The sequence below is a fragment of the Electrophorus electricus genome, chromosome 17, assembly GCF_013358815.1.
Source record: "Electrophorus electricus isolate fEleEle1 chromosome 17, fEleEle1.pri, whole genome shotgun sequence".
NCBI lineage: Eukaryota > Metazoa > Chordata > Actinopteri > Gymnotiformes > Gymnotidae > Electrophorus > Electrophorus electricus.
In genome coordinates, this window is record NC_049551.1 from 11821316 (window position 1) to 11965494 (window position 144179).

A 144179-nucleotide genomic window follows, 5' to 3' on the forward strand; every position below is an offset into this window, starting at 1 on the left:
ATTTAATGGTGTATCATCTGGACTGAATCAATATACCACTGCAGTAGTCATGAAATATATTAGCAAATATTCTAATGAATATCAATTATAGGAGGATTCACTATTTTATTAGAATTGTACATTATAACTAGAGCAGTATTTTAGAGAATGGAGACTCCTGTCAGTGGGGGTCTTGGAGGGACACCATCTGACTTTTCTAAGCACCATAAACTCTGAGATGTAAGGAGATGAAAGAATTCCCTTTAGCGCATATAGTAGCTAATTAGTTCAAACCTCTTTTACACACTCAGATCTGTATTGAATTGGATTTAATATAAAAGGTGATTTCATATACAGCTTTTGTTTGGGTTGGTCAATACTGTGTAAAAGATTATTCAAAACCATAATGTGGGAGTTCCATACATAAACAGAAATGCCTGCTAAAGTTTTTGAATATAATTGTTAGAAATGCTCTGATATTTCATTAATTATAGTGAATGTAAGATGCTTGCTGGATGTCCTCAGTTCTTTTTCTCTGCTGGAAAGTTGCATAACCCAACACTGATTCCAGAACCTCCGCTGCCCATGAAGGTTCCATGTATGGGGCTCACTCATAACAAATACTCCGGATGTGGCTTTGCTCTCTATTCGAGAAAATAATGTGTGTTATGTAACTGACCCAGAGTTAGCTCACACACTGAAATCCGCAAATAATGCGCACACTTGTGCAGCCTGGATTTATGTGTCTACAGCTGCATCTTTCCATCCACAATGACACAATTAGGAGTTGGGGAGAAATTACACAAATTCATTTAAAAAGGAATGTGTCAAATGGGTGAACACAGATTATCTTGAAACAAGATGTGTTGTGAAGAAAAGGCAGATTCATAAATAAATTTCCCCCTTGCATGACCATCCAACATTTACCCCACATAACACAGCAGCTGTCTTACTCAAAGTTCAAAGTTTATTTGTCACGTACATAGCCATACAAGGTATAACTGTATATTTATAACTGTATATTTATCTTGTATATTTCCTACAATATATGAACTTTGCAGATCAATGGTATGAAGCAGTGATATCACACCTCTTAATGGATGCCTGTGGTGCACCATTCCCTGGGTACTAAAGCCTTTCACAGATTGTTTTTACTAAATGACGTACTGATCTACTCTGATGCATGTAAATGCAAAATGGATCAAGCCATCACATCTTGGTACTTGCTGCTTCATGCAAAGATATATATAATATTTCTCTGCATGTTGCATTTATATATGCACTAAAATGAACTTGTATCTATAACTTGTAAAAATGAATGCAATTACCAATCAGTCAATAGTCCTACAAACATCCTGCCTGCTAGTTTTGCTTTTCTTCTTCCACATCTCCTTAGGTATTGTTTGGTGTGCAGCTGTCATTCTCTGATCAGGGTGTTTTCGCAGCTATTTATACTGCCTACATCATGCTCATGTATACCGGTTTTCTCTCTCTTTTCTTTTTGCACAGCACAGGTGCTGGAGTCTTCATTGCAATTTTCATTCATTGTTTGGAAACAAAGCAACGTCAGCAAAGCAGCAGGCTAAAATATAGCCATTTCCTAGAATTACTTACTTTAGCAAGCTTGAATGTCAGCATTTGCATATGCTAGTTTGGAAGAACATTGAATATCTCCTTGAACATGTGGTCAAGCAAACTGCAGAAACGCAATGCATTAAATGTATTTTGCATAACATGTTTGGGTTGAACATTTTTATCATCAGAGTCAACTGACTGCTTGTCCTTTGGATGTATTGGTACTCCCAACAAACAGTGTGATATCACCCTCAAATGGATCTTTGGGGAATTGCAATGGTGGGGTTTTGTTAACTGCAGGTATAAGATCACAATGGAACACAATGTGATGTGTACAGAACGAACTGTAATTTTGAAAAATATTAAACATGTGTGGTGCTTTCTTTATTGAATATAAATTAAACAAGCAAGCAAGTTAAAAATGTCATAATATACATTTCAGACGACTTTCCCTTTTATTTTTCCCCTTTAATGTAACTTTCAAATGACAAGTGTCATGTGCCACTGTCACCCTTGGCTTGCTTACTGGGGGCTTGGACTTTTGTAAAGCTGTGTTGTGACAACAGCTGTTGTAAAAAGCACTATAAATAAATTTGACTTTGATAAAATCATAAAATATTAGATATAAATATACATCAACCTTATGAATGGAAAAAAATGTATTGTTTAGTACAGACCTGCCTGTAACAAAATGTGGACCTAATAAAGTAACCTGTGTCCAGGATAGGGTGGGCAAGGGCCTGTGCCCAGGGGGATTTTATTTTATGCTGGGATGTTCCTATGACACATATGAGTAGACATTCAGGTACACTCATGTCATGCTCACACACTTGAGAATGTGATGAATATTTGGTAATAATGGCTATCTCTCTCAAGGAAAAGAAATGATCCCTTAAACAACTGCATTGTGAATAAAACTTACATACTACAAAACATGCAGAATTCTGTACAAGTTAAGAGAAGTCTATTCAGGAACTTATTTTGCTGCTTTCTTTGATCAATGGACTTGTACAGGGGGGTGAGTCATGGTTCTCTTACAAATAAAGAATTTCCTCTTTGCTGGTATTGTAACCTATAAATCCCATCAATGATTTTAATAATAATAATAATAATAATAATAATTGGAATATGTTTAACACAGATTGAATGAATTAAGTGCAGACAGACAGGCGATTAGGCTTGTTTAATGTTTTGCAGGAAGTTTAAATGATAATCATGAATGACTTTAAATGCCAATATCCTCAACACAAATTCTGTCAAATTTGAAACATGATGAATCGAGGGGAGGCAGTGAAAGCATTGATTTCAGCTTTCATGCTTGCGTATACACAGAAGATATTTTCAACCTGCTGTCACTTACACTCATGTCCGGCTTCAGATTAATTAAAAGCCACTCTATCTGGGTTTATGTTTCTTTTTTGCATGCTGAAAAACAACTGAAGACTACCTCTCAATCTGAGAATCAAGAGAGGCTCTGCAGACCCTTGGGCTTTCACTTCACTGTACTTGAATAGTGTTGTGTAAAATAGGTAACACAAAAACATCTGTTCAGGTATTAATTCATAGCTTTTGAAGGGGTTTGTAGCCAAGTTCTGGAGGATGCAGAAAAAAAGGATTTTTCCATAATATATGAGGATGCAACAAGTTTATCCTTTTCACAGGTAACATTTAATTCCTTCTCGTAGCATTGACACACTGCTCCAGAAATAAAGTGAACCACATTGTGCTTTTAAAAGGAACTCATTGCATTAACATATATTAATTTAATTTTGATATAGAAGATAAGGCATCAAGTAGTACCACTTAGTCTAAATTACTGCAGGCCATCACTGTAGGCAAAGCAGGACACATACCAGAGTGAGAGAGATACCAGAGAGTTGATTAAGATGACGTTACCGAATGTATTTTGGGAAGATGCTTGGTGAAATTAATGACTTTTTTAAAAGGTTAAAAGATGAATTTGCATTCATATGATATAATACATATGAACACATTCAGTTGATATGTGTGATTTATATCATACCCAATAAAAGCATGGTAAACTTGTTTAAGGGTGTTCTTGTAAATACCACAAACATAGGCTATACATTTAACCCACATTGAATGTCTTGTGAAAATTCACATTTAGTAGCTCTGAGGTACAGGTTATTTTAAGGCAGAGATTTTCCTGATGTCACACCTGAATATTTATACCATCTTTGTCTTGTTAAACTGCTGTGTCTTTGTGTAATTTTATATATATATATATATATATATATTCCTAGGAGTTCATTAAATCTTTGCAAAGTCTCGTTTGCCTGCCTTATGTTACTGAGCATTATTGGGTATTCTCTGGTCTCTCATGTCACTGCTCGTATTTTTGGCTTACTCTTTTACATGCCCCTTTTGGATTTCATTGCTATATCGGATATTCATTGGACCTTGACCCTGCCTGTTTCTCTGACTACGTTTTGGATGGCCTTTCATTATTAAAATTCTTGGTCTTGCTGTATTCGACTCCGTGTCTCTTCTCCAAACATTACAGAAGACATTGCCACTACTATGGAGTTGACATGTACTGGATCGTTTCCGGACACTTTATAACTCAAGGACAGCTATTAAGCAAGCATTATCAAAGACTGGAATCCCTAAGTCATAACTTACTGCTTTGGTTCCCTTGGTCACGGAGTTAACACACTGCTTGGCTGCACTACCTACCAGTTAGCTGAAAAATCCTAGTGTCGTCGCGCCTCCTCCACCCACAGCTAGCAGTTTCCCCTTTCCTCTTGCTCTACCAGATAAGTATAATTGGGCTCCTGCAGGCTGTAAAGGATTTCTGTTACAATGGCCATTATATTTTGCACATTAACCTCCGTGCCAGACGCTATCCGCATTTCCTCATAATTTCCGTATTAACTGGGCAGTGATTTACCTCCTGTTCACAAATCATTTCCGGGCTGCTTCTGCTGACCCCATAATAGGCAAGGCGAGTGAGGAATTATACAATTTACAACAAGGTTCTCGCACGGCAGCAGAGTACGCCTTGGTGTTCCGCACCTTAGCAGCAAGCAGCGGATGGAATGACGCAACGTTGACAACCGCTTACAGACAGGAACTTGATATAAAGATTGTTAGAGTTGGCTAGTTGCAATGAATCTCAGTCACCTGAGGGTTTCACTTCAATGTCTATACACTTGGACAACCTCCTGTGAGAGACAGGAAGGAATAAACGACATTGACAAGTTAAGTACAGCCCGTCCCCACTACCCGAGGTGAAAGGTATACACTGAGGTGAAAATTATCGATCTGCATATGAGAGGAGACACAGATTTTGCCTTGGACTATGTTTATATAGTGTAGAATCTGACCATATTCTCCATACCTGCAGTGTGCTTACTCACAGAGGAAAGAATAAAACCTCCAATAAAGCGTCTGAGGAGACAAAGGTGAGTAGTTCCCTATTCTTGACTAGTCGGAAGCCATTGCTGATGAGGACGGAGTTGCTATATAATGATTGTATGACTATTGTTCCAGCCTTAATAGACTCTGGAGCTGCTCTCACTGAGAAAGTAGTGGAGCTACCCACATAGGTAATCAGCATTTAGCTGTGCAGTTGAATGTCTCCAAGGAAGCCCTTGATATCCGTTATGATGTACTGGACCACCCATCTATGGTGAACTGCGACTGATGCATTCCAGTGGAGAGTGGAAACAAACTAGCAGCTTCACACAAACATTTGGAAAAGGAACAACTCTGGTACCTAAGCATAGCTAACATTTATACAAGGTGGGGAATACCAATTGGTGACTTAGTTCCTGGTAAATGACGCATCCCATAAGCTTTACCAGTTCCAGCAAAAGGATCTAGATGAGGAGTGCTGTTTGTCCACAAGGGGTGAGCTCTGGTGACTTTGTGCTCTTCATAGCTGATCCTCGAGGTAATAAAATTATATTGTACGCAGAAAAATGAGGACGGACAAGAATAAACTGGTTTCATGCAGGAAAGACCTCTGTAGGCTTCAGTGTAAATGCTCAGGAGGCCTCTTTGACAGGCCTCTAGGGGCCTCAGTCCAGTGGGGAGCCTGGGATCAAAGACAGGACATCCCAGCCTAGCTCTGGAAGAACCAATATGGGCAGCCAGTGATTTAGAATATGATCGCCTTTTAAAAAAAATAGAAGTAGTCCATGATGAACCTAATGGTACCAAGAATTGGTTGATGTAAGTATTGAATATCAATTTGCATACATTGAATAATGTATGGTTTGGAGAACAATGGTGGAACCTGGCCAAGATTTTATGAAAAAATAAAAATGGTTATTAAGAAAATGTATAAAAGGTGTACCCACCTGAGACTGTTCAACATTCTCCGGACAATGCCTCATTTGTAACATTTGAGCTCAGAATAAAGACGAGACTAGCTCTTCTCTTCAATTAATTCCAGAGTCTGCATTTTATTTCTATGTCTTGAATTTTTATGTCTTGAATTTAGGAAGATCTAGGAATGACATGCTAAGCTAGACACCTCAAACCTGCTGGAAGTGAGTGCCTAGGATCCATTCCAAAAGGTGGCTAACACTGGCCTACTAACATCACTGTTACCACCAACATAGATGTGAGAAGTGATAAAGATGTACTTTTTGAGAGATTTAATGATCCAAGTTATGACACACTTTGTTTTGTAAAGGTGTGGAGGTTGATGCTTTCACACAATATGACTTAAAGGCAGGCAAAGTAGTTCATCACCATGGCGACAGCAGAAACATGATGGACTCCTTCAGCTTCACTGAAGCTGTGTTTGAATGTGACTGTGGCAGTTAAGGTTTATCTTGAGGGCCATCATCAGCCTCTGCATGTCATGCATAACTACTCCATAATGGTAGAAGAAGGAAAACCAGTTAAGATTCACACCAAACATCTCGAGGTATGTATTGTATTGCTCATTATTTGTATATATTTGTATTTTGTATTTGGCCATTTTTTTTAATCCATCGGTTTAAGGATGCTTACACACTAGATCTGGCACTATATTAAAACATAGTTCTTTGGTGTAGTTCAGTCTGAACACTACGTTCATTCTGTCAGACTAGAAATGTGGCTGTTTGCAGAGAAAATGCACGCATTGTGTACTGAAAAAGTTCAACCCAAATTCAGCTGTTGCTGTAATTGATGTATTGATGCATTAACCAGTAAAAAATGGGCAGGGGCTCACAAGCAGAAGTCCAGTGATTTGGTGTTGTGAATTAATGGCAAGAACTTCTTTGCCTTGTTTTTTGACAATTTTCCATGTTTATACTCAATTTTTAACTTCCTGCTCAATTTCCTGTAAAAACTCTTCCTCTGCTCCAACTGTGTACCGGTGCAACTCTACTAGATGGACAAGTTCTGCATCTACCCCTCTGTCTATGCACTGCCTAGTGTATAGGCAGCCTAATAACTGATAACCTAGCCAATTTTCACACTTGATGCACATGCCACACTTGACACATTAATGAAAACGTATGACTTTTTTAATGATTCATTATAGTTTTTTGTTCTAGCTGACTAATGACGATAACACACCTGATGAGATTGTTTACAAAATACACACTCGCCCCATGTATGGCTTTCTAAGCCATTTTTTGGTAGGAGGAGCTTTTCATAAATGGACATCAATGCCAAAAGTCAAATCCAGTATGTGCAAGTGAATCCTGGACAGTCCAATGACTCCTTTTCCCTGAATGTCACCAACAGAATTCTAACAGTCAGTGACATCAGTCGTTTTGGACATTATCCTTTTGTATGTACCATTAGCAGTTTTAGATCCAACTGTTAGAGGGCTCTTCAAAGGCTCTGACTCGTGGGTTCCTAAGGGTCATCAGCCGACACTTGAGAGGGATCCATTTCCAGTATTGTGACAAAGGGTCCATGTCATAGCCATATGGAGTACTCCAGAATCCCTGGACTTCCTGTCTTGTCTTTCACAAGATTTCCGGTTAGTTTCTCTTTTTGCTTTCTCATATCTCCAAGTCTAAAAATAATGGTACATGCTAAAAAAACTGCCAACTTTTAAGTAAAAGAAAAGAAAGGAAAAAAAATTAACAGCTTTTAATTATGAGGTCACTGAGTATGATTTTTTACATTTTATGATAGCTTTGAGTTGTACATGGATTTATTTGAAGAAAATGTAAAGTTTAATGAAGTCATTTTCAAAGTTTATAGAAATAGTTCTTGTATGTAATAGTAAGTTACTTGATTATGATAAGAACCATAGCAATAGGGTATTTCACTTAAATTGTTCATTCAAGACGTTTATTGAATGTTGAATGCTCAGACTTCCACAGAATATCTACCACTTTAAATCTTTACTTAAATGGTCTATCAAGGTAACAGCCAAAGAGGTACAGTTAGGTTGAGTGGCTTGAACAACTTGATGGTCAAGAACTGAAACACTTAATGTCCACGAGAGGGCTTAAAGCATACAACACAATTACATTTATGAGCAGATTCCCCACCAAAACAGCGCAGGCTTTATGCTGCCATTAATCATGTTTTACTGTAATTTTTTTTCTTGCACAGGCCAAGCATGAGTTTATAGACTATGTCCTTGATGGCAGTGAGCTGACAGCAGAATTCTCACTGGTCACAAATGTTACAGCCCTCCAGAAGCACAGTCTACCCTGTGTCTCACATGTGAATGTGAACCCCATAAACTATGAGGCTCCGCTTTCACTGCTAACAGGATCCTAAGGGTGAGTGTACAAAAAAACTAATGTACTCTGTGGCCATTATCCCTTCAGTAATCTGTGTGTTTTGTGCTGAATTTTTGCATACTGCTGCCTCTATAGGGCTCATGTATGTGACACAAAGTTGCCTTTTCTCACAAGCTAATTGATTCAGTGCAAATCATTGATTGATTGTATTTTAAAACTAAAGTACCTCTGTGTAATTTATTCTTAGATAACTTGCCCATGAATCACAATCAAAGAAACAACTGCATAGTCATATTGTAAACAAATGTTCATGATAAGAACCTGTTCAATAGACATTTTGATGTGCATCTCCCATAACACTAACCCTAGATTTAGAATTTGTCTCTCAAAATCCATTTTATAAAGGACATATAAGGTAAGACAATTTGGTAAACAAGTATTGTAAGGAATGGGGGGGGGGGGAGAGTAAATTTATTTTATGTAATGTGTACTCACTATTACATGTTGCACAGAACAAAACAAATGATTAGTTATTTCTTGGAAGAAAACTCTGAATGATGGAGACCTTGAAAAGGAGAGAGGGTGAGAGAGTTAAGTACCCAGTCTGTAAGATGACAATGTTATGAAGTGCTAAGTGTCCATGGTGTTCAATGGAAATATCAAAGTAGTTGTTTCACCCATGCATGTTTGTGGCAGAGCCAGAGGTTGTGCTGGCAGGCTTATCTGTCTAATTCTTACCATTCCTATACATGTACTGAAGTGTGCCAAGAAAATATCCCCCACACCACCACCAGCCTGAACCATTGATATAAGGCAGGATTGATCCATTCTCATGTTATTCCAATTTTGACACTATCATGTGATTAACCGCAGAAATTGAGACTCATCAGACCAATGTTTTTCGATCTTGCCCAATTTTGGTGATTCTGTGCAAATTGTTGCCTGTTCTTTTGTGATAGGGGTGCCACCCAGTGTGGTCTTTTGCCATGTGTGCATGCGCTAAGTTTTCTTGTAACTGGTATTGTTTTACTGTGACTTTGTCTCTCAGAAAACAGATCAGAGTCTTCCCTCTGCGTGGCTAGTTTTTCTGGGGAGTTCCCTGTAATCAGTTGTTTTCTCATGCACCTCCACTGAAGTTTGGTGGTTAAGGTAGAGGGCCTTGACTAGTGCGGAATATTTGGCAGAAAGAGACACTATTTGGTTTCTAATGAACCAGTATCATTATTTGGGGCCCATATGTTATCTATGCTTAACATACAGACTGTTACCAGTTGTTTTGTTTCTGTCCTATGCACCAACACTGTAGTGTGGTTAAGTTAGAGGGCCTTGACTAGTGTGGTTTGATCTCCAGACTGGGCTTCAGTTAACACCAAGTGCTCTGAATTCTGAATTGCCCCGAAATTTGGAGAGTGCTTTCCAGAGCACTGCGCTATAATGTCTGGAATCTTTTATCCCCTTCCCTCATGGTTGTCTTATGCTAATTTTAATTTATTTTTTTTTACTGCTCCCCTTCCTTGCACAACCTTGCCTGGAGGCAGGCCAAAAAAGGAGGTTGTATCCACCAGGGGCACAGTCTGTCAAGGTGCTTCACCCCTGATCACACTGAAAAGCTCTGTATGCATTTGGCTGTAGCTGCAAAAAGCAGCTGTTGCAAAAAGTAACAGGGCAGCAAAGTGAGACAAGCCCTGTACTTCCCATTCATTTAGATTACATTTATGGCATTTAGCTGATGCTTTTATCCAAAGTGACTTACAATTATGAGTGAGCACAACTTGAGGGTTAAGGGCCTTGCTCAGGGGCCCAACAGTGACAACTTGGTAGTGGTGAGGCTTGAACCAGCAACCTTTCTGACTACAAATCAAGTACCTTAACCACTGAGCTACCACTGCCCATTCAGCTATCAACACCTGTGGCCAAAGTAGGAGATGGAAGCCACTGACATTAAGACAAAAAAAATCCTCACAGTGGGGTGGGGGCGCAAGGATTAGTGAGCATCTCAGCCCCTATCCCTATCCCTGTCCAGGAGGAAATATCCAAGAGCAGGGAGTACGCCAGGGAGATGGTCCCAAGTGATGAAGTGCTTAGTGAGTACCTCAGACAGCAGAAGCCTGAGATGGATGGGAATGAGGAAGAACAGGAACCATCATGGGAAATGGCTGACATGGAGAAATCCTCTGAATGGCTGGATTGAAAGACAGCATAGAGCTACTAATCATGGCAGCATAGTAACAAGCTTTGAATCCAATATCAATAGAGGCTGGGATCACCAGACAGGGCCCCAGATGCAGGCAGTGCAAAGATGCCCCTGAGACAATCTGGCACATAACAGTGGAATGCAAGATGCTAGCAGGCAGAGCGTACATGGGATGCCATAAGCAATTGGCTGGCACAGTATATAGAAACATCTGTGCAAAATATGTGCTGGAAGTTCCAAGGTCAAAGTGGGATACACCTCTGAAGGTAGTGGATAATGACTATGCTAAGGTCCTATGGGAATTCCCAATACAGATGGACAAAATGGTAATGGCTAACCAATTGGACATAGTAGTGATGGACAAACAGCAGAAGAGTGATAGATGTAGCAGTTCCAAGTGATGGTACCATCAGGACCAAGGAACACGAAAAGTCCAAGAAATACGAAGAGCTGAGAGATGAGCTGGAAAAGATGTGGAAAGTGAAGGCAACAGTGGTTTCCATGGTAATTGGAGCACTAAGGGCTGTTACCCCACAAACTTGCAGAAGCAGATCCAGGAACAGAAGATCCTAGGAATCACATCTGAAATCTCCATGCAGTAGAGTGAAATCTTGGGAACAGGAAAGATTCTATGCAGGAAAGAGACCATCTGGAGGAGAGTGGGGGGATTTTTTCTTTGTATATAAATCTGAAGAGTCTAGATGTGTAACTGCAGTGCAGTGTAGTAAGGGGTGTAGAGACTTTTAAAATTACAGTTAAGTACCCAGGATTCATATATGTCATATATGACACATATATAACACATATATGTCATTAATGTAATGTCAGTTAGCATTCAAATGCTTTGCCACTGGAAACAACAAATCCTTAATTCTGAATATGTTCAACACATTTCTTCAGTTCAACGAATACAGTAGACAATACCTGGTGATAACAAATTAATCCTGTCATGCTAGTTATTTGAGTGACTGTTAATAATTTGCATGTAGCACATTTAGCGTGGTTGCAGGCCACAAGACCACAATTAATATCTGGTAATGGTAATTTCTCACTTGACGTACATGTCTCTGTGATTTTTAAAAAGATTAAAACTGCACCATTCACTCATGACCTTTAAGGGCAGACTCTTCAGTATATTCAAAACATTTTAACATGATCACTAGGAAAATGCACTCATTTGTATATAGGAAGAACAAGATGGGAGGTAATGCAGCCTTGTGGAAAGTTTGTAGTTTTGCCATAGAGAACCTGATGTTCATTTTAACCACCTCTTTACAGTTCTGTAAAAAAACTCAGTATCCAGATAACTTGTATCCAGTAATGGAGATTAAATAACCCTTAGTATCTTTTTTTTTTGTCAAACAATTTTGAACATATTGTATTTTTTTTTCTCCCTCAGGCACTTAACTACATTGTTTTGACAAATGACCACATTCGCTAACCAGCCAACACAGCCCGCAGAACACCAACCAACACATCCAGTCTCTCTGCAAAATTCTGTACTTAAATTTGAAAAAAAAAAAAAAACCTTGTAAAGATCACATATAATAAATAATGTGTACATTATGTATCAGCCTTTTTCCTTTTTGTTTTTTACTCGTGTTTTTGGTTGAGTGCATAAGGAGGACGCATGGTACGAGTTCAGGGCTCACCCCTTGCGGAGCAGATGACTAGTTGGGACTGATCGCCCAATGGGCAGAACGATCACAAATGGACTAACAACGAAATGGGGAATCCCACCAACCAGAAGAGAGGTTTTTTTTGAAACACAGCATCAGGTTGTGAAACAACATTTGGGGAAGTTTGCATCTTCTCCTGAAGGTGTAGGATTTTTTTTTTTTCTTACCCCGGGGTATTCTTGACTGTGGACGAAGTTTTGCTGAGGTAGTTACGAACTTCACTTTCCTGTCAACCAAAGGAGACATTTGGGGGTAAGCTGTGGAGTGGTAAAGAGACCGCCGAGTCTCTATCTTGTTTTACCATGCTCATTGCTTCCCTGTTATTAATGCTTGTACGGATGTGGTTGTGTTGGATGACCTGACGTGTGATATTATATTGGAAATATTTGTATAATACTACTTGTAGAGTTGTTGTATACACATGTTTGGTTAAGGGGAGTTATTAAATGTCCTATTCAGGGTTAGTGTATTTGAAAATATTATAGTGCTAACCTAGAGTGTTAGTCGCACAGCCCTGTCCTTGTTTGTGTTCGTGAAAGACTGCAGAATGCTGGCCATTGACCCTGTGTGCATGTCCTTTCTGACATCGGCCCTGTCTGTCTTCTTCCACTGTGTATTTAAAATAAAAACAGCATACACTTAGCTATATTGTGTTAGCATTTGTCGACTGATTTGCAGTGGTTAAGCACTTGCAAGTCAGCCCAATTTGATGTATTTTGGGACTGAAGTAGCAGGTGCAGCATAGAACATGCAGGAAAAAAAGCAGACATGAGTCTCCAACTGAAGACAGAAAGCCAGTGTAACAGTATTAATAACCGACAATTGCTCAAAAAAACACAAAGGCTTATAAAGGGACAAATGTAATGTATCTTGACAACACATCAAGATAATAGCATAACCAAGGAAGACCCCTATCATCGACTGGATACAGAGCTAGTGCCCCCTTGAGTCAGTGGGGCTCCTTGGTGAACTGGGTGATTGACATGTTTGTGCCTGCAAAACCACAGAGCACAAAATTAGATGAGCCCCTGGGAGGACCAACTAGTCCCTGTCGCCCCCCCGAGAAATTCAAGGGAGGACCACCCTCCCAGGAGGTTCCAGACATTGAGCCCATGGTCCTCACTGGTGGGCTCAGGAAAGCTTTAGTGGTGGCTCTTCCTCAGGTGGTGCTCAGGTCAGTTTCTTTGCTAACTTGGAGAAGGAAGCCAAAATAAGTCTCCTAGCATGAGATGATTGCCATACTGACATCCCTGACTTGCTTCAAGAGAAACATACTTCCTGGGAGTACTCAGATGTTCCTGCCCACACAGCTCTGGGGTGGAATGAGCTGGTAATCAGCTCTGGGGAGCACTGCACTAGCATGCTGGGCTGAATCTGCTGAAAAATTAATGAAGAGCCAACAACATGCAGACAAACAAAAAGGAAAAATGAAAATAATAAAGGAGACTACTGTTTCTAAAAATGTTTGGTCACTTTGTCATGGGCACAGAATGTGCAGGACAAAAGGAGGAAGCAAATGAGAGTCTCCCACCGGAACAGTTTAATCAAACAAATAAAACTGAACATAACTGTCATGGTGTTAACTTCCTTGATCAGACACTTGCATGTGATTTGTTACCAAATGATCACAGTACTTTTCCCCCCCCACAACAGTAAATACTTTTTGCAAATGTATGCTGTTTTGTTCATATGTATTTGGAATTGACATGCACTGATGGCTTGGCCAATGCCGTTTAGCAGCTGAGAAAAGATGTAAAAGCAGATCATACTTAGCATTCACTGCAATATGGCATGAAGGCAAAGGGACACAGCACCATCAACTGTCCAGTTTCACCTGTACTTGTACAAATTGTATTTAAATCCATGCTAACAAGTGATACATTCAGAGTTTCATTACTACCGAGGTTACATTGAAAATCATTTAATCTGCAATTATAATTCCAGTGCCAAAAGGACCCAGCATTTACTGATATAATATTCTTATTTACATTTACATTTATGGCATTTAGCAGACGCTCTTATCCAGAGCGACATACAAAAGTGCTTTGTCATTTACTCATAGAATATATCCAAGTACAGTACAGTAGGTTAGAATTAAACATACCAATGAACTAAAATACTGTAGAATACAGGGATGAATGTTGATACCTAGAAGTGCAAAATACATAAGGTCTATCTTAAACAATGATAAGTACTATAAACAATAAGCTCTAGAGTTTGTTAAACAACATAAACAATGCCCTACAATAAGTACTAAATTAGTCAGTCAATATGGGAGCCGTGTCAGTTGTCCTTTTAAATATTCTGCAAAGAGATGGGTCTTTAGTCTGCGTTTGAAGACTGCAAGGGACTCTGCTGTCCGGACAACAAGTGGGAGTTCATTCCACCATCTTGCCAGGACAGAAAATAGTCTCGATGCTTGTCGTCCATGAGACCTGAAGCAAGGTATTTCAAGCCGAGCCGTACTTGAGGTTCAAAGTACTCGAGGTACAGATCGGGCTTTGACCATTGACCTCATGTATGAAGGGGCTGGTCCATTTTTGGCTTTGTAGGCAAGCATCAAGGTTTTAAATCTGATGCCTGCAGCTACAAGGAGCCAATGAAGGGAGCGCAGCAGTGGAGTAACGTGTGAACTTCGGAAGATTGAAGACCAGTCGTTCTGCTGCATTCTGGACAAGTTGTAGAGGTTTGATGGCTCTTAGAGGAAGACCAGCAAGTAGTGAGTTGCAGTAGTGTAGCTTTGAGATCACAAGAGACTGCACATCAGCTGGGTAGCTTCCTGCGAAAGAAAGGGTCGAATCCTTCATATGTTACAAAGGAGGAATTTGCAAGACTGGGTTAAATTAGAAACATGAGTTGAGAACGACAACTGGTTGTCCAAAGTTACGCCCAGGCTACGGGCAGCTTCAGATGGTGATAGCAGGGAATTCTCAAAGGAAACAGTGAGGTCATGGTAAGGGTTGGGAGTTCCTGGGATGAACAGAATACGTCTGGAGACCTGTGTGTCAGGAAAAGAAAGAAGCAATTGATTGTCATCGGTATAGCAGTGGTAGGAGAAACCATGAAGATATTACATCACCAAGAGATCGAGTATACAAAGAGAAGAGAGGGGGGCCGAATACTGAGCCTTGTGGAACACCAGTGGAGAGTCTACACGGTTTGGATGTGGATCCTCTCCATGTCACCTGATAGGACTGAAACCATCTCCAAGCAGAGCCAGTCACACCAAGCCTGGAAAGAACAGAGAGAAGAATGTTGTGGTTCACTGTATCAAAGGCTGCTGAAAGGTCTAGAAGAATCAAAACAGATGACTGTTTGGCAGCTTTAGCGGCATGAAATTTCTCAGTCACTGCTATGAGGGCCGTTTCTGTAGAATGTGCTGTTTTTGCAGCCAGACTGATTGGGATCATGCAGCTGGTTCTGGGTGAGAAAAAGAGACAATTGATTTATAAACTGCTCGTTCAAGGGCTTTTGAGAGGAAAGAGAGAAGTGATACCGGTCTGTAGTTGGTAACGCTGGAGCTGTCAAGTGTGGCCTTCTTCAGGATTGGTACAGCTTTGGATTGGCACAGTTTTGGATTGGCAGATTTGAATGCAGTAGGCACGTATCTAGAAGATAAGGAGTTGTTGATGATGATGACAGAGATGAAAGGAAGCAGATCTCTTGCAATTGACTGGAACAGAGCAGAAGGAATTGGATCCAGCGGACATGTAATCAGATTGCTGGAAGTTAGGAGTTGAAGAATTTCATCTGTGGAGAGTCAGAGAGTTGGATGTTGGGGAAAGCACATTGGTTGGAGGTTGGTGAACAGAGGAAAAGGACTGGCGGACTGCTGCAACCTTCTCCTCAAAGAAGGTGATAAAATCCTCTGGAGTAAGAGATGGGGTGGGAGGGGGAGGATTAAAGAGAGAAGAAAAAATAGTGAAGAGCTTGTGTGGATCAGATGATGATGATGAAGAGGGAAGAGGGAGTTATGGAGTGCAGATTGCGACAGAGGGAGGAGGAACATGTTGGAGAGGACTGGATGAAAAGAGAAGGAAGGGAGAGAGAGAAGGATGGAAAGTGATGGTCCGAAAGGTGGAGGGGGGTGACTGCGATGTCCGATGTTGTGGTGGTACGGGTGAAGATCAGGTCCAGAACATTGCCTGCTTTGTGAGTCTGAGGAGAGTGGTTGAGAGTGAGGTCAAATGCTGCCAACAGCAGAAGGATGCAGGAGGAATGCAGCTTGTCTGATGGAAGGTTGAAGTCACTAAGGAGAATGAGTGGATTTCCTTCAATGGGGAATTGACTCAGAAGGATGTCGAGCTCATCAATGAAGTGATCCAGGGAACCTGGAGGGCGGTAGATGAGAATGATAAGTTTGGTGGGAAAAGACACTGTAATGGCATAAAATTCAAAAGAGGAGATGGAAAGTGTAGAGAAGGAAAGCGGAGTGACACGCCATTCTCGAGACATTAGTAAACCTGTGCCACCTCCCCTGCCAAGACGCCTCAGAGAATGGGTAAATAAAAAGGCAGAGGACAGGGCAGTCCGAGTCGCCGAGTTCTCAGGGGTGATCCATGTTTCTGTTAGAGCCAGGAAGTGTTGGAAGTGGAGGGATGCTAATGCTGAGATGAAGTCAGCCTTCTGGACAACAGATTGGCAGTTCCAGAGCCCTCCTGCCACCACGATATGTGATGGTGTGAAGCGTTGTGAGTCAGTGAGGTTGCTGAGATTGTAACGTCTATGATTGTGTCGAGGAGATCTGCGGGATATGTGGACAGGAATTGTGAAGCACATTACAGATGCTTGATTCGTGGATGTATGTGCATATAATTAGTTTTATGCAGTAGGCCTTTCCATACTCCATCTTTGGACTTAAGTTTGTTTATATATTAAGCCTTATTCTTTTTTAACAGGCCCTACAAATGTATACTTTGCAGCCTTAGTTCATAGGTCTGTATTTGTGGGATTTTATTTAATGCACTCTGTGTGTGTGTGTGTGTGTGTGTGTGTGTGTGTATATATAAAGATATAAAGAACACTTTCAGTGGCATTTTACAAAACTTAATTTTGCCATGACAGGTATGGGTGGAATCATCACAGAAATCATCTCTGAAGATCTCTGTGCTGAAGACCCTGACTTGCCACCTGAGAGCCTTGGAGTTCATTATCACTCCTCCCAACAATGGGCATCTGCTCCTGAAATGTGTCCCCTCCAGTCCTGTTCTGACCTTCATTCAGGTGCACATTCTTAATGGCCAGCTGGTATTTGTTTACCGTAGTGAGAACTGGCATTGTTTCATTCTCCTTAACACAGGTGTAAGGGCATGAATATTGTGTGAAACACTAATATACAAGTGCACCACTTGTCTAGGTAAATGATTACTTGGTTTAATGTTATCTTGATCTTTAGATATATTATTTTTCTGTCACAGGTGTTTTATCTGGTGGATTCCACTTTCAGATCAATGATGGGAGTAAACTTTGCTGCAAGCCAAATCTTCAGCATCACCACCCAGTCTCTGGTTCTTGGCCTGGACAGGAACTGTGAACTCAATGTTTCCAGGTTATTTTTTCTAGAGGACTGTACTGATGATGGTGTTAAAGTATGTTCTGTTTGAGAAAGCTTTGCATTCTGTTTGTGTTTGTTATACATTGTGTATATTCCTAGAGCAACAGTGCCCTGTAGAGCAACTTAGAAAACAGACATGGATTTTGACCTTGATGACTTTAAAGTACAATATAGAATGATCTAGATCAAAGGTAAACCTCCACAATGTGTTATTGGTATAAAGGGATCTGCTGTGATGCTGGAGGAACAGGGGAACTCGAGAGGCAAGGGTGAGGCATAGGAGTCTTTATTCTCCATTATTCAAAGTGTGTAAATATCTTCTGCTTTTTAAATCACTGTGTTGCAGCTCACTTAAAGTGTAGGCTTTGCACTGAGAAAGAGTGGCATGTCGCTCTGAAGTCCATTAATGTGCAGCAGTGGCTTCAGGAACCTGTGGGCTTAAATAAAGACAGGGGGAACAAGGAACATACTCAGTATGGGTATGATCAATAAACAGGTGCCCCCAGTGAGATCCCGCCAGCCTCCTAGAACGTGACCAGCAGACTTCTGCGGATATTCCCGTTGAAAGGAGGTGATGAGGTCGGGATCCAGTAACACTCCTCTGGGCTGTACCCCTCCACCACAGCCTTTAGGGATGACACATGGAAGGCAGATGATGCATGGCAGCTCCCCAGCAAACCTATCCTGTACGTGACTTTATTAATCTGATCAAGAATGATGTATGGACTGGCATATTTTGCACTCAGTTTGCCTGCAAGTCTCACCTGGCCATCTTTTGTAGCTACCCAGTCTTTTTTTATGGGGTTGTAACGTGGGGTCCCTCCGTGCCATTTATTCCTTTTGAAGGCCACTATGGCAGAGCACAACCGCTGGTGCATCTCCTCCCAAACCTGTTCGGCACGCTGACACCATGTCTGGATGGCAGGCTGGTCGGATGTAGGGGAGTTCCAGGTATGCAATTGTGGCTGGTATCCTAGGTGTAAGCCTTGTCCCTGCGTAGTGGAAAGCGTTTTGGGCATATTCTGCCCAGGAGAAGCAAATACACTGTGTCGTGGTGCTGCTGAGAGTATAAGTGGAGGAACTTGCCCAACTCCTGGTTGGTTCTCTCCACCTGTCTATTGGCCTGGGCTTGATGACCGGATGTTAGGCTCACTGTGATGTTCAGTTGTCCCAGTAATTTTCGCCATACCCATGATGTGAACTGAACCCCCCCTGTCAGACACAATGTCCTCGAGAATCCTGAACTATCTGAAGACGTGGCGAATGAGCAGATCGGCAGTTTCCAAAGCGGTGGGTAGTGTTTTCAGACCATTTTTGAAAAATCGACCCATGGCCACAATGAAGACCATGTTTTCCTCTGAGACAGGAAGGTCGGTCACCAAGTCAATGGCCATGTGAGACCAGGGACGTTGGGGAGTGGGTAAGGGGAGTAGTCTACCTGCAGGCAGAGTATGTGGTGTTTTGCTGTGTGTACAGTCTGCATAGTAGGCTATATATTTGACTACGCCCTTGTGCATTACCGGCTACCAGTATCATGCACTCAGTATGTGTGTATTGACCCGGGACGTCCTGTGCCCAACATGTGTGTGATGAGAGCTATGTGGTGTCTAAGTGGGACATAGAGCTGATGCGTTGGGCAGTTAGGATGGGGATTAGCCGCTTTGATGCTGAGGTCCAGATCTCCTCGCACAGCTGCCAAGAAGCAGGAGGGGGAGAGCATTGGCTCTTGATTGGTGGATTGCGCTTTGGTGACGTATTGCCTAGAGAGCGTGTCTGCACTCACATTCTTCTCTCCTGGTCTGAAGGTGATACAGAAAACAAACTGGGAGAAAGAGAGACCACCATGTCTGCCTGGAGTTCAAACGTTTTGCTGTCTGGAGGCACTCCAGGTTCTTGTGGTCAGTGATCATCGTGAAGGGGTGACTCGCATCCTCCAGCCAGTGCCTCCACTCCTCAAATGCGAGGTTCATGGCAAGGAGTTCCTAATCGTCGACTCTGTAATTGCGCTCCAAAGGGCTTGTTTTTTCCACATATTAGGCTACAGGTCTTAGCTCCTTGTGTTGAGAGAGCACTACACCGACTTCCATGTGGTTTAATGAACCACTGGTAAAAGTTGACAAAACCCAGGAACTGCTGTAGCTCCCAACATGTCTGGTGCCCCGGCCATCCAGTCACCGCCTCCACCTTACATGGTTGCATGCATACAGAGCCCTCTCAAATGATGTATCCCATGAAATTCACCTCTCTGTGGTTGGCATTTTTCCAACTTGCACTAGAGCTGGTAATGCAGTAGGGTGCAGATGATTGCACGTATGTCATGCACATGTTGGTCAAAGGAAGATGAGCAAATCGGGATGTTATTGATGTAAATGATGACGGATCTACTCAAAAACTCCTTTAAGCCCTCATTAATGTATGCCTGGAATACATTATAGATAGACCATAAGGGAGAACTAAGTGCTCATAATGTCCAGAGGACGTACTGAAGGCCATCTTCCATTCATCACCCTCCTGTATCCATATTAGATTATAGGCACTGTGTAGGTCTAAGTTCAAGAAACCGTGTTCCCCTCAGCTGTTCAAGAGAGGCTGGGACCAAAGGGAGTGGATACAGCTATTTCACCAATAGCTCGTTTACACCTGTAATCCACACATGGCCTCAGCCCACCCACTCCAGAATGCAATTTTTCCTCCAAGAAATGTGAGGGTTGTGTGACCGTAACCAGGGGAGACCTAATGTGATGGACTGACAGGGAGAGGAAAACAAAAAGATATGGACTCGACGTGCGCAACATCTACTTCAAGAAGGACACAAGGAATGACGTGTATAAGAAAACTGGACCCCACAGGTCCTCCGTCAAGCACACACACACATGTAAGGGGGAGGGTAATGGATCAGCTTTATCCCCAGCTTCTTGTTGAGACTCCGATCCATGAGGTTCCCTGCTGCACCGGAGTCCACTAGTGCTGCAACGAGAGAAGAGGTTCCTTTGTGTGAGACTTACAGAAATATGAAACAGATGGTATTTGAGAGTAACTCACCAGATTGCCCTTTCTCTTCAGCTCCTCTCGCTTGCATTGAACCCTGATGCTGCCAGCTGTATGGGTTTTTTAGTAGCCACAGCTGGTCCCACTGGTGAAGTGGGCTCTCGGGGACCATCTGTGGAGATAGCGGTGTCTCTCCTGCAGAAGAGACATACGAGAGGGCAAGATGCACCACCTCGTTCAGGGTCGTCGTCTCCTGCTTGTAGGTGAGTTTCTTGCAACTCACCCCACAAGCCTACGAGGAAAGCATCCACTAGCGCTGGTTCATTCTAGTGGGTCTCAGCTGCTAGTGTCCAGAACTCCATGGCATGAACCCTGCCTGAGGCGTAGCAGGGCCTGGCCGCAGATTCTACCCTGCCTTGAATGGTGGAAGACCGCCTTGATGGACTGAATGTGAACGTGGCGTGATAGACTGAACACAGGGAACAAGGAACAGGTGAGTATGAACCATAAATGGGTGATGGGGACCGGGGCAGGTGCTTTGTATGGTTTTGTGCGGCAGTGTGCGTGTCCGTCCTGCTGGATGACCAGCCTTCCATGACAGGTGTACTATGCTGTGTGGTAGTGTTGTCTTATCTTTGGGAAATGTGTGGGTTCTTAGTTGTGGTACTCTTTACTGTATGTCCTTCAGACTTGACCTTATTCCATACTGACACATTAACTTACAGGCTTGATAATTCACAGAATTAGATGTGTTAAAGGAATGGAAATGGTAAAGTATGATATTCTGGATTAGCCTCCATGTATACAGTATCCTGAAGTACAAATATACATGATTTATTTCTTCAACCAACATGAGAGGTAATATATAAGATTCATATTAGGGAAATCACAACACTTTCAGTTTTAACTCATTTGGACCAAATACAACATTTAAAAAAATAAATACCTTTTTTTTTTGGTTCCTTGAAATTGATTTCAATAGAGGACTTCATCACCACTAACTCATGACATTGGAAATTATTATATATTGTCATCTCTATTACAAGTTTGGGTAAACTGCTCAGAATATAAGAAGATAATCCCACAGAGAAGAAGCAAATCTGTGTTCACTCAAAATATGGTGGGTCTTTTTAGTTATGAAATATGTTGTTAAAATGTAGAGCTATTTTATTTGATGCCTTTTTTTTTCCTACTGAAAACTGTCAAAGTTCAAAGTTCAAAGAGGTTTTATTGTCATTTCAGCTATATACAAGTACACAACAAAAATGAGACAATGTTCCTCCAGGACCATGGTGCAACACAAAAACAACAGTGCAACAGACAACTCACATTCAGCATCCACATCTCCTATGACAGCAAGGGCCCAGAGCACAGGAGTGTTCTACTCACAAACCCTGGTAATCGGAGAGCTTTAAAGGAATGGCTTAGCTATAAATGCTACCATAGCAGAAAATTAATTTGCTAGCGTTCCCACCACTAGCTTTCACACCCTGCTAGATATGCACCCTTACCTGCATCTAGATTTTGGGCAGAACTGGCTTTAAATCACTTCATATACATCAGTGCTTATCATTTCCAATACTATGAAACCCATTCAACTAAGGCTGAGAACACATTGTTAGGCTTGGGGTTATGATGAACTGAATCATGTGCTAGAGCACAACAAACATTAAACCTTACAATACAGTTCAGTTCATGCCTGCTGGACAACGAAGTTGTCCACTGTATTCAGTCAAGTTTTGATAGATAATTCTTGATGCCTTTAACCTTTTGGGAAAGGTGCCTGAAGGACAGGACTCCTACAAGATCTAGTATGGAGTCACCACACAGACATACTATGGTACCATTGTCATGGGGGAGTGCAACCTGACCCATGAGAGCCAACTTCTCTCAGTCAATCCTCAGCAAACGTGTGATCACACGTGTGCGACAACTCGGAAACTACCTCTGACATCCTCAGCTTTGATGTGTGGTTGACCCCCAAAGGGAAACCTGATCAGCAACCCAGGGAGTGGGACTTTATTGTCTGTCATTTAACATTAGTGACACCTGTAAATGATCAGCCTCCATTTCTCGAAAACAAAGTCCCCCCCATCTCGGAGTGATCAAAGGGGACACTGTGTAGCTCTTGAGCCTGAAAACCTGTAAGTAGAAGACCATGACACTCCTCCTGGGGAAATCCACTGTACTGTGATAGGTAATCCAAAAATAGATTTCTAGCCCTGGAGGATATGAATGAATTTAGCCCATTTCACCCAGGCTGATGTGAATAGATAATAGATTTATAGCCCTTATCTGGGACAACCTGACAGAAGCATAACTGTTGCTTGCATTGTGATGACCCCAAGGTTCTCTGGGACCCCTGTTTTGGAGCCACTGCACAATGGTGCAAGCAAAAATGTCCCCTGACTCTCCACTGCTGCTCTGTAACTGAAATCGAGTAAAAGGCACTGCCACCCCAACCCTCAGACAAAATCAGTACTGGGTTTGACACATCCCTGACCCCTGAGTCAACCATGATTGCACACAGTATGGCTCATTGGGACTGAATTAAAATAGGTAGAAGTTTTAGAAAGCATAACTGACTAAAGTGTCTAGAGGCCTGCTATGCTTTCAACATTCCTCTGTTGATCAAACTCTTACCCAACAGTTAGCATTTAGTTTGAGCTTTAATCACTGGAAGGTCGCTGCCTTTTTTCATTTAAGATATTTATTGCCAAATAGATTCACCATTACACCCAAAATATTTGAGCTAGTTCTGAGTTTGTTTTAAGCTTTGAGTGCCTGCATTATATTGTTAAACATATATATATTTTTTAGAATCATTCATCGTGTTCTGGCAACATTATAACAATGTTGCATCTTGAATGTTTTTACTTGGTATACTAGATTTTGTAGATTTTTCTCTGTTTCAAAATATTTTATTACCTTACATTTTAAAACTATAGTCATACTGTAAAATATTAAATTGATATTTGGTTGAAAAGATTCATTTTAATCATTTGTTTCAATCAAATCCAAGTTACTAAATTAACTCAGTTTACATGAACTGGCAATGCTGCACTATCTTTAGATTAATTAAACTCTAATGCATGTATTGAAGTGTACACACAATGAAATTTGTCAGAAATATGGTATTTTTAAATGACTTATGACTTATTTACTGATAAGTAAACTGAACAGAATTCTCTCCACCCTCCCCATACTGGAAATATACCAATTGTTTGGTCATAGATCAGCAGGTGTAGGGCCAGAATTTAAGGAACTGAAACTGGTTAGTATGTATTTGTCAGTAGGTGTGCCTGACAAGTTATCATCATATGAATAAATTGCACTAATGTAGTGCCTTTCTCAGTAAAAAAGGATGTTTTACAATCGAAACACTAGTGAGAAGCAGCAGCCAGTTGCATATAGCATACTCTAAACATAGGCTATAACAAAGGCTGAAGGCAGTCACCTCACCCAGGGCTTAAACCCAGGTCTGAGGGAAAGTAAATATGAGCTGGAACTGCTGAACCGAGCAGCCAGAGCACCCGTTTAACCATCCTAAGTGACGGTCTCCATCACATAGGCCTATGCAGGAATCATACATGTTGTATGAGGCATGTGTTAGCAAATGTGTATTTGTTCAAGTAAAATCCCTCAAAAGTGAAGTGATTTTCAGATTTGAAATAACTGGTTTATAAAGTATAAGCTAATGTAATTGTTGCTAATAGTATTACATACTGACACATGCATTAAATGGTGAAAACATTTTTCATTAAAACTGATTCAAAAATCAGTTAAGCAATAAAAAAGTTAAACGGCTATCGAGTGACAACAGTTGTGAATGAGGCTTCCAAGGTTTGCATTGATGATCCTTATTCTTGTCACCCAAATAAAGTTATTAGGTCCAATTATCTTCCGTAATGTGCCTCTAATTTTGTGTGTATGCAGGTAAATTGCCACTCCCAGTGCGAATGCATGATGCAGTTTTTAAATGTGTGTTTAAAGTAAAACCTAATATTTTAATCTTAGTAACCTGTTTAGTTCTCCATACTGCATGTGCTGAAATAGCGTGGTTACATTATGAAACATGCATTGGCTCCACACTGTACTTAGGATACTTTTAAAGGAGCAACTCCTCAATCCAGTCTTTGTGTATTCTCCTTTCATGGACGATAATCAGGTTTTGGAGACATTTTTGAAAAAAACGTACTGAAGAAACTAGGCTGAGATATTATCATTATGGATCTTACATAATAAATGCAACTGATTGAGATGACCTTAATGGTTTTAAAACTGAAGGAAATCCAGTCCATATTCTAGTCTATTTTGGTATTATATTATAGCAAACCAACACTCTGACAGTCTTCTATAAACAATAGTGCAAGTTCAAGACTAAGTTGCATATGCTCAGCAAACATTATTTTTAATTTGATAAATATATAGAGTGCCTCCTAGTATTCTTCAACCCCCTGCAGATTTTGCAAATTCAACAAGTTGCAAATAATTTAGAGCTTTCAAACTTTGAACAAGAGTAGCATTTATTAACAGATGCCTAAATATTACAAACAAAAAGTACAAGTTGCTCAATTAAATTGTAATACATTTTAAACATAAAAATTAGGGTCAATTATTATTCAACCCCTAGGTTTAATATTTTGTGGAATAACCCTTGTTTGCAATTACAGCTATTAATAATTTTTTATAAGACCTGATCAGGCTGGCACTGGTCTCTGGAGTAATCTTGGCCCACTCCTCCATGCAGATCTTCTCCAAGTTGTCTAGGTTCTTTGGGCATCTCTTGTGGACTTTGATCTTGAACTCCTTCCACAAGTTTTCAATTGGGTTAAGGTCAGGAGACTGACTAAGCCACTGTAACACCTTGATCTTTTCCCTCTTAAATCGGGCCTTGGTTTTCTTGGCCATGTGCTTGGGGTCGTTGTCCTGTTATAAGATGAAATGACGACCCATCTTAAGATCCATGATGACAGAGCGGAGGTTTTTGGCCAAAATCTCCACGTAGGCTGTGCTATCCATCTTCCCGTGGATGCAGACCAGATGGCCGGGCCCCTTGGCTGAGAAGTAGCCCCACAGCATGATGTTGCCACCACCATGCTTGACTGTAGGGATGGTATTCTTGGGGTCGTATGCAGTGCCATCCTCTTGCCAAACGCCCCGGGTGTGGTCAGCACCAAAGACCTTGATCTTGGTCTCATCAGAACAGAGAACCTTGAATCAGACTGCCTCAGAGTGCTCCAAGCGATCATGAGCAAACTTTAGATGCTCCTTGACATGATGCTTTGAAAGTAAAGGTACCTTACGGGCTCGCCTGGAACGGAGACCATTACGGTATAGTACGTTACTTATGGTATTTATTGAAAACAGTGTCCCCACTGCCATGAGATCTTCCCGGAGCTCCCTCCTTGTTGCCCTTGGGTCAGCCTTGTCCGTTTGGACAAGCCTGGCCTCAGCACGGGAGGAAACTTTGAAAGGCTGTCCAGGCCATGGAAGGTTAACAGTAGTTCCGTAAGCCTTTCACTTCCGGATGATGCACCCAACGGTGGACACGGGTAGGCCAAACTCTTTGGAAAGGGTTTTGTACCCCTTGCCAGCCTTGTGACCCTCCACGTTTGGAATGAAGAGAGAACATAAGCTCTTATGAATAATTCAACTGCAGTGTGGAGAGCTGCACTTAGAGTAAAAGTAGCATAGCTGTCTCATTGCAGTAGGCATAGAAACTGGTAATGGCTTATTTTCGTGCAAGGTCTGTTGACCAGTGACTACCCTGCTGACAACCGCATGCATTGTATTGTTTCATTCTGAATAATATGCATTGCTTTGATTCTTTTGAGGTTTGTCTTTTTTTTTTCATTAATTAATTTTTTTAAAAGAATATTTGTATTCACAATGTAGTGCTAGAACGACTGCTAGAATGGCCTAGAGGCAATTGTTGCATCATAATTGGAACACTTTGTAAAGATGTTGAAAGATAAAGGCCCATATCCTACATTTTTCTTTTAACTCAACTTACAATGTTAACAATGTGGCTTTATGTTCCCAAAAGACTCATAATTCATAATTGAGCAATAACATATAATTTAAATATTGTATATTGCATACTGGTCCCCATGCAGCATAGTATTCAGTATGCGACAAATGCAGACCATACTACGGGGTCTTGTGAAAGTATGAAGTTCTACCCACTTGTGCTTTTCCACCACTGTTGCATGACAGGATGCAGTGTACCACAAAGATGGCTCTGGAATTTGGCTGGAGTAGTATGTATCTTTCATAAACTGGAAATATTGGTCGCATACTGCATACGACATACTGATTTGGGGCCCAATCAGTACATGAACAGTATGTAGTACAGTATTTCAAACACATTTTTAAGACATTTCAATTAGCTCTGTTCTGATTGGATGCACTATATTGTGCATCATTCAAAAAGCAATCATGCTGGATAACTGCAATGTAAGTGGGAGGTGATAAGCTGCTGTAGACTGCATAGGTGGAGGTATTTTGAGTTCTCATAACATCAGAAAATGTTGGTGGCTCTCTAAGTATATTTAATGTTCATTTCCCAAGCACAAACATTGATTTTGAGGAGCCATTGTACATCTCCAAACAGTGCATGTTGGCCCGTGTTAGGAGGTGATGTTCTGGGTGATCTTTTTGTAAAGCTGTCACAGATCTTTTGGATAACTAGTCAAATTTGATTTTATTGACAGATTTTTTTTTCTATGAGGTGTAATCAGCTAAAACTCCCATCATATATTTTCATTCTGATTCAGATCGCATTCATATTCCAATAGAGTAATTTTAATAAATTGGATGATTTGAGCATTTCCTTCATATTTAATCTTTTCCAGATTCTTTTTCTGTAGTTGGACTTTAAATTCTAAAATACAGAGGGTCACAGTAAACCAGCTTTTTTCAATGCTGAAATCGGTTGCGCCATGTGAGTAGATGACTTGATGTGAGAATTTCCCACTGTCCTAAGACAGCCTCTGGTGCCCTAAGGATAATCTTTTCTGAAAAATAGACATGGGTAAACTGAGCCCATGAGTTTTAAGTGATCTTTTGTGCAGTATCTGGTAAGTCATCTAGATAGCGAGGGTCAGGCGCATGCTTTCTAGGTCATGCTTCTCTTGCTTTATGCCTCAGTGGCTGAAAATGTGCATAACCCTTTTCAGCCTTTCTGATGCTGTCTTAATTTGAAACAGACATGTTTTGTTTTTCCCAATTGTATAGACAAGGGTCTACAACAAGGAAATGTGATATTAGCATCTGAAATAAATGAGAACTCCTTAGATATGTTAGAGATTCATTAATATAGATCTGTAACAAAATGACTGAAAATTAAATGGTAATTAAAATAAAGGAACGAACATCTGTAAGTTAAAGTCCAAGCCAAAACGCATGTCAAGTAAAAAAGGCAGGTTCTACCTGGAATCGGGTCACAAGTTTTACTCTGAGTCGTTTATGACCTGACTAATGTACTTTACTGAATAAAATAGAGAATTGCATATAGGGATTATATTTTTGTGATCTTTAGCATAAACTATATATGATCCAAATATAAAGCCCTATTCATATTTCATAAAAAAAACATGCAAAAAAAGTCTTTCACTTTTAGAAACTCAATTATCCTCTGCCACACAGAGACCACACACCATTCTTACTTTAGACTCCCAGAACTAATCAGTATTCCATTATTCTTCTATAACTGCATACACCTTTGTTTAATTTTGTTGAATATACTAGGCTCTATATTTATTGACATTTATTCAGATGCCTGTATGTCAGAGCTCATCCAGAACATTGCTACTCATGGTAATTTGTCTTCTTTATGCTTCATCATACATGTGCAAGGCTTCCTCCAGTTTAGTCATGATTCTCTGGAAGAAGGCAATCTGCTCCTGCAGATAGTGCTGCATATGCACCCTGAAGTCGCGCACACGTGTCCGGTGAAAGTGCTGGATCTCAGCAAGTGTTGCACAGGAAATTATCTTGCAACGGTCACTGATTCCTATCATGCCAGAACTGTCCTTCTCATCACTGTGACGCTGGCTTTCCTTTGCTTTAGTCAGGGCTCCTAGGGAGTGGGGTGTTAAGGAATAGAGGTCAGAGGTTACAGAGCATGGATTCTTGTAGAATAATGCATCATTTTTGTTAAGGTTCTTGGGGTGGGGAACTATTGTTGAGGTTTGAAGTGATGCAAAAGAGTTAATGATAGGAATGAATATTTACCTGGTTTCTCTAAGCAATTTTAAGTGCAAATTCAGAATAAATTTTTCCTGTGCTTCAGGTCACAATAATAATTAAAAAAAAGGTTGTTTTACTTTGGCATGGGCATGCGGAGAAATGAGGGGTGGTTGAAAAGGGACAAAGGAAAAATCACAGGAAAATTGATAAAGCCTCTCTGAGTGGCAGTACTAAGCAGTAATACTTTGAGTGGTTTATATAGATGACTGAAAAACTCAAGAGATTCTGCAACATTGTCAATGAATCAGAAGACAGCTGGGACACAATCTCAGTTAAGTTTCCATGTGGAATAGTTCAAGGGTCAGACCTCCAACCAGCTAACCTTAACTTCAACAAAGCTTGTTGATTATGTTAAAATGGTATGTATTATACCATGTTTATATTCAAAGTCTTCTCAGGTTAACATCTACAGAAATGAACTTGGACACTACAAATAAAATGAACAGCTGCTTTCATCAGATTATAAACAAATCTTATTTAAACAGTTAAAAGTTTATTGATTACTGAAAGTATTCAGATGCTTCACTACTGCTACAGCAATATGTTGCTGAGTCTCTTGAGTCTCATTATTTAACCTTAAAAGACCCAACAAAATAAAGCATCACCAAAAACATCTTAACAGGAAACAATACATATGGTTCCTAGGTGTCAGTTTCTAAGAATAAGAAAAGTGAACTATGAATAGCTTTGTGTTTCATGTTCCAATGTGCATTGCTATTTGAGTATGTCGAACTATTGGCAACAGACAGAAACAGGGCTCAAATTATATAAATAACCGTACTAGTAAGATCACCTTAACTAGTAGATGTCAAAGGCGTGTGCATGCGTCCTTTCTGTGGTGATGTGTTTAGGAGGCCCTTCCAAGTGTAATTTAGAGGGAAGCTCAGGACAGTCTTTAACAGAAGCCTGGCTAATTTAAAAGCCCTGCTTCACAGTTACGGTTCCCTTTGGAATTCAAGATAAACACACAAACTTCAGCCTCCGAGGCACCCATAAGGTTAGTACACACTCATTGTGAAAGTATCTTTTGCAGGTGCCTTTGTGTTGGCTGTTGGCCTGGAAAACTATTTTCTGAGGATATTTATGGTGTACAGAATGGCTAATGAGAGAAATTAAAGGGTGAAACCACATATGTACAGATCATTCAAAGTATATATAAACATTCAATTTATTAATGCAATTCATTTTTGTAAAACTGTTTAATATTAATGCTTTGAAGAGGAATGTGGCTGTTGAACATAATATGCAAGCTGACATTGACCCAAACTCAATCATTCTTTTGAAGAATGTTCAATAGAGCATGCATCATAATGAGCAGCAGACCAACAAAATTAAACAAACCTTTCTGAACGTGGATGATGTCTGGAAAGTTTGTCAGATGTCCTTGGTAAATGGCTAAAAGATCTGACACCGGATCCAGGTCCTGACGGGGCTGTTCGGAGAAGTAGTCCCCGATGGTCTCGTAGGCCGTTCCAGTAAATGCGATTGCCTGATTCAGTTTAATAGAATATATTTGCTGATCGAACTCAAATGCTTGACTTAAAAGATGGAATGCCTGCCCAACTTTCTGATATTCCTTTTTGAATCCGGTCATTTGCTTTCGTGCAAATTCGCTTATTGTAACGTTTAATTGCACAATGTTGTCGTCCATTTTTTTGGTGAACGTTTTGAAGCCATCCACCGTGCCTTCTACTTCTTGCATGTTAAGAGGAGCGGCCGGTGGGATTATCGTAAGGAAAAAGTTGGCACCGACTAAATAGTCTTTCTCTGCCTTGCGTTTCCCTCGTTTCCAGGCTTTTTCGTCATTGCTGCTGCAGGTAAGAAAGTGCTGGAAGACATCACACCTGGATAAAACAGGGTGACTCGTCATGTGATCCATCCACCATATTAAACCTCTTCTCCGCTTACAAATAAAGTCTTCTTCGAAACGACCCGTGGCCTGTTTCTCTGGCAGATGAGGCACTGAGATAACGGGGAACCTTTCCACGAGTCGTGCGTAAAGCCAGTCAAAGTGTTTGTAACGTCTGTTTACCCGGCTCTGTGTATGACTAGGTGTAAGTCCGTAGGACATGTAGCACTTAATACCTTTAAATTTGGTCTGTTTTGTGGGGTCATCGATGGTACACGTGAAAGGATGCGGGTTCTCCTGCCATTCTGGACCAAACGGGCCCATAACTACATATATTTTATCGGTATCTTTGACAAATCCCGAAGCCTCACCTAAAACGAAAGCCTCGCCTCCCGATTTCACAAACGTGGAAAACCTATTAAGGTTTTTACCAACAGTTGCAGAACTCCTTGATTGTTGGGCGCTACCACGTCTAGTAGACTCCGTGGCCTGGCACTTTTGCGCATTGCCACCTCTGCCTTGTACCACACCTGGTGCATCTGCAACGTTTTGATTGTCGGCCCAGTCCTCGTCACTGCCTTGACTTGTGTGATAACTGTGTTGTTGCGCGTAACCCAAATGAGTCGGTGCTGACTCGGCTGATGTGTCCCCTTTCTGAGCATTTATGTGGTAGGAATACTCTGTACCAGTTATAGTAGAGCCAGTGCTATGTGCATCTCCAGCTGTTCCATTCCCTTGTATTGGTATTCCATCGTCGGTCCTTAGAATTTCCACGTATGATGCTGGGAACAGTCCCGACTGACCTCTACTGTTGACTCCTTCCAGCCAGCCATCGACAATATCTTCACTATACAAAGTTAAAACTTCGTTTTCGACGACTGATATCTCACCTGGGTTTTCGGAAACAAAATCGTATAAAACTATCGCCCTCAGCGCCATAGTTAGTTGGAGACGTGGAAGTCTGATGAGATAGTTGCCAAAGTTATCTCACCGTACCCTGCTTAGAAACTTTTGTAATGTGGAGTCCGTGTAGTCCAACAACATGCGTAGAAATACTGCGAACATAGCCGGCACACTATTTCAGCATAATAACTTTTTAAAATCTATATTCAGAACAGTGTTTGGTTCTACATTTTCTGTTGCCATACCTCCTCTCGCTGGATGCGGTCTATGGCAATAGCCCGAATAATCGTGGGTGGAGCCAACAACGCAATAATCAGGCAGTAGGGTACAAATAAACTCGAACGCACTTTCATTGAGGTTTCGGAGTAGTACATAGGCTTCATAAAATTAAAAATGGTGGGCATTTTTCTTTAAAGTGTGTGTGTGTGTGTGTGTGTGTGTGTGTGTGTATGTATATGTATATATATATATATATATATATATATATATATATATATATATATATATATAATATATATGGTGTTAAAGGTGTTATAGCTAATTACGTGTGTTTAGACGTGATCTAAAGAGCCTCACGCTATTTTTTTTTTATACCTCTGCTAGTTGTAATGCTAGGCGTTGTTTCATTCAATTTAACATATTGCCTACACAAATCTATGGCTATATGGTTCCTTCTATTTAAGGCAACCTGTCATATTACTGTTTTGTACATGACATTTGTTGACTGTTTGTTGACTGTTGACTGTTGATTTATAATAAATAGTGACAGACAATGCAAAACTATAGTATTTTCACGATAGGATCACACTCTTCTGGACTAAGATTGATGTAATTCCTGGGATGTGTTGAAGCCTTTCTCCAGCCCCAAGTGTTAACCTTGGTGTTAATCTTCCACATTATTTCTATTTTTGCTTTAAGACCTTGGTATCTTTCTAACTTTTTATACGCTATTCCTTTGCATCACTTGGGACTGCCACATATTACCACTACTGGTTTATGCATCTTTTCTGCTATCACAATATCTGGTTTGTTCACTCCATTTTGTATATCACTCTGGATCTGGAGGTCCTAAAGCATCTTGTTCTCCACTACTTTTAGTTGTTCCTTCCATTTGGACTTTGGGATGTTCAGCTCATATGTTCCTGTATATGAGTCCTGACAATTGGTTGTGTGGAAACCAGAATACTAGGACTTAAAAGAATCAGGTCTTGTTTAGACATTTAACAAACCCTTTTTACCTATACTCCCTTGTTTTACGATGGTTAATTTTAAACAATTTTTTTATGTCAATGACTTAATTTTACCAGTAGATGTCGCCACAAATAAATGTAAAACTTTCTGTTCGTTCCATGTATTATAGGCGAAGAAATAGCGCAGCCTCTCAGATATTCGTGATCATGGTCACGTGGATTGGACAAAGATACTTGAGAAACAAGGACCTGCACTAAGAAATTTGTTATAAGACACTAATAATGTTTAAAATCTCTCTGATTAAGTTCTAATCCATAAATAGATAATATATATTTCAACGACCGTGCGTTCTTGTTAATTGTAAAACTTAAGTATAATCATTTGTTGTAGCCATAAACATGACGTCATGCTGAATTCTTGTTATTAGATTATCTGTGGTCGGGCCCTAGCCTACCTGCCTTCATGAAACGGTACTAGTTACATTTCTGCAACGTTTTGCAGTTTTCTAGTTACAGGCGAACACTGTAAGTTACGAGTGTGTTAGCCATCTAGAATTAAAACAAAACCAATGTAGCAATGTATGTGTATGTACAAGAAGATTAAATCTTTCCGCTGGAATTACTACATTAGTATACCCTCGAGGGTATCACAATCCATTGTTGGCCCTGTTAGCTGGTTATTATTGAAGCGTAGGTATTGATAGCTAGTTAATGTTTTCCTATCGAAGAGGCGGGAATCTGAAGCGCATAGTTTTGGATGCATTCGCTTTACACCAGCAATTCATTTGACATTCTGCTTCGAATAGGATTTCACTTTTCTGAAGACCAGCAACCAAGGCATTACATGGATTATCTGGTAAAGTATATATCTCTAATTAGTCAAGATAGCTATCTTTTCCCAGTTCTGGTTAAGGTGAACAGCTTGCTAGTTAGGTTAGCTAGGTTAACCTACCTAATGCTAGTTAACCTACCTTATAAACCCTGGTTTAGTCTCCTCTTTGTTAAACGTTACTAGTGAGATGTAACTCATGAATCGCTAAGTATGATATAGCTGGTTGGATATCTAGCTGGCTGTTTGGTAATTAACGTTACCTACTGTAATAATAGTATTTTTTAGTGTTCCATATCCTTATTGCATAGGGAATATAAGCAAGGAAACGCTTTGTTTTTTTCTTGCAAACAGACGTTTTTTGCCTCGTGTAAGAGGTTAGCTACGCCGGTGTTTGTCCCTAACGTTAGTTTGATAAAATAACACACTCGCTAGACAGTTAGCTAATTAGCTAGCTAACCTAGTTAACCTATCTAGGTAGATGCCATGCTTAGCATGTTTTGTTGATGTGAAGATTGGATAAAGTCCAGCAATGACCTACTTCACATTATGTCAGACTAATCCACATTAAATGGGGTCGATAAAAAACTTTGTGGACATTTCAGACGTTTGATTTTAATAAGTTAAGGTGCCTTCGTAATGAAGATTAATACTAAGCTAGCTACCTAAGTAATAAAATAGTTTGGGTGCAAAGTTTTGTTGTCCTGAACTAAAAGAAACCCAATACAATACCTGAAGCCTGGTTTGAGCCTATGATGTGGGGTGGTTACGTTTTTTAAAAGTCATTGTGTATAGATCAAGGCCAGATGGTGGTGTTTGAGCGCTTTAGCATTTTCATTAAGGACAGTCTTAACAGTGGATTTCGAAAATGGGCCTTGAGCTGGAAAAGTTAATTTGATGAGGTACAGCAGCACTGGGTTAGCTGGGCATTTAGCAGACACTCAAGTGTTGAATTCTAGACACTCATACTGTTGTCATACTGGTCCCATTTCCCTTAAAAATGTGTAGTGTTCTAAATGTCTTCACTTAAAAAAAAGTTAAAGTCCTGTTAATTTGCTACTTGAATAACATCTTTGTGCTTTAGGGCTTTTGTTTTTGAATGATGGATGTGCTTCAAGAAAGTTATACATCCATCATGGGAGAGATTTTATGTATTTAAATAGGTTTATTTGATATTTTGGGAAAAGTATGCCCACGTTCTGAGAAACACAGCACAGTGTGGACTAAAAACAATGTTTTCCTTGGAGTTAACCCCAAATTTCAGTATAAAAGTTAGATTTTGCTATGCAGTTACAGTGAGCCTGTGACTCACTGAAAAAAGACACTCAAGCAGAGCTTTTTTTCACCCACCACTAGATCATCTTTGATATTTTGATGGTATCATTTTGATGGTTGACAATGGTATCAAATTAGCCTGTCACTATAATAAACTGTGGCTCTTTTGTATGAAGCTATAATGGTTTTGCTTAATGTAACCTTTAATCATTTATGTATCATCATGAACATGGCTGAAGTAGACGTTTAAAGGACAACACTGGCACTTAAGTGGAAAAAGACAATTCGGTAGTTATGACACCATCATATAAATATGTTCAAATACTTTTAACATGAACATTTCCATGAGTAACAAATGAGTTTGTTAATGTTTCTTTAAAAACTATTTACAATAAAAAATTTTTTTGCAATTACCTACTTTGGCATGTTCCATACAATTTAAATGGAAAATTAAATATGAGTGTCCGTGTAGACCTGATGCCTGACTGCCCTGTAGGTGGTTGGAAAAAGAGATCTCATGCCATGCAGTGTTGTCCCAGTGTGAATTTCCTTCCCAGTTAAGTCAAATGGTGTAACCAGAGCCTTTGTGTTCTGTTTTCTCAGAGGAATGTGTTTCCTTCACATTCAGTCTGTCGCATATTCTTTTATGCTTTTGTTCTGTATTGTGTGTATACCCTTATGTGCCTGCTTTTTTTGTTATTAAAGTCACTGTCTGGGGCCTCCACTAAAATGTACACTGTGTACATTTCCTTATAGCTCTGTTGCGTAACTGACTTTTCATGGAGGAGCAGTGGTGTGTTTTAGCAATTTCTATACTCCTTTAGTTTCCATTCTGTTATCATGTTTTGATCTAGTATTGATTTAATGAAGAATAAGAATTTAAAAAGGAGAATGGTTGTATGAAAAAATAGATATACAAATGTGTGTTAAACGTAATTTTTGGCAACTCCTTTAAAGCTCAGTTAGGGATTGCTGGAACAACATTGACCATCCTAGAACCAACTCAGTTATGTTGATGAACTTGGCTTTTCTCTCTACATTAACGCTATGCAGAGTGTACACTGCTTAACATGCTGGCTACTTTAAAACTTCTGCAGCTCAAGCACTATATTGCAAAATGCAAGGAGCTGTCCAAGTATGTTGAAGTATCATTTCAATGTACAGTGTGTGTTTCCCATATTATTTGTACACAAGTCCTAGTCTATGATATTAATAGTGAAGGCAATCACATTGCTGTTTTGACAAATGTTGCTTTGGCCGAGTCTATTCAGTAGTTTTCTGGAACTAATTTCTCTGACTTTGCTTTGTCCTTTTTGATGCCTTACTATATTTTTTTTCTTTTAGTCATCTCATACTTACTCATGTTTGTAGAAAAGGGTGAGTTAAGCTCTGTGTGTGTGTGTGTGTATGTGTGTATATATATATATATATAATGTGTGTATAAAATATGATGTGTGTGTATATAAAGTGTGTGTGTATGGCCACTCTCCAAAGAAATTCTTTGCTCTCAGTAGGACTTCCTGGTAAAATACAAGGGGGGGGGGGGGGGTTCATATGGTGTTGAAATAATATAAATTGTGAGTTGTCTGCACAGGATGCCAAAGACCACTACACCATATCTTCAGTAAAGACTAGCAAAAGATGTAATAAGATTTTGCAGGTGTGTGTGTGTTGGCGGTGGAGGTGGTGTTTCCATCATGATAAGCTTGAAAGTGTTTGAATTTTATATAGGGTAATAGCTTGACCCATTTTCAGGTGAGAGTGAGCACCAGAGTAGATGAAGGAAGTCAAGTACAAATGATCTCTTTGTGCTATAGCAAGAAAAACTTTTATTCTCATATGTATCACTTTACTGATGTGTAACACCTGATCTTTTTCTTGAGAGAAATTTGGCCTCAGACTTGGAAGTTGGATTTCTGTGGCTTGAACTGCTTGTTTTCTGGAAGTACCTAGTTGAGGTTCTGCTGTGTGGCTTAGCCTAAACTGAACTGTAAGCAAATATGTGTGCTCTCTCTCTGCTGACAGAAGGCTGGGCAGGATGTCACAGAGCATGTTTTCCTACATTTTTCATCTTCCAGTTCAGTTAATCTGTTGTATTTTGTATGGTGATATTTTGTCAACACATGCTCAGCGAACAACCATCCCTTTCATATCTCCCACTGGTAAAATCAACACATCCTCTTCTTTTTTTTTTCTTTTTTTTTTGTTTGTCATAGTCTTTTTTGTTTCTCCGTTAGGCTGTTTGTGTGACTGATGGGGTGGTCGGCCATAGAGTGTTTAGGGCAGCACCTAGGTTGAAGTGTTTGGAGGTTCTGGTTGAGTGCTCTGTACTAGCCATTGCAGGCCTTGTTTAATGGGTCATTATTGCCCTGCCCAAACTGCTTGCAGTGCTAATGGTCTGTTAAAAAGCCATTGTTATCAGTCTGATCTCCAAAATGGACTCTTGCTCCAAGGCATCTGGACTGTGTCTTTCGATCTTTATTTAGCAGAGACAAACTTTCACTATTGGCTCATTAATCAGAAGAATCAAATATGTGTGGTGTCATCTTTTTTTTTTTTCTTCTTTTTTTTAAATTATATTAAAAAAAAACTACTTGGAGTTCTTGGTTGGGAGATAGATGGCACGAATGTTTTAAGAATTGTTATTCAAAGATATTTCTAAACTATAAAATTATGTAAATTTTGATGTTTAAAATTTTATTTATTTATTTATTTTGAGAATCCAAGGTACTGTTAAAATGAAGCTCTGGATACTGACATTTTTCTGACAGACTCGCAACACTCAAATACAGTAGTAACTTGGATTTTGAACCAAGAGACTGAATTTCGACCAATGTGGTTGAGTCAGATTTTCCAATAAGAAATAATGTAATATGATTAATGCTTTCTTGATTCCCCCAAATTATTTTTTTTACACCTGTATACATATGTAGTTAAACGAAATAAACTAATAGAGAAATATGAAATAAGCACTTTGTGTCTTGATGCTTTCTTGTGGTCAAAGTTTGTTTTTTTGATAGAAATCCAGAGCAAGACTACAAGAAATCCCCATTTAAAATCCGATTGCATCTTGATCATACTCGTTTTAGCCTGTGGTTGAACTCTGAATTTCTGTTTGATATACGGGGCAAATCCAATTTGGTCAAGCTCATGGATGTTTGAGGGTCTACTGTAAATGTATTATTTAAAAAAATTGTAACAAAAAATTAAAAATACAAGGTCATGCAATTATAATAACAGCCACACACATTTCAATAAACACTCTCTTTCAAATAAACAAATCACAATCAGGTTGCAAGCATACTTTTGTCTTCTTCGAGACAAATGTAAAGTGTTCCCAAACAGCTCAGCATTTTGCCTACAGTTATTATGGCCAACGTGAACTGTAGCGTGATGTTCGCTTCTGTGATTGAGCAGGATGTCAGGCGCCTGAGATGAGTCTACATATTTCCACATTGTAACAGAGTAATTAAAAAGGATAACAATAATACAAGAATGTGCTGTCAAAATATTTTGCAGTTTACCTTTATCTGAAGCCTACATTTAAACCAAAAAACTACTGGAATATCCGAATACCAAAGTTAAAAACCAAATACCCAAGGATCCAATATCTGAATAGTACAATATTCAGGTTCAGACCCAATACATACTTACTTATGATCACTGCCCCCTTTTTTAATCATTTCCAGTTCTGTTTCTTTGGATTCTCCACAAGTTTGGTAATAGTACAGTAGGTATTTGAAACCATGTGTCTCTTTTCTCGGTTGTGTAAAGCCTGGACAACGCTAACCTGCAGCTCAGCTTTATTAGCTAATTATTTGACTTGGTTTACATTACAGACTTGGTGGGTGCTGTGGCCTGCTTTGCTTTGATTCCAGTTCCTGCTTTCTTACCAGATTGATGGATGAGATGTTCTGTTGTTGCCGTTATCTGCAGTCAAAGCTAAATTTGATTAATGTCACAGGATCACAGTGGGCGTTGATGATGTGCCAGCATGCTAATGCTGGTGTTGTCTGACTCTTAATGTGGATCATGTTGGTAAATACTGATTGTATTTGCCATGTTTATGTTTATTACTTGCATGAATGCGCAATCAGAGCTTAGTTATATTTAGTAATGTTAGCTAACATTTAATAAGCAAGCAATTGTCCATGACTGCAGAGACAAGTTTTCATTCTAGGTAGGTATATTTACACACAAAGTTAGAAGGCAAAAATAAACATGTTGCTGCCTGTGACATGAACGACTCAGAATATGAGCCGCTATTAGTAAGTCAAGCATAACAGTGGGCAACAGAATTTTATTTTTCTTCCCAAACTAAAATAGGTAAGCTTTAATACTACCTTTTATGCTTAATCTTTGTTGTTTTTAAGTATGTAAATTTTACATTAATTATATATTATGTATTCATAAATATGGTTGTTTATATTTGGCCTCATGAACATCCCTCCAGCAGTTGTTTGCTAACATGGAGAGGAACCACTTTCTTTGGTGATGCTTTTCCATACTGTTCATAATGACATGAATAAACTGGAACAAAATAAATGTGTGGTGGAGAAATTTTGAAAACATTTGGATTCGGCAGGCAAAAAAACATAAACAGGTATTTTTTTACACTGTTAATCACTGTAATTATTAGCTTTTATTTTAAAAAAATGGTTAAAAATTGTAAATTTTTGTACACTACTCAAGTGTTGCATGGCAAAAACTACAGTATAATCCATATTTTATAAAGGTTAACTTTAGGGTCTTTTTATATGATTACCCTCTCCAGTGAGATCCAAGGGACTTCATGTTTAACACTTATTGTTAGCTGTGGCTGTAAATAAAGTGGACTAATATTTTGGCACCCTATGCACAGATTAACTAACACAGTAGCAGGCCTCTGGAGAGCAAGGGCTTTCTTTTAAGACACTGAAATCAAACACTCAAATTCTGTTTGAGATTTCCAGGCATTTCAAATATCATGCTGCTAACACGTGCATGAAAGATGCCATGCAGTAAATGGAAGTCCAGTAAAACTAGACTTGTTTAGTTGTCTTGTTGAGAAACCATGTAATGAACTTGAAAAATGTCTGCAAACTATTTTCCAATGCTGCAACATAATGATGGTTAAACATGAACCAGGTGTGACACTGACACAGAAATTGGTTTTGCAGCTAATGTACTATTGTGTAGCATAGTGTAGGCCTATATCTCCCCTGGTTGATTTGTTAACCTGTCAGTGATGGCAGTCAGACAGTTGATCTACAGTAAGACGGTCAGGTGGTTTTTATGTTGGCATGTAAAGGCAGTCCATTCCTATGGGCAGTCAGGCAGTTTCCATATATGTTAGTATGGTGGCTACTACTGATCACAATTCCACCTTCCTGCTTTTTGCTACACAATATTGTGGAGTTGGGATCATGTGGGAATGGTGACTCAGGCCATGTATTCTATGTGCTCCCCTTCCGTGCTTTGATAAGGCAGGATGTAGCAAACAGGTCTCAGAGTTCCACTTCAAAGTGGGGCATATCTCAAAATGGCCTAGGCTCCTTCCCTGGACAGCTGCCTCAGGGCACGATGCTGGGAAATGGGGATCTTCTGTGAGCCCAAACAGGATGCCATTCAAAAACAGCCCACTCCATAAAGACAGACTTCCTCTATAAGGTCTTGGTGCAGTGGGTGTATAGGGTTTCCCAGCCGTCTAGGAGATCAAGGCTATAATTTGGCCCTGTATGTAAGACATTTGTATGTAAGACATTACAAATGGTAATGTGAATGCATTTGATTTCACTCATAATAAGCCAGGATATGTCTTTAAGGCAGTGATGCCATTATTTCAAAAGTTTAAATTGAAGGTTTCAGAGAGAGTGCAGTTCATTAGGAAATGATTCTTTAGCCCATTAAAGAACTATGCATCACAGAAGCATGAACTCACTTTATGCAGTCAAATCATTAAAAAATGTGTGTCTGGGGTCCTGTGTGTTTTACATACACAGTCACTTGGGAACTTACAACACCCAAATTCCAAAAAAGTTGGAACAGTAAGGAAAATGCTATTGAAAACCATAAAGAGTGACTTGTATGTTCTAATCATCTGTGTTAGTTCGAAAACACAGCAAAGCATTATTTGATGGTTTTTGAAAATGTACACCAATTTCAAATGTGAAGACTGCTACACACACCAAAAAAGGGACAGTCAAGATTGTGTAACATACACCAGTTCGTCAGGTTTAGCGAGTAGAATTTTCTGTCATTTTTCTAAACCAATCTGTGAATTGGGTGCCTTCTGGGTCAGGGACAAATGTGTTTTTCCCGGAATGGAGTGGAGCAAGAGAGTAGCAGCCTTTGGAGCTTCAGGATAAATGGGTTATTTCAGTGGCCCTTGGGATGCTCAGAGAGGCTAGCTCAAAGCAGAATATGCAAATATGACAGTACACTAAAAAACTACGCATTGCTTGGAAATGACTTCCAAACATCTTCACTTGATATGAACAGTTATAAAAGCAACTCCTGAGTTGGCAACACAGATTACTTCGAAAGCTTTAGTAGGAAAACTCTTAACCCTGAGTGCAAGTGTTTTTATTTGCTGCATCATGTTACATCAGTTCTCTCCCTTTAATCATGCACATGTGCCCATCTCAGCCTTGAACCCCTAACTCTTTGCACCACCCCATGTGTGAGGCCCAAGGATGGGGAACTTCTCTGTCCACGTCATTCGATCTATTTCACGTTTTGAACCAAATACTGTGCCGAGTTGTGGAAGCCTCTCCTCTTTCCTATATGGGTAGAAGGATATCAGTTTTCCCTTACATATCCCCCACAGTTGCTAGGAAATGGGCCACGTTTGTTAAAGTGAAGGAGCACCACTGCTGTTTAGACTTCTATACCTGGCAACTTTGCCTGGTAGACACACTCACAGGTCTGAAGATCAGGCATTGGCATCGGACTCCTATAAAAATTCCTCGACGTCCTCAGGGTGATCCTTTTTCCTTCAAGCTCGGGTCCTCTACCAGAGGCCTGGGAGCTTGAGGGTCCTGCGTAGCATTTTACCTGTTCCCAGAATGCATTCTTCTGCATGGAAATCTTGGCTATAGGTCTTGGGTTCTGCTGCAGCCATTATCCCAGTTTGGGGGTCACAGCCTCTATTGCTCTGATTTATTGATGGAACCATTGTTGCCTTCACCTTCCACATCTTTTCCAGCTCTTGTCTCAGCTCTTGGTATTTCTCAAGCTTTTTGTGTTCCTGATGTTGCTATCATTTGGGATTGCTACGTCTATCACTACAGCCCTCTACTGCTGTTTATCCTTCACTAATATGTAAGGTTGTTTAGACATTATTTTTGTTTGTCTCTATCTGGAAGTACCACAGGATCTTAGCATGATCATTCTCCACCACCTTTGGGGGTGTATCCCACTTTGACCTTGGAACTTCCAGCCCATAGTTGGCACATGTCGTTTCTGTACACTATGCCAAGCCACTTGCTTATGGCATTCCATGTACGCTCTTCCTGCCAACATTTTGCATCCTGTGCTGCTCGGGTAGATCCCAGCCCTCATTGATCTTGTATTCAGAGCTTGTTCCTGTGTTCACATGTTGTCTTTCAAACCAGTATTTTCCAGCAATTTGTAGGATTTCTCCATATCAGCCACTTCCACGATTTGCCAGTGTTACATACAGTTTAGGAGTTTATCTGCCTGTGATGTTTCCTGTTCCTCCTCTTTCCCATCCACCTCACGTTTCTGCTGTCAGAGGTACTCAATTTAAAGCACTTCATCACTTGGGGCCATCTTCCTGGCGTACTTCAGGCTCTTGGATGTTTCCTCCTGGACAGGGATAGGGGCTGAGATGGTCACTAATCCTTGGCACCCTCTCCCTTCACTTAGTGTACAGTCAGAGAGTGCTGGATTTGGGATTAAGCCCTCTGTGCACTGTGAGGAGTTTTTTGCTTAATGTCAATAGCTTCCATCTCCTACTTTGGCTAGGTGATTACGCCATGTCTGATGGTAGTGCACAGGTGTTGATTGCCCGAATCTTGTACTTCCCATTCAGCTGACTTCTCAGGACTTCCCACTTTGCTACCCTGTTTCAAAAAGCAGCTACAGCCAAATGCATACAGAGCTTTTAGGGTGATTAGGGTTGAAGCATGGATCTTGTTTCATCCTGGATAGTTGCCGTGATGCTCACTAATCCTCAGATCCCTTCCTTCTGCTTGGTGTACAGTACAGTCTCAGAGTGCTGCATTTGGGATGAAACCCTATGTGCCCTCTGATGAAAGCCACTTCTCAGGACTTGCCTCACTCTTTGTAGCTATTTGGCTGTAACTGCTCTCTATAAAGGGGCAGCAGGGTTGTGCTCCTGGTGGATAATCTAGGAGGGTAGGACCTCCTTGATGGACCCAAGTGCAGACCTGGTTGTGCAAAGAAGGGCAGCAAAAATGGTGCAAGACAACCAAAAGGTGTCATTTATACAGAGAAGGGGATAAAACTGAATTAGTGTTCAATGCTCTGCCTACTACACTCCTGGGAAGGAGAAAGAAATTCAGAACACAGAGAAAATAATAAGGAGAACACTTGGTGCCTTCTGGAGCAAGACACAATTGACTATTCCAGTCTGGGAATTAAACCAGGGTTGGCACTAGTCAAGGCCCTCTAACTTAACCACCATACTACAGTGGAGGTGCATGGGACAGGTATTGTAAAGTTAATAAGAATGCAACCATCTTGGCATGTAAATTAGCTACAGGCTAAAAGGCTACTGTAATTATATTACAAGTTAAACTTTAAGTTAAAAGCCATTCTCTAAGCAGCTGCTTAATGCTCTGAAAAATAAAATGGGCCTAACTGATGCCATTTAAGCAGGAGAAGGCTATAAGAAAATAGCATAGTGTTTTCAGTAGCTGTTTCCTCAGTTCATGTTGTATTTAAGAGGTAACTGTCAACGGGAGTGGTGGAGCTCAAGTTGAGGCCTGGGAGGCTGAGATCCTTCTGAGGGAACTGCTTGTAGTATTGCTAAAATGGCAAATGAAAGTCCCCTGTTAACTGACAAAGACCTTCAGGAAGGTTTCACGGACTCTGGAGTGGTGGTGCACTGTTTTACTAAGTAACAACACCTGCACAAGTATGATCTGAAGATAACCTTTCCTGAGTCCTTACTGCAAAATTCAGAATTTTGCAAAGGGGGATCTAAACAAACCTGATGCATTTTGGAAATAGAATATTTTACCTCAATATAATAATGATTTGCCCACAATTAATAAAGGTATGTTTGGAGAAAAAAGGGGTCAAAATTTCATGAAAAAGTACACCTCTCCAACTGTTAAGCATAGCAGAGCATTGACCCAGCTTTGGGGTTTTGTTGCAGCCAGTGGCACACTGTTTCACTGTTAGAGGGAAGAGTTGGTTAAATATGAGCAAATTCTGGAAGCAAACACCAAACTGCTAGAGGCACTACCTCAAGAGGTGCAAGCTGAAAGTTTTGCTATGGTCCTTACACTCCCCTGACTAAAAAATCATTGAAAATCTCTGGACACATCTACGACTCACAGAACTAGATGCCTTTTGCAAGGAAGAATGGATGAAAGTCTCTTGGCTGGCTACAAAAAACTAAGTGGGTTTTACTAAGTACTGACCATGCAGGGTGGCCATTTGCTGTGGACCTTTTAATTTTTTTATTTTGAAATTGTAAAAGATGGTGATCATGCTTAAAATATTAAAGAAATGTCATCTTTAACTTCTACATTTCACTGTATATTGGTCATGGAAAATGTCCAGAAAAAGCCCAGAACAATTCCTATAAATTTCTGGAATTTTTTTAACTTTGGGAGTTCTGACAGCATTACTACCTTTCCTGTTTTTTTTTTCTTTTAGGATTAGCTGGCTACTGACTCTGTGCCTGCTTGAATAGTAAGAATATGATGAGGAATCAGAAAATCAACAACTTCCATCCTTATTGCGAGTGCAAAACTTGCCCTTGGCCCCATGTCTGCTTATTTCCTAAGATTGTTGTCAAGTGTCTTCCATTTACATCTGCTTTCAGTGTGAATGGCAGGAGATTATTAACCAGGCACAATAGAACTACTTGTGTATCTGTATCTCAAGATTCCTAGAAGAAATGGGCATCTATACAATGGAAAATGTCACTCTATCTCACGGGGATCTGCTAGAACATGCTGAACTTCACTTGGTGAGTTGTTGAATCCCTGTCTTTATGACTTAATCTAGGTAATTTATACTGCTTGTTCACTACAATAAAGGCAACCCAGAACTGGCTATATTGCGCAATGGGAACTGACCAGAAACTGACTAAGGCTGAGAATACAGAGTATGCTATAGTGTATGGGTATGGTAGATATGTTAGGATCTGTGACCAGAGATGATTATTGCTAAGGATTTAGATAAATATTCCATAATCTGCAGTTAGAACATGATTTGCTGACATGTCTATACCCCTAATTGTAATTGCCCCCTCTGTTTTTAATACACTCTACAAATCGATAACTACTTCTAAAACAAGCTTGGTTTTGTAAATAGCCTGTGATACACGCTGTACATAAAACATGACAAATGGATTGTCATTGTAGTGGCCGATACCGTGTGTACAAAGCTTATGCAGTTTACCGTTTTACAGTGTCTTTAGCAGTGCACATGTTACTATAATCTCAGATAGGTTTGTTCGGATCCTTCTGTAGTAACTTCTTGGTGACTTGGTTAAGTATGTAGGATACAACAAAATGGCAGGGCTTTTGGTGTAAACCTTTCCCAGCAGTTTCCATATAGAAATGCAAACTGCCATACAACACCTTCACGAGAGACATGTCAGTTGCGGAAACTGGCACCCAAAGACATACACTATATGGACAAATATACTAGGATCAACTTTAGTCATTGATTTTCAGGTATTTCATTGCCACAAGTTTATAAAGCACCTAGCCATGCAGTCTGCCTTTACAAACATTTATGAAAGAATGGGTCACTGAATTTGAGCATGGTACTGTAATCGCATGCCACCATTGCAACAACTTGGTTTGTGAAATTTCATCCCTTCAGTATATTCCATGGTCAACTGTAAGTGGTGATGATGATATTGAAAAGTGGAAGCATTTAAGAATTTCAGCAACTCGGTCACAAAGTGGCAGACCCTGTAAATTTACAGAGTGGGGTTGCTGAATGCTGAGGTGCCTAGTGTGTAAAAGTTGCCAATACTCTGCTGACTTAATGCCAGAGGAGGTTTGGAACCCTGCAGTTATTAACATCAGCATGAAAAACGCACTGGGAGCTTCATTGCCTGGGTTTCTATGGCCTAGCAGCTTCATGCCAGTCTAACATCAAGCACAGTGTCGTATATCAGATGGGATTCGCTTCAGGGGTTGGCCTAGGTCCCTTTGTTCCAGTGACGGGAAATCTGAATGTTTCTGCATACCAGGACATTTTGGACAATTGTATGCTTCCAACTCAGTTTTGGAAAGACCCTTTTCTGTTCTGACATGACTGTGCCTCATTGCACAAAGCAAGGTCCATAAAGGTCATGGTTGTGTGACTGTGGTGTGGAAGAAATTGACTGTCCTGCACAGAGCCCTGATGTCAACCTTTGGCATAAACTAGAAAAGAAATTGTGAGCCAGGCCCTCTCATTTAGCATCAGTTGTTTTGATCTTACAAATGCTCTTCTGGATGAAATATATAAAAGTTCACACAGATATTACAAAATCTTGTAGAAAGCCTTCCTACAAGAGCGGAAGGTATTATAGCTGCAAAGGGAGACCAAATCCATATTAATGTCTATGGATTTAGAATGGGATGTCATAAAAGCTCCTGTAGGTGTAAAGTGTAGGTGTCCCAATTCTTTTGTTTGTGTGTGTCAAACCTTTGAGACTGACACATTTTGGTTTTCACAAAGTTTACTGCCTCAGTTTTTTTTTTTTTTTTTTTTTTTATATATATATCCTTATGTCAGATATTTTGTAGTGAAGTACAATTAAGCATCTCATTATTTATTCATTTATTTATTTATTTTTAAAAGCTTTTTATTGTCCAATATGTCCAGTTTAAGCAAATAATTAATATTTAAAGTGTTGACCCTTCTTTTTAAGACTTCTGCAATTCGTCTTGGCATGCTGGATATCAGCTTCTGTGCAAAATCTTGACTGATGGTAACCCATTCATGCATAATTGTTTGATCAGTTTCCTCTTTATGAGGAATGAACACAGGTTCTAAATGTGAGTTTCCTGGCCATGTACCAAAATTTTTAATGTTTTGTTCACTGAGCCACTTATCACTTTTGCCTTGTGACAATGGTATGCCGTCATGCTGGAAAAAGCATCATTCATCACCAAACTGCTCCTGGTTCGTTGGGAGAAGTTGCACTTGGATGTTTTGATACAATTCCTTATTCATGGCAGTGTTCTTGGGCAAAGTTCTGAGCAAATCCACTCCCTTGGATGAGAAAGCAACCCCACATATGAATGGTCTCAGGATGCCTCACTGTTGGCATGAGACAGGACTCATGGTAGCTCTCACCTTTTCTTCTCCACTCATTTGTCCAGATGTCCTAAATAGTCTGAAAGGGGCTTCATCAGAGAAAATAACTTTACCTTAGTCCTCTGCAGTCCAATCCCTATACTTCCTGCATGTAGAATGTCAGTCTGTCCTTGATGTTTTTCTTGGAGAGAAGTGGCTTCTTTGCTGCCCTTCTTGACACCAAGCCATCCTCCAAAAGCCTCCACCTCACTGTGCATGCAGGTGCACTCACACCTGCCTCCTGCCATTCCTGGGCAAGCTCTGCACTGGTGACGACCCGATCCTCTAGCTGTATCCTCTTTAGGAGATGGTCCTGGCACTTTCTTGACTTTCGTGGGTGCCCTGAGGCCTTCTTCACTGCAATTGAACCTCTCTCCTGGAAGTTCTTGATGATTCAATAAAAGGTTGATTTTAGGTGCTATCTTACCATCAGCAGTGCCCTTTTGATGCAATGCAGTGATGATGATTGCACACGTTTCCTTGGAGGTAACCATGGTTAACAGAAGAAAACTGCAGTCACCACCACCCTTTTAAAGCAACCAGTCTGCTCTTCTAATCAGCATGACCGAGTGATATCAGCTGCCATGTCTTCGTTAACACTTTACTTTCTCCTGAGCTAATGAGAAAATCACTGAAATTGTTAGTAGGCCATTTTGTGGCAGGGTTGAAATGCAGTGGCTGGAATACAGTAATAGAAATTAATTTTCATGGCAATGAATAACTTTCCAATTAATTGCAATTCATCTGATCACTCTTCACAATCTAGCATTAATGCAAATTGCCACCATAAAAACTGAAGCAGCAAACGTCATGACTGTATATGATCCATTTGTCAACAATACTGTATATTTTGTATATCCACACTTTAGCATAAATGAAGTGGTACACTATAGAAAATTGTTCACATTGCCATAAGGAGAAATTTATTTTTTCAGTTCATTTCAGGGGTGTTACTATGCTAAGTACTTAGAACCTCTTGCAAGAATAATTAAATTTTGCTTTTCTGTAAACAACTTTTCTCAAGTTTAACCACCTCAAACCTAAGCCTTTGTTTGAGTGTCAATGTTTAACCCTGACTTGTGGAACGGGGAGCGATTCTTAGGTTAGCTCATGCATCTTCATGCTTCTTTGTCTCATCTCCAGCTTTGGTGGGGTTAATCAAAAAGTTAACCAAATAAAGCGAGAAAGAGGTGAATAAAACAACTAGCTCATGATATTTGGTTATGAGACATGTGTTTTAAACTAGGTGGGGTCAGTTATCTTAATTCACCTGAGCCTTATGGTCTACACATTAGAGATAAAGTGCAGATGTTATTGTAAGCAATATAAAGAACACAGTTATGTATATGAAAGCAGTTACATTTTCATCAAGAAACACACTACTTGGAGACAGATCTGGTTACCTTGAGAGATAGAGGAACATGGAAGAGAGATCTAGAGAAAGGTAGAGAGCATGATTATTGCACATGCATGATACTGTACTACTATTAATAATTCAAATAATCTTCCTCCATCTGTTATACTTGAGATGAGGAGGTAGTCACCAAGTAATACATGTATAAAGGCTAATATGCAAACACTAGAATAATAGGCTTAAGGCATGGATATGATAATTTCAGGACTAACTGAAATAACAAGACATACGAAAAGTTAAAGTAAATTGAGAGAGCAGATTTCATAACAGTTCAATGATGATAGCTAGTTAGACTTCACTGAGAACTGAGCATGCTGAGCCTGTAATGTATATAACAATGCATTGTTGGCCATACATGATTAACAAATTCAGATGGGGGAGTCTGTAATGGTCACTGAGGGGTGCTATGGGTCCATTGTCTGTCTGTCTGCAATCAGTATGGAATACAAATGCTTGTTGTTAACTTTAGCAATTTTATTATCTTCTGTACATGAATTTGATCTGTGATGCTCGCAAGAAGACCTTTCTTAAGGGAAACATCAAATTCCAGTAGTCCTTCAGGAATACGTTTTCTTGATCTAAGTATTCCAGGTTGTGAAGTCATCCCTAAATTCCAAGTGGGATACTTTATGGCCTTGTTGTTCCTCAGTCCAGGTTTGGGGTTGTAAAGTTTGGGCCATGTGTCCTGGCAGGGTAATAAACCTTCCTTACAGAGTGGTTTGGAGATCCGATAAGGGAAGGGTGTGCCCTTTTAGCTAAGACAAGAGTTCTGTTTTTTTGCAAATTAAGCCTCTCAGAGTGGGTGTTATGCGTTGTACCAGGGTTGAAGGTCTGGCCAGTCAGTAGGGCAGAGACTGGTATTCCAGAGCATCTTGATAAGAAGACCTTATGCAAGGGATGTTGGGGTTACTTTCAGCCGCAGGAGCGGGCACTGCAGCTTCCACTACATTTAGTTAATGAATGGGATTTGTAGTTGTCTTTATTGTAGCAGTCTGTCCCTTGTGTAATAGAGGGTGGTATTTCCTCCAAAATGTCCTTGTGTTTCCTGTTTTTTTTGTTTTTTTTTTCTGGGGCAAGCTGGCTGACTTACCATCTTTCACCTCAACGGTCTGGTGGCAATCACTGGGTGATGGAGGTGAGCATTACTCATCGGGATTTACATTCAACGCATTGTGCCCGTGTGGCTGTTTGTGTTTACACTCAAAGCACTATGCCTATGTGGGTGTTTGTGTCAATGCACTGGCATCTCTGCTTTGAGCACTTAGCCTATCACATTTGCTCTTTGTACTGCTGCCACCACGGTGATTGTGCATTGTATTCAAGACCTATCAGCATGGCCATCTGTAGCACCTGAAGTAAAGATTAGGCCTCGTGTGATATTTGGTAATGGTGGCACTGCTTGTCTCAGAAGGGACTGGGGGAATGGGGTGATGTTTTAAAGCCTGCTTACTAACTGAATGAGAATTTGCAACAGTGTTGAAGCTGTAACAGGTTTCTGACTTCAGTCTTCTGACTTCATAACAATTGCATGAATCCTTGACCTAAGATATGAATGCCTATTTATGTGAACAATGAAATACTCTAATGTATTATTAATACCTTTCTGAGGATTTCCTTTTTTCAATACCAAGATGTTAACAACAATAATTGGAGACCGTCATGGTGTTAAATAAGAAAGCATGATTCAGTTATGTAGTAATGCACCAGCATTCCTTAATATCTTTGAGAACAAAAAACATTTTTGCTTAGTAAAAAAAAAGCTTTGTTTTCAATCTTATAGCAGGGAGGTAATCTGATATCTGAAGAAAATGCATTTCCTTTTTTGAAAGGTAAGGATAATAGACAGGAATAGTCCACTCATTCTCCCCAAGCTGATGCCTTCCTTTCATGCTGACTTTTCTCCTGTTTTGCTTGCATTTACTTTCTAGGTTTATGATCTAGGACATTATTAAGAAATAATAAAAAACATAAACATAAAGCTAATCTTAATGAGGCTGAAATATTTGCCTTATTGAGATTGTGTGTGTTTGTCTGTCTGTGTCTCTGTCTGTCTGTGTGTGTGTCTGTCTGTCTGTCTGTCTGTCTGTCTGTCTGTCTGTCTGTCTGTCTGTCTGTCTAATGTTAAGCCTATATGTTCTGTATTTATTGTAGTGACTAAGAGACCATATTGATTTTAAAAACTACAGTTAAATCATATTCACGAGATATTTTTTAAATATTTTATTTCTAATAGAATTTGAAATGTTTAACCTTTAGAACATTTAAAAACAAGAAATCCATATTTATCCTTCCATCTTGTTGTGATGGTCTCTTTGTCTGCCTGTACCAGTAGACTTAATCATCTTATGTCACATTTTAAAAATCTGTTGAATCCAAATAAAACATTGACTACTGAGTTAAGGAGGTGCAAACCAGTTGTTGTGTATACTTTTATCAGTATACCCAAAACAAACATTTCACATAAAGCTCAGCAGAACAGTTTGGCTGATATTTTGTACTGAAATTGTGAGTGTTCTAAGCTGTGCAACATGCTCGCTTCTTTTCACAGTATGACAGTCAAAACACAGCAGCATCAAAACTGTTAAATCAGATATATGTCTGTGCTTAGAATACTTTCCTGCTTAAAACCTAAGAGATTGAAATGCTATTGGTGTTATCAGTGGCATAGATATATTGGTAGCAGTATTCAAACTGATAGACCACAGCACTATCCAAAAGATTTACGTTCAAATGTGTTTGTTTAAATGCACTCAGATTCCTTCAAACCCTATAGCATTGCAGAAATGTAGCTTTCATGTTGGTTTAAATAAAAGCAGAGGCTTCCTTAAGGAAATGAAAGCTGTTATGTCCACTAGAGGGCAACCTCTGTTTTAACTATTCCTGCTCCTTTTGTAGTCAAAATTTCTTGCTCTCTACACACAGTCCTCATCAGTCACTTGTTGAAGGTCTTCAGTGCAGCAGTGTTAACATAGCCTGTGTTCATTATAGGCTGCCATCCCCACTGCTAGATGGCTGTGAGTAACCTCCTGATTTGTACATGTGGCATGTTCTTTTTCTGCCTGCCCTGAGTGGCTGCATGCCCCTACTCGCTAAACCAACCTGTGTAATGTGCTGTTGGGCTCCATGGTGTGCCTGTTCTCTCACCCTACACTCTATTATGGCTGTAGAGAAGGAAGAGTTGACCATTCTCATATGAAATCAGTGTCTTTCTCTCCTTTTGAATCTTATTTATTTTTCAAAACACATCTTGTTTTGAATATTTACTGTTTGGTATTTTAGAAAGCAATATTTACTTCAGATGTGTTCCTTCAAAGATTTGCAGTTGGTCAATTTACAATTAAGGTGTTTAGAAAGCAGCAATGTAAGTTTACTATCTCAAAGGCTCCTAGTTCCATCCTCCTCCCAGTTCTGCCCCCTTTTCCAGACGCAATTAGGGAATGGCTAACTTTGAGGTGAATTGATACTCAATTACAAAAAAATGTCCTGCTATCTATGACTTTATGCTAGGTGACTTGATCTCTAATGCTATATTGGTGTCATGTTGAGAACAGATCTAGGCAGTGTAATATTTTACTGTCAATATTTTATCATGATGTCAACCAAAAATCGAAGACAGCCTGAGAGAATACATGGAACAGATATATTGGGATCACTTATTCTCAAATGTTCTGGGAACATTTTACCTCTGAGTTCATTGGAAGCATGGTGGTGCTATGGAGGGGTTTCTTTTCCTTCTTTTGCAGTAACGTCTACTAAAGCAGATGGCGTTAACAGATGTAAGACATCAAGGACTAGAGATGTCCTTTAGTTTCTAGAGTGACATGGGTGCACACGCACACACTATTCTGGGATAGACATGGACACTGTTCTACCTGTATAGATTTTTTTAATTTATTTATTTTTAATTGTCCCATACTTCTTTTTTCTTGCATTTATATTTATACCTCTTCTTTTCATTGTTTCTTTTTGTTCCCTTTCTTTCAGTTCTCTCCCACTCACTCAATCTCTCTCCCTTGCGCTCTCTCGTCTCTCTCTCTCTCTCCTCCTGTCTCCCTCTCTCTGCCTGCTTAGAGTGGAATTTGGTTGAAGTTGATGAATAATTGAGATCATTTAGAATGTATGGTATGTTAAAGATTCTTCTTATATGATGATCTTATGTTTTTGCTAGGTACTAGGCGCACGCGCGTTTGCGCTCTGTGCTTATGTGGGGTTCTTGGGGATGTTGGGGGGGGGGGGATTTAACAAAAACATGATTCTGCATGTTGATTCATTAAAGACAACTTAATAGCTTTTTATCTGTGGAATATTTAAATGACTAATGATCCTGCACCTGTGAAACTTCATACTATTAAGTAACAATACTCTAGCACTTATTGTTTGGTAGTGTTTGATATTGTACTTATCATTGTCTGATAAAATGCTTACGCTAATTTGGCAATTCTTCTAGGTATCGATTCCTGTATTTCAGCAATAGTCCAATGGTATCTTGAATTCTAACCTACTGTACTGGCTAGATTGCATTCTATGAGTTGATGACAAAGCACCTTGTAAGTCATTCTGGATAAGAGTGTCTGATAAAAAATGTAAATATAATGCAAATGTAAAATCTTGATCTCTTTCCCCTAGTGTTTTAGAACCCTGTGCTGTAAAGGACCTCCCCCACCCAGACCAGAGTATGATGTAGTGTGTATTGGGCTCACAGGCTCTGGAAAGACCAGTCTGCTTTCCAGACTTTGCAGCGAAGCCACAGACAGCATTGTCCCTACTACAGGTCAGTGCAGAACCTGAGAGCTCTGCTATAGTACAGCAGACCCACTATCCCACAGGACTGCCCCCCCCCCCCCCACACACACACACAAAGAGACAGCACCAGTGTACCAGCCACCATACCAGAACACACACAGTCAGAAGTGTTTTAAGAATATATTGAAATGCATTATATAATTATAATGCACTATAATGTAGCCATTTTGCTTCACTCTTAGTTTGCGTTTTGTCCTTCCTGTCCTGAAGCAGCAGAGAGTAAAAGAAAAGGTGTATTTTGTCAAATACAAGTCTGATAACTTTTAAAGTGTAAGTGAAGGGTTTATTTTTCAGACTGCTGATCTTGGATACTTTTGCTCTTGTTGTAAACCCAGGTTTTAGCATCAAAGCTGTGCCATTCCAGAATGCCATACTGAACGTCAAGGAACTAGGAGGTAAGCATTATCCTATGTGTGCTGAAGCACCTGCGGTTTGCTCTGTAGGCCTTGGTAATGACAGGTATTGTAATAAGATAGTAATACTTGGGTGTATAGAACTGTGCAAACTGAAGACCCACCAAAACATTTTAAGCTCGTTTAAATATTTATTGCATGTAAATACATTTCATGACAGAGAAATAAACAGTAATAAATCATTGGTCACATTAATGTGATAAGTGTGTGTGTTTTCTAACAAGTTACTGAAATCTTGCGAGATGACTTGAGCAACACAGGTTTTAATTCCTCTTTTAAATATTTGAGGGGAAAAAACAAATTTGTTTTACACGCATTGAAACACTAAAGACCTACAGGTGTGCAGAACAAAACCCCACCTTTTAATGTATCTGAAGCTGTGTGGGACTACTTGGACAAATAAAAGAACAAAGCACAGACATAGGTAAAGATGCAGGGAAGAATTGACCATGGGAACACTTTTGTTTGTGGAGCAATTTTTGTAGTTCTTTAAGTCTACGTCTATTTTATAGTGCATATTTCACATTAAATGTTTTATTGTATTTAATATGTATATTGTTGATAATGTATTTTCAACATGTTGGTATATTAGTAGATTGAACCTGGCTATGTCAATGGATAATTTTTAAGGATGTCCCGATCAAATTTTTTTGGCTCCGATACTGATCTGAGTCATTTAATATTGAGTGTCTTCCGATATTGAGTCTCAATCCTATACTTATATTTTCCTAGATAATACTATTGCAGTGCATACTTAAAGTACATTACAGTTATTACAATCAATCCAATGTATATGCTGACAATCATCCATTGCTTTTTCTTTTTTCTCTCCATATTTCTTGCATTGCCTTGCAAAATTATATGGACCCGTTACTTGTCTTTTTCCCGAGTGCTCAAATTCTCCTCGACTGCTTATTTTGTGTGCTCTGCTGTATGGGACCTGTGGAACTACCTTGTGTGCAATACCGCAAGCTTTAAATTAAAGTGGAGTCAATTCAGTGTGCCTTGAGACTAAGTAATGACATTGGGGAAGCATCAGAAATCCAAATATCTGTGGTAAAGCCAATAGCAGTCACATCTAATAAAAGACCTTGTATGCGGTTGTAAACCTTGTTGTAAAGCTTCAGTAGAGCCATGTCTGAAATGTAGTGTTGAGGGGGTAGGACATATAGCTCCAAAAGCTCCAAAAGATGATGAAAACTTATATTTTCTAGCACAGCAATATGCTGGTCATCCAATGTGATGAATGCCATGTCGCTGTGTGGAGAAAGTTTCTTCTTTTAAAAGTTTCCTCTAGTGTGAGTTACTTCGGTGCAGCTTTTGCCTGGCTAACCTGAGTAAACTCACTTTATTCCTCCAATTGTTTAAATTTTTAGGTGGCGTATCAAATTGGTAGTATTAAACATAGCTCTGTTACTACTGCCTCACCAAATGCTTGCATTGCAGACATTACACGTGGCTGTTGGACTTGTTTCATTCTCCAGTTTAAAATATTTCCACACTGCAGACAGTTTAGGCACATTTCTGTTCTCCGTTTGACATCCGTATGATCGCAAACAAAGGATTGGGCTTGGGTTCATGCTCAATAAAGCTGATACTGGTCAGTTAAAAAATTCCTTGATCTGTCCCGATACCAATCTGTGAGATCGGATCGGGACATCCCTAATTTCCCTTTGCGATCAATAAAGTTGTCTATCTAACATCAGTAAACAGTTATAAATACAGAGCACTCCATATTTCATTCTTTTCCATTTATTATCACAGTTTATTTTATTTTTGTGCTTTTTCTGTGCTATTCATGTAAATCGACTTTGGGTATGTGAAAGGCGCTATATAAATAAAATGCCATCATGCACCAAAATAATACCTGTCTGCACCACATCAGCTGACACACGATCTGAAATATAAATGTTGGATGCTATGAGGGGGATGTGTTGTTGGGGCTTTCTGCTTACCTTATTAAATGCATCATATGCAGGAAATCTCTCCGATGGCACTGACATACTGCATCTCTTGCTGTCATCTGAGGATTTGACCAGGCTGTAGGCCTTTCATGCTTATTGGGTGTTGGAGTAAAGAAATGGGAGTAAAGATGAAAAGGTTAGCGATATGGATGTATAGAGGCGGAAACCTTCCTTTTAAAGCCCTAGTTAGTGTTAATTGCTAATCATTTGCCCTGCACTAGTTGCCATTATCCAGCTATTATTTGGTCGGGAGACAGTTTAACACAGCATTAAATGATCATGGTTGAGACATTTATTGTGGATATTGAGCCTATGTTCAATATCTACAATAATGTCTCAACATGCCAGAGTTGCAGAGTTTTTTGTGCTAGTGTGTCAATGTTGCTGGGTTAAAGTGGTCTGTCGCACAAATATGCCTTCAGCAGTCCCTAGAATCTGACTGTTGATGACTCATAAGGGCTAAAGGCAGATAGATAAGAATCTTCATGGCAACTTCTAGGCTATAGACTAACCTTACACCTAAAGAGTGTACTTACAAGGCGTTTGTGCAGGGATTGTCCTAATAAAATGACTAGTGTTTTGAATAAATAAAAAACTGGGAGAAATGTGAGATTAAAAATAAGAGATATAAAATTATGATGTAATCTGTTTGGAATGAATAAATCCCAAGATTTTTTTTCTGATGAGATTATGGAAAGTATTCGTATGGTGAGAATACTTATGTGGTTTAACTGCATTGTGTGACTAGTAACGAGGCATGATACCTTTTATATTCATGAGACAACTTCCATCTTCCTGTGTCAGCCCCTCCTGACATGCAGAGGTTCACCATTCAGCAAGAGGAAGTCAAGTATTTTATAGAAAAGAGCACACTTTCTCCTTTTCATGTGAAAAGTCCCTGCAAGTTGAGACCAATCCTCAACTATTCTCCCTAAGAATTTTCCAGGTGAAATGTCAACGAGGCAATCATTTATCCTGCCTTTTCCTCTTTCTTTTTATCTTATTCTTTTTATCCTTGCCTGCTTGGTTGGAGTTCATCACAATGTCAGAGGCCTAATGGAGGAAAGAGAAAATGAAGAAAAACAAACTGTGGTGTAGGGGTTATGGCAGGAGTATAACCCCAGAGCCAGCGCTGGCTCATATAGTATTTTGTTTTTGCTGGAGGCAGTGATGGGCCATGATGTTCTCACTCTCTGCCACTTTGTCTTTTCTACGCTCAGTTCTCCGCAAAGATTTTTTTTTTTTTTGCCTTGCGCATTTTTTGGGGGGTGGAGGGGATTGGAGTGGGACGGGAAGTGATGTCTGGATGCAGGAAAGGGATTGGAGTGTCGGGGGTGCACCTTTAAAATTTGCTTACCTTCTGTGCACGTTTCCCCTTAGCCCCATGACGCTGACGCCCTGAATGATCTGTGGGAGTTGACAGGCCTTGAAGAAGATGTGCCACATGCTTGCTATTGCCATCGCCAAAGTGGCCATCTGAAAACACTTAGCTCACACTCCTGCATGCCCTCTGTTCCTCAGGATGCTGGCCATCATTTAATGATTTCTGTGGCAATGTGTTTTTCTTGTATAACCACTCACTATTATAATGTTCTAGCCAATCTGTGATGGATGGTGTGTTTTCCCCATATTGCTCCTGGCTTAGAGCATATGTTTTGTGTTTGAACAGAAAGTAAACCACTGTCTTAATGACTTCTCATCTCCCTGGCATTTTCCAGCTGTGTTTGAGTTTCAGTTATCACCAGTAGATGGTGACGTAAAGCCTATAGTGTACCATTTTGTGGCAATGTTTTAGTGATGGGAAGGTTAAATGTGTTATTTGGAAAACTGCTTATCTAATAACTGAACTGCAGTGGCTGGGGACGGGATTGACGACCTTTGGAATTGGCAGTGTGAATGGTGGTGGTATGTGTTATTTGACGTTTTGAGGTAATATGTCAAAGCTGTCTGGCAACATCTTTTCAGACAGTCCAGTAGAAAGAACCTTCACAATCTCTTGAATGGAGGTGCTGGGTTTGTTTTAGTCACTCAGAACAAATTGTAGTTAATACTGTATACCCATTTCTAAGAGAGAATGATGCCCCTGCTGTCAGCTTATCGTAACAGAGTTGTTTGTTTAACAACATAGGACTACAGTGGGGGATTTGGAATCAACAGAACAGTAAGCCCAACCTTTTGATTTTTTTTATTTTATTTTTTTTGTAAAACACCAAAGAATATTGAACTATAGTTGGCTATAGTTGGGGAAATGTTGCCTACCTAATACTCTCAGACTGGCTGAAGAGCCACAATTCCCTCAATGGTTTGATTTTATTTACATTGTTTATGAAACATGAAATAAAACCTCTTGTGATTGGTTGGAGTAGCTGTAGTTGGGTCCCTGTGAAGTGCGTCACCATTCCTGGTTCTGCAGTATCCAGCCACTGTATGTTTTTGCTGTTTTTCGCCTGCTCTCAACACAACTAATTCAACTCATCATCTAATTATGAATGAGCCCTTAACTAATTAGAGTGGAGGTTATTAGAACAAGGAGAATGCAGAGAATGTGCCATAGTGGGAACAATAATGGAAGGAACCTCTTTGTATAATGTTTATTACAGCATGTAGATTACTGCATTTTAACTTGTTGCCACTGACTTTCATTCACTGTTAATTGTATTACATTTTGGGCAGAAAAGCAGTCAGAAATCGGTAAAAAAAACGAGTACCAGTGAGTAGATGTTTAGTATGGTTAGCTGCCACTACCCATAAAGAGGATGAGGTGTATGGACTGCCGCTTGTAAATAATGCAGTATGCTCTTTTTGTAAGCATGTTGGACAGGTGGGCGGCAGAGGACTGTTTAAGTCCCATCTCTTTAGGGTTCAGGTTGCCCCCTTGGTGTCTTGTGCTAACCAAATCCCTGCTTTGTTTGTGCATCTTGGTGGCCGCATATTTTTGCGCCCCTCAAAATTGCTCCGCACAAGGGAAACCATATGTTGGCTGTAAAAGTGGATTCATTTGAACTGTGCTGTAGACTGGCCATCACAAGAAATCCTTTTAATATGCTCTTGGGGTCGGCTTAAAAGCAGACACTGCAGCCATGAGCATATCTTCCCATGGAACTATTTCCCTATACAAAGGCCCCCTGCAGAAACTCAAGAGTTGGCATGTGGGCTTGGAGTCATAAAAATGCATATTGCAGTGATCCACAATGATTTTGTGAGGCTGGGGTCCTCTGCTGATATCTTCCAGCTATGCTCAAGCTGGAGCAATGTTGAAATTCTCTCCTTGTTTCAGCTGCCAAAATATTTTTGTCAAGCTTGTTAGCATTAGAGTTGTTTTTAAGATATTTTTTTCTTCCTAGACGCGGTACAATTTGATTTACACTTACAAAAAGATGGGGTGAGTGAGCGTGAGTTTTCCTCAGCTGTCTGGCAAAGGTTGTTATTGATTGTTATGCTTGCCGAGACTTGTGTCGATGTGAATTTGTGCATTCTCCCTGACTTACAGGAGCGGACTCCATTAAGAAATATTGGAGCCGGTATTACCAGGGCTCTCAGGGTGTGGTGTTCGTACTGGACAGCGCCTCATCAGACGAGGACCTAGAGGTGGCACGAACAGAGCTCCACTCAGCCCTGCAGCACCCACAGCTCTGCACGCTGCCCTTCCTCATACTGGCCAACCACCAGGACAAACCCGCCGCCCGCTCTGTGCAAGAGGTAACTGACCACGCTCTCTGGTTAGCTTTAGAGGTTAGCAGTGTGGGACATATGCACTCATACAGTACTGTGCAAAGGCCATACACCACTATTAGATTTGTTGTTTTAGCAATGGTACAATGATTTCTCAGTCTCTTTATTAGAATACAACCAGAAAATACATTTGTATGCAGTTTAAAAAAAAAACTGAAAAAAAGAGCTTCAGTAGGCTACAGTTTCAAGTATTTCGGGTGACCTCCCCTTACACTTGGGGAATATTAGGAACCTGGCTCTCTTAAACCTAAATGGAATGTAACTTAAGTGGAATGGTACCAGAAGATTACTTCAGAAAACGTCAGAACAGTCTCCCCAAAAGAGTTCAAGATATGCTTAGTGCCAAGAGAGGGCACACTAAATACGGACTTTTGCCTGCAGAAGCCATTTTCTTCGGAAACGTGTTTTTTAAAATTTTGTGTACATATTTTTTTGTATTTTCTGTTTGTGTCTTAATAAAGAGACTGGGAAATAATTAAATATGGTCATTATACCATTGCTAAAACAACAAATCCAATGGTGGCCTAAGACCTTTGCGCAGTACTACAAATAATACAGTGTGTGTGAGAGCAGTGTATAATGTGTAAGGGTGTACTCCAGCATATCTAGCTATATGGCAGCACAACTAAAAAGACTGATCCACAGCATCAGCATCTTGCCACTCCCCACCTTCAAATTTGAGTGCCAAAAAAGAGGTGAAATGACATCACAACGTCCCAGTTTCCTATAACTCTATTGCCAATGAAAGAGTAACGTGATCAAACTTTCTAGTTCTGGTGACAACTGTGGGTGCTGAATTATGGATTAACTGTAGCTTTTTATGCATTTAGTGGTACAACATTTGCGGCATTTAGCAGACACTCTTATCCGGAGCGACTTACAAAAGTGCTTTGACATTTATTAATAGAATACATCCTAGCCAGTACAGTAGGTTGAAGTGCAATGCACCAATGAACTAGAATACTGCGGAAATACAGGGGTCGATTGCCTAGAAGTGCAAAATACAAAAACTCTGTCTGAGACAACGATAATTGCAATCAACAATAAGTACTTAAACATCATTGAAATAAACAATACCCTACAATAAGTACTAGTTTCAGTTACTCAACATAGGAGCAGGGTCAGTGGTCATTTAAATATTGCACAAATAGATGGGTCTTCAGTCTGCATTTGAAGACTTCAGGGGACTGTGCTGTCTGGACAAAAAGCAGATGTTCATTCTACCATCTAGGAGCCAGGACAGAGAATAGTCTTGATGCTTGCCTTCCATGAGACTTGAAGCATAGTATTTCAAGTTGAGCTGTACTTGAGGTTCGAAGTACTTGAGGTACAGATCGGGCTTTGACCATTGACCTCATGTATGGAGGCGCTGGTCCATATTTTGCTTTATAGGCAAGCATCAAGCTTTTAAATCTGATGCATGCTGCTACTGGAAGCCAATGAATGGAGCGCAGCAATGGAGTGATGTGTGAACTTCAGAAGACCAGTCTTGCTGCTGCATTCTGGACAAGTTGTAGAGGTGTGATGGCTCTTAAGAGAAAGACCAGCAAGTAGTGAGTTGCAGTAGTCTAGCATTGAGATTAACCTGATAGTAGTAGTCCAATGTGGAAATAATAAATGCATGAACCAGCTTTTCTGCACCATGTAATGATATATTTGAAATCTTTGATTTTTATTTATTTTTTTCCCCCCTGAGGCAGAAAAGGGCTGTCCTAGAAATATTTACATTTACATTTTTCCAAATGACAGCCTGAGATCGAGATGCATTTGAGAGTCCATCAGTGTTTATTACATAATCAAAAGCCTTACTCCTAGTTGTCTGTGCATAATAAGAACACTTTTTTTGTCTTATCAGTATTAAGGCAGAGAATGTTTCCCAACATCCAGTGTCTCATGTCCTTTACACATTCTTCAATAATATTAAGATAATATTTGTCATCTTGTTTGGCTGAGACATAGAAATGTGTCATCAGCCTAGCGGTGGAAACTATTAGAAACTCAGTGTTTAAAATATTCTACCTCTGTATGAAATTATTCGTAAAGGAAAAAGCGTCGGACCCAGAACAGAGCCTTGTGGGACACCAAAACTAATGTTGATTATATTCTGAAAGTATGTATTTGTTTACAAACTGATAAAGGTCTGTTAAGATCTAAACTAGGAAAGTACTGTTCCTTTAATCCTGCCAACATTTAAAATTGTCATCCATAAGGCTCAGACTGTGGCAGAGGTATGTGTGGGTGTGGCAGAAATAATGTTTGACCAGCAGAGGCACTAATCAGTGTAGAGTGGCACAAATGCAGAAAGAGGTTTGATTTTGACTGCATACAAGGTCAACAGCAGTGGCTAGGCATGCTGCCACAATATCCAATAAGAATAACTCCCGTCATTCCCTTTAAAAGACCAGATAGAGCCAGTAACATGGTTTCGTTACAATTTTGTCATGGCAGTGAACATGCAGAAATGGTAAAAATAAGACGGACAAGGAAACATATTTGTCAGTGAAATCAAATGAAAATGTATTTATATAGTGCTTTTTACAACAAATGTCACAAAGCAGCTTTACAAATGTCCAAGTCCAAACCTCCAATGAGCAGGCCAAGGGTGACAGTGGCAAGGAAAAACTCCCTAAAGCATGAGAGAGGAACCAAGACTTGTCCTCTGCCTGACAATGGTCACCACAATAATAATTTTAAGAGAAAAATAAATAAAAAAATGGAAAAAATAAGAAATTATGTCTAATCCAATTTTTTTTGGTGGTCCTAGTCTTGTCCCGTTGGTGTGCATGTGTCTGAAATCCATCCCGCAAGGGAATGTCCATTAAGGGCAACGCAGAAGTAGTTGGCCAGGTTGGAGGTGTGGTGGGAGTAGCCATGTCAACTGAGACGGGTTGAAGCTCAGTAACCTCATGACGGCAGGGGTAGGTGTACCTCGGCAGAAAGAGAGACTAGATTATCAGGCATATCCAGGTACGAGGGTGTGTAAATTGGGGAACTACAATGTGAAATGATGGATTCTGCCAGATCTAGCTATGGCAGCAGAGCTAAAAGGAAACAGCCAGAAGGAAACACGGGCCTGAGGGCACCCTGGAACCTCAGCTCTCCGCTGCTCTCAGTCAACAAATTTGAATGATAAAAAGAGAGGTGAAGTGACCACGTCATAGCATTCCAGTTTACCATAACTCTCAATGCCCATGGACCTCCAGATCTGATTGGAAGTAGTTAATAAAATGCCTGACTGCACAGATAGGTTTTCAGCCTATCCTTAAATATTGAGACTGTATCTGAGTTTTGAACATTTACAGGAAGGATATTCCTGGAGTGATGTGATCAAATGTTGTAGTTAGAACTTTGGCTGCTGCATTTTGAACTAGCTGGAGCTTGTTTAGGCACTTAATGGTCCAGGCAGATAGTAAAGCATTACAGTAGTCCAATCTTGAAGTTATTACTGCTTGGACTAGCTTTTCTGCATCATGTGACGAGAGCATGTTCCTAATCTTTGAAATGTTCCTATGGTGGAGAAAGGTGGTCCTAGAAATATTATTTAGTCACTGCAGAGTCAAAGCAGACCTCCCAGTACTGATAACATTAAACTGGCCTGGGCAGGAGAGTCCCAAATCATACATGAAAACGTTTCTTTTTATTTTCTGGGGGTGTAACAACAATTCATCGTGACGCAATTCACTGCGATGCAGAAATGTGCTGATGGATTATATTGTTCTCTGTTTATTATGCTATCTAATGCAGTTGCATTGCTTGAGCACCAGAGGTTGCACTTGACCTATGGTGAAGCTGTTACAATAGCACATTTTGATATAATAGCATGATATAAAACCAATGTTCCTTGAATTGTCTTTGTATTTTCTTGTAACTGCAGGAGAATTAACATTTCTTTAAAAAAATTATTTGAACAATATTTTCCATTGTTTACAACTGGAAGCATTGTTTTGTTTCTGAAGCATAAACATCTACACATAATTTCTTTATTGCAGGGGAGTAAAGATTCTTTTGTTTGTTTAAAAATATATATAAGAAATGTGTGCTTTTTTTCCCCATTGTTTCTACAGTCAAAAATTTAGTTAAAAATATAGTGAGAAAAGCAATTCATTATCGCGAATCGTATTGAATCTTGAGCAGAGTACATTGTTACACCCCTGTTATTTACAGTAATAATTTAGAAATATCAATGATTGTGATGATACATAGCATTATTGTTGTTCACTCTGGTGAGAACAAAATTCATATTTACATTCACCAACTATGTCGTATTTAATATTAACAATACAATTGTCCAGATGTTCACGTGGTGCCGAATGAAGACCACAAGAGAGATGATGGAGCATTTCTTTGAGCTCTAATCTTGTTGAAGTATAAAACAGAAAGAATGAAGTTTGGTTGGTCAAATATATTTAAACACCAGATCCGTTTGCTATTGAACACACCCCCTTTTTTCCATAGATGTGAGCTTGCACTTTGTGTTACTTCTGGTGCTGCCACCTCCTGCTTGCCATGGTAACTACATTACCCCCTTGGTTTTATGACTGGGGTTGCAGTAATAGTCCTGATGAACACAAAAGGTTATCCATGCAGTCCATGCTTGAAGTCCACTGGAAGGTGATCAATTCCACAATGAGTCAAACTCCTTCCTGTCAAAGTCTGTCCTGTTTATACAGTATGTATACAATTATTAGGCAAGTTGTATTTTTGAGGATTCATTTTATTATTGAACAGATACAGTGCCCTCGGTCAATCCAAACTTTTAATAAACCTCAAACCTAAATATATAAAAAAGTAAGAGTGAGGTTTTGGCTTTCTTAGGAGGCTATCTGTGTGCGTAATTATTGGGTAACTATTAGTGTGCAGAATTATTATGCAACTAAATGAAAAACAGACATTTTCCCATCTCACTTGTTTTTCATCTGTAAAAGTGAGAATAATAAACAACTCAATTTACAAATAATAAACATTTCTGACATTTCAGAAAAAATATAAATGACCAATATAGCCACCATTCTTTTCAATAACAATCATAAGACTTCTATTCATCGAGTCTGCTAGTTTCTTAGTCTTTTGACGGTCAACTTTTTGTGCAGCAGCATCCACAGCTTCCCAGACACTGTTCAGAGAGCTGTACTGTTTTCCTTCACCATAAATATCCTGTTTAAGAAGGGCCCACAATTTCTCAATAGGGTATAGGTCAGGTGAGGAAGGGGGGCGTTTCATTATTCTTTCATCTTTAAGGCCTTTACTGGCTAGCCACGCAGTGGAGTACTTCAATGCGTGTGATGGAGCATTTGTCCTGCATAAATCATGATCTTGAAAGATGCAGACTTTTTTTTAAACTAAAAACTGGCTGTAGGTTTCTTTTTTTTCCCCTTCTTTTTCTTTTTTTTTTTTTTTTTTTTTTTTTTTTACATTTATTTTTTACAATTTTTGACTTTTCAGAGTCAGTTAAATCTTTTTTGGCCCATTTTGCCTGAGGAAAAGAAGCTGCCTAATAATTTTACACACATTGATATAGGGTGTTGATCTCCTTAGGCCACACCCTCCCTCATTACACAAATACACCAGATATGCTTAAATCCAATAAGCATTCAAGTTTATTCATCTTGGAGTTGGAAAGTATGCATAAAAATGAGGTGGTCAAAATACTCACTCCTAATAATTTGTGCACGCTGTGTAGCATAATCCACGAACTGTCCTGAGGAAGATGTAGAGACCTCTGGGCAGTTCATAATTATATCAGAGCAGTTGCTCAGTAAGGTTGACTGACCAAACTACATGAAACGATTCATGTCCTAGATCTTCTTTTCATTTTTAAATTGCATCATAAAAGGAAAAGAGACCCATTATAAACATGATTAAATGGCTTTTGATGGAAAGGAGGAATTACATCAGGCCTTAGAAAAGGAAAGTTAGCAAAGGTGTTAGCTCGTGTAGCTGTACCAAACCTAGCATCAGGATGTTTTAAAATGAGATATTTTGCTAAATTACAATACTGACATTTTGTGAATTAACGTAGTAATCAAGTTTGGAAAGTAATGCCAAGTACAGAAATGCAGTCGCAGATGATGCCAGGAACATGTCCTTTAGTTGGTTAGACATATGTAAAAGTAGCAACATGCTTACAGGATGTAAGTAAAACTGCCTAAACTAAAAGTTTTAGTTCTACCGCCCCCTTGAGATCCACTTGTTGACTCTTAACATCTATAGATACCTCCTCTTTGACTGGTTCTGCCTTTCTTTCCACCTCCTGGCTGTGTCCTTGTGACACGAGTAGAGTAGAGAGAGATGCCTTCAAAAATAACATTACCTGAATCTACAGTTTACAGGAAGGATCTTTGGAGTTTAGGAATTTCCAAGTCTTCATCAGGCTTATAGGCTCTCAAGTTTCTCAAACCATCTTTGTGGTCTTTCTGATGTCATGCATTAATGGGTCACTTTAGTGTGCGAAAAGTGTGACGTGTTCTCAGAAAAGGGTGAAGATTATATAAAAAGAGGGTATTAAAGGTCCTGTCTTCTATGATCCCTGGTCCATTTCTTCCTGGGAAAACTGCTCCCTTTAAGCAGTTCAGTTTGCTGTTTGATTTCAGTGGCTATAATGGTTGTTGATGTTTCATCTACAAAAAGGGAATTCACCCCAACAAGAGCTTTGCAAAGCTAAGTGCATCTGTCCCTACTGGAAAATGGCTGTGACCATATGAAAGTAGGTAGATACCCAGGGGTAGTTTTCCAAATTAACCTGACTTTCTCTCATTCTCTTGCGTAGGACAAATCCAAGAGTCTACACGCAATTTCCCTTAAGTAGTTTTCGATGTAATTTAACCTTGTTGGGTCTATGCTTTAAACGAGAAAGTTCAAAGACCTATACTCTTTGAATAGAAACTTAGACTTTCACTATGCAAGTGGTATGACAGTAGCATGCTTCCTTCCTTCTTGTTCCTTGTCCATAGGGCCAACAATGAGCCTTCACACTTCAAGTTGAGAAATGTCCACATTTCTTCTTGAGGAAAGGGCTAGAACATGTTCATCACTCTGCCAGCAGGTGCGTAGGTCTGTGGAATTCATGTAAAGCCTTTTAGCTGCTTTGTCTAATGGGCTTGACATCATGCACTGAATAAGTACCACAAAAAGACAGCAGGATTAGCTTTACTTTTTTCTTTCACAAGAGTCTGGAGGAGGAACCTAGCTTTAAGAGGAGTCTTAAGACTTATAGCAGGAGGAATCATAGGAGGCATCTCTTGAATGTTGATTCTCCACAGAGACTTCAGCTTCTGAGGGTGAGCAGTCAGTAGTATCATCAGTATAATGAGAGGAGTAGCTAGTGACACCTGATTTTGACTTTAGTGATGTGGACTGGAGCTTGATCCTTAGGGTGATGACAGGTATATGACAGTGTGTGACAGTCCTCCCATGGTAGGCTGAGGAGTGAGGTTCTCCTCAGTAGCTAGGCTACAAAGAGGTGTGCTAATCTTGGTTCAAGAAGTGCCAGACCTAGTAGCAAGGAAATTTATGCTCTTACATATGCAAGCTCACTCTCCCTATGGAGGGGAAAACTTTCTGTTAAGCTCATGTGGTGTTCGTTTCATTTTCAGTGAGTGGTCAGTTTGAGGTTGTGAATGCTCTCAACCTCAGAACTGAACTTAGCGGTGTCTAAGAAATCTGTTTTCCTTGCATAGTGTTTCTAATTCTAAGATGGTTTGCTGCTGATATTAAAACTTCTTTCATAGGAGTCTCCTTAATTGAGTCCTTTTAGAGGCTCATGAATTTTCTTTCTTCTTGGTTCAGTCCTCTTAAGGAGCTGAGCAACCAAAGATGAAAAAAATATTGTTTTACAAAAGCTTTGGTTAGTATTTCCAATTGTACCTACCGATTAGTTGCAAACAAAAAAGACAAATCAGGTGAGGTTCCCCTGTTAAAGTAGAAAATGGCTAAAGCTTGTGCCTGAACAAAGGACAATACCGCTGGTTTTGACAACTAACAAAATCAGTGGTGTGTGTGAACCTGTGTAAGGAGAGACAATGACAAGAGGTATATATGTTACTAAGATGAAAAGAGAGAAGGAGGGGGTGGGGGGATATGCCAATAACTTCCAGTGTGTACAAATATGGAGTTTGAGATGAGAGATGTTTCTAAGATTTATACAGAGGAAGATTCTGATATGGATCAATCTGAATATGGTATTGTCATGCCATGTTGCTGTTTCTTGAAGGAAAAGAGTAAAAATGAACTATCTTGTTCTTGTTGAAACAGTTCCAAAATGAACAATCACAAACCTTATGTTGCTGATACCCGAATTAGCTTAGTCAAGACCAAACCACAATTTACTTATCAAGGTTTGTGGCTTGATGTGAAATTGTCAACCCAGTGCTCTGATGGTCACCCTGAGAGTTACAGGGCCTGACGTGCATTATTTAACAACAATGTTTGGGAGGTGGAGGCCTTTAATTTTGACAGAAAAAGAAGAAATTGACCTTTTAGTGAAGAGGCTTTTCTGTCAATCAGCTGAGCATGTTAATGGCACCAAGAATGCACTCAAGATGGCGTGGAAATGTGTGCTCCAGGGCTATAGAGGTTATTGAAGGCTTGCTGTAGAAGAGGCTAGACAGTTTTGTCAAGATTTCCAGTAAAGTGATTTGCTAATGGGGTTTCAAGCAGAAAGGCTTGAAGTTGACTATTCAGGTCTTGCTTATTTGGATATGGTTCGAGGAACAAGTAAAAAAGCTGCTGTTTCCTGCAGCAGGTGAAAATGCACAACGATCCAAGTTATTCACTTTAGCTCCTCTCACTTCTGACTGCTAAAGTGAAGAGGAGTTGGGTATGGCAACCTCAGAACATCTGTCTTGGTTCACAAAACTAGGGTCTGTGCTACCAAAAGAACCTGCATGTGCGAAGACTGTAGATCCTTCCAAGATATGCTCATACGCAGCAGGCCCCACCAATTACGTGAATATCGTGTGTTTAGAGAAAACTCCCTTGAAGAAAGCAAAGCATTTTACAAACGGAGCGTCATCTGTTTGCATTGCTGTAGTTCTTCACATCTTGCCAAAACCTGTGAGAAGACTGTTAAATGCACTGAATGCAACACTGAGAAACATATTGCAGCTCTTTATCCTGAACGTAATCTGCAGCTCTTGAATGCTTTCACACTAGTGTTTTAGGCAGGGGGGAGGATGAAATCGACAGCGCCGAAGCCACTGTGACTGCAAAATGTGCTCATCAAACTTTAGTGATATTGCTCAAGTATTTCTTTACTAAACGTTTCCCTGTTGTCCAGGGGAAATGCAGTCATTGTTGTTCAAAGTAATCGTGAGGTCAAAGTAATTGGTGAGGTCAATTTATTTATTTTTTAAATCTTAAACTGTCTCAAATCTCCTTATTCACTGAGCACTTGTGCAAGCACAGTCAAAACTGCATGCAGACTGTCTCATGGTTTCCAGGCAGTCTATGAATGGCTAAGTCAGCATCCCAGTACCCACTCTTATGGAGTGTGATGAGATCCTTAATGACTGGATACACGGATTCCCATTCTGTATGAGTTTAACCAGGAATATCTAAAATCCAAGACGGGACAGAATCCAGAGCTGGACCCTGATGCTCCAGTGTGGACATGCAGAATTAACCCCACAGCTCAGAAATGAGGAAGATTGCAGGGACATCTCAAATTTTGAGACTTATCCAAAAAAGCCAAGTCAAATCTGTGTGGCTTTTGACTCGAGTACTTGTGACAAGGTGTTTGAATAATGTCTTGCCAAAGGGCCCAGACCTCAACAATAGCCAACTTTGAGTGATTATTTGTTTTCAGAAGGACACTGTCATCTTCGTGATGGACATACAGCATGTGTTCCATTGTTTTGTAGTCAGATCAGAGGATCAGAACTTCTTGTGATTCTTTTGGTACCAGGACTCAGTAATCAATCAAGTGTCAGATGAAGGTTCATGTATTTGGAAACAGCCCTTCTTCTGTTGTAGCCATTTATTGTCTCATATATGCTGCTCAGAAAGAAGATGATAATTTATTTTGACAGACACAAAGGAGGTCATAGAAAGATACTTCTATGTTGACAGTTGGCTAAATTCAGTACCTACTGACCTTTTAAAGAAAACGTAGGATATGCTGGCATACTCAGTCCCCTGGATGCATAATTTTCCAGCAACAAAGACGTCACAGAGGCCTTTCCAGTTAAGGATCATGCCAGTCATGTAAAGGATCCAGATTTCAGTGCTGACACTATCTGTCCCGAGAAGTACTGGGATTAGCTGGAATCTGAAGGATGATTCATTCACCTTCCAGGTGTCTATGAAAATAGGCCATTCGTACTCTTTGAGATTTTGTTAACTGTAAACAGCCTATAAGATCATTTGGGGTTTGTTGCTCCTGTAGTCATGCAAGAAAAAAACCTTACTTCAAGATCTTACTGTGGATGCTGAAGTCTTAGGTTGCACCCTTTTACTATCTGAAAGACCAGGCACACAGTGAGAGACTCCATTCAGGAACTTCACCATCATGTCTAGACTCCCTATACACAAATCTCTGCTGAAGCCTCACACAGAGAGCTTTGTATATTTGCAGACACTTCTGTTCAAGTGATGGCTGATATTGCCTACTTGAAAGAAGAAATATCCAGGGATTATCACTCAGGATTTTTCTTGGGTAAAACCAAGCCAATCCCTACCGCGAGAACTCATTTAGAGCTTTGTACTGCTGTGCTAGCTGTAAACTTAATTATAAATGAATTATGACTGAGTGTGACACAAAAGTATATGCTGTCAGCTTCTTTATAGATAGTAGGGTAGTCGTAGGATACATCTTCAGTGAAAAACGATCATTCTGTCTTTGTCAGCAAAAGTCCAACAAATAAGGGGTTACTCTTTTTTCCACAATAGTAGCGCTGCTGAACCTAACCCAGCTGGCTGTGCTACAAGATCTGTTTCAGCAGCACAACTTGGATGTTTGGCTAATTGGACCTGCATTCCTACTACAGTCTGAGCAATTCGCAAATGAGACATTGACCTTGGAGCTTGTTGATCCTGTGCAAGATGTGGAGATTTGTCTTCAAGTAGGACCACTTAGGACCACTATTTGAAGTAATTACATGGTGACCAATGTTTTGATCATTTTTCCAGTTAGTAATCCCCTGAAACATCATATTGCTTTAAAAAGGTTGAAGAGCTTCTGAGTTTCACATTAGTCTGCTGGGTGTTAGGTGGACTGGAAAATTTGAATTAGAAGCTGGATAATAAGCTAGCTTCAGCTAATGTCAGTCTTTTTTTTAATCTGTGATATCCATGCATGATATCTGTACAAATACAGCATATATATTACACAAAAAAGTCTGACCCAAATAACCGAACCACAGTTCCACAGTGGTTTTTAGTTTAAAAAAAAACAAAAAAAAGGGTGGTGGTCCGTATCAAGGTCGGGCAATATTCAAATGCAAGATGTCTGTATCAGATTGGTACAGAAAAAGTGAGTATTGTGATCTCTAGTTTTTATGTGGTTACCTAATATATAGCTTTAATTCTTTTTTAGATACCAGTCATACTATATAAAGAAGTGTTTTATACATATGAAATGACCATAGATGTATATTTGTTGGTGCAAATATGAAATGTATGCTATAGAGCATTAAGAAATGTGAGAAATTAGTAAGAAAGTTAATTAACTGCCTGTCAAATTGTACATTTGAGTATAAAGAGGTCAGATCAACCACTATGACAAAACTTGGTTTTGTTTGGGGTGGGGGTTTTTTTTTGTCATATTTTCTTAACAGATATTTTATGGAAATGTTCTTGAAATTTATATTTGATAAATCAATCACACTAACAAAACATTGACATAAACTGCGAAATAGATGTGATTTTATAGTTTGTTTGCCAAAAGGTCAATTAGTTATGGAAAAAAACTCAAAGAAAAAAATCTTGAAATTGTATAGTGATACCAATATTGTTTAAAACATGTAGAAAACATGTAGGACACGTCTAACTGGTTTAAATGTGATTTTCTTTGTTCATAGTAATAATAGTAATAAAAAGAAGAAGCAACTATTTCCAAACAGTTACTTTCATACATTGATCAATGCTACAAGTGTTTTGCAGGATGACTTCCTTTAAAGTAGCCAATTCCTTTAAACTGCCCATTTAAAGCCTGTGAGCAACAACTGCAGCCATTGCTCAGCCTAACCGTCTGGTCAGGATAGTGGAGGTATGGCTTTGGTTTGCCTCTGTCTACGCTGAGGAATCAGCTTGTTTTTTGCAAACAGTGACAGACCTCAGACCCCATGAGTATTCTGTCTCCACCCACTGCAGAGCTGCTCCAATGATCCTGTCTGCTTTTTCAAAGCTTCCACATTGCAAGAAAGACAATGAGGCCTTGTACTAAGGAGCCCCAAAAAAATTATAAAGTGTATGTGGGGGCGTGAGTATTGCTTCTCTTTTCTCATTTCATGTCATAATAGTGTATTTTATTTTATTTTTATTGACATGTTCAAAAAAGTTGTCTTACTGGTGATGAGAGAAATTAACCTGTAAAACACTAGGAATGTGTGGATTGTCTCTTCTGTAATTGTTTTTTTTTTTTTTTTCATGATCATCTTGTTTTTAGTTTTTATCTTTTAAGACTTGGATTATTCATGCCTTGTGTATTTGCTTGTGTGTGTCTAGCTTGGCACTTACATAGCTGTGCTGTAGAAATTTGGATTGTTAGTGTGTGTGTGCGTGCGTGCGCTCTCTTTACACACACACACATCTGTTCTCTGTGGTGGTGAAATCTTCCTGTGGGCTGCAGGGTATAGGCCAATGCTCGGACCACTAATTAACAGACCGTGAAGTGGCCCTGAGTGAGAAGTATATATCAGGCTTTAGAGAATTAAAAATCCCTTTTCACTGATGTATGTCAAAATTGGGCTTTTGTCAGATGGCTGCCTCATTTCTATCTGTAGATATTGATGTGGACTGTCCCTTTTTATTAACCTAACAAAGTAATTGAATAGTTGTTACCAACCTCATTTCCCACAGGCAACACACAACCAATGACATATACAGCAATGCTTTCTGAATATTTGCTCATGTCCCCATTTGTGAATTGCAGAAAGAATTACAGTTCAAGGAAATGCCAGTTTCATTTTGCAGTTGTTTTTTTCCTGTCTAGATAAATATAATCTTTTTTGGATTCTAATTAGCTTGCCATGAAAGTATTTCTCTCATGCCAACGCTATTTTTTTTTTCATGTTGGCAAATACCTTAAACTTGATATTAATCTCTCTGAAGTATGGCTAGTTCTTCTCTAATTCATTTTATACATCAGGGGCGCATTGAGCCCCTCATTATTGAACTGTTAGTTTGGCAGTAATTTAGAGGTTGTATGTGCCCTCTAAAACAAAAACATTTGACAAAGCAAATTTTTGTAAAGCAACTTTGTGACAAAAGTTGTGAAAAGCCATATACAAACAATTATGAACTGAACTAAAATTCAAAAGAATTTTCTTTTCTCCTCCTCCTCCTACTACTGTACTACAACCGTGACTAAAACCTAATTGGACTAAAACAGATCTCACATAATGTGCTAATCTATGCATATATGAAAAAGGATTTTAAAGATAATGTAAAGTTGTGAGTAGTTGTTTGATTACCAAGTCTAAAATAAGTTTCTTACTGTACTTGAGAAGGCTCTTCTTCCTTGCAAGCTGGAAGACTACAAGCTTAGTGTGGTGCCATTTACATTTTAAGAAAGAATTGATTAAAATTGTACATCTGTTAATATACCTGATGTGATTGATCCTAACACTGATCCTGATGTGATTTTGTCACTGTTTTGGTACTGCTCCCCACTGGGTCTTTAAAAAGTTCTGTTAATAGCTTGTGTGCACCCTCTAAAACATGCGTGCTCTACAGTGAAAGACATTTTAAAAGCTTTTTTCTTTCTTTCTCTACAGCTGACGCATGATGGTACAGAAATGGAGCACATGTTGAGATGTGTGCATGTATGTGAAGTGTAGTATATTAAAGATAAAATAATGTCTCAGCAGGGAGTGATCACATTGAACCTGAATAAGCTGATCTGCTAAAGGTCTCAGCAACTACATGAAAAATAACCTATAATTGCTTCCCTCTTGAGTACAAATTGCCCAGCCGAGCTTTACTACTGCCCACAGAGATTACTTGAAATTTGCAAGCAGTCCAGTGAACACTAGTTTGAGCTGGAATAGTGTAGCGGTATTCTTGATTGAGTTGGTAATGTCACACCATGTGTGGTGTTGCACAATTATTCCAGTTGACTTTCCAGTTAAGTAGAGAAATGTCTCCCTAAGCCAGAACGTGTCTGTCGGACGGGGGGGTTGTTTTTTGTTTTTTGTTTGTTTTCGTCTTTTAAGGAGAAAAAGATCTAGTATGATTCATCTGGCATGAAACAATTTAATAATTTACAGGTTATGTTACTGTATTTAATCGAAATCTGATGCAAGAGTGTATTCCAGGGAAGTCTGATGCAATCTGAAGGGATTGTGATTGAGGCTGTCTCAGTCCAAGCAGTCATTTTCCTTCTCGCTGGTAATCAGATGATGCTTGCTGGCTCCAAACAACAGACTCATTTCTAGTTTACCCTGGGGGTTTGGAATTTACTCAAACGACAGTGGCGTGGTTTCCAACACACGTTAACACGCACGCACACCTAGAGCCTTTCCTCAGTTTCTTCTAACATTTGCTATAGAAACAAGATCAGATGTCTCTATTTTGTGCATGTTATTTACTCAGGATAACTGCTCTAGGTTGTTTGAAAATTTAAAAATAATGGTTGTTTTTGGACTGCTGTGTGGTTTTAACCACTATTCACCACGAACAATTCTTTTGTGTTTGAGTAAATGCCTTCTCTTTATTTTCACTTGCTATCAACTTGATATAAATCTTAATGATTTTGTTTATTAGTACCTGTGAGTAAAGGCATGTCCTTCATTCTAAAGGAAAGGATGGTGGAACTCTATGCTGTTGGATCTCTGTGCTTTTGGAACTCTGCCTTGATGTTTGGGGAACTCTGGGGTCTCCACAACTATAGTAGCTGAAACGCTTCGGAGTTTAGCACTACAGTCATTTAGTATTCCTATTTGCCCCTTTTTGTCTTACGGAAAGTGCCCTCTGTGTTTCTGGAAACTATGGAACCCCCTCTCCACGCATCCACAAACCCACACACTCGAACACCCTCCTTCTACCATGGGTGATGGGATTTGTTTGTGAATTATAGTAATATTAAAATGACCACATCTCTTCATGCAGACAGGGCAAGTGTAACATTTGGCTCCAGTGGAGTTGTAACTGAGACATGGAGAGACAGGCATGAGAAGCAAAAGCACAGTGACTCCATAGAGCTTGCAAATACCTTTTTATAAGTATACTGGTACAGCACCTCATCCCTTTGCAATTGAGAGTGCAGAATGGGCAGACACAGGGCAGAACCCTCCCCACAATCCCTTTTGCTCATGTGCTTTTGTCATTCACAACATGCTCAGCCAAAGCAGCACCACATTCTTTAGTCCTTATTACCAAAGAAGTTAATTAAGGTGCAAAATGGACTTTGACCTTTGTCCCCCAGAGGATTCGCAATGTCAGGCTATTAACATACAATGCGCTTAGCATGCTTTATATAGCTAATGTTGAGGAATCTATGTATACTTTAAACTCTGTGTGAGTGAAAGGACAAGATTGAGGGGAAAATTTGGGGGGAAAGTTGAGAAACCTCCTCATTGTCTTCAGGCACCATCTATTGAAAAAATGTTTTTTTGGGTGGTGGCATATTTTCTTCCATGACTGTTGTGAAAGCAGCATTTGAGAGATGCAGACAAAGGGAATCTTGTGTGCCTGAAAGAGAGTGAACTGTGGTGGGCCTGTCTGGCCTGGAGAGAAAATGAGCCTGCCCAGACGCATTGTATGGCATGGTGGGCAGCCTAACTCGTTCATTCTGCATGCAGTAAGAGAGGTCAGAACCCGGGCCAAGGGCCCCAGTTGCGTCTATATGGCAGGCATGGTACCTGGTTTTTGTGCAGACCCCATCGCTGTCCACACTTGCAGCTGTACACACTCAATTGCCAAATATGTATTTTGATAAATTTTGTGTGTGTAGAGACAAACTTTTGGAAATGGGAAAGTTTCGACTTTTAGACTTGGGTGAAACAAACAAACAAATGTAATTTGATATAATTTTGCTAGATTCATACTAAAACTACTCCTGCTGCTGCTACTAATAATAATAATCAAGAACTCTATATTCTTCTTTTATATTTTAGTTATGGAACAAAGTGGTGTACTTTGTACATTAAACAGTGTGTTAAGCATACTCCATCAAGAAAAGAATCTGTTGGGTGCTGAAATTTGGATCACATGTTCCTTTTTGGCTAGTAGGTGCTGTCTTATGGTAAACTGAAAAGGCTTGGGAGTTTTGGATGGGAAAACCCACAAGGCAGTACTTGTGTGAGGTCATGATCTCTGAATGTCTTCCAAATCTACCAGACCCACTGACCCTCTGAGACATACTGTCGACATTTCAAAACGGCCTTTTTTTCTCTTTCAGATGTTATATCTGTTGTAATCAAATCACTGTGCTCATGGACAACTATTACTCCTTCCAATGAGCTATTTTTAATCAATTATGTTTGAGTCTGACCAGCAAGTCTGGCCTGTCTGTGTTTTGTGTCTGTCTGTCTGGGTCTGTGTCTACATGTTTGAAAACGCGCCTGTGTGTGGGTTGATGTGGGTGGGTGTTTGCTTGCATGTGTGTGGTTGGGAGGATTGTGAGTGTGAGGGGAAGAAAGAGAGAAAAATCTGGAATAGTGTGCAATGCTTTACATACTTCCTCCAAAAATGCCAGCATTGCTAGGAATCAGTGCTATCCGATAGAAGCCAATTAGAATCATGCAAATTTGATCAGGCTAACTGCTCCCACCAGCTTAATGTTTGGCCACTGTCTACCTCAAACAGAAATGTTAAGAAAACTGCTTAAGGTGACGTCCAGTTAGAATGCGGATGGTGGAAGACTAATGTGGATTGTGGGGTCTGAGGCTTAAGGTTTGGCTATTATGTGCAGGTTAAGTGAAGGGAAAGCTAGCCATGGGTAAGAGTAGGGGGCTCCATTTCCCAGCAATGTATTTCTAGTGTTCTGGGGCACAAGTAGTGAAGGAGCATTTTGAATAGGTTATGAGCAGTCTAGACATCACTGTCGCTGAAATGATTTCTTGCATAACGGCTCTCCATCTTGTTATATCATGTTTGCTTGTTCAGGAGGCCAAGGTGCAAGAGCAGACAGGCTTTTCTCTCTGTGTATGCACATGTGTGCGTGATTTCACTCTGTCATATTTTCAGCCCATTGGTTTGGAAGTGAAGGCTCCAGGCAGCCTTTTGTTGGTCAGCTGTCACTTAATTCTGTTTTTCCAGTCATGTTTTTTACTGCGATGCTGCACTATGCTTCACTGTTGCTGTAACATAACTTATCCAGTTAATAGGCATCATGATTAACCTGGGGGTTACATCGTGTATAAAAGCACAAATTTTTGGGGTGTATAGAAATTCTATGGCTTAAATCGTGTGGAACGAGTGATTTGTCAGTCTTGTTACCTCTATTTTGAAACCTCTACCAGTGTTCTGTAAACTAGTCCTCGCAGTTGTATAAAGAGCTTACCTCTTCTAAATTCACATTCAGGCCATAAGCAAAGATTAGCTTTTTGTTGTTCATTTAAAAGGCTGTTTTCAAAATATTTTCCATAGAAGTAAGAAAAACTTTATTTATTTATTTTTTAAATTAAGTTCATTTGTAAAGATATCGGAAAATCCTAGAGATTGTTTTTTATTAAATGCAGACCATTTCACATCTTGAGATATTCAGCTGAAGATCCTGTACTACACTGCACTGCAAGTTTAACATCAAGGTGACTTATTACAAACCAAAAAATCCTACTGTAGTTTGAGGTTTGGTTTTCATTTACCCTGACCTGTTGCTTGTTGGTGTGGATGTCACCGTGCGCAGATATGTATTCTTTGAACTGTTGACTATAGGAATTGATAAATTCACATTTTTGACCGTTTGTTTTGCCCTTTGATAGTGATTTTGTTTTACTGTCTTCTGAAGTCTTGATAAAGATCTCAGGGATCCCTCTCCTTTTAGAATCACATGAGATCCGTTGTCATTGGACAATGGAATAGATTCCCCTTTTAACTCCTGTAGGTTCTGTACAAGCATGCCACCATGGTTTTCTGAGCTACAACAGTACTGCACTCTAAATGTGCTATCTATTATCAATGTTGAGAAGCTGAGAAGGTTCTCTGGAAGTGAAACACAAGGAAGGAGGAAGGAATTTGGAAGGAAAACTTAGCAACTTTGTCTTAGCAATGCTTACTTTACAATGAACTGTGAATGTGTGGAGTGCAGTTCTCCAATATAAATCCACTTTAAATAGGTTTGTACAGAGCAATTTCATAGCTCCATGGGTTTGATATCAATATGTTCTGGATGAGTTCAGTTTATTGGCTGAGTTCAGATTGCTGTCTTAGATTCAAGATCATTGAAGGACAGTTGGGTCTCTGGTCCTTAAACCACATCAGTGGAAGCCCCTGTATCAGTGGTTTTCTGGTCCACATTACTGAATCTTAGTGGTTCCATTGCAATATCAAGGTATTTCTGTGCCAGAAGCTGTTGAGCAACCTCTCAATTGACATAGCACATAAACGGACACATATAGTCACACTGCTTGGCCAGCACATTTTTTTTGTTTTGAAACATGAACATGATTTTGGCTGTATCTCTGGCTCTGAGCTACTTCATAAGGAATGTCTTTCCTCTTAGGAATCCCCAGCCACAACCCTTTTTACAGCTCTGCATGAAATATTGTTCCATTTATTTAGAAGATGAAATCTCTGCAGGAAAGGCTAGCAGCCTCTAGTATTTGGACAGAGTGGGGGCCTTGGGTGGGTCTGTGGTTTGCAATAAAATGAGTTTTTAGTGGGAGGTTTTTTATACATGATCTAGCAAAAGCTAAAGTTATAGTAACACTTATGGAATAGATTCTCAGCTACAGTTTTTTTTGATTCAACTTATTGGTCTCCTCCACTAATGCTAAATTTGTAAAGGAATCTGTCTTGTGCAGCCTCTCTTTTGCATTGCTCTGCATAAAACCAAATAATGAATTACAGTGGCATCATGTTCTCTATAGAATGATAGCCATCACAAGGCGCATTGCTTAGGCCTCATGCATTCCCAGTTAGGCCGTACGTTTACATTTGGGGTCCGGGAATGGCTAGGGAACTGTTGTTGTAGAGTAAAACAAGGCATTGCAATCTCACACAAGTTTGTGTTAGACACTATTTAAATGTCCCTTAAAAAAAAACTGTATTTTTGTCTATATGGATTGAAGAATTAAACATTTCTCTTGAGGAAAATGGTGGGTGTTTGGGTGGTTGTGTGTGGGTGTGTGCATACATGCCTTCCGAAGAACTTTGTGTTGAGGTGTTTGGGAGTGGTTGATTGCATATTAAATGTAAGGTTAGTGCATTAATCTCCCCCCCCCCCCCCAACCAAAAGTGCATTATACATTTAATATGATGATAATTTTAAATGTCTGAAGGTGTGGTGTTTTTATTAAAATAAATAGTCTCTCTCTCTCTCTCTCTCTCTCTCTCTCTCTCTCTCTCTCTCTCTCTCTCTCTCTCTCTCTCTCTCTCTCTCTCTCTCTCTCTATATATATATATATATATATATATATATATATATATATATATATATATATATATATATATATATATATATATATATATAAAATGACACACACACACACTGCCTGGCCAAAAAAAGGGTCACCACCTGGATTTAACTATGCAAATAGGTAAGAGCCTCCCATTGGATAATTACTGCATGGGTGATTGTTTCAGCTGGCAACAAGTTATTTAATCCTAACTGATGCAGTGAGTAGCTTCTCATTTGTGAAACAATCATGTTGAAAGACGCATCTGTTTCAGAAGGGTCAAATTATTGGTATGCATGAAGCAGAGAAAAGGAGATTGCTGCTGAAATTCCCCCCCCCCCTAAATAATTGGGTTAAGAACTGTCCAACTCATTATTAAAAAGTGGAAGGACAGTGGGGAAACATCATCTTCGAGGAAGGGATGTGGTCAGAAAAAATCTTGAATGATTGTGATCAGTGATCGCTTAAATGTGTAGTGAAATCAGATCGTAGAAAAACAACAGTAGAACTCAGGGATATGTTTAATAGTGAAAGTAAGAGCATTTCCACACGCACAATGTGAAGGGAACTCAAGGGATTGGGACTAAACAGCTGTGTAGCCTTAAGAAAACCACTTGTCAGTGAGGCTAACCGGCAAAAACGGCTTCAGTTTGCTAGGGAGCATAAAGATTGGTCTTTGGAGCAGAGAAAAGGTCATGTGGTCTGATGAGTCCACATTTACCTTGTTCCAGAGTGATGGGCGCATCAGGTTAAGTAGAGAGGCGGCTGAAGTGATGCACCCATCATGCCTAGTGCCTGCTGTACAAGCCTGTGGAAGTGCTATGATCTGGGGTTGCTGCAGTTGGTCAGGTCTAGGTTCAGCAACGTTATGTGCCCAAAGAATGAGGTCAGGTGACTACCTGAATATACTGAATGACCAGGTTATTCTATCAATGGATTTTTTCTTCCTTGATGGCACGGGCATATTCCAAGATGACAATGCCAGGATTCATCAGGCTCAAATTGTGAAAGAGTGGTTCAGGGAGCATGAGACATCATTTTCACACATGGATTGGCCACCACAGAGTCCAGACATGAACCCCATTGAGAATCTGTGGGATGTGTTGGAGAAGACTTTGCGAAGTGGTCCAAATCTCACATCATCAATACAAGATCATGGGGACTAATTAATGCAACTCTGGACAGAAATAAATGTTGTGACATTGCAGAAGCTTGTGGAAACGTTGCCACAGCGAATGTGTGCTGTAATCAAAGCTAAAGGCAGTCCAACAAAATATTTGTGTGTGTGTGTGTGTGTGTGTGTGTGTGTGTGTGTGTGTCTGTGTGTGTGTGTCTGTGTGTGTGTGACTTTTTTTGGCCAGGCAGAGTGTGTGTAATATATGCCCTTGGGTGTTTTTTGGTTTTATTGGATATTACATATGACTATTAGTCAAAACTATAAATGCATACAAGCTTGGACTAGTTATTTGGCGTTATCTATGTCTAACTCCATGTTACCTGTTAGAAGTTACTGGGTGCAAAGAACAACATGCAACAAATTTTGAATTGTTACCTTTGGCTATCCTACTGTTTTTAAACATTCAATTCTGCACTGAGTACTGTGATTGGATGAGAGCCAATCTTTTTTCCTTTTCTTTTTTTTCCCCTTTTGGTGCTTGTAGCAGGAGTAGGAATAAAGAGAAGCATGTTGTATGTGGTTGGTTTGTGTAGTATGTGTGGCTCTGGGTCCGATGGATTTCAGATGGATTTGTTGATCATACGGAGAACAGTTGTGTGTTGATGTGAGCTTGCCAGCAGGTCACCTGTCAAAGCCTGAAGGAAGGAATATGTTTGTTTGTTTGTTTGTGTGTATCTGTTGTGTGTATTTGAGCTTGATCTTTGGGCATGTTTTTTGGAGATCACTTTCGACATGCACATAGACAGTCACTTGATGGGTCAATCACTTGATGGAAAAACAGGCAATTACAAACCAAGAGCACTGCAGACAGCTGGCATGCTGCCAGTCCTCTCTGGCCCAGATGTGAACAGTCAGGCTTTGCATAAATTAAGTTACCGTAAATCTGTACTGTAGCCAGGTGATTATACTAAGCAGACAGGCGGACAAGCAAGCCCAGCAGTTCCTACTGGGGCCCCAAGGGTATGTGTGCATGCAGTGCTGTGGCATCCGGGTTCTGCTTGCCCAGTGCTCCAGGTTCTCACAGCAAGGCTTCGTCCTGCTTCCATCAAATAGTCTATATATCTCACCATCACAAAGTAAAGGTAAAAAGAGGAAAAAAAAAAAAAAAAGCTCTCCATGGAAGTTGACATGGAGCTCTTGCTGATTTCTGAGTTTCTCCATATGTTTACCCTGAGGGGTATTTCAGAAAGCAGGTTTAGCAACTAACCTGGGTCTGTTAACTATGAGCTCATGGAAAATCGGGGGTTTTCAGTTCCAAAAACCGAGCTCATAGTTATTGTATGGTAGTTGCTACAGTAACATACACTGTGAAGCTCACCTGCTATCTAGCAGGTATACTGGACATGAACAAAAGTTAACCATCAGAACACTGCTATAACTGTACCTAGGATTACATTGATGATGTAACTCATTAATTATAAGGAGTGATTAGACTTTGTTTTAAGCATGATATCTTCACTAACCTACCATTTTCAGCTGAATTAATTTACTCAGTGTTCTTAACCGTCACATTTCACATGATGTATCCTTGATTCAGCTACAAATTTAATCAGTATTCTACTTTTTTTTTTTTTTTTTTTTTTTTTTTTTTTTCTCCCCCGTTCTTTTTTTTAAGCTTTTAGCGGCGGGCGTTATATATAAAAAAAGTAGTCCATTCCGCTTACTTCAGCAAACCATTCAGCAAACATTTCCCTGGGCATAAATCTGTGAAAGTCAACAAGGTCTCCATAGAATTTTAAGTATGTTACGGTCTACATAGACCCGCATATCTGTAATTACTCCTACAGTTGCAAATGTATGTGAATAGAAAGCTTTCCATACCATTAAAGTGCAGGCAATGACATTTTCTTCCAGTTTAAGGCCTTATTTCATACTGTTTGCTTTTCTTGACTTAATAGTAGTTATAAAAATTTTATGTCAACAGCCCAATTGTTTAACAATTGGCTATATGATTTATGCATTGCAAGATGCAACAAATTTGGACATGGGTGATGGCATGTCACTTCATGTCATTGTCTTATAGTCACATTTTGTGTCCCATGTGATTTGTTTCCTTCTTGGACACAGAGGCACCCCTGCCTGCTGTCTCCTATGACATCACATCCTGCAACAGCCAGGATCGAGATAGGTAGCCAGGCCAGGCCAGGCTCCAGTGCCTCAGTGGACTCAGTCACTCATGAGAAGGCAGGAAACTTTACTGTTGCTTGTTTGGTTCTACAGATAGCCATATCACACTGAGAAAAGAACTACAACCATCATAGAAAAAGTCCTTAAGAGACACCACTGGCATAAAATTACTACTTATTAAATGACTTCTTACTAAATGAAATAACAAAAACCATCACCATCCTCCTGCATGTTTCGAAAAGGCAGTCTTTTTATTTACTGAAAAGAAAGTCAGTTTTGTTACAGAATGTGAATATTTAATCTAATATTTAATATGGTCTGTAAATTCATATATGACCCTGTCTGTTATTATGAAACATTGTGGCTCTGTTCTTATGCAGTAACATGTTTCATATATGTTGCCTTTCTTGCACTTATAGCTCTGGATACATGTATATCTTTTGCAACTTTAACTTGATGTATGCTACTCAAAATACTCATCATATGCAAGACCAGTGGAAGTTAGCCTTCTTCCTGTCTTCTATATAGAATGAAGATCAACTATAACACTACCAGTACCACTGCAGAAATGAAGTGGCTATGAGTAAAAAGATCTTACCACTTTGAATTATGCTCAAAAACATTTTACTTTTTCTTTACTGTCAATACTACTTAATTAAAGTTTATATTAAAATATAAAAATCATCTCCACCCAAATTAAAACATCAGAAACCAGCAAAATAGCATAAACATGTTGAATGACTAAACAGGCTTTAGGCTATGAACTCATCTCTTGACCCATATTTCTTTAGAATGCCAACTGTTCTTTTGCAGCGTTGCTTTATTTGTTAAAGTTAACTGCATGTGCATAAGTAAACATTAAAGTTCTGATACAGTGGAACAAGAAGCTCCACAGTTTTTATTGTTCACATCCACGTTGAATTCTATTATCAGTGCTCAGTTGATGAGGATTGCTTGCAAAGTTAACTGTGAACATGGTTCTGACTTGTTTCTCAACTTTGATCACTGAAATTTTAACTGGCTGTTCTGGAACCCATAACTGAGTATGTTGGGTTGAGTTAGGTCTGCTTGGAAGTTAAAGTTAAGTTTAAGGTTTGTTACACCTGTTTTCTGAAATGGCCCTATGGTTCAAAACCAATATAACCTAATTTATAGCAAGTGCTTCATAATTCAATTCTATACCAGATCGAATAGGTGTGAGTTTTTGGAATATGGAATTCAGTGGTTCTAGAATGGTATGAACTCTTGGCACCACTTTTACTTTAGCTGTTCATTAGGTGTTATAATAAACAGCCATTGTCATCTCTCTCTCATTGTGGCAACTATTTAACTGCCAAAACTTCTGCTTATCCAAAAGTCTATCCATAAAATTTTATTGTCATTTATCTGCTTATGTCAACTATATGAAAATTGTTCATATATGGCTGCTGATAGTATTTAGCCAAGTTAGCATGACTTTCTAAGTAGTCTTTCCAAGTTCCTGTAATGTCTGGTTCTGGAGCGATGTCTGATTTTGATATAGTTTCACTGGGAATTGGGGACAATGAAATACTGATTGCTTACATACCATTCTTGAAGGACAAAGGCAGGGAATGCTGCCTCTCTGCTGAGATGTGTTTATTTTATTTGGTCAGTGAAAATAGTTGGCTTGTACTTGAAACATCCTTCCTCTCTTCCCAAGTGAGAAATTGGAGGTATTTTCTAAGCACTGCTATCTTAATTTCTAGCAAATAAATTTGACAATGTTTATCTATATAATAAATTAAGCAACTTTTTTTTTTTTTTTTCCCCCAAGCTATTCAAGTTAATTTTGTTTTTAATAAAAAACAAACTGGGATCTCTTTTAAGCTTCTATGTCAGTGGCACTTTGATTCCTTTTTTGATGATGCAGATATTCACATTTAAGCAAATTTCATGATAGTATAGCAAATCTTTGAAAATATTTCTCAACTGGCTCCACATATTTAGCTTATTTTCTACACCCATATAGAAGAATTTCGTACCAGCCGTTATTACCCACTATACCCTATACTATCCACTTTGCCACAGGCCGATGTTTCACCATTCAGCTATTGGACAGTGTCCTCTCTCCCTTCTCATATAGTTGCATGTTTTTTGAATTTTCAACTAGTTCCACTCAGAAACAATAGTCAATTGGTATAACTGTGCTTTCCAAGTATGATCAGGCTCAACAACAGGGATTGTGTAATTTTGTAGCGATGAAGTCTCGCACAAGGAAATCTTAATCAACATTCTTGGCATGGCTAGGGGTGCTTTGCCTGAAAGGATGTTTTGTTTGATTATTTAATTCTTAATTTTTCCCCCACTCTCTTTGTTTTTAGCATGCTGTCAGAGTAGACTGTTTTATACAGTTTTTGACCATTGCCTGTCAGTTAAGAGTGTGGGGACATTTACACAAATGTGACACTGACACGATGCTTGTGCACTTTTGCGCCTTTTTCCTTGAAGTTTAGGTTGCAAGAAGCCAGTGTGACGAAGTCCATGCTCTGTAGGCTTCATCAGTGCTCCAAGGTCTTGGGACTGTGTCATGTAGGAAAGGAGACAGTAGGCTCAATGTCCAAAATCGTGTTTCTTTATCTGCGGTTCTGCCCCTGTCAACCTTGTCCAGCATACTTGTGTAGTATGTAGGAGAGCTACAGAGAATCCTCAAATAAAAAGGCAAAGTCTTTGCACAATTGGAAAAGAGGTATATTGTATGACTTACTCATGCAATCAATATCTTTTTTGGAGGAAAAAAGCGATCCTGCAGTAAACATTTTTTGTTTGTCATGTTTTGTATCTAGGTTTTGTTCTTTTTCTTTTCCATAGTGGTCTCACTCTTCTATTTCTTCTTCGGTATTTAGAAAAAAAAAGGCCTGGTTTTATTGTGACACAGATGTTCAGTAAAATTAGCGATGACATCATTGATTTCCAAACTAGGTAATTGAGTAGTAGTAATCAAACATTCCATGTATCTATTCTAGACATTCTTGACTATCTTGAGCTTTACCTTGTGACATTAATAAATGAAATGATTAATTAATTCTCCCTGTCTGATTTCACTGCGAGTTATCAACCATTTCACTGCGAGTTATACTGTGTATGACTATGTATGTGACAAATAAACCAAACTTGAAACTGATTTGCTGCTCCTACACTATCCATTTTCCTAGGATTTCACTGGTAGTGGTATCTTAGCATAGCAAAGAGGCTTTGGACTGGATGGTTGCTGTGTTTTAGCTGTTGACTGACTAATGCATTTCTCATGTTGTAATATTGTATCCAGAGGAATACTTAGTACTGTAGTTCTTTAATGCATCTGCTATATATTACCTAGAACTTAGGAAAAGGTCTGAGTGTATACTTGGTGTACTGCAATATCTCATGCTTTCTCTTTCTCCACTCTGTCTATCTTCCTCATTTATGCTCTTTCTTTCTCAGTTTAGTATTTGCTTAGTTGGCATTTCAAGCAGTTTGCCTGTCCTTTCCAACACTTACTCTTTTGTGCTGTTTTTCAGACTGTCTGAAGTATATAGCCTGGCCATGTATGTATTGGAATGTATTTTTGTTGATGCCTTATGCTTGCATAACTTATCAGACAGTCACAATATGTGAATGTGTCATCCAAGAAACAACTAGATTTTTTTGTGTGTTGTTGTGAGCATCATGGCCTCAGACATTTCTGATTAGGGTTTTCAAGGGATCCACATGATGATAAATAGGTTTGTTTTATGCCTGTGTATGTGCTTCAAATATATTGGTATATTTAAAAATATATTGAATTTTATATATATATATATATATATATATATATATATATATATATATATATATATATATATATATATATATATATATATATATATATATATATAGAGAGAGAGAGAGAGAGAGAGAGAGAGAGAGAGAGAGAGAGAGAGAGAGAGAGATTCAAAATAGATTAATTTGTCCATATCATGCAGGCATAATGGACCAGACCGGCATCAGTTATGTATTTCAAGTTTATTGTCCCTAGTGGGAAATTGGTCATACAGCATGACCCAAAACAAAACATACATATTTAAAACATAAGAACAAACAAAACAAAACTCCACTACTAAAAAAGGTTATATAAAATAGTTTATCTGTTACACCTGGTCCTTGGAAGTTTATTCCTTCTGCCTGACTAGTAGTAGTTCAAATTCACCATGTAGAGGGTGGGAAGAATTACTGATGATATTCTCTGCCCTTCTTCTTACCCATCTATTGAAAATATCTGACAGTGAAAATTGTCTTGTTAATCTTACCCAATACATTTAGAACCTTATTCAGCTGGTTTCCATTCTTGAGTTTCAAATTACCATAACACAATTAAACCGTTTGTTAAAATGGATCCAGTGAAAACTTAATAAAATAATACCATCAATTATTTGTTTACAAACATTTAATTGCCTTAAAAATCATGATCTCTGGTTTAATTTCTTACTGATCAGCTATATTTTTGGTCGAAAGTTCTTATCCATCACAGTTTCCAGGTATTTATATCTGTTCACAAGTTCCACAATTTGACCGCAGTCCTAGTTTCTGTGAGTTGTGTGCTGTTTTACTCTAAAGTTAATGACTATACCTATGGTTTTTGAAACATTTAGCTTCAGAAAATTGTTTGCAATAACTAACAAATTCAAGTACTATAAGCACATGCGATGTCTACCTACCTGTAGCAGACTGACAATACCTGAATCATCTGTGAATTTGATAACATCTGTCCTCCTGCTGTCATTCTGGTGGTGTATAAACTAAACAGCAAAGGAGACGAAACATATCCTTGTGGTGATGAGCGCTATTCGGACAGTGCACTATTAGGGCCGGAAAAAAGGAAACTTGGTTTAAAAAAAAAAAAAAAGTTTAAAAAACTCAAATCCAGTTTACAATGGTAACATCAGGATTAAAAAGGCACAAAAATTTGTCAGCCAGAATGGTGCTCCTGGATTGTATTAAACGCAGAAGAAAAATGGATAACTAAAAACCTGGCATGAGTTTTTGTGCCTTCCGGGCACTTATGTACATAAGTAAGCCAAGTAGTTACAATGTCCTATTCTCTCTAGGCAAAACGTTTGTATTTTCTACCAGCTGGCTGGGTTCTTATTCTCTGTCCACAGATGGAGAACCATTTAATACTTTTTGTATAAAACTACTATTATCTATTCCTACTGACAAGCAGATTCAGATATTCTGTAATACTATTGCTATATTCAATTGAAGATACAAAAATGCATTCACTAGTTGAGTCACTGTTTAAACCATCTAAACTAGACGGTTATACAATGACTAAAATGGCATGCATAGCACAGAGTACAGACACTGCACTTCCTAACATATTGAGGAAGCATGTTTTTAAAAAGGGGAAGGAACCAGTCGTACAGACTTCTCAAGATGCAAGTGCATATGTACTGCATATGAAGTACGTATATAACCACTGTAAGAACAAGTAACAGAAAAAACACCAAATAAACATGCCCAGTAGGGGGCAGGACAGGGAAAAAATAAAACCCACCAGCAAGAAAGAAAGAGGGAGGTGGGAAAGGTCCTTTTACATATTATATATTACCACAGACAACTGGTATAATGCAGCAAATAAGTCACAAAAAGCTGCTTTTCAGAGTGGCAGTGGAGAACTGGACTAACTTTGAAATGCTCTAGAAAAAGATCCCATATCTTAAAGAAATTACAGTTGCAATCTAGAAATTGCCCCTCATTTTTTTTCTATCTTACCAAAATATAAGAGATCTTTCAGCTAGTGAAAAACAGATGGTGGGGCAAGTGACTTCCACTTGAGTAGAATGAGCCTTCTAGCTAACAAGGTGACAAATGCTATGAAATTCACCTTGTAGCTTGACATCAATAGAGTGGATGGCAACACCCCCAGCAAGATAGTTACAGGGGTGGGATCAAGCGATATTTTCCGAATCCTGGAAAGAACTCTGAATATATCAGACCAATATTTATGAATGGAAGAGCAGGATATAAACAGATAGATTAAAGAAGCTGGAACTTAGTTTTTCCATGTACATGTTCTAAAGAGGCGATGTAAAATTTTGAATTGTATCAAGCTATGTCTGATACAGAAAGACTGGCTTTTAATAGTAGAAAGGGGGTGGTGATTGGACATGGAGAAAGTTCTGCCATATATGTTCAAGTGAAAAGGATTTTTTTTAATTTAAAGGTAAATTTAATTTAAAGTTGTTTTCAAGAAAACTTCAGTGGGAGAGCTTTCTGGTTCTAAGGGAAATACTGTAAATACTGGAAAAATGTATTATTGGGCAACTGAAATTTGTCTGTTATGCAAATTTTCAGTCAATGTACAATAAGCAATACCCAACTTTGACCATAGCCAAAAAGCTCCACCCATAATGGATGGAGGAAAGCTGTGATTGTGGTGCAAAGGGGCATGTATTGAGTACCTTAAGGCTTCAATTTTTCAAACTGTAGCCAATAGTATCAAACAATTAGCAGCCCAATAATAAAATTGAAAATTGTGTAGTGCAAGCCCTTCTGAGCTTTTGGGTATTTCTAAATATATTTTCTGAAGCCTTGCAGGCTTTCTGCTCTGAAGGAATTCTGACATAATCGCTTCAGGTATAAGAATTTAGGAAGAACATTCATTTCAATTGAATTAATGCGTTTAGCTAGAGATGGGGGAAGAATTGATATCCTGATAGTTTTATCCAGAAGAGACAAGAAGTTGGCTTTGAACAGGCCTTCAATCTCATCTGTAACCTGGATTTAAATGTAATAACAACCACTTTAAATGGTGGCGTATAGAGGAAAATTGTGGGCAGCTGGGTTCAAGAGAAATAAATCAAAGTTAATTTGTACCCAGAAAGTGATCCAAAAATGTCTAATATAGACAAAATAGTAGTGATGTCTTTTAAGTTTGAAATAAAGAGCAAAAGATCATCTGCACCGAGCAACATTTTCTGTTCAATACCATATCTGAAAACGCAAGATATCCTAGGGTTGAAATGTAAGGTGGCACAATGGCAATGGCAATGGCCAAAAGCTGAGGAAACCTTTTCTAGTGCCACGTAGAAGAGGAAAATAACCAGAATGCACATTATTAGTTCTGACAGATGCACATGGAGAAGAATATAGGAGCCTCACCCATGAAATAAAGTTCTGACTGAATCCAGACTTTTCCAACGTATAGTATAGTAGTACCACTGCAAACGATCAAATGCCCTCTCTACGTCTAAGGGTACTAGGACCTCCGGTAATGTCAATGATGAAAGATTATAGATGAAATTAAACAAATGTCTAATAGCAGATACTCTTTGTCATCGGAAATAACTGGTTATTAAAGCATCACGGTGAACATGATGCAGTTCCTCTTTCCCAGTTTAAATCTATTGTAACTGGTCTATGATCAGATATGACAATAAAATTATAATGACAAGAGCGTGCCGAGAGGAGTCTATTGTCCAAACGAAAATAGTCAATGCGTGTGAAGGTATGGTGTAGATATGAAAATAAAAATGCCCTGCTGGTAGAGTTAAGGAATCTCCAAAATTTGAATGATAGTCTTTGGAGAAGATGGGTTGGACAATTTTATCATGGTGGATGGTTTTCAAATGAGTGTCTGTTTTGTTTTGTTTGGTTTTTTTTGTTTTTGATTTTTTAATTAAAAAAAAACAAACAAAAAAAGCGATGTGTCCTAAGAGTGCAAAGGTAATGAAGTACTCAACTTTGTTTAACTGGCTAATTCAACCCTTTGACGTTCCAGCTAGTGAATTTCAGCATGTCTCCCCCAAACTGTCTGAGTTGCATAGTGAAGTCATGCATCAAAGATGCAGTTGTTTGTCAATTAGCAGTGGTAGTAAATGTATGTATCCTTGAAAAAGATCAAAGGACCAAAACACAAAATGAAATGAGAGAGAAAGAAAGAATGGAATCACCACCATACATTCAACTGCCGAAAGTTCACCCCAAACATGATGCACAGTTACTCTCCTCAAAAATACTTTTATGAAATTTATCTCAAAACAGTCCAGCTCAATAACCTAAACCAGCTGGGCCAAGTGCAAAATATATATGCAGCAGCACAGTTAAGTAGAGCAGAGGAATACTGACAATGTTAGACAACAGTGGAAAATGAGAGCTCAAGTATTAACTTTAAATTAAAACTTTAAAGTTTTAAAGTCCGGTTAAATTCCAAATTTAAAAAGTGAAGGCAGTGTTATGCCGCCTTCATCCATAAGGATTATACTGAATGCTCATTATGAAGTGTATCGTTGACACTAGAGGCAGGACATCTAGCAAGTCAACAGTATTAGGTAAATATAAATGACATCCCTACCAGCATTCCAGGTACAACTATCATGGCAAGCCTTAACTCATTTTCATATCAACAAAGTCCTGTTGTGTATTCTCTGTCTATTTTTGAGATTGTCACATTTTGCTTTTAGTGCCTTCACTTCTGATGAAGAGAGTTCAGACAATTTGGGTGCAAATTGAAAGTCTTAGTTGGAATCAAATCTTCACAAAAAAACTATATAACAAGAAACAACCTGTCAGTTCATCAGTGATGAATCCATAAAGGTGCTGTAGTTTGTACAGTTAAAAATTCCTGCTGTTGTAAGATGAGCTCCTTGACCACTTTAACCTCCTTTTATTACTGTTTTAATGCTTTTCTTTATGTGCTACAAGGGCAGCACACATCACAAGAGAAGCAGCCATTCACATTTAATCCTTTAGATTTAGTGTATTTAGATGAATACACACCACCAGTTCCTTGCCAGTTCCTTCTCTAATGTCTCTCCCTCCTTTTTTGTCTCTCCCAACAGATAAAGAAATACTTTGAGTTGGAACCTTTGGCTCGTGGTAAAAGCTGGGTGCTGGAGGGCAGCACAGTGGACAACATGGATGCTGTAAAGGAGAGCTTCAGCCAGCTCATCAACCTGCTGGAAGAGAAGGACCAGGACACCGGAAGGATATGATCTAGCGGAAACTGTAGATCCCAGCATTCTTTGCGCCAAACACTACAAACCGCTGCATTGCCATAGGCCAATTTTGCATGACCTCTGAGCACAGCAGGTTTGCCTCCAGCACTGAAACCTAACAAATCAAGCAGGGAACCATGTGACCATCATGAGGTCTTAGACTTAAGGATTCATATCTGCCAAGAAATAATGGGGCTCATCATATTTGAAATATGACTTCTCTCAACAACTTTGTATTAACCAAGTACAAGTGTACAGCACTTGATAACTATTGTCAATTTGTGTGTGTGTGTGTGTGTGTGTGTGTGTGTGTGTGTGTTTGTTTTTGTCCTGTGTAATACAGACTTAGCTGCACATTGCTACTTAACTGATAAACTTTCACTTGCGTGGTATGTAGAGAATCTAGAACGTTTTTCTTGTTTGTGATGGATTGTTTTGTTTAGTGGGCACACTTGTGCGCATCTGCAGCAGATGAGTTTGTACTAAAAAGCCTTAAAGTATGTCCCGATGTGTTTGTAAACCAAATGATAAATTGACAAGTGTATCAAGTGATGTATCAGTCCGTAGATGTAACTTTGATCTTAAAGAATAGTGGCCATAAAATACTCAGCACTTGTAGTTAAAAACAAAAAATTACTTCCTTGTCATGGCATACAATAAAATGTGTGGATTCAAACTCTTAGTATTATAGAAATTAATTTAGAGATGCATCATCAAGAAATCATTTTTGAGGTTTTTGTTTTGTATGTTTGTTTTGTTTTTTAATTATTATTGTTTCCAAGGGATTTTCACTAAAGCTTCTGGAATATTGTAATACTTTTCACTAGTCTATATTTTCCCCATAATTCAGAGCATCACTTGTATTTGTTTTACCTGTATGACAAGTCTTGTCTCTTAATAGTAATTAATCATGGTAATGAATCATCTCAAAGGTTCAGTGACTGTAATCATCAATTACAACAGTGCTATACAGCATAAAAAGTTAGACATATGTGAATGATGTGACTGGTGAAAAGTGAATACTTTTGGTATGGATTAATTACCTGTATTTATGTAGAAAACATATTTGTTGAAAATAAATGTCTTCTGTACTGTTGCCTTGGAATGCAAACTGCTCGTTTGCACACCCACAACACCCAGCCGGCTGCACCTTTTCAGATAGAGTGTGCGTTGTCCACTTGGACTCCTTTGTCTCAACTCCTACTCCTCTCTAAAACTCAGAATGGATGTCACACTAGTATGCTGAGCTAGAGTTATTTCAAACTGTTCACATGATGGTGTCCTAAATCTGAAGTGTTCATCAACCCCACTGACACCTGGGAAATGTCATCTTTGTAGTATACATTCAGCACCCTGGTGTGTTGGTATCACTTAAAAGATTTTATCCCCCTGGACAATTCAACTGCCTTTTTGTAATTTAAAAATTTGTACATTTGTTACACTTTTTTTTGGTGAGGGAGTGCTCATGCCTGCTTTTGTAATGGAATAAATATGGATTTGAGTTAATTGCAAAATTATTAACTCTGTAAATATGTAATTTATGACTAATTTCCATTGAGAACATGGTCTCAATAAAGGCTGATGTATGACAAATGTTATCTGTGATGAGTGCAACATCAGCATGAGTGATTTTGTCATGAAGTAATTGGTCCCTATATAGGGAAATGTGTGCAGAAAGAATTAAATGACTTTAGGTGAAGATTTGGATTAGGTCACCTATTGAGCATATTAGTGTTGGGCTTTCCTGAATATGGATTAAGACAAGTCTGCATTGCCAATATGAAATCAGTCTTCTCTGTAATTTACAGTGTAATTTGACTGCATAAATACTCCATTCATGGTTTGTAAATTAATTTATAACAAGGACTCGTATAAAATGTATACCTTTTTGCTTTTCATGTCAGAAGCATCCCTGCTGTATCCCTGCCCATTCCAGATTGGTCTTTAAAAAAAAACCCTGAGCTTTTATTTACAAATGTTTTCCTTTTGTGCTGATCTGAACCCTCTTGTGACAGAGGTGGAAGAAGGCTTTCCTCTAGGCTAGCTAAGCGTTACTCAGTGGATTTCATTTACAAGAGATGAGTCATGCATGATCTACCCAGACGCCTCTCTGTCCCTGCTGGTCTGAGACCATAGCCCTGGATATCATTTCTCTTCATTAGTTTGCAGGAGTTTCCATTAAGCCTGATGTTAACACTCTTTCTCCACTAGCTGATTTATCGATGTTCACTAGTTCACAGACGAGTAGATCAAAGTCAGGTCAGGTTCTAATAAGTGTTCTAATAAAACATAAGTGTTCAGTGTCGTGTTATTTTTTGTTTGCTTGTTTGTTTTTCTTTGATTTTTTTTTTTCTTTAATTTTTCAGACTGCCCATCTTCTTGGAGCAGTTTTATGTGGAAAATATGAGTGAGCAACTTCAGGGTGCAGTAGGGTAATGGAGTGTGCTGTGCCGATTACTCGGCCACTAACAATTCAAAATCAACGATCTACAATATATGCACCAGCTATAAATATTCATATTTTATATAGGGAATGGCAATTGGCCAGAAGAAGAATATTATATCATTTGTAGTTTGTTTTTGTTTTGTGGTTTTGTTTTTTGGTTGTTTGTTTGGTAAGTTTCTTTGGAATAAAATGGAAATTAAATTGTGAATCAAAGAAGCCCTCGCAGATATCACTCTTTTGAAAACTGAGAATATATGTCTAGCTAAAAGACCATATCCAAAAGAAGTCAAGAGTAGCAGACAGCCCCAGACACATTAGTATGCAGACAGATTAATATTTGGGATTAATATTTAAACTCTATCTATGTCTGAACAACTCCACAAAGCTGTCTGCCAGACAGAAACTTTAAATATGTTCCGCTTTTATTCAGCGTCAGTCTGGCAGGCAGAATTATGTTAATCTTTAAAAAAAAAAAAAAAAAAAAAATGCTTCTCCTCCAATCTCCACTACTCCTGTATAAAAGGAGACCATTCTCAGAAGGTTTCTTATTCACCATCTTGGTTAATGTTGCAACTCTACTAGTTTTTGTTTTGTAGAGAAAACAGCCTGTGTGATCAGATGTAATAACGTACATTCGTGGCGAGACTAGCACAAATGTTGGTTTTCACAAAGTTTGCTGCTTCAATTTGCATTAACTCTAGATTGTGAAGAGTGATCAGATGAATTGCAATTAATTGCAAAGTCATTCCTTGCCATGAAAAGTTTTGCCATGAAAACTCAACAAAAATGACTGCATTCCAGCCACTGCATTTCAGCCCTGCCACAAAATGTCCTGCTAACATCATTTCAGGGATCTTGTTGGCTCAGGAGAAAGAAGTTAATGAGGACAAGGCACCTGATTTAATTAAACCATATATTGAATCATCAAGAACTTCAAGGAGAGAAGTTTAATTGCAGTGATGAAGGCTTCACGGCGCCCAAGAAAGTCATGCAAGCGCCAGGACTGTCTTAAAGAGGATGCAGCTATGGGATCGGGTCAAATTGCCGAGGTCCCTTTTAGTGGTTCTCTGTGTTTTGCTGCCATTCTTTAGAAACTAAAACAAACCCAAGTAAGCACGAATAAAGACTATTTATGAGAAATTTAGAAAACGGCCAACAACACTTCAGCTGACATGGACTTTAATTCTATCAGCTGTTTCTGCAGGGGTGACTTTTCTTTACTTTCCCCCCCTCCCTAAAAAGAAGAAAAACCTCTATACTCTGGAATATTAAACGAGCATGGAGGACAGTCTAAAGAATATAGTATCTGTAGCAAAAAGCCTTTAAATGTTCTTACATCAAGCTTGTATAGACAGAAAGACACCTACATTTTTGACCCCTAAAATGTGATTCTGTCTCATAGGTATCAGTAGACAGTGTTCTATTGGAGTTGAAACAGGAGCCTGTTGGACTCAGAGAAGCACACAGCCTGCTCTAAACTCCAACTCAGCAACCCAACGGCAGCAAACCATGAAATCGTCACCTGCCTGGGCAGCCTTGGACTCCACAACACAACTTTTCTCTTGAGTCAACATCAAATTTATGTAACATGTTTTACAACACAAGTTGACGCAAAGTAGCTTTACAAATATATGGGTGCAGATCCCTAATGAGCAAGCCAGAGGCAAGGAAAAATTCCCTTGGTAGAATTAAGGAAGAAACTGTACTAGATGTCAAGCTAGTAGCCAGATCATGCTTTATTGCATTACACTGTAGATGTGGAGTCTTAGTTACTCCAGTGGGTCTAAGGAGGATGGACTGTTTCCGACATGGCAGCTTCAGTTCATCTACTGGTGATAATTTTCCTCATAATAGTCAGCAAAAGTGAAGGTTTTGCTGTCTGCTGCTGTGTTGTTGGGGTTTTTTTTCCCCTTCTTTTGTTGTGTTTTCCACTTTAGCTATGCAAGGAAAACGTCTGCATCCTCATACAAATGTCTGCATGAATTCTTGAGATATCTAAAAAGAACAACTTGTTTTCTTTATTTCCTCAACTTTAACAATGATATGTCACCACAGTCACAGAGATGTCTTCTGGCCAGCGTTGAAGGTCATAGGAATTGCAGTGTGGAGTTATGGTCGTGGGAAAAATCCCACACTCTTCATTCTGACTGCTGTGTCAGCATTTCTTTAATGTAGTTATGGAGGCTGCCTTCCACTTTCCAAAACAGCCGCACAGACTGCAACTCTGATTACAATCTCTCTGCTGCAGTAATCACTTTCAAATATGATTACTCTTCCTTTCTTTGTCTGTCTGACTCTCCATTTCACTCTTCCCTCTTATTCTCCCTTTCTGTATATCCTTTTATCCTTTATTTCTTGCCCTTTCAATAAATCACATTCTTTGTCTTCCTTTTTCTTTACTTTTCTTTCTCTGTCTCTCTCTGTCTTCCTCTCTCTACAATTAGGATAAAGTGCTATCTTGCAGTTATGTTACATATAGTCATTATAACGTGCAATGTAATATATTGAAAATACTTTACTGGATCTCTTGTGTGACTGGGTTACAGATCAGCCCATATTACAATCCATATTACTTGCTCTCAAGGTTTCTTCCTCATGCTCGAGTTGCTTTTTCCTTGCCACTGTTGCCCTTGGCTTGCTCACTGGAGGCTTGGACTCAGACATTTGTAAAGCTGCTTTGTGACAACAGCTGTTGTAAAAAGCCCTATATAAATAAATTTGATTTACATGCTTTGATCATGCTTATGCTGACAGCTCATACTAAAAATATTTGATTTGTTAAAGAGCTCAATTGCATATTTCTCACTTTAGCATGGCAATTTTTACAAACAATAGCAAATAATATATTGTGCAGTCTTGCCAATCAGGTAGCAGTGTGGATCCAGGGCCTATATTGCCTTTTAAGAATACAGGCCCGGATAGAACAGCATGGTTCACTGCTGATTCAGCTTGTCTTGCAGAGTGAAAGAGAACCAAAGTAGGACAGCTTTCACTACTGTTCCTTCAGCCTAAGATACAATTCATGTACAGCTCATGGGCTCAGTATTTCTATCAACCCTTTTTTTTCAAAAATAGCCAAGTCTTTTGATTTACAGTGAAAAGACGAGGCACTAAACCCAAATAATAACTGGATGTTTAAATGCATGTGCATGAAAGAGATCTGCTCAGACATAGATGAGTGAGGCTGTGTACATCCACACAAGAGGGGCAAACACAGATGACCAGTCCAGAGGGGCCACCCCACTCCTAGCCAGTTAATTGTACAACTTCCTGGCAAATTAGCTTTCCCGCCCTGATTCAGACAACTCTGGGTGCTACTGTAGGACTTGGCTGTGTGTGTACGTGAATGTGTATGTATTAGAGACGGGGGTACATGCACAGAGGACTGCCCTCTAAGTCAAAGCTAAGTGGTAAGAATTGTTTTCTGAATTATTCTAATTCAGAAAACTAATCATCAAAAGATTTGAGATTTTAAATTAGGATGTGGCTGTCAACACAGATGTAATTCCTAATTTAAAAAAATAGCACTTACATTTTATTTTGAGTTATTTTTTTCCTCAAGCCCAGCTTGAATGTTTGCAACTTAAACATGTGCTTCTTAGAGAAGAATTTGTGTAAAGGTTAATGAAAACAAGATTTGTTCCCCAATTTTTTGTCATATTGCATGTTTACAAACAGCATCACTATCTTATGTACACCAAACAATAAAAAGAACTATCCACTTATAGCTAAATTTCCAAAATCATAAAAAAGGTGAAATAAAAAGTAACATAACTGATATAGATAATCCTATACATTTTGTGATAAAATTGAGCTATCTACAAGAAGCACTGGAAGCATTCAAGCATATATTTTTGATTTTAAAAATCCATTGAATATAGAAAAACACATTTTGTTGTCCATGTTTTTTTTTTCTTTTACTCCCTCACATTATTATTTTCACAGGAAATGGCTTTTTTTTTCTATGAGAGAAGATTAAACATTTCTGAAGTTTTATAGCAGAGCACTTTTAGTCAGCTTTCATTGTAAACAAGCAAATCTCTCTATGACTATTATCTGTCTATTAGTGAACTTTAGATTTCTACCAAACTCGCACTCCAACATACATGCAGCCTGGGAGATGCTCCATGTAGGGACACTGTAAGAAATTACACGCATATATTAGGTCACAAACTCAGTAAACACTTTATAAACTCATTGCACCATATAATAAATAATGTTTTTTCTTCTTTGGATAATATACAAGACAAAAGAGAGTCAAACATTATAATTGTATAAATAAAAGGACAAAAATGTATAAATAAACATCCAGAAATCAGAGCTGTATGAAATCTTCCTCATTTCTTTCCCTGGAAAATAAATAAGATTACATCTATGTACAGTATGAATACTGACTCTGTATTGAAGTCCTATTACTGATGTTGGTTGACATAGTCATTATCAGAGATATGCGAACATAATCTGCGCAGTCCTGATTTTCATCCTCTTCCTCCTCCATCAGCTCTGACATGGCTACATGGAGGAGCACAAGTAGCTGTTGCATCGGTATGAAAGACAACAGCACTGAATCTGATGGCATGGCTTTGAAAGGAAAAAAGTCTCTTCAAAAACAACTGATTATCAAATTTGCTTCCTCCAACAAAGCAGCTGAAATGATAAAGCTTGTTTCCCTCCAGCAACGCATCTGGTTTTCACAAGGAGGCAGGCTGTCAACCTTGTGCTGTAGGAGTGAGAGGGGGCCAGGGGTTCACGTGGGTCAGTGGTCTACGCCTGGAAGCAAAGAGAAAAGTGCTTTAATTTTCAGCTGGCTTTGACGAGGGTTGATCAGAACACCTTACCTTACCCAATTCAGTTACTGACTGACAGAAATTTGCCATCTTCATCAAAAGACACTGACAGTGAAAATAAAACACAAATAACATAAATAAAAAATAAAAAGTCATATCTCATGGAAATATTGCCTTACTGAGACTAATGGCAGGAATTCAGGTTTTTAAAATTCCCACACGAACAAATCAATGAACAGTTTTGTTAAACAACCTATAGGCATGTTATAGCAAATGGATCTTCTAAACCACTGTTAGTTGTCTTCTTGCCATATAATAGATAGTCGCTTCATATTATGAGTTTTTGGAATCACAGATGAGGCCAGTTATCAAATTTGGTTTTGCACTAAACTGTAATATTTTCCCTGAAAATTACTCTTAGTCTTGGAATGGACACAACTAGAAGTAGCATCTGCAAAGCTAGTCCATCAGGTGTAGCTGAATGGGAAACTTCCTTGTTCTTCAATGTCAGGTTCAGCATTGTACAGACGTGTATAACTGGAAGGAACAAGACTGATGTATTATTACTGGGTCATGCTTCTAACGAGAGGACCCATCAACCACCCAGACAAGTTTAAGAGGCTTAACCCCATGGCCCCCATTTCTTTTCTGGAAATCTCTTCTGATGACATCACCAGAGGTTCTAGTTTTCTGTCTCCTGACGTTTGAGAGCAACTTTACACTCATGTATGAGGAAATTAACAGGACATGAAGCTGATGTTAAAAAATGGAATTGATTGTCATGTTAACTTATGTTCAAGAAAAGGAGAAAGGAGTAATTATATCCTCACAATAAATAATTCTCAGCAGTGTAGAAATATTGCTGCTTTTAGGTTAGTGACTATTGCGGTTGGTATAAACAGCTATGTATTTAAACTGTTTGAAACAGAATTGACTATCTTCTTCATCTGGATAACAAACTTGACCTTAATAAGTCAGTTCAAAATAGGGTCCAAATGCAGAATGGAATGTGAAAATCGCAGAATACAGAACATTCAGATCTTATGTTCAAGCTAAGATGTTCATCAGTTGATGAGTCAAAGATTTAAGCAACAGAACATGTTTCACAGACATTTCAGAGAAAACTGAACGTACGTTCCCATGTGCTCTTCGCATGACATGTTCATACAAGTAATTTAGCTCCTTTTCAACAATGCAGCCTTTTGTTTCAATGTATAAACTCATAACTGTCCTGAGTTTTAAACTGAAATCCTTCCTTATATTAAAGCAGGTCATTATGTGAGCAAAAAAGTCTGATTATTGTCCTCAGACACCAGTGGTACCAAATTCTGACATGAGAGCTAAAACCATAGCATAAGGGCACATAGGTGCACTACAGTTCCCCAATTCTTCTGCTCCTGATGGTGTGATATGTGAATAGTATGGGTTGGAGGGTACAGGATGGTACCCTGGGGAGATGGTAAGGAAGTGGGAAAAGTGCTCAGATGATACGGTTCCTAACAGCGCATGGCGTGTCCAGTCTAAGTGTCCTCTACTTACAATTGCAGGAGCCAGTGTGCTTGACCTCCAGGACCAGCCCCAGGGAGCAGGCAGCGTGACGCATGGCACACTCACTAGGGTAGGTGGTGTTGTCACTAGCGCACACACTATCTCCAGGACGACTCTCTGGACATTCATCCTCACATACAGAGCAGCGGCCGCGTCCTGTCTGCATGTCCCACAAACACCTCTTCCCCTCTGGACAGTGGATATCCTGACATGATTGGGCATCTGAGGACACCAACAGGGGGTTAAACAAAGCCTCTGGCGCAGAGACAACTGTTTTTTTTCTCACTGACTAATCTAAAAGATGGTTGGATAAAACATAAATGAGCAGGGGCACAATAATACATTGCTCAGTGTTCAGATGATGGAATTATGTGTTATTGCACCATAGCAAACTAATGAGGACCACATGTTTAACAGAGTGTTACATAAGCTTGAGCCTGAAGACTGTGTCAGTTTTGGCCCAGTTTTTTATCCTGTACAACACAGAACAACCATTGCTAGCATTAGTTCTAGGTCAGTTCTAGGTCATCCTCTGAGCTGAGCTATACACTGGAAAATGACCCCATTCTCACCTATGCATTTACCCTCGTAGGCGACCCCAATAGATCTTCCCAAAATACACGTTGCTTTCCGGAGATGGCACACGCTGTTATAAACAATGCCATCATTCCCACACAGGTGCTGCTCAACTGACTTGACCTCAGGGCACACGTGGTTGCAGCTCACGCAGTAGGCATTGTTGCTCTGGTCCACCACACACGTGGAGGAACCTGGGCATCGGACATCATGGCACGTTTCTGTAAAGTGGAGAATGAGAAAATTGACCACAAAGCCTATTTCTAATACTAAAGTTTTTGGAGATTCTGACTGCATCTAAATTTGACGATGCTCTGTGCTAAACTTGTTTATCAAATAGAGATGAAGTTTGAAGTTGGAAGCTCTTAAAGGGCTACTCTCCCTTTGAGAGTGTTTTTGTGTGGTAGTAATGTCCGCTGATGCTAGGAAAACGGGATAATTGGCAAATATGAACGTTTACTTTGTCTTTTAGCTTTTATTACATTTTGAACATAAGTCTCCTTACTTACTCTTGCACCTGCCCTGATACTGGGTGACCAGGTTGGGGTTTCTCTTGCACTTTGCTCTGCGGCGAGCACACTCATTGCGGTATGTTTTTCCATCCGAGCCACAGACATGGCCCTTAAAGGTTATGTTGGAGCAGTCCGGCGCGCACACACATCGTGGTTTGTTTCTCTTCATCTTACATCTCTTTCCAGCGCCACAGTCCACATTATCGCATGTTTCTAACAAATCAATACACAAAACAATACTTTTCGTAAAATAATAAAACTTACTGTGTCAGCGATATCTTTACATGGTACACAATTTTGGGGAAGATGTATCAGCCTTACCTTTACATGGTATACAATTCGGTGCGCCGCCATTTAGTAGCAACCATCGAAATAATGTGTTGCTGGGCACGTCCTCTTCCGTCCACGCCATGCCCAGCTGCGCGCTTCTACAGCATTCTTCGCGGTTCATCCCAGACATGTACAGGACCTGACATCTCCCATTCTTCCCTTGCTCCAGCCAGCAGTTACCAGCTGGAATGAATCAGTATGTTACGACCCTTTCGCAAGCGGCTGATTTCACGATCTACTCGGTTATGGCCAACGCTTAGTGCACATGCCCTGTCAGCAATCGCAATCAGATGTGGTATATCAGAGCCTTAGATCGAGCGCTTCTTAACAGGCTTATCTGATGTAAAGTATATTAAGCATTAACAAATACCTTTAAATAATAATTAAAAAAAAAAAGTTTGTAAAAAACCAAAACAATAGTAACAGGCTTATTTGTCTTTAGTGGCCACTATATTGCGGTGCAATCTTTTTGTGACTCTGCAACCTTCCGATAATTTCGAAGAACGTTTTTAAAATTTGAAAGAAATATCTAGAGTGGGGAAATGCTATACATTAGACAAAAACAAACCATATTACAATTTTGCCGTGTCTTCCCCACTGTTTGTTCCTGGTTGAGTTTCGTGTACCTTTCAATGTTACCACCCATTTCTATACAAAAACTCTACAATCACAGAGGGCGCGTGCGTGCGTGCGTGCGTGTGTGTACACACACACACGCACACATTTACGTTTCCTAAATTTAGGCTATATATTTTCAACCCTACATTTACATTTGACATTTACAATTAAATTTAACATTAACATTGAACCTTTATATCTATTATTTATATTTTTCAAACATTTTGCTAAGCTTTTCAGTGCACACTAACACTGTTTTTTTTGTCTAAATGTAAAAAGGTCAGCTAAAAATTAGTATCAAGCACTTTACTTTTGACAATACATAAAAATTCGGGTAACTTCGAAATTATCTCTCTTTTTTTGGTTTTAATCGTTAAACTATAGCCTACAACAAGTTGTTAGTACAATTAATTGCGAATACAAGAAATCACTATAGTGCTTCGTGAACTCAGGAGCACCACTGACAAGTTTTGGGGTTTTTTAAGTTCGTGGTTATTATTTTACTTTCACACACAGTGTGCTGACAAAAAGTTTACAGACTTCAGACCGAATAAACCTTACAATACTTCAGACACTGCGGACCACGCAAATAAATGCATTACAATAATAAACCGTCATTACCCTGCACTTTATACTCTTCCATGAAGTGCGCGAGCCATATGAGAAGCGCGATCACGCCCTGGCGTAGCTGCAGTAACTGTAGCATCCTTGATAAAGAGGGACTGGTGTACGGGCAGTTTTCTAATCTTCCTACGATGTTCGCACCCAGTGACTGTCATAGAAACAGATTCAGTCTCGCTGTTTAAATCTATATGAGGGTCAGCAGGCGAATGCCTTTGGTGGGCGGTCTTCAAAAGTTGAGGGGGGTGGGGAAAGTATTATAACAGCTCTCTCACCAAAAATGATCAGGTGACCTTTATGAGCCTAGAAACTCTCTAATGCACCACTAGAAGTAGATAATAATTACATTACGCAAAACGTCCTAATAGCATGAATAGTAATAACTTGATATTGATATTGATAAAGCCGTAACATTAACATTACCATGGGTATGACTATTTGCATCCATTACTTTCAACTTTAAAACGACGCGTGATAGTCAAGCTCAGATGATGAGTGTTAATATTTTAAAATGACCTAATTTTAACCGATAATATTGGATGTATGGCCATTTTAGTAATAGCTGAGACAGTTTTTGGTCCTTCCCCGGATGCAGCACAAATATAGACGAACAAATCATCAAGCTATTGAGTGAGGTGTTGTATTACATCAACTGCAGTGAACAGGACACACGAGGTCGACGCCCGACCGACTACTTTAAGTGAGATAAGACTGTTGGACATCTGATAGATGGCAGATAAGCCATTCCTCAGGACGCGCACACTAGTTTGTAATGAAAACATTATCTCGACTGCCACCTGTCGGTAAACAAGCGATGATGCCATAAACCGTCCTAAACGCAACTAAGACTACAGTATTCAAGGCTATAATTTTCGGTACGGTAACTTTTATTCTTGACCATGAAATCGCCGAGAACTTATTGTGATAATCGAGAGTTTTAGGATTTCTCTTGGAATGTTTGAAATAATAGCCAGAGCTGTCAAGAATGGGAAACATCTGCTGGCGGTACTAGGATATTGATTGTTTGATATGCATTGAACATTGGAAATACAAAACATTTTCAATGACGCGCTTGGTTATCACGTGGTTCAACTGTGTGCAGTTTACACGGTTGAGACCTTCGCTAGTTGAATATGACTGTATTTCCTGTTCTGGTCAGATGACTTAACGTATGACCAATCAGATTTAAGGTCCGAGGAAGCCAAAATACGAGAATATGGAGCGTTAACAGGTTACAGAAGCTTTTTGTGGGACTTGAGTGCATTTCGACAACTTGCATCCATGAGTATCGAGGTATGACAGTGCACCGAATCGTCTTTGATCGACCAGCTTTTGTTTTGAGCGGAGGCAAAGCACGTAGCCTATTACATAAACATGAGTAAATAATACGAATGATGTTTCTTTCTGCAATCGGTTTCTGTTGACTAGACAAGGATTTTAGCATTTTTGATAGTTTAATAAAATCTTTTTATGCTGCTCTTTCAGGTGTCGGTGTTGTACTTTGCGAAAAGTGCTGAACTAGCTGGGGTGAAATCAGAGACTTTATGCGTCCGAGCTGATATAACGTCCATTCAGCTGTGGCAAGAACTAGAGAAGCGACATCCAAAGTGAGTCGAAGGTGTTTGGTATCTACCTGTTCTGGAAACTGTGTTTAATGATGTAGCTAGGTAGATCCAAATGTGAAAATATTAAATATAAAGCTTTCTTAACAGACTATTAGGTGTGCGTGAGCAAGTTGTATTCGCGGTGCGTCAGGAGTACGTAGCTCTTGGGGAACAGCGCCTGAGCCTGAGTGAAGGGGACGAAGTTGCAGTTATCCCGCCGCTCAGTGGAGGGTAAAAGCTGCGTCGAGGTGGGCACTGAAGCTGTTAATTGCGCCTGCAAGCTTTGGCTTAATGCTGTCTTGTTAGAACGTATGACGCAGTATGTCTTTTTTAAAGGAAATTATTAAACGTTTACATCAGAAAGAGTGAAATTATCGAGCATTTTTATTCTGTTACAGGTTTCAAACCGACATGAAACCATGTCTTTTAATCCTAATCATTTTAATACTTTAACACTGATCATTTGATTGCAAGATGTTTCTTTTGTATTAAATTACAGAAATGGCAGAAGATGGAGGCAGTTATCTAGACCTTATTAAACTCACCACTGACAAGCTCTCCATTGATACTGTGTCAGACTCTGTAACATGTTCCTCCTGTGGAGCCGTATCGTTATTTCTTGGTGGGACACCAACTTTCACAGATACACACTTATATTTAAGTATTTAATATCGAATTTGCCTTCTTCATGAATTGATGTACACTTGTTCTGCTTGCGGCAGGGACTACCAGAGACCACTTTGAGGGGAAGACTGTCGTTCAGCTTGAATACGAAGCATATGTACCCATGGCAGAGTCTGAGCTGAGGAAAATATGTGCTGACATTAGAGCAACATGGCCAACTGTCCGGCATATCTGCATTCATCACAGGCTTGGGTGAGCAAATCCACTGGTGCCAAAACTAGTCATCCTTTGGTATGAAAATTTTGAGAATGATTGATTATTTTTCATGTTTGCTGACATTTACTGTCTTGTAGCTGCTTAGTTAATTTTCAAACAACATATAAACAAAACTGTAATTATACAGTTTCATAATCCATTTTTAAATTAGAAATTAACCTGAAAATATTCCCTAAAATTAACCCGAATGATCAAAGCTTAATTGCCAAACCTCATCTTAAATCTAACCTAATACAAATTATTTATATATTTTACTTTTATTTTGTTACAAAATCAACTTTATGAAAGTATTGTCTTTAATTTGCCTGATTTAGTTAAATGTACGATTTTTTTTTTTTTAATCAGATTTTATTGGACATGCATTTTTAAGGCAGCTATTTGCAGATAACCTAAAAATATTGCAATATGGTAACTGGAGCTAGAGTTAGACCTTTGTGCCTGTTACTGGTATATTGATTATACTGGGCATGTGCGTCTGCAGTGTGGTTCCCATTACAGAGACCAGTGTTATAATTGCAGTCTCATCACCTCACCGTCATGATTCTCTAGAGGCTGTGAAGTACTGCATAGACACTCTGAAAGCTACTGTCCCTATCTGGAAAAAGGTGCACTTGTGTTGCTATACTACTGTTTTAGTACAGTTTATCTTTTAGATTGAGATGTTATTTTTAAATGCACACAATAACGGTGTTGTAAATTGTTTTTCTTTTACATTTTAGGAGATTTATGAATCAGAGGAGCCATGCTGGAAAGAGAACAAGGAGTGCAAATGGGCAGAAAGTAGGCTCAAGAGCAAAGCAAGCTGACCTTCGACCTCCAACAAGTTGCATTTCTTTTACCTTGTGTGTTATTGATACCAGATTTACCCCTGCCACAGCATTGAATATACATGTAGAATTTTATTGAAAACCGCAATGCTTTAAAGCAGTTAACGGATTTAATTATTGCCAAATGAATTACAGTAAAGTCTTTAGTAACAAAAAGCAGTACTCTATCTGCAGTATTTCTAGAGAAATACCATTCCAGTGCAAAATTTAATTTGTAAACATTTATAGCATTCGGTGCATGTCCAGTGCTCTTCCCTGATAAGTCTTAAAAGACCCTTAAGTTCAGTGTGTGAGGATGAGTCTTTGCTAGTAAATGTATGCAAACACAGTAATTTTCATATTAGTCCTATTTCTGTTAAAACCACAAATGTTTTGCATATTGCCTCTGATTGATAGGCTGCAAAAGAGGGACTTTGTTTAATGTAATTAATAATAATCTTAATGGTTAAATGTAACTCACTGTGGTGTATCACGGATGACATAAAAATACAAATGCATACCAATGTGTAGCATCATGGAAAATGAACATAGGAAATAAAGAACAGAATTGTAAAGTTTCACATGCAATGAATAAAATAAATGAATTGCTAAAGAAAAACTGTCTTCAGCTGCTTTTCAAAGTGCCTGACACCCAAAGGGTTCCAAGCTTTGCCTTTAAGACACAGAGAGCCTGTATGTGTGCAATGTACAACGCACTCAGTAGAAGGTACAATGGTGTTATAGTCTATAAATAGTCCAGAACAAAGAGTCATAGTAGTCTTAAGTCAGAGGCAACATCCATCATCTTTAAGTGTTCCTGAGAAAGAGAAATGAACAATGTTGCTCTGTGATTTAAAGGAGAAAATAATTGACATGAGTACCAAGTACAGTATGTTCATCACTCCAGGTTTGATGTATACAAACACATTTCTCCTGGGCTACATAATAATTACATTTACAGGCATACCAATAAAACCACAATGTTTTACATTAAACAATTTTTTTCCTAAGGTTTGCAACTGTCACTAGCCACTGATTAAAACTGCTTAGTTATTCGTGGCATTTTTAAAAATGTTCATTTCAGTGTTTGCTGTAAAGGTATAGAAAAGGTATTAAATTGTCCACTGTTTGGGGTTTATGCAACTTATTCAACTAAATAAATCTGAAGCCCTTTATATGGTCCCTAATCTGTTCAATATCATTATATTGTTTTACAAGTGATTAGATCTCCATACCTACATTTTACATTTTCTATCTTGTATTTTAAACAATATTTACAGTATTTATTTAAAAATAAGATTGAAACAGAAAAGGAAATAAAGGAATAATATTGTTGCAATGTTGGTGTGCTGCCCCATCCCTTATGCTGTCCCAGTTGCATTTCATAGATTAACTAAGTAATGCTGAGGGATCATCCCCCATATGAAAGATCCAGTGTTGAAGACAGACACAAAAAACAGAAAGAGAAAAAAACAGGAAATGTGGATTTTCCATGGCAGCACAACAGGCCTGTTGTTTGCTCCATGTAGTATTCAGACTTGCCTGGTTGCCCTCAGTCAAACCAGTTCACAGGGTCACAGGGTCAACATTCAAGCTTGCCCTCGCTTTCTGGTAGGACCCACGCTTTTGTTTTAACCCTAACTTTGCGCTTTCATCTGGACTGACTAAAACTGCCTGGTGAGAATATTAAATCTGGGATTCATATTCCCTCATCTCTTTGTCTTTGACTCTTTGGCTGATCTGTTTTTGGCATATCTGAAACTGGTGTGTGATAGGTGATGTGACTCCACATTCTCCAAAAATGATTCAGGACCTGTGCTTGTTGGCTGATTATCTTTAAGATGATTCAGGATCTGTGCTTGTCAGCTGATTGTCCTGCAGTCCTTGTCTTTCTGCAGTGTCTTGTCCACTCTGTAAATGCTCAAATTTCCTCTTAAAAAAGCCCAGCTGTAGAGATCACGGCACAAAAACAATGTTTTTTATTTGCAGCTATTTGAAAGGTATGGTATTAAGGTGTAGGGAGAAAAAAGTTAATCATAAGTTAAACTATAAATAAACTATAAATGCTTTTATAGTTTCTAGCAATACATTATACATGCACTGGTCTGAAAATGGCCATATGATTAAATTATTATGCAGAATATGAAAAAGGATTTACTAATTTATTACACAACAAAGAGTTCTCATGGTGGCTAGCTAAAATTAGTTTGAGTACAAAAAACATACCTTCCATAGTGCTACAACAAGAAGTGCCAGTAGAAGTAGGCCTCCAATGACACTGCCCACAATAACACCAACAGGTATGTCTGCTTTTGCTCCTGGTTTACTCACAGTTACATTAACCTGTTAAAACAAACTACTCTAACTTAACAAGAAATCACCCATGTTTAGCTAAATGTGTGTTGAGAAGCGCGAATTTCTAAATGGGCTAGGGCCCAACAACATTCCTGCCAAGTACTTTTAGACATAGGTAAGTTGGTGGTTTGCCAGCACACTGAGCAGCATGTAAATAAAATGAAATAAAGATTTTCATCATCATTTAGTACCTTCACATCTTTGTGGTAGATTAAGATCATATCAGGCTGTGAAGTCTCAATCTTTGCGTTCACAGTCAGATCAACTGAGAGGAAATCAGCCTGCAGACACAGTAAGCACAGAGCGAGAACAAGAATAAAACTGACAAGGAAAATAGGGAGAAAAGATTTTCCATTTTATTTTCAATAAATCTATGTTCTCCCATTTAAATAATTGGAATTAAAGAAGTAGTGAAATAGGACTTTAGAGACACAGACAGACATACAGACAGAGAGATAGATAAAGCATTCACTTCAGAAGTGAATATTTCAATATGAGCAAAATCAAGTAACAACATTAAATGAGAGAAAGTAAAGCTGAATAAACCATTGAAAATGTGCCATTCCATATCCATGCAGTCACATTCACGTAGGAAAGGCTCTTCACATTTATGCCCTTCAGCACACACTTCACTTGCTTGCATGCTGCACGCTCGCAGTTCTGTAAATGACAGGCACATAACCAGTCAATGTAAAAAAAACTAATATTCAGGCTAACATTACTAATGGTTTAAACTATGTATGATGTTAAAGCTTTCTATTAAATTGTCATTATTTGATATACAAATTGCTATATTAAATTGGTTAAATCTTAACCACAATAAAACATCAGTATATTACTGTTTTTTTTACACCTGCTAAAATAAATTTTCTGAAGTTATATCCTTGTGTTAGTCTGGTAGTTTGGAGTGTAGGTGTAGATGTCGAGTGCTAACTAAGTGTAGGTGTTGAGTGATAATTGATTGTAGGCATAGGTGTAAGTGTTGATTGGTAACTGTAGACTGTAGGTGTCGAGTGGTAACTTAGGATAGAAGAGTTCTCCAAGACTTTGTGGTGTAACAAAAAAAATGTATCAAAGCAAATGTGAGCCATGTACAAGTGCTATTAAATGAAAATATTTAGTCCAGTTGTTGATTAGTTGAGCAATAATCTACTAAGTGACCCCTAGTGGCATAAAGTCCATAACAGTGAATAACAAGTTAATTAATCTGTTAACTGCATGGCTGCACAGACTAAACCCTTCTCAACTCACACAGACATAACAATTCCACCTAGCTTTTTTAATAATATGCCATGCTGTGCTCAATATGCGTGCCTTTGTACAGGTAACCCAGGCCCTCCAGGCCTAGAACGTTCCATTACAGCAATACAGCATAAAAGCAGACAAACAATTTACAAGATTTTTTGTAGACATGTCTTCTGTGTACATATAAAAACACGAAACAGTCACCCATGAGTATATAAGTGACGTTACAGGTATATACATTTATATTGTCAGTTCAGACACATGGAGTCTTTTTGTTCTTTACAGGTTCCCCCTGTCACCTAGGATGGCTGTGGTATCAACCTTCTAAAGGTAAGTGCACCTGCCAGTGGCACTCTTTTCCAAGGCCAGCCTGGTAAGTATGTACGTCCCTTTCACCTTACATAGTCACAGGGTATGTTACACTGTCCTTGGTGATGGGACAGTGCACATGTCCTCATCACAATCTCATATTTTCAAAGCCTCAAACACAAATCTAAAAACTCAAAATCAGTTCACCAAATTGCATCTCTATCCAGCAAAAGCAAATTACTGATACACACGTGTCAATTTTGAGCCTTCATTTGAAACACACACAATTCAACAAAATATCATAGTCACTACTGACAATCCACTAAACACTAGCACAACCCGTTTAAAACACCCTTATTAATGAATTAATGAATTGATAATTGTGCAAAAGAAAAAGAGTATAAATAGTCATATGGTGAAATCCATGTAAACATGCCTGCATGAGGATCCATGCAATTCAAAAAATGCAAATATTACCAAATATATCAAAATATAACCAAGTATATCCAAATATTTATGGATATATTTATGGAAATGCAAATAAGCTTTTGGTACAAAGGTGCAAAGCAAACACTTTCAATAGGTTTCAATAGGAAGAATCTTACCTTGATGACAAGGAATAGTGGATTTATTCTGCCACAGTATAACATTTCTGAGCTTAGATAAAACTTCTACTTTACATGTGACATTTTGCCTGACCAGTAAGGCTACTTTACAATAAGAGGTATAAGGTAGAAGGATCTTATTGAGAACAGTGGATTGTCATTGAAGTATTCATTGACCTGAATTCATGGACCTGAAAATCTGATGTCCAGAATGAGGCAGGGCGCTTACTATTTCTCAATCAGAGCATCCAAGAGATGACATAGAAATGTCATTAGAGATGTACAGTCCCCTCAATTACTTAGATGCTTGACTTGTTTCATTTCACCAAAGACACAAAGGAGCTCACCAGAGGCATTGGTGACAAAAGACATTGTGTTCTACTTAAGTGTTTAACCAGCACAAGCCACCAGAAAAAACTTCCAGGTACCTTGACCTTGATTCTACCTCTGGAGCTATGCTAGAAGGATTTTTCGAAAACATGTTCTCTCTGTTAGTGTTTTGATGATACTGGTGGAGAGCACTAACACAAAATCTCCCACAGGTGTTCAACTGGGTTGAGATCTGATGACTAGCCATAACATATGATTTACACAATTTTCATTTGCATTAGAATATTCAGGCACCACTAATTGAAAGGACACAAAATACATACAACACTACTGTTCATAGAGCAGTCACAGATAAAGTGGCTAAGGCAGGGACTGTATAAGTGTAGATAAATCCATTAATTCAACTGCTGAATTATAAACATCTATGGATGCTTAGAAATGTAATTTATATTAAGGAAAATATCAAATGATTATTTCTTTTAGCTGAAGTTCTTAATTTCCAGCTTGTAAGGGATGCATTGCCTTTGTACTCATCATTGTCTTTGTTCTTGTTACTGTCTTTAGCTGCCTCATGCAATTCCTTTCACTTATTCTTTTGGCCTGCTTTTTTTGGATACATCTTTGTACACACTACAAAAAGATTGATGAATATTGAACAAAATATTGAATAATGAAACACAATCACCTAAAAATAAGATGCAAATGTTATTAAATAAACACAGAGATGGAATTCGAAGAAGGTTACATCTTCCTGAGGAAGTATTTTGTCCCAGTGTTAAATTGCACTCATCCCAGAGCTGACTAAGACACTAAGACATGGTTGTAAGCCAACTATGATCTCTAGGACAAAAATCATGGACGTATGGCCTCTACTTAGCATATTCTGTCAACTGGAGGAGATTTCTAATAACTTGTGCATGTTCACTAATCCTACACTCTTTATTTGCCAAGAATATTTGCCAGAACATGGAATCAAATGGAATGGAATCAACTCTCATAAACGTTATTGCTTGGTTTAAAATTAGGATGCAAATTGTTTTCTTATCATTGCCAGCATGAGAGCCACTTTGAGGATTGACAGTTGCAGTGAAGGAATGAGGTTTTTTAATGTCTTCATGCTTTTCCTGACACCATCTTGCATTCTGCTACTAGGGCTGGATTGTCTCAGAGGCTCTTTTGCACAGTCTGCATCTTCGGTCTTGTATGTTGTAATACACCCCTGCTTTAGTGGACCTAGTCTTTTTGCTTGATCTTGTGCTGCTACGATTAGTGCTTCTGTGCAGTCCTTCAGTCCTGCCCTTTCCAGCCATTGGGGGGATTGTCTTATGTTAGCCATCAGTCTTTCTGTAAGTGACACATTCCATGGAGGGGTGTATCTGACTGAGGCACTACTTCATAAACTCATCCTTGGGGGCCATCGCATGGAAGTATTCATGGATGTTACAGCCCTGAAGTTCAGTTCCTTCTGTCCAAATCAATTTTCCTCTTTTTACTGTGAGCTGACCATAGTTATCCATCCAAAATGACATTCCTATGTCCTTTCTGTAGATCCTGGTGGATCATTGAGTCAATATCCCTTTCAGTCTTGGTGCACAACTTGATGACATCCATGTACAGGAAGTGGCTGATATTACTTTTTCTCCTGAATCTGTACGCATACCCACTCTTACTGATAATCTGGCTGAGAGAATTCAGTAATCCACTGAAGAGTGGTGCTTTCACTGTTACGACTCTGCCTGCGAACTCTGCTACTGCTCTGTCCTGCAACCAACCCAACACAGAATACCTGCTTCTTCTGCTGCTGCTCTGTCCTACACACCAACCCAACAGGGAGTACCTGCTTCCTCTGGTGATGCTCTGCAACAGAGTAGGCTGCATGCCTTCACCACTTCACCTCTGCACAGTGACAAAGAGTACTTTCTTTCAACATCGTGGCCACAGCCCTGCTCTGGCCGAATGTACTTGCTCTAACTGTTGATTCTAAGAACATTGCTACTTTGCTCTCCAATGGAGAATACTTCCTTTCATCGCTGCTGCTTTGCCCCAACACAATGCAGTTGCTTGCCACACTAGCATTGCTGTTAACAATGTTAACTGGAGAATGTTTCTAGTCCTTGTCCATTCTCTGTTCTGTGTACATACATGGCTTCTGAACTGTGTAAACTTAAAACTCTTACCACCTTACTAGAGACATTGCCTTGACAGTCAGGAAAACTGAAATACTAAGCCAACACTGAGTATCAGCATCCATCATGGATTGAGATAAAAAATCTGAAAGACACACAACAGAACATCACTGCAGATTGCCACACCATCAACAGGTGTGGGCTAGCATACTGCCAGGCCACCCAAACCTAGACAGGAGCAACCAAGAGTAAAGGGCCTTGCACAGGAGCTCAGCAGCAGCAACCCGGCCAAGGCAGGTCTCAAACCGACAACCTACCGACCACAAGTCAAGCACCACAACCACCAAGCCAAAATCTGAAAGAAGCCTTGTATAATATTCCAGAAGATTACTTCAGAAAACTTCAGGAGAGTTTCCCCAAAAGAGATCAAGATGTGCTTAGTGCCAAGGGAGGGCACACAAAAAACTGACTTTTGCCTGTAGAAGCCATTTTGTTTTGTTTTTTTAATTGTGTTTAAAAAAAAAATGCAAATGCAGCATAAACATATCTGCATTTGAAGTTCACACACACATGCTTTCATACACATGATCATATAAACACACTCACACACACATTCACTCACACACACACTGACCAGTTCCTGAATCCCTCTGAAGCTTTCCGGCTTGAAGCTTGCTGTATACTCTTTGTCTTTGATCTTAAACGGGTCAATCAGAGCGCCAGTTTCACACTGAACATCACGAGCCTGTTAGATGAGAACCAACATCAATAAAACACAATCAATTCATAAATGGAATCATAGTTTCATAAATTCCACAATTTAACTCCAAATACAAATAAATCCTCATTACATATTGTAGCATTAAAACCTAGTTCTCACAGGTGCAGTGGTTACAGAGGTTACATATATCAGAGGATTCCCTAGTTTTGAAGTGATGGGAAATGACACATCAAGGTAGGCCAGTTTGACTGGGAAGATTCCTCCAGACACCTGCAGGTGGAAACACCACAGAGAATACCGTCCTTTTATTGAACTACCACTAGAGGTTCTGTTTAATTCCCTCTAAAGAGGAACAGCCACTGACCTTCAGACTGAATGTGAACTCTGGGCCTATGTCATTAAATGTTTTCATCTTGGTTGGAACAACTTCCAATTTGTCAAGCAAATAAACATTCATGTTTGCCTCTCTGTTTAAAAAAATAGACAAAATGAAAGAATGGCTTCTAAACATATTTAATATTGTTGGGTAAAGTGTAAAGTTTACATTAGTATAGTATTTCTCCAAAATTTAACCTTCACAGCAGGATCATATTTTGCACATTGTGAATAGCTTGTCTTCTCTGAAATTACTATGTAGTTACATAGCCACATTGTTGAAGTAAAGTTATAATGTAACCAAGACTTTGCAGTCCTGCTGCAATGCTCTAAGAATGGGTTGAAGTCATACCTACTGAGAATGATCCCTGAGTTGTATTGGATGGGAATGAGCACTGTCTCTTTGTTATCTGCTGGAGTTTCCTCTGTACTGTCACTGCAAGCAGAAGTACTGAGAGTAAGGGCTACTGATTGTTTACACCCTGTACACAGGAAATCATAACACAGAAGTCAATGCTCTAGACAGCTCCTACCTTTGGGCTTCAAAGACCACAGATACCTCTTTTTGTAGATGGCCAAAATTAAAGTCAAAATTAATCTCAAATGTAACCTGAAATGGGCAATGACAGAGTGGTAGTGATACAAATGTATGGATTAAGTTCTATCAGAGATTAAAAGTAAAAAAGAAACCACTACTGCTACTACTACTACTACACAACAGCCGCCGACAATGATGATGGCAATAGTTATTTACAATGTGCACTTATACAGAAGAGTCATTTATATACAGTGAGTCTCACAGATTGGTCAGTCCTGAGCGCAGGATAGCCCACTTGGCACGTCAGAATTTCAGCATCTTTGGCGGAGGTGCATTTCACCTCTGTGCCATCCCTCTGAGAAAGGAGATTGACATGAGGGGAGTGCCACAATACAGACACACAGAGAAAAACAGAGAGGCTGTTTGCCTCATGAGCTGTTATTGGTGTAATACTGCATGACTACCTTTGTCAGTCCAAAAATAGGTCAATATTGTGTTTGTACGTTTACAGTGTTAGAAATGCATTGTGTTAGATTTTCATGCAATTAGAATTCTTTTCTGTATAAATTTGTTCTTTGAATACATTTTATTCTGACAAAGAAGCTCTTCAAGCAACAGGCTAAAACCAGATTGATAGTTTTTTTCTTTATACATTGTTCTCTGTTAAAGGAAAATTCTATGATAGAACACATATCTGATTAAGAGTTCCTTTCAGTTCCTCTGTTCCACTGTAACCTTTTGTCCTTATACCATATATTAATACTACTTAGTCTCTGAACATTTGTTTTGTCTTGAGAATATACTAATCTCTAAATAGTTCTCCTTTTTTTACACATATACTCTCATGAAAAGAGGAAATAAACTGCTCATGCTTCTCAGCATCCCAGCATTATACATCTCAATATTACAATCTGTTATAGAGCAGTGAAATTTTACTGCAAAATTCAGTAGTAAATTTGAGTATGTCATACATACAGGTGGTGTAACAGAGGCATAGAAAAGGTTGCTGGAGTAGTGGGTGGAGACTCTTGTGTTGTAGGAATTCTCCCTTCTGTTCATCACTGTCACAGTGAAAGACAACCGTTTTTCTGTGTAGGTCACCACAATGGGGGTAGAACTACAAAAAAAAGTTAAATAGATCATACAAGTATAGATCAAGCATTTTTCAGGCACACACACACACACAAGCATTTTTCTGTACACACACACACACACACACACACACACACACACACACACACACACACACACACACACACACACACATATATGATGAGAAGGCATGTAATTTGTTTCATTTATACTCCTTTTAGATGAGAAATGTAAAGACTGGACAGCTGCAATGAGCTCTTGGCAGGTCTTCCTATGCATGGGACTACACCCTTGCAGCTGGTACACAATGTAGCTGCACTTCACCTGTTCAGGCTTCCCAAACTTTCGCATATCCACTGTGCACCTTCACTCTCATAACTGCATTGCTGTGATCCTTTCACTGGCCTCGTGCAGCTGCACTAGACTGAAAACCCTGATACTTACCTACAGAGCCAAAGACAATCATGCCCTTGCCTACTTGAAAGCATTTGTATCATGCTGTAATGTGTCCTGCAACCTTCATACCTCAAACTTGTACAAGTTTATGAAGGGTAAAAATTTCTAATGAGAACATGTTCTTTCCGTATCATGATAAAAACACTCCTGAAACTTTTCTCAACATAAATCTGACAGCTTCCATTCAGTTACTCTGTGATTTGCACTTTTTCTAGTGTTTACCTAAATGGTAATAGAAAGTTCATTTACAGATTTTACTAGAGATATACTGTATTAAGCTTTATAACTCTGATATCCCAATATTATTATTATGAGTATTCAATTCAGATAGATTTCAGCTATTGTAATAATTGAAGTTTTCTTACCCAGACCGAGGCTGGCTCTCTGCGCTCAGAACCAGGTCACAGTAGCATACTTCATCAACACCACAGTCCTTAGAAAATGGAATCTGAAGTAAAGATAACAGTCAGTGCAATAATTGTGCAAGATCACAAAACCATTCAGTCACCATTCAGTCACAAAGTAACACTTACAAAAAACTGCCATGCAGTGGGACTGAAAACATCTAAGACAGGACTGGAGTCTGGGTTCTGGAGCCTGATATCTACACGCACGGCTATGGAGTTGACAAGGTCAGGAGACTCCTGTACATAGACCTGATGGTCCTCACAGGTTTCCTTTGTAGTCACGCTGATGTCCCCCTGGGCGACTCGCTCCAGGTTGCCAAACTGACCTCTGGAACTGACTCGAGATGACTGGAGGTCAGCATCCAGTGTCAGGTTGTATTTGATGTCTAATTTTAAAAACATACAAGTTAATTAGGGTTTTTCGTATGGCTTGATTAAATATTCACTATTTGTATAGTAATTTTTGAATAAATGTCTTCCCAAAAGTAGGAAAAACTAAACTATTTAAGAAATGCTTTATGCTTTAATAGAGTAGGAATTTTTACTTGCCATGTTTCCTTATTAAAATATGTAGAAATATTCAGACATATATTTAGAAAACATGCTAAATAATTTTACATGCTAAGTGTTATAAAATGTATCTAAAGAGGAGGAATAATTAATATAGTAGTAACAATTTTTTCATTTTTTAAAAATTGAGGTGGTTACCTGCTGGGCTGAATGGGTTTGCAGGTCTGAATGTTGCACTGAAGCAGACTTTAGCACTGAAGCAGGATACCATTCTTCCACTGAAGCTACAGGTCTTACTAAGAATGCTGATTTTGTCTGGGGTAAATGTGACCTTGGCTGTCACAACTGCAATTCCCCTGGACCTGAAGCCACAAAATATAAAAGCCACCTGTAACTACAGATATCCTGAAAATCCTCACTGAAGACAACTTCAGCGGCTAACTCAATTATAAATAGTAAAAGGGATACACCTATTGCATTTTTGATGCAGTTTTTAACATACAGTTTTGGGCTTCAAGAACTGTAATACCATGGTGAAAAATGTTTAAGCTCAGCTAAACAATCTGACATAGATAAAATCCACTGCAATGTCAATAAAAATAATTAATTTTATGACTTCACCACTTTTCCATTGATGAAAACCATTAGTGCATTATGGGAAAGAATTACTGCAGAGAGAAGACCCTCACCAGAGCTGAAATACCTTTCCATAACACCCCACTGACACATCTGGAATGGAGTCTCCATTTATGTCTCCACTGCCATCTAAAGAACGCCCAAAGAACTTCAATACTGGGTCCAGTTTAGTGCCCAAAATTTTCTGGAATTAGAAAAAAAAAGAAAAGAAAAAAAAAGAGACAAATGAAATCTCATGTTCTGATGCTGTTGGGTATTACTGGTGTCTGATTTAATTCATCAGCTTTTGCTACCTGCGAGCTCTGTTTTCTGATAGTTTTATTATCTCCATTGTATATGTATATGGCTCCTTGGTTGTTTCCCTCCAATGGAGCTCCAATAACCACGTCAGTGAAGCCGTCCAAGTTGAGGTCAGGGACAGCAGTGATGGCCATCCCGAAACGAGCATTTACCAATGGAGAGGCACCTTCCAGTGACCCTTGGCTTTCCAAGATTCCCTGCAGATCCACAAATAAAAACAGACTTCCAGCAAAATATTGGCTTCATTTTAAGTTCCAACTATGTCAAAGAGGTCCACACAAACAGTTGTACCCAAAGTTTTATTGTATTATTGAGATGCCACCTACACATTCTTATTGATTTTAGCACTGACTACAAACTTTTTTCTGGCAGTTTCTGGCAGATTACCTGAAGTGCTGTAGCGCATCCACTTCACTCAGCTGAGGCAGACCTATTTCTACTATCCTGGAACTCACAACTCAGTTGGTGGAAGTCTTTTTATGTAGCTCCTCAATATGGGACTAGTTTATTAGATATTAGGATATTAGGAATGTCTATGCTCTATATGTGATTTTAAAATTTATGCTAAAAACATTAGTCTAAGCTTATTCTTAGGTCATTTTGGTCTTATGTAATTCATAATTTTTTATTTGTAGTAATGTTGTAATGTGTTATGAGTTATTTTATTAATTTGATCAAATTAAATATTGATACCTGTGCAATTCACTTTATGATTTTTGAAATAAAATTAAATGTATTATTATGTAAACGATGGTGGTTGGATTACTCTTGATAGAAGCTGAAAGGAGATGAACCTCTAGCAGTATACTTAGATTTTCCAGATTTTCACCATGTTCCTCCTCAACATTTCCTCCTCTCTTACCTCATCATGTGATTATAAATAGAAAATACAACCATAAACATTCTAACACAATCAAATATAAATAAACAAGAGCATAAATTGCCAATACTGAAATTTAAAACTTAACCTTTTATTTAGTGTATCTCACAAAAACAACAACAACAATAATAATATTAGTATTACTATTATTATTGTTGTTTATATTATTATTAAATGTTGACATTTTCAAACTAATGCTTTAGTTTTGTCAATAAACAACTTACTTTGGTGATGGAGAAGACGTAGACTTTGCCAACCTCTTTCTTCTGATCACTCATGTACATTGGGGCCCCAACCAACAGAAGGTCAGTAATACCATCACGATTCACATCCAAAGGACAAATCACACTGCCAAAGTATGAGCCAATCTGCCGAACAGTGCAAAGCCAAGTGCAAAACATCACATAATGCAATAGACAATAAATGGACAAACAGTCCAAATTTTATTTAGTAATCAAAAGAATGGACATACTACTTCATTACTGTAGTGTATCTCTAATGCATCTTTCCCTCTCTTATGGTAAAGTAAATGGAGGACAGTAACTTTAAAGAGTAATGGTACAAAGTGGTGTAAACTTTGAGAGAAAAGCTACTATTGAAGGAAAAGATTCCCTGACTTCCTACCTGCTTTGTATTTTTACCATTACCAATGAGTGAGTGCATACTCTGGCCAGAAAGTGGCTTCTTGCTACACACCCAGCTCTGCCCACTTTCTGTTCACTTGGGAGCTTACAGTAGTCATGTTAATATTTTTGGACAAAACTAATGTATTATGACATAAACAGAGGACGCTATGACAGGAGATGCATTACCTGCTCTCCTCTCTGAGAGTCTATGATTCTGGGCTGCCACTGGCTATTGAGGACGTAGACCACAACCTGGCCAGTATGGTTGGAACGAGGGGCACCACCCACGTAGTATTCAGAGGAGCTATCGATCAGTGTGGTCACTGAGTATCCTGAACATGGCACAGCACAGGTAACCAACAGTACAAATGGTACTTTAAAATCTCAGATGTTGCTATAAACACACTGCAAACTTTTCTACCAAGAGTGGCATTTAAGAGTCTTATATATGAAGCCATCAGAGTGCTGAATATCCAGTATCTAATCACTGAATAGACAATAAGCTTGCACTCACACAACACATCTAGAACTCACATGGACATTCACATCTTCACCTCTGTACAAGCACTATTCACTCAGCATTCTGCCATGTAGAGTAGCAAACACAGTAATATTTAACAGCACACTGCACATTACATACTGCCATACACCCCACTCACCGCTACTCAGAGTTTAGGTACATTAGACATGTAGTACTACATATTAAAATGCGCATTCTTCAGGGTGTATAATCTGCATGTGAAAACAAGAATGATGTACCCAAGACTTGTGTATATGCTAATGAGTATATATTTGTGTATTTAATATTGAAATAATAAGTTCTAAGCACCTAATATTTTCACTCACATTCACGCCATTTTAAATGTGATTGACAGTAAATGACAATTGAGTTGATTAGATCTGAACTTTAAGGAAACGTGTTGCATGGCAACATGGCTGACAATACAAATATACAGTGAATTTTGATCTATTAATGCAACTCAGCAAGGATTTTGTCAATCCAATGGGACTGTGTCTGTAAGCCCATGCATCCAAAATATTTCCCTTGTAGAGCACAGGAGATGATTATATTTTTTACTCAATTAGGCATCCAATGTTTGATATTTTACATCCAAGTCTACTTTTTTATGGGCTTTAATTTTTACTTTTTATGTTCTCTTGTTCTAGTCCTGACAGAGGAAAAAACAACCGAGGCAGACTTATGTGTGCCCAGGGAGGCTTGCTCACCCAGCAGGGCACTGTGCATCTGGTTTTTGTCATCCAGGATTCTTTCAAATGCTTGTTTAGGGAAAATCTTTGATCCCTGAGCATTTTTATGGACAACTGTTCCACTCCATCCATATGCTCCAGCAGCCCCCAACATCACTACATCCTGGTAAAGACATGACATCCCCTCAAAACACTTATTTTAAATATTTCCTATATAAACTATACATTATTAAGTCATAACTACAATTTCATGTGATATGCAAAAGTACCTCTTTCATGGTCTGGTGAACACTGAGGCCAACTTGAGACATCTCCATCTGGAAATCTTCACCCTTCCCCGTGCCTTTATCCCAATCCCACAAGGAAAAATACACAACACACTGCAAAATCCTGTCTATGCAGTCAGTGAAATCTGAGAGGCACTTTACTTCTAAAATGTCTATAAGTATAATGTTTATAATGTGGTCTTAACTATTTTGCCAGTGGTTAATTATTGTTAATTATATAAAGTATATAAGTATATAATACTTTACCCTCAATGGTGAAAATCCGGTCTCCAAGGGTTCCTGCTATGTTAACTAAACCAGCCTCTGATGACACGTTGAAAACATGCTTTTCTTTTGGGTTGCTGGCAATTGACTCAATTTCCTCAATAAATTTCTTAATATCTGCACTTTCTTTCAGGATCTGCGTATATTGAAACACAACATCAATAACACAGTATAACTGTACATCTATAATGACAAGTTCAATTTATACAAGCCCTTCACAAACCCAAGGACATTACATTAGCTACATTAGCCAGGTAACTCAAGTGCAAACTAAAGAAGCAAAAATAAGACACCAAACATACACTAGCTGGTTGACTATATTTGGAAAATTGTGTAATTAGAATTTTTGCTGAACCATTCATTTAAACTTTACTCCAATTATTTGGATTTAAGAAACTCCTAAAAGCAAGGCAATTAAAAATGTAATTTCAATAGTCTCAGACTTACAGCAATGCCAAAGCGAATTATATTGTCTTTGTTACAGCGCTCCATGACATTTGCACTCAGATGAGCATCAGCAGATTCTCCATCAGTGACCACTACCATCACTTTGGTGGCCCCTGGGCGACCACCATGTTCAGGCAGAAATGCTGACTTTCTGACAAAAACAAAGAGAAAATTAGACAAAACTCTTCTATAACATGTCACTCTATCTAAACACTGCACAATGACTGTGATCTTATAGTTGTAGAGTGTGAATATTACTGTCATTCAAGGATGACAAGAGGGCTGCTCATGGTGACATGAAAGGAATATGTACCTGGCAGCATCAATGGCTGCAAATGTATTAGTTACTTGTCCAGTTTTCTGCTCCATAGTGTCTGCAACTTTGAGCATTCCATCTCTGGTTTTATACTTGTTCAAATAGAATTCAAAAACCAGATCTCCTGAATACTGCATTACACTGACCTGAAGGAAGGAGGAGCAGCAACAAGCATCATTTTGATGGTCAAGGTGGATAATATTTAGACATGCTTAAACCTGTTATACTAGGAACAGCAATGAACCAGTGCCTAAAAAGAAATGAACTAGTTTAAACATGTGCCTGAGCTTTGTCGGGTCCGATGTCAAGACTCGACAGAAGTTTGTGAAGAAATTTCTGAACATCAGGCCAGGGGTATATACTGTTGGATCCATCCAAAACAATAGCGATATCCACTGGACCACCACAAGCTGAAGGAAATTAAACATATCAAATGATATAATTATGCAAGAGGAGATTTTGTGAATTTATGGTTTAAAAATAGAATTATATATTTAGTAGTAAAAGTGTGTGTGTGTGTGTGTGTGTGTGTGTGTGTGTGTGTGTGTGATAAAGAGAGAGAGAAAAAAGACAGAAAAAGAGGAAAAAAGAGGGAGAGAAAGAGGGCGAGAGGAAAAAAGGGGGGAGAGAGTGAGAATGGGGGAGAGGGAGACCAGTGAAAATGAGAGTAAAGGAGAGACCAGTGAGAGTGAGAGTAAAAGAGAGAGAGAGACCAGTGAGAATGAGAGTAAAGGAGAGACCAGTGAGAGTGAAAGAGAGAGAGAGAGAGAACAGTGTGAATGAGAGTAAAGGAGAGACCAGTGAGAGTGAGAGTAATAGAGAGAGAGAGAACAGTGAGAATGAGAGTAAAGGAGAGACCAGTGAGAGTGAGAGTAAAAGAGAGCGAGAGAGAGATCAGTGAGAATGAGAGTAAAGGAGAGACCAGTGAGAGTGAGAGTGTGGAGAAAGAGACCAGTAAGAGTGAGTAGTCATGTTTAAATGAGCTCCTAAAATTTAACGGCTTTATTTGTTTTAAGATAAACTGTAGAAAAACAAATAATATGAAATCAAATAATGATAGTAAATATACATTCAGAAAATAACTAAACAGAAAAATATCAGAAAATAAATAACAAAAAAGTGAAATCAGTTAGCACAGCCTGTCGTTAGCTTGTGAGTTCAGTTCAGAGCAGCAGTTACTACAGGAAATAACGAGATACCCTAGGACTGGTGGCATTTACATGAATGAATTGGCAAAAATGTTAGAAATGTTCCTAATTGTCACTCTGCAGGTCACAGTCTGCACAACTCAGACATCAAATTCCTATTTATGCAGATGATATTGTTCTGCCATCTCCCACTGAACAGGGGGCATAGAATAGAACCTGGACCTGCTGGGGCAGTACTGGCAAACCTGGGCCCTGACAGTAAACCTAAACAAAACAAAAGTTAACAATAGAGAAAACAGTCCTAATACACAATAATACCTCACAGGCTCCAGACCAGAGGAAAATAACAAACCTGATCAGAATTAACCAAACTACAACACAATTAAAAAAACATGTAATTTATTGCGAATCTCAAATAAAATCACAAAGTAAAATGCAATGTTATATATATATTTATCTGTATATATATCTTTTTCTCTATGCACCCCTGTTTCTCTTCCTCAGTTTGGACAGAGCACTCTCCACCATTTCACTGCGTGTTATACTGTGTATGACTATGTATGTGACGAATAAACCGAACTTGAACTTGAACTTGTTATCTGGCCCTAAAAAGATGGTAAACCATGGCACAGTTACTGACCACCGTTGCTGAGAACTACCTTGACAAAACACAGACACAGTGACCATCATCTGGCTATAGAGAACGACAGACACAAGAAATCTTGGCTGCCAAAACTTCAGTTTGCCAAAATTAAACAAAAACAGAGCTGCACTTTCTAACAGAACGCTCAGAACTCCATGAAGAGATCCATGAAGAATTCTATCCAAAAACATATGTTAAATGTCTGTCTCAGATTTAACAGCCTCTCAATTACTCAGAAATTATTACACCTGCTAGGGAGCACAAGGAGTGCTGGACATTAGCAGCATGATACAACCTTGTCTGTCACCATAAAAGGGACAGTGAATGACAATGTCAGGAGACGCACACACATACATTTTTACAGAAGGAGAAAAAGAAGGAGAGAAAGGAAGTGGGAGAGGGAGAGAGACAGGGAGATAAGAACGCATTCCTACTTTGAAGAGCAGGGATGAATGCAGGTTGAGGAGTGAACAGAGGGCTCACATCTGCACACAATCCTGGGTAGAAAAACTGACTACCACAGCTCTGGGCCCAGAGAGGACCGCATGTCTGAAACATGTGTAGCCACAAATGCATGCACACACACACACACACACACACACACACACACACACACACACACACACACACACAAACAGTAAATAAATCTGTGCATCCTGATACAATCTGTATGATCTGAAAAGCACACCATGAGCAGGTTTACCATGAATGCACTGTTTTTGGTTATTCGTGTGAGGGTCAGACCCAGACTCATATTTGTGTTGATGTTCTGCACATCGAGAATGTTGACAGAGTCTGAAAAATATTTTTTAATGAAATAATGAGTTTGTTTACTAAATAAATCATCTTAGTAGTTCATAGCAATATTTAATGTGAGGGATGTTAAATGTTAATATTTCTTTGCTTTTAATAGTCCTCTTAAATCCATAAACCACACACAGGACTTAAATCTCTAAAGTCTACAGATGTCTTACTGAACTTCTCTGAAGGGTTTGTTCAAACATGGGGATATTTAGTACCATAAGTAGTGTATACAGGGAAAATGGCAGACATGTTAACTTACTCTGAAGGTTGAGTTTGTCACAGGTTGCCTGAGGGCCCAGGATCTCACACTTATAAATGTTTCCCTTTCTATTCTGAGGATAACCACTCCAAGGAGAGCCCACCAGTAACCTGCACAACAACACATAACACAGCAATCACACTGTTCAAAACTTATATACAGGAAACCTGAGAACCAAGACTGGGGAGACGGTGTTTTTAATGTGTGTAGGTGTATATTGAATCTTCTTCACTGAGATCTGGAGGGAAGATCTCAAGGGAACAAGGAATCTAAAAGGTGCAAGTTAGTTATGAGAAAGGAGTTTTAGTTTTAGGTGTGGTCCTCTGAAACTGTAAAAGCACTTAACTTATGGCTTAGTTACATTATGGATCACAACTGACAAACATTTTTAATACTTTTATGAGATTTGATTGTAAAATCTTAAAATCTGATTTAATGTGTATTTTCATTGACGACTCCTTAGGGCTAGAATCTAGTAATTAGCCTCACTCAGGAAAGAAATGTCAAGCACCAAATATGAGAATTGCATAGGATTGGAATGGAATTAAGAGAATCCCATAGGATTGGAATGCATGAAAACAGTATATGCTCTAGCCAAGGTTGGCTAGGTATTGTATGTGTATGTGTTTGCATTTGTTTGTATGTGTGTTGGTTTGCTGTCACTGTTATAACATACAATTGTCATGTTAAATTTTATACACAAATAGAGGTTTCTGAAACTAAAAAGATGAATCTTGAATACATTTAAATGAAAACTCTTGTAGAATTATAAGTATAGATGTGCATGCATATTTGTGTGTGTATGTGTGTGTGTGTGTGAGAGAGTACTTGATAACTTTGATTTCACACTGCAGCCTGTTGACACACCCACAAGATTACAGGCAGTAAGTCATAACACAGACCTTGGTCACCCTAACCTGTCACAGTACAGCACTGTTATGACACAATCTCAGACACACCTCATGTACTCAAAAGTCTAGGTCCAAAAAGGCCAGAACATAAAGGATTTATCGAGATGCACACTCCACTCATGTACGCCTCATACATAAAGCCTCCAAATGTCATAAGGCCCCATATAAAGAACCTAAAAAACATTACGCTAAGTGACTTTCAAATCCACAAGACATGATGTGGCAAATGGTGTTAATTACAAACTCATAAGGCACTATTTAAAGAACCAACAATAGCACTAACACTAGCACAAACTCATGAAGCCCATTTCATCCTAAGTGTAACCAAATGAAGGACTTTTTCTGTTTAATGCAAAAGTCAGGACAGGAGAAGAACAGGGGCATATGAAATTGAAAAACATCTAACCTAGTTTCTCTTTTGCAGCATTTTAAAACTTGACCTGTGGTTTGTGGTTATGAATGTGATCGCACACCTACTAGAGGACTCTTGTCCCACCCACAGGTGTGTGTGTGTGTGTGTGTGTGTGTTTGTGTTTCTGTGTGTGTGTGTGTGTGTGTGGGTGCATGTGTGTGTGTGTCTGTGTTTCTATGTGTATGTGTGCACGTGTGTGTGCCCACATTTTTTGTTCATGTGTATGTTTTTTTTTGGGACAGGAAATGCTATTTTTGGATCGTGTCAATTTGGGATGTGTGTGACTGAGTCAGAATGAGTAGCCAGTTAAGTCTGAGGAATGACACCATCATATCTGACCGATTAAACCCGACTCCAGCACAGGAAATGTCTCATCTAGCAAAATAAACATGTCTAAGCTTTGATGCATTATCACTATGAATTCAGAAGGTGAATTTTCATACTGTCAATTTATAGAATTTACTGTGAAATATATAACATAGCGATTAAGATTAACCAGGAAGTATATGCCATAAATGGAAATCACAATGAAGTCACATGGCTACTGGAGTAGATCGGTTGGACCCTGACCATGCAAGGTGCTTAAACTGTCAGTGTCAAAATCATAATGGAAATATTTGCTTAGTAGTTATGCAGTTGCTGTATCCACTTAAGAACTTACACTCCAAGGACTGGCTGGTGGGTGCTAGACTCAGTTCCTCAGTTCCTCAGTTTTGTTCTACATATGTATCACATTAGTTTTATTGTAGCTACCAGTTCATTTATAGCAGCTACTCAATAACATGCTTTAAGTTAATAACTAAATAATAAGCCTTGACTTTAAGAAAGTGTAGATTAATCTGCATTGCATGAATGCATTGAAAACATGATGTTTTATGAAGAAATTGTTCTGGAAAAATGTTTTTAGGTTATACGTGGTTCAGTCAGGAACAGAATCTCCTTTTTTTTTTTTGTATTGGCAATCAAGGAAGGAACCATTTTCTGGGCCCCATTATAATCTCCACCATGCAGACAGCATTATAGACCATGACATGCAACATGTGTATGTGTGGTCATTGGTTGCCTGAACGTTGGCATGAGCATGTATGAAAAAATCAAAATGTGTGGATGTTGGAGACGTGAGAAAGCAAAACTCCACTACAGTTATGTTTTTTTTGGTTTTTTTTTACTTAAAGTGTGAAATGTGTTTGATTTGGTGATGCATTTAGTATGTGATTATAAATAATGTAATTTAATTTAGATACACACACAAAATCCCTACCATTTTCCCTGGTGATTGCTGAACTGCTGTATGGTGTATCCAAACTCCTCCAGCGCAGGTCCTGAGAATACTTTGGCTCCTGCTGTCCCCACATTAAACCCCCAGGACTGCTCCACAGCCCAACCTGCAGATACACATACACTGTAGCATCATTCTGCCACATGTGACCAGCAGAGACAAGCACAAATCTAGACTAGACATGCACAGATTCCATCAGCATACTCTGCCTCAAACAGACCTCCTTTATCTGAAACAATCCAGGAACAAATATGGCATCTAAAATTATTGGAATTCTTGACTTATTATTTTTTCTAATTCACCATAGCCAACTGTCAGCAATGGAAGTCATACATGTTTTTTTAATATAAATTTGGCAAGGTAAATTCTTGAAAGGCTTCTTATGAAGGACTGTTTAAGAACAGTCACTCGGAGGACATTAATTGCATATCTCTGCCCTGCAGCCATATCATTGGCTGCTGTAAGACTTAGCACCAGACAAGGGAAGGAATACGAGTGTGGGCATATAATTGGTAAGGATGGTGTGTGTGTGTGTGTGTGTGTGTGTGTGTGTGTGTGTGTGTGTGTGTGTGTGTGTGTGTGTGTGTGTGTGTGTGTGTGTGTGTGTGTGTTTGTGTGTGCGTGTGTGCATGCACATTTGCCCATTTGTGTCAATTACAGCTTTACTGAGTTCTTAACATCATAAACAGTACTTAGGTAATCTTGCATTTAGGCACTCTCAGTGTAATGTGAACCTATACCGCCAGTACTCCATGGCTTTTAAACAGGAAGTTTACCCAAAATCACATCTGATAACTGTTACATGTGCCTAACATTTTTAGAAAGATCTATACTGAAAAAACAAATTGAAACATATAGCAATTTCAGTGTTGTATAGTGTGTGCCGTGTTGAATATTTATTGCATCACATATAATGAATTATTAAAAATCTAGCTTTTATGGTTAATAACCTCTGCGCTAAACATACATAAATCCAATACTGCTCCATTTCATGCAACATAAAATCTCTTTGATATGCTATTTTGTATAAATAAGATTTATAGACAGTCCACACTCAGCACATTGTCTTACTCTGATGAACTGAATTGAGTGTAGGCAGGTATCATCCTGCTCTAGTGTAGCTGTACACATGACATTTCATACCAAGTCACTCTGCACTGTTACACTGCACTTTTCGACTCAAATAGAGTCAACACTACATTTTATCAGTTTTCTTACTATAGGGTGCAATACACACTAACATGATATTGTTTAAATTCTGTTTTGACAGGCATTGCACAGTCAAGTGGAGCAGGGAAAAGAAATGTGCTTTAACATGTTGTGGTCTTTTAGGATTTGTCTAGAGAATCAGTCAAAGATTGTTAGCATAGATGTGCAGGAGCCACTACACAACAATTAGAAATAGGCAAAGCCAAATTTGTTGATATATCGCTTTTTTGCAACAATTCTTGTCACAATGCGGCTTTACACATGTCCGAGTCCAAGCACCCAGTGAGCAAGCCAAGGGTGACATGGAAAAATTCCCTAAAGCATGAGGAAGAAAACTTGGGTGGAACCAAGATTTTTTTTAAAAGCCGGGGGGGGGGGGGGGGGGGGGGGGGGTGGATCCTCTTCTGGCTGATAACAGACACTACAATAGCAAAATATTGGAGTAACTACTCTAGAATTCAGTCACAAATATACAAAAGAAACAAATGTGTGACAACATGTGGTTAAACCATAAACTAAGCAATACATCCTGTTGATAAGTTCATAGTTTGTCAGCGTAGAGACTTGAGTCACCACACAAAGAGTCTATTAAAGGCCAGATAATGGATATAGTAGAGAGAATGAGAGAGACTGCTAAAACAAGAAGATGGGTGTTGTGGGAGAAAAGATGGGCAGGAGAACACAGACAGACATAGGAAGGGACAGACTGACAGACTGAGACAAAGACCATTGGGGGGGGGTTGATGATTCCAATATGGTTCCAGTTCACTGGCTACTTTATGGCCAGTAAGCCAGATAACCCAGTTTAGAGCCCAATTTTATAGACTACCATTTACAATCACAAATCATACTTTCAATAATTTCAATTAAATTTAAAATTTTTAAAATCTATTCACTTTTGCAGCTTTGACAGCTAGGTTTATCCACACTTCAACAAAATGTTCATTCCTGAAGATAATTATTTTCAGATGCTCTTTTGAGAGTACAGAGAGATGCCATACCCATTCATGAGACCGATTGCGCTGTTTGCTTTTTACACGACGAAGTCAATATTTAAAAAGCATATTTATTCAAGTTTTTGCTCGGTCCTTGTATTAAATGTTTTCTACAAATTTGAGGGGAACAACGACTCTCTCTTAAACAGTTTGGTGCGTTGTGGTGCGAAATCTTACAGGAAATCTTTATCAAGTAGCGCTTCAAAAGTTTATCTTGTAAGACCGGTAAAGTTAATAATTCCTAATAAGGAATGAATAAGATTATTATTATAATAATTATTATTTTTGACAGGTTTTCTGGCACGCGCTCTATTGTTAATATACCTATCACTACATACTTTTACATGAAACTTCTCAACCGATTACTCTACTACATACTCCAACACTTTCAAAAAATATATGCATAGAGCAATGCATGGAATTGCGTGTTTCTCGGATAACTTTATACTTTGTTGCGTATGCGTTCACGAATCTCTTGAATTATATTAAACAGGGTAGCTGGCTCGGTTATGCAGAAGTTCACATAGCATCTTACAAATATCCTACGCTTGCTTTTATTTTGATTATCTTGTGTTGTGTGCTGCGCAATGTACCGGAAAAGTTCAATTCCGAGAAGTCATGTAAACCTGCATTTCGCAGTCTACAACTGTAGTTTGAAAAAAACACCGACAATCTGGGTATAATTTTAATAATCATTCCTTACCTTGTACTGCCAGAAGGACCAGCAAAATGTTATTTATTGAACCCATGTTTCCAAAACGTGGAAGGGAAAAAACGTGTTAAGAGACGCCCAGCTTCGGTGAAGTTTGAATAGGGTGGTACACAAGCGTAGGATAAACCAGGCTATATTTGACGTCATCTAAGTAGGCTAGCACGTTTCAGCAATACCCTCAGATTAAGATCTCTAAAAGAAATGTATCTTTTATACAAGACAAATTAATTTAAATGTTATTCAGGCATTATAATTACACTGTATTATCAGGCCTTACAATTACACTGTATTATGTCTCTTCTGCATTTAGTTCAGTCAATACCACTGATGATTGAATGAATGATTACTAAAATATGGTCTACGACAACATTCCCAGAGCTCTTAATTCCTGTTTTACACTACTTCTACTAACATTTCTTATGTTCTCTGAATGTAGAAAAGTTATGAGTAAACACACATTCCACCATTTTAGGAGGTGTTATGCACGCAAGAATCGCATTCCAGCAAAGTTTGGTATTTGTACAAATAATTGTTAAAACATATAAAGAATGGATGGGCAATAATTTTAATATTAAAGTCTATCTACAACTACACAGTGCCCATTGGTTATTCATTCAATTCCATAACTGCGATTTCCTGTACAAACATGTTTTTAGAGTACTACTCAAACGTTTAGATATATCTGATAGAATGTTTTTCATAGCTTTAAGCATATTAATGGAAGGCACCTTCCGCTTCCAACCTGGGGGTGGGGGTGGGGGATATCTGTGAGGTATGTCTGGTCCCAGACTGCCTTATTCAGCCGTGCCATGACACGTCTGCCCAGGGCAGTTTAGAGTTATCTGACAAAATCACAAGAGTCAATCGACAAGGAAACTTTCGGCCACAAGTTGCAGCCTTGTTTCAGAGGCTGTCTGTTGTCAATACATCAGGTAAAGTTCAAAGAGAGTGATTTAATCATTTTTTCCTGTTTCACAATTCACAATTAAACAACTCTGACAGCATTTGAAAGCAAAGGATTGGTTTATATTTGGCTATATTGAAAATAATTCAACCCATCAGTGAAGTATTGCAACATATTCCTGACTTTTTTCCACATTTTACATATGAGTCTGCATTACTGAAGACATAATTCACATACAAAATGTATATTTAGATTTCCATATCTGCAAGCAATGGCCATGCCTGTAAATGGCTATAAGGTCATTTTAGAGCTTAAAAATAAAATACAGCTACCTAAATATGACTTGATTTTAAAAAATCAGCAGTTGACAACTTCTCCCCTGAGAAAAGTACATGCTTAATTATCTTTAGACTTGCTATTTATTGTCCACTGTGCATGATAGAGGGTGCATGCACAGAGCATCATCAGCACTTTCACGGACAGCATCTGTACTTTATGCACGTTGGCAGCAGTGATGCAATGGCTTGTGTGTGGCAGGCATTGTAGTATTTAGTAAGGCAGTGGTAAATTATCTATAAGATGCGTTCAAAAAAGTAACTTGGTACAACATCTGGAGTAATAGCAACTGTATGAAACTGGATGCTGAATATGCATACTCTAGCCATGATGAAGACTAGGCTATTTCTTTCATTAGAAATGATTAGCAAGTGTTTCACACAGCTATACAGTTTATGTAGGTAATAGCAGGCCTATGGAAGAGTTCAAAGCCACATTTGTAAGTCCCCAGTTGGGGAGACCTCAGGCTCCCTGATTTACAAAGTATACTTAATGTTCTGGTACAACTTTCAGTTGAAAGCAGAGGTAATTCCCATTTATTTTATTTCTATACTGATCAAAACAATGAGCCTAAGATCATACGTTACACTCAACACTGAGAGTATTCTATTTCATCATTTCATAACCAACATGTAAATATGCATGTTGTGTGTGTGTGTGTGATATATATATATATATATATATATATATATATATATATATATATATATATATATATATATATATATATATATATATATATATATGTGTGTGTGTGTGTGTGTGTGTGTATGTGTGTCACAGACTGCTCCTTCCCCATAAGTCATGTGGTACAGTCTGCTACGTGCGAGCAATCCACAGTTTAGTAACAGGAATTGCACACATGTGTACAGGCTTTGTGAAGTGTTGCCATGTCTATTTAAACCCATGTCCGTGAGAACTTCGTTTGTTGGTCATTGTCACTATGTAAGTTGTTTAACGTCAACATCTGTCAGTATAACTATTTGAGGTAGCCGTAACGTCTGTGTTTGTGTGCTCACCTTTGTTAGTGTGTACTTTGTTAAATGTAAAACCATGTAATCATGTTCACTGTCAAAGTTTGTGAGAGCCTGTCGTGTAGTGTATGCTTCATCTTAATAAATGTCCCACATGAACGAGTTCTGTTAACTTCATGGTTTATGTAATGGTGAGCAGTAAGAAGGTGGATGCAAGTGCGGAGAACAGCAAGATTTATTAGGGGCAAATCCAGATTCAGATTCGTTATGACGGTCCAAGGTCATTGAGCCAATACGTAGAGTATGGGGATACATGATAAACAAAAACACATGAAGGCAAACAAGGGAAGCAGGCTATAAACACAAACACAAAGGCTAGGATAAACACAAAGGCACGGAGTACAAACTTACAGATACGAGCTTTCAAATACATACAGTCATTCAAACATCCAATGAACAGCAAAGACACAGGGCACAAGACAGGGTTTAAATACATTAACTTAACAAGACTAGAAACGAGGAACAGGTGTGGAAAACCAAACGAGGGGCGGAGAAAATGAAACTATGAAATGGAAGCAAAACACAAGACAGGGAAACAATGGAACAGGGAAGTTAGGAGAGACTAACTATGACAGTTTACTTTTTGGGTGGGAGGGGAGAAGAGGAGTAGTTGCAGGGTTTTGCTGCAGCAAACGGTGAGGCCAGAGGACCAGGCAGTCCACCACGGGCTAGCGTAAGCAGGAGCACGGAGGGGAAGACCGGGACTAACACCACGACAGACACAGGAATGCACACACTGATGGAGACTGACATGGACACAGAGGAGAACAAAAGGACAGGCACATTTATGGTAAAAGGGAGAGACATGGTGATGGGGACAGGCACAACACGACACATATTAAACAGTCTTGGGAAGAGTGAAGAAACCCCAGCCAGTCCTCTGAGTGTCGGCAGGGTCGGAGGCCAACCAGCCTGGGGAGGAGTGTCTCCCGCCTGCTCGGTGGTCGGAGGCTGTCCAATCCCTGGCTCATGCGTGTTGGGCTGGGACTTCCGCACAAAGACCACGCTCCCCTATTGTGGGAGTCAGGGAGTCAGGGGGCTTCCCTGCATGGGTGGGAGAAGTGTGTCTACTCCCCTTCCTACCCTTCTTCTTGCCCCTCCCAGGCATCCTTCTTCAGTTGGTGTTTCTGTGACACGATGAGGTAAACAGGACGCAGAGAAAGGGGCATGATTAAACATACACTTTATTTTGACACACAGACAACACATCTATCTTTGCACGTACGCTGTGCACACCTCAATAACCAACAAACCCACTACGATACAGGAGACATATATATACTAAAGACAATTACAAATAATGCCAAACAGGTGGATGAGACGTGGGTGTGGCAACACGGATGAACACACACACATGCACGCACACACACACCAAGATGTTTGAGGAGGGCTCGGGGCCATAACATGACACATATGGCATATCACAATGATACTATAGGCATCATCATTGTCAAACTCCAATGTCCCTAACTTCCTACTGATCTGAAGCTACATGAACCAAGTGTCATCTGTGGTGGGAGGGACAATGCTTGTGACACAATTAAATGATTAATTGTAAATGATTGATTAAATCTGAGATATTATTATGATAGTCAGGTATAAGAAAACAAAATTATGTGTTCAACACTTTTCAGACACCAACCTTTTCCACTAGAATAAGCTCTAAAGCTAGTCTATTTTGGAGAATGGCCTCTTTGATTGAGGAAAGTTCCGCATTTAACAGTTATTAGCTAAGGCTATGGCTAACATTTGCCCCGCCACTGATCTTATTCAGGGATGCTGTAGTGCCTCCTCCCAAGAATATGGACCATCCTACTGCAACTCCCGGTGTTGTCCATTGGTCTGCAGGGTGCATCTGTCATATGACACTGGTACTGGGGACACAGAATGCTTCTGTCTGGTGTGTGAGTTATGATGGTATGCCTTAAACACAGTTATTCTAGGGGTCACCACTGCGAGGGTACAACAACCTCACCAAGCGAAGCGATAGAATGTGCCATTGTATGCTCTTGCAGGGAATGTGTAATAGGCCCTAATTCCACAGACCCACCTAATGGTGGCTGTAGACAACATTTGCAAATAATCACAGTGGTTGAATGTTTAGTGGCCAATAAAACAGCTATCCCCTTTGAGATAGTTACACTAAATGATCATAGGTGATATGTCCCACCCATCGACCTTGGGGCAACCTTTTTCAACATACACAGGCATGGGTATAACATTATGGGTGTAACATCGAACATCATATTTGTTGTGACTGGTCTATATTAGGCACTATCTGTGTCACACTGAGTGGAACAATTAGCATTATAACTTTTATTCTTGGCCCACACTGGAATTTTCCATAGTACCCGAAAGGCCGTGGTAATATTCAGCATATACCCTGTGGACATTGCCACCCCACAATTAGATGTGTTGTGGTTAAGAATTTTGGAAGTTTCATTGTTAAGTGGTAGGGGCTCCCATGTGCACAGAAATGGGTGACATACAAGGCATGTGGAGTTAGCAGATAGTGACATTGCACAGGCTATGTTTCCCTCACACTTACTTAGGCTTTCATTCACTATTATGGATGCATTATCTTTGCAGGCTAAGACAACACATGATAAGGTGGAGATACATGATAAGGTGGTGTGTGTGTTCTATGTCTTAGTCAAGGTCCAGGTGGCCCTTCACCCTTCTTGATGTATGTTGGTGCTCAGAGTGTGGGGATGCACAATCTACAATTCTCCCACCTTACCGAGGTTTGGGGTCTCACAGACCACTTCTGTTTTTGTCTAATCTGCAACAGCTTGCTGGAATGTAGGCATTGCTGCAAGTCACTACTCTATGCCTTAGGACTTCTTCTTGGGGGGTTAATTATTCCATCTCCTGGCTATATCCACGTCGTCATCTGTCAGCTACTAGTGTGCGTCGGCTCTCTTGTGGGCTTCCTCTGGCTCTAAATTCCCTGCTGGGTAGTTTGCTGGTTCTGGAACTAGCTTGCAGGGGCTGGCATGTCCCCAAGTAGCTCTCTCTGCAACCTTCACTGCTGTCTGAGTTGTGAGGAACACCTGAAATGGCACTGTTGGGCTTTGCAATGCTTTTGTCAGAAGTCTCTTACTACTACCCAGTCTCCTGGCTTTAGGTCATGCAGCAGGGCACTGGTAGGCTCCAGCAGGGAATCTTTCACTGACCTGTGAACTTGTGACAACAGAGAGGACAGGTTTGCACAGTATGACAATATTTCTGCCTTACATTCCCCTGTTAGTTGTCTGGGAACACCTGGCCCTATCCCCATGTTTGGAGGTCTGCCAAAAGGGATCTCATATGGGCTTAGTCCTGCTCATCCCCTCTAGTCCTCTAGTTCTCATGTGTAAGAACACTATTGGGAGTGCTTTTACCCATGAGAGTCCTGTCTCAACGCAGTCTTTGGGCAGTTTGTTTTTAAGGGTGCCATTTTCCATTAAAATGCCACTGAAATCCGTCTACAGCTGTTGAGTGGGTGTACGCTCTGGGGCATCACGATTCCCTGGCCTACATTATTTGTTGCACAAATCATGCAGTTTTCACAAAACTTTGGAGAGAATGTAGTGAATCCCTTCGTGAACCATTCGTGAACCAATGTATATCCCTCCTTTTGACACATGGTCCCTACCATTGATCAATTTAACATAGTACAAGAACATTTTCTTTGGCACAGGGCTTACCGGTTGGGCCATACTATACCCTTTCCTTTATAGGTGCAGCTGCTCATTTCCTAGACGGTCTTCTCCTCTGGTAGTGCTAGGCTCTGCAGCTCTGTGAGGTTGGTTGTGGGTGTAAGGGTGTCAGTTTGAGGAGAGAGGGAGGAGTTAGTTTGGTTAGTTTTGCTTAGGATGTAAGAAGTTGTAATGGGTTGCTGTGCTGCTGCTTTGGCTGCAGCATCTGCTCATTCATGCCCCAGATGTATGAGCATCACATTTGCATACTGCCACCTTAGAGGGGAGCAGGATTGCATTCAGGAGGGCTGCAATCAGGTTATGGTGTGTAATGGGCGTTAGGTTTAAAATCTTCTATTTTTCCACAGTGTGCCAAAATCATCGACTAGTCCAAAGGCATATCTAATATCTGTGTAGATTGTCACTGTCTTCCCTTCCTCTAATTTGCATGCCTCAGTCAATGCCACTAGATGCCACTATTTTGTGCTGATAAATGTCACGGCAGTGAGTCTGCCAGGAGAGTTTCAATTTGATTCACCACTGCAAACTCTACTTAGGGTTTCCCAGATTCGGCATCCCTGAATGCGGATCCATCCACAAATAGAAGCATATAGGGATTATGTAATGGTGTCTCCCCAAGATCTACCCTAGGAGAGCAAATTTCAGTAACGACCTGTAGACAATCATGTGGTATGCCATCTGATTCTGTGGGAAGAAGAGAGACAGGGTTAAGCACTGTACAATGTTTCAAAGTATTCTGTTCCAGCAGCAATTGTGCAACGGCATGAGGAATTAACAGTGTCAATGGTCTGTGGCTTACAATGTCAGTTGAGGCTGTCACAGCTTTTTCGGCAGCTGGGCGGTCTCTGAGCACAAGGTTAGCTGAAAAATAACCCAGAAGTTTTACCTTAGCACCATGGTCTTGCAGTAACACAGAAGTCATGCAGCCATTCTTTTAATCAACTGTTTGTGTGAATGGCCTATCAGGATCTGGAATGCATAGAGTTGGGGTGGCTTGAAGATCTTTTTTTAAATTTTCAAATACATTTTCATCCTCTGGTGTCCAGTTAAGCATGATGTGGGTCTGTAGGCCCTTACCATGAGCTATTGCACTTAAGCAGGGATGAATTCTCTGCAATAGGACCACATACCTAGAAAAGACATTAACTGTTTCTTAGTAATGGGCTTTGGTATTTTCTGGATTGCTTCAATTCTGTCTGCATCTAACCTTTTGTTGCATAAACTGTACTTTCTTCCTACTAGTTTTGTGAGCTTCACAGCCTATAGTCTGATTTAGGAGTAAAACATTTATAAAACATCCCTCTGGATTTTCATCCTCCTTTGACACTAATTCTAGGCCCCTTTTCACTAGGGCCACCCAGTTTAATCCCATGCAAAACACTCCCATTTCTGGATTATACTTCACACTTGGCTCAAATGTGTTCATCCAGTGATTCTGTAACCTGGTTCTTTTCACCCATGAGCCTAATGTCTCCCACTCACTCCCTTTTCCCTTAGAAATTGTGATATGTGGAACTGATCCTGGTACTGTGAACAAGCGTGAGAATCCCTTGTCATTATCAATTCTTGATAAATCAACCTCGACTGCACATCTGTGTGCATCCCAGAACAGCCTTTTAAGAACTCTGTCTTGCTGCCTTGCCAAAACCACACTCCCTCAAAAATTCCATCAGGTCCCTCTCTGTGTATGTGAGCAGTGCACTGCAAATTCTCATGTGACGTATATTCTGTGCTTGCAGGGCTTGAGTGTGCATGTACGCATTACCAGGATATTCCAATCCACATCACTAATGGTGGCCATACACAGTTGCCACTTTCCAGGAAATCTATAGCATGAATAGTGGAGATGGGGTTAGCTGAAGCATTTCTTCATTGCAAAACATAGAAAACTGTGACTCATCAGACCCTTCTGGATTTTCCTCCATTGGATCCTTTACCCACCAGGCTCCCCCATAGCTTTGCCCATCATGTCTGTCCTTTTCTGGGCATTCCCTGGCCCATTGTCCTGATTTCCTACAGTTGTAACATTTATTATCGCTCATCTGGATCGCTCCTTCCACGTCCTCGTCTGTGACCTCTTCCTCTTTCACAGCCTCGGCTTTTCCCCCTTCCCCTGTGGACCATGGCCATTTGGAGCATTGGCAAGCTTTGTGTACTTCATCCTCACATTTGTGAGTTTACTTCTGTTTAATCATGTTGAAGACTTTTTCAGCATATACTGCATGTTGTTCAAAAGGCTCAATTTTCCAGTGTGCCATGTGATGCACATATCTTTCACTTTCTGATCAATGTCCTCGTGTATTCCGTTCAGGAAACTATTTCTGAGGTGTGCTTCATAGGGGGTCACTTGTTCCCCTTCCAGATCACTTGGTTCGTCCAGTCCACTGTGTGCATCATGCACATTAGTGAGGCATGCTAAATATTGTGAAACAGTCTCTCCTGTTGTCTACACATGGCTATTTTGGTCATATGCATTCACACAGGGAATTCTATTTTAATAGAATCACATAGCCATTGTATGAATGCTGTGTAGTCATTGTTTTCTGAATTACTCCAGTTGGAGGAGGTGGTAGGGTGGGCAGAGCTGGGGGTTTGGGATGCTGGTGGGGACATCCATCTAGGCCTCTCTCTCTAACCGACTTAGGGCACTGAAAGCTTGTGCTAACATCCTGTGATTTTGATCATGTTTCGTGTGCCTTTGCCTCAGTGACCTCAGTACCTCAGTTTTTCTCCTCTCCTCTCCCTGCTTCTCTCTGTGCCCATCTCCAGCCCCAGCTATGTCTCTGTGCCCATCTCCAGCCCCAGCTATGTCTCTGTGCCCATCTCCAGCCCCAGCTATGTCTCTGTGCCCATCTCCAGCCCCACCTATGTCTCTGTGCCCATCTCCAGCCCCAGCTATGTCTCTGTGCCCCTCTCCAGCCCCAGCTATGTCTCTGTGCCCATCTCCAGTCCCAAACAGGTCTCCAGTCCCACACCTTTTCCCCATCTGGCTTCTGTGCTTCAACCTGCCCTGTGCCTGTCCATGGTTTGGTCCCGAGACTCATACCTGCCCCTGGTCTTGTCACAAACCCTACCCTTAGTCGTGACCCAGGACCTGTCCTTTCTCCTGTGTCTGCCTCTTGCTTTGTCTCAGCCCCTATGTCTACTTCTAGTGTTGATCCTTCGTTTGTCTCTTATTCTTCTGTTCCTGCTTTTGGTTTCTTTTCTGGCCCCTTCATTTCATATTGTTCCGCGCTTTGGGAGTCGCCCGTTAAACGTTGTTTTTGCCTGTCTTATTCTGCTCTCTTTCCTCGTTAGGTATTCTCACTTCATTTATGTTGAGATTTTTCTTCTCCTTTTTCATATATGCAAGTGTCTGGTTTTCCTTTTGAGTTCTGATTACCTTTGTCTTGGTTATTGTTGGTCAATCTTACGTAACCCAGTTCTGTGTATTCCGCACCAGTCCTAGTTTTATTCCTTGTCGTTATTCCCTATTAGTCTCTCCTAAGTCTTTGAACTGTTGTTCCCAGTTCTCTCACTCACCCTGTTAGCCTGTTTGTTCTTTGTTCTAGTCTGTGTTGTTGGTCTGTTTCTGTTATTAAACTTACTATTTACTTATTCTATTTGATCCATCCCTTTCATTATGGCTTTTCTATTTAGTTCAGGTCCGTCTCACATCCAAGGTGCCAGCAGTTCACAAGTGTGTGCCCTCGTCAACTCCCCCACGTCACATCCAGTTAATTTTTTTACTTTATTTTTCTGTATAGGTCTGTCAACTTGTACTTCAATATTTCTAACTGTCTCATTGAAAAACTACCCTTTGCGAAGCCACATCTTTTTGCCCATAAATCAAACTGGTCTAATGATTCTTGTCCATTAAACATAAATATTACATTTGGATGATGGCATTGTTTTAGGAAGATTTTTTCTTGTTTCCTTTTATTATTACCCATTATATTATATTTATTATATTACCCATGGTAATTATACCAATTAGATTGTGCAGGAAATGTCCAGGTTGCTTTTTTTCCTCACTTATCCCGTTATCTTCTATTCCCTGCTGTAAAGCTATTACTCCTTAAAACTCATAAGAATAAGTGTTGGTGTATCCAAAACCCCATATTTTAGATTTTCCTGAAATCTTTTCTTTTTCGGTCCCAGACCATTATTTTATTAGTGTTTCCAAAACCTAATTTAGAGTTCCTAGAACTCTATTCCCATGGTCCTAGACCATTAACAGGTTTATGAAATTATTTTCTTTCAGACATTGAGCATGACCTATGAATGTTTTTAATTATACTTATTTATACTTAGTGCCCTCACTTTTAGGGTGAGACCCCAGTGTTGAGATGGCAATTCCTGTGCTATGCACAATGTGCTATGCACAATTGCTGTGCCATGAATTGACTCTGAGGCAAAGGTAAAAAAATTAATGATTATTCAAAGACTCAGCCTGAGGGCATCTCAGTTACACACACACAATCGTGTGTAAGGGAGAGGGTGACTTCTCCCTTCTCTCAGTCCACCTCTATTCTGTTCATTCAAAACAAAGTGAAAAAGGACCACTGTCAAGAACCTGGGTGAGTCAGATATTGGGCAAGGTCGGGGTCAGAGAGCCAAGAGGAAGCACCTATAACATCTTAACTTCCTGCACAAACTGTTCAAGAGGTTGATTAATTATTAATTTTCCATTACAGACACCAGTAGCAGTAGTTAGCGGGGGCCAGGGTGTCAGACATTGCAGGCAATCTTAAGGTCTTATGCAAGCATAGGTTCTCTAAGTCATTCATGTAGGAGCTACAATATATGCCTTTTTCCAGTCAGAGGTTACTAAGAGATTGCAGAGGTGTGTCAATTAGTGAAGGTGATGTCTGATGTTGTAGTATGCTCTGGTCCCATCTCAATGTGGCATGGTGATATAACGTACAGCCTGTTATCTCCGCTGAACTGCTGGAGGTCTAAGTGGTGCTTACAAAACAGTGTGGGGTTTATAGATAATTTGACCACATTTGAGAGCTGGCCTAATAGCTGGCCTATTAGGGCAGGATGGTGTCCATCCTAATACAGAGTGTACTCCTCTCCTCTGTTGTAACATAAGCCACAGTCTTGTGACAGACCTAGTTAATTATTGACAACCCAGAACAGAGGCCAGCCAGCAGACTAACAGGCTAAACCAACCGTCTGCTGATCGCTATGAGATGTCACCTAAGGTTCATCATATTGACACTGTGTCTGTTCCCTGAGCTAGGCAGAAATAGAGAAAACCAAGAAAAACATGTCTTAATAATCTAATAAGTATTCAAGTAAGTGACTGACAGAACACTGCCTGCAACTTTAATCTAAAGCTAGGTTTACTAAATGTTAGATCCCTGACATCTGAAGGGCTTATGATACATTCAATCTTCATAAATCATAGATTTAATGTAATCTTTCTAACAGAAGCCTGGCACATTAGGCATAATCCAAAAAACTGGTTATGATTTTGAATCTTTTGAAATTATTTTTACTTCCATAAATAATGTAGCCAGTGATAAGAAACCCACCCAACCTCTTCCACTAACTGGCATCTACAGGTCACCAGGAACCAATTCAGAATTTATTAATGAGTTTGCAGATTTCCTCTCTAATCTAGTCACTCTAGTAGAAAGAGTCATTATTGTTGGTGATTTCAATATTGACTTTGCTAGTGCCCAAAACCCTTTGAGATCAGCTTTTAGTTCTATATAAGAATCAATTTGTTTCACCCAATGTATAAGAGAACCCACACACTCTGGTGGACATGCGCTTGATTTAGTACTGACATATGGTGAAGACATAGAGAACTTACTACCTGTCTGATGTCATCTCGGACCATTCCCTCATTTCATTCAAACTACATATGAGCCATAATATAATAACCTCACCTTGCTACCACTCCAGATGCACAATCACATCAGCAACTCGATTTATTGCAAATTGTCACCCTCCGGGCATCCCTATTTCTGTGGTTTCCCTGTTGTGTCTGTTTTCCTTCGGTTCCTGGTCGTTCCGTTCCATGGTTTTGTGTTCTCTGCCCCTTGTTTGGTTTTGCACACCTGTCCCTCATTTCTAGACTTATTAAGTTAATGTATTTAAACCCTGTCTTGATGCCTGTGTGTTTGCTGTTCATTGCATGTGAATGTCAAATACTGATTGTCTCGTATCTGTCATAGCCTGTTTTCCATGCTTGCTACTGTGTGTTTCGTTCTAGCTGCTGTTTCTGTTTAATTACTCCTGTATCCTAGCCCTTGTCTTGTGTAATCATGTATCCTCGTACTCTCCATGTTGGCTCTTTGATCCTGGACTAACCTTACGACTCTGGATTTTTCCTTAATAAATCTGGCTCTTCTCCGCACATGCATCCGCCTCCTTACTGCTCACTGTTACACAAATCTCCCAGACTTATCATTTGTGACTGGGATACCCTCAAACCCCACAGAACTTCAACAAATGACTGAATGCTTAGAACCAGTATTTCGCTGCAAAGACAATGATGTTGCTCCACTTACGAATAAAAAAAAAAGGGAACAAAAATTAGTACCTTGTTGTAATGATCATATTCACAATTTAAAACAGAACGGTCAAAAAATAGAATGTAAATGGTGCCAGGCTAAACTTGTAGTCTTCCAGCTCGCATGGAAGGAGCGCCTTCTCAAGTATAGAAATGCTCTTATTACTGCTTGAACAGCTTCTGAACCCTAACAGAAAATAACAAAATAATCCTAGATTTCTATTTACTACACTTATACATCTAATTAGGAAAAATATTTATGCTCAGCACCAATGTCTCATCATAGCACAGAGACAGCACTGATTAAAGTAGTTAATGACCTGTTGTTGGCTTCTTACCAGGGGTATATTTCTTTGCTTATATTGTTTGATCTGACACTATAGATCACAACATTATACTAAATAGACTCAAATGTTGGGATTAGGGGAATAGCCTTTTCCTGGATTAAATCTTCTCTAGCCAATCACTACTAGTTTGTTAACATAAATGGAGACTTTTCATCATACAAGGTTAGCTGTGGTGTCCCACAAGGATCTGTTCTACAGCCTCTGCTTTTTTATTTATATATGTTAACTCTAGTTGACATTATATGTAAACACTGTGTAAGTTTCCACTGCTATGTTGATGATACTCCGCTATATGTACACCTACCCCAATTTCATGTTACTGAACCTCTCAGCTGCCATGGCTACTCCGACCACCCCCTGATGTCCCCTGCTGTAGCCCACCACACCTCCACCCCAGCCAATTACTTCTCCGTGGCCTTAATGTATGTTCTCTGGCGG

General features: G+C 39.2%; 6 protein-coding genes across 16 annotated transcripts; 3 read left to right on the plus strand and 3 right to left on the minus strand.

Moving 5' to 3' along the window:
* Nucleotides 1-25500: 25500 nt before the first annotated feature.
* Nucleotides 25501-31900, minus strand: snx18b (sorting nexin 18b). The gene is made up of 2 exons (XM_027007638.2): nucleotides 30232-31900; nucleotides 25501-28720 (listed from the first exon to the last, which is right to left on the minus strand). The coding sequence occupies exons 1-2, from the start codon at nucleotides 31676-31678 to the stop codon at nucleotides 28473-28475; spliced, it is 1695 nt and encodes a 564-aa protein (XP_026863439.2). The 5' UTR covers nucleotides 31679-31900; the 3' UTR covers nucleotides 25501-28472.
* A 1230-nt stretch (nucleotides 31901-33130) lies between these two features.
* On the plus strand, nucleotides 33131-94392 carry arl15b (ADP-ribosylation factor-like 15b). Of its 9 annotated transcripts, none has more exons than XM_035535631.1 (8): nucleotides 33131-33303; nucleotides 33639-33688; nucleotides 49929-49986; nucleotides 51840-51865; nucleotides 53478-53622; nucleotides 53990-54049; nucleotides 59522-59730; nucleotides 91602-94392. In XM_035535631.1, the coding sequence occupies exons 4-8, from the start codon at nucleotides 51860-51862 to the stop codon at nucleotides 91752-91754; spliced, it is 573 nt and encodes a 190-aa protein (XP_035391524.1). In that variant the 5' UTR covers nucleotides 33131-33303; nucleotides 33639-33688; nucleotides 49929-49986; nucleotides 51840-51859; the 3' UTR covers nucleotides 91755-94392. The 9 variants fall into 9 exon arrangements, 8 of the variants coding, with proteins under 8 accessions (XP_035391524.1, XP_026863471.1, XP_026863463.1 ...); XM_035535630.1 differs by lacking the exon at nucleotides 33131-33303 and adding an exon at nucleotides 50632-50680 and having other exon boundaries at nucleotides 33599-33688; XM_035535632.1 differs by lacking the exon at nucleotides 33131-33303 and adding an exon at nucleotides 52836-52973 and having other exon boundaries at nucleotides 33599-33688.
* A 3977-nt stretch (nucleotides 94393-98369) lies between these two features.
* fstb (follistatin b) lies at nucleotides 98370-103368 on the minus strand. The gene is made up of 6 exons (XM_027008474.2): nucleotides 103196-103368; nucleotides 101948-102139; nucleotides 101624-101839; nucleotides 101111-101335; nucleotides 100530-100760; nucleotides 98370-98973 (listed from the first exon to the last, which is right to left on the minus strand). Exons 1-6 carry the CDS (start codon nucleotides 103278-103280, stop codon nucleotides 98960-98962), a joined length of 963 nt encoding a protein of 320 aa, XP_026864275.2. The 5' UTR covers nucleotides 103281-103368; the 3' UTR covers nucleotides 98370-98959.
* A 1002-nt stretch (nucleotides 103369-104370) lies between these two features.
* Nucleotides 104371-105042, plus strand: LOC113576239 (molybdopterin synthase sulfur carrier subunit). Its single transcript, XM_027008215.2, has 3 exons — nucleotides 104371-104488; nucleotides 104681-104802; nucleotides 104908-105042. Exons 1-3 carry the CDS (start codon nucleotides 104477-104479, stop codon nucleotides 105032-105034), a joined length of 261 nt encoding a protein of 86 aa, XP_026864016.2. The 5' UTR covers nucleotides 104371-104476; the 3' UTR covers nucleotides 105035-105042.
* A 258-nt stretch (nucleotides 105043-105300) lies between these two features.
* On the plus strand, nucleotides 105301-106601 carry LOC113576233 (molybdopterin synthase catalytic subunit). The gene is made up of 4 exons (XM_027008202.1): nucleotides 105301-105421; nucleotides 105522-105675; nucleotides 106181-106304; nucleotides 106419-106601. The coding sequence occupies exons 1-4, from the start codon at nucleotides 105301-105303 to the stop codon at nucleotides 106503-106505; spliced, it is 486 nt and encodes a 161-aa protein (XP_026864003.1). The 3' UTR covers nucleotides 106506-106601.
* On the minus strand, nucleotides 106579-130987 carry itga2.2 (integrin, alpha 2 (CD49B, alpha 2 subunit of VLA-2 receptor), tandem duplicate 2). Of its 3 annotated transcripts, none has more exons than XM_027008189.2 (30): nucleotides 130903-130987; nucleotides 127978-128101; nucleotides 125394-125503; nucleotides 125034-125125; nucleotides 124765-124879; nucleotides 122822-122949; nucleotides 122537-122685; nucleotides 122224-122374; nucleotides 121759-121912; nucleotides 121495-121568; nucleotides 121244-121388; nucleotides 120203-120348; nucleotides 119615-119758; nucleotides 118504-118707; nucleotides 118264-118394; nucleotides 117773-117936; nucleotides 117191-117450; nucleotides 117023-117105; nucleotides 116085-116226; nucleotides 115372-115464; nucleotides 115105-115181; nucleotides 114924-115007; nucleotides 114561-114663; nucleotides 114356-114466; nucleotides 114110-114220; nucleotides 109407-109520; nucleotides 109052-109141; nucleotides 108732-108848; nucleotides 108319-108452; nucleotides 106579-107322 (listed from the first exon to the last, which is right to left on the minus strand). In XM_027008189.2, exons 1-29 carry the CDS (start codon nucleotides 130946-130948, stop codon nucleotides 108342-108344), a joined length of 3573 nt encoding a protein of 1190 aa, XP_026863990.2. In that variant the 5' UTR covers nucleotides 130949-130987; the 3' UTR covers nucleotides 106579-107322; nucleotides 108319-108341. The 3 variants fall into 3 exon arrangements, with proteins under 3 accessions (XP_026863990.2, XP_026863983.2, XP_026863978.2); XM_027008182.2 differs by having other exon boundaries at nucleotides 106579-107350; XM_027008177.2 differs by having other exon boundaries at nucleotides 106579-108452.
* Nucleotides 130988-144179: the final 13192 nt, after the last annotated feature.

What these genes read in the sequence shown, in the direction of transcription:
- fstb (XM_027008474.2), bottom strand. Translation starts at nt 103,280, where the DNA reads ATGCTACAGTTACTGCAGCTACGCCAGGGCGTGATCGCGCTTCTCATA. An exon ending in GGAAGAGTATAAAGTGCAGG is followed by an intron (nt 102,140 to 103,195) that starts GTAATGACGGTT and finishes GATTCATTCCAG; the next exon opens with CTGGTAACTGCTGGCTGGAG. An exon ending in CTACGAGGGTAAATGCATAG is followed by an intron (nt 100,761 to 101,110) that starts GTGAGAATGGGG and finishes TGGTGTCCTCAG; the next exon opens with ATGCCCAATCATGTCAGGAT.
- itga2.2 (XM_027008189.2), bottom strand. Translation starts at nt 130,948, where the DNA reads ATGGGTTCAATAAATAACATTTTGCTGGTCCTTCTGGCAGTACAAG. An exon ending in CCAAAAACAGTGCATTCATG is followed by an intron (nt 124,880 to 125,033) that starts GTAAACCTGCTC and finishes CACATGTTTCAG; the next exon opens with ACATGCGGTCCTCTCTGGGC. An exon ending in ACGTCTTCTCCATCACCAAA is followed by an intron (nt 118,708 to 119,614) that starts GTAAGTTGTTTA and finishes GTGGATCTGCAG; the next exon opens with GGAATCTTGGAAAGCCAAGG.
- snx18b (XM_027007638.2), bottom strand. Translation starts at nt 31,678, where the DNA reads ATGGCGCTGAGGGCGATAGTTTTATACGATTTTGTTTCCGAAAACCCA. An exon ending in CATCATCCACGTTCAGAAAG is followed by an intron (nt 28,721 to 30,231) that starts GTTTGTTTAATT and finishes CCCACTCCCTAG; the next exon opens with GAGCCCTGACTAAAGCAAAG.
- LOC113576239 (XM_027008215.2), top strand. An exon ending in CTAGAGAAGCGACATCCAAA is followed by an intron (nt 104,803 to 104,907) that starts GTGAGTCGAAGG and finishes CTTTCTTAACAG; the next exon opens with ACTATTAGGTGTGCGTGAGC.
- arl15b (XM_027007652.2), top strand. Translation starts at nt 33,590, where the DNA reads ATGCATTCGCTTTACACCAGCAATTCATTTGACATTCTGCTTCGAATA. An exon ending in GGCATTACATGGATTATCTG is followed by an intron (nt 33,689 to 53,477) that starts GTAAAGTATATA and finishes TCTTTCCCCTAG; the next exon opens with TGTTTTAGAACCCTGTGCTG. An exon ending in CAGCATTGTCCCTACTACAG is followed by an intron (nt 53,623 to 53,989) that starts GTCAGTGCAGAA and finishes TTGTAAACCCAG; the next exon opens with GTTTTAGCATCAAAGCTGTG.
- LOC113576233 (XM_027008202.1), top strand. Translation starts at nt 105,301, where the DNA reads ATGGCAGAAGATGGAGGCAGTTATCTAGACCTTATTAAACTCACCACT. An exon ending in AGCCGTATCGTTATTTCTTG is followed by an intron (nt 105,422 to 105,521) that starts GTGGGACACCAA and finishes TGCTTGCGGCAG; the next exon opens with GGACTACCAGAGACCACTTT. An exon ending in TGCATTCATCACAGGCTTGG is followed by an intron (nt 105,676 to 106,180) that starts GTGAGCAAATCC and finishes GTGCGTCTGCAG; the next exon opens with TGTGGTTCCCATTACAGAGA.